At 43.7% G+C, this 143,387-nt stretch overlaps 5 protein-coding genes and 1 long non-coding RNA gene across 10 annotated transcripts; 4 read left to right on the forward strand and 2 right to left on the reverse strand.

Moving 5' to 3' along the window:
- Positions 1–1,007: 1,007 nt before the first annotated feature.
- Positions 1,008–32,070, reverse strand: TTC9 (tetratricopeptide repeat domain 9). Its single transcript, XM_062181671.1, has 3 exons — positions 31,650–32,070; positions 7,731–7,913; positions 1,008–5,072 (listed from the first exon to the last, which is right to left on the reverse strand). Exons 1-3 carry the CDS (start codon positions 32,050–32,052, stop codon positions 4,993–4,995), a joined length of 666 nt encoding a protein of 221 aa, XP_062037655.1. The 5' UTR covers positions 32,053–32,070; the 3' UTR covers positions 1,008–4,992.
- On the forward strand, positions 8,081–13,148 carry LOC133751677 (coiled-coil domain-containing protein 90B, mitochondrial). Its single transcript, XM_062181864.1, has 2 exons — positions 8,081–8,094; positions 12,273–13,148. Exons 1-2 carry the CDS (start codon positions 8,081–8,083, stop codon positions 12,943–12,945), a joined length of 687 nt encoding a protein of 228 aa, XP_062037848.1. The 3' UTR covers positions 12,946–13,148.
- A 7,272-nt stretch (positions 32,071–39,342) lies between the features above and the next one.
- LOC133751562 (uncharacterized) lies at positions 39,343–72,341 on the reverse strand. Of its 4 annotated transcripts, XR_009864826.1 has the most exons (4): positions 71,899–72,341; positions 70,592–70,721; positions 44,203–44,309; positions 43,748–43,942 (listed from the first exon to the last, which is right to left on the reverse strand). It is a non-coding gene; the product is annotated as an uncharacterized LOC133751562 (long non-coding RNA). The 4 variants fall into 4 exon arrangements; XR_009864824.1 differs by lacking the exons at positions 43,748–43,942; positions 44,203–44,309 and adding an exon at positions 39,343–39,845; XR_009864827.1 differs by lacking the exon at positions 44,203–44,309.
- Positions 72,342–73,046: 705 nt separating this feature from the next.
- Positions 73,047–88,000, forward strand: MED6 (mediator complex subunit 6). 2 transcript variants are annotated; one of them, XM_062181669.1, is made up of 8 exons: positions 73,047–73,139; positions 77,953–78,112; positions 78,895–78,986; positions 81,070–81,152; positions 81,453–81,561; positions 82,866–82,981; positions 87,055–87,082; positions 87,659–87,999. In XM_062181669.1, exons 1-8 carry the CDS (start codon positions 73,118–73,120, stop codon positions 87,787–87,789), a joined length of 741 nt encoding a protein of 246 aa, XP_062037653.1. In that variant the 5' UTR covers positions 73,047–73,117; the 3' UTR covers positions 87,790–87,999. The 2 variants fall into 2 exon arrangements, with proteins under 2 accessions (XP_062037653.1, XP_062037654.1); XM_062181670.1 differs by lacking the exon at positions 82,866–82,981 and having other exon boundaries at positions 87,659–88,000.
- Positions 88,001–107,737: 19,737 nt separating this feature from the next.
- Positions 107,738–116,190, forward strand: LOC133751431 (disintegrin and metalloproteinase domain-containing protein 20-like). The gene is made up of 2 exons (XM_062181479.1): positions 107,738–107,793; positions 113,775–116,190. The coding sequence occupies exon 2, from the start codon at positions 113,947–113,949 to the stop codon at positions 116,188–116,190; it is 2,244 nt and encodes a 747-aa protein (XP_062037463.1). The 5' UTR covers positions 107,738–107,793; positions 113,775–113,946.
- Positions 116,191–139,961: 23,771 nt separating this feature from the next.
- LOC133751432 (disintegrin and metalloproteinase domain-containing protein 20-like) lies at positions 139,962–142,193 on the forward strand. The gene has a single exon (XM_062181480.1). It carries the CDS (start codon positions 139,977–139,979, stop codon positions 142,191–142,193), a length of 2,217 nt encoding a protein of 738 aa, XP_062037464.1. The 5' UTR covers positions 139,962–139,976.
- Positions 142,194–143,387: the final 1,194 nt, after the last annotated feature.

A 143,387-nucleotide genomic window follows, 5' to 3' on the forward strand; every position in this document is an offset into this window, starting at 1 on the left:
AGGTGGTACTCAACAAAGCTCCATGTGTCCACTCCAAAGCTCACGTGGCTTGAAGACATGGAGCCCCGGGCTCTGAAGTTGGGCCGCGTCAGTAGCGGCCCTTTACTTGGCTGGTCAGAACAGTCAAAACCCTTAGTATCTTGAGCTTTATCCTTGTGAGTCTGATTCCGTGAGCCTAAGGCAGAGCCTGAGAATTGTACTTTTAAAAGCCGATTGCAAGTGATTCTGACATTGGAACACACAATGCTGGAGCGTGTGACTTCCCTTCTGACTTGGGTCGCCTAGGACTTCATTTGCCAGGTACGGATCTAGTTCAGCTCTGTACTTACCTCTAGTGACATTTGCCACTGAATCCTTTGTTAAATTGTGCTGCACATTCTGGCTGCAAAGATGGAGGAGCCACAGCGCCTGCCTCGAGAAACATCTGGGTGGTGAGAGAGACGAATGCAAATACCAAGTCCCAACTCACTGAAGCAAACGCTAGCAGGGGTGGGCTTGTGCCGCTTTAGGTGTGCAGACTAAGGGGTCCAGGAAGGCCTTCTAGTCATCGACTCCAGGTCAAGATCTAAGGGAGCTAGCAAGGCAGAGAGAGGGTGGAAGATGAGGAGTGGCTACAAGACAGAGGGAAGAGCTGGAAAGGTCCAGATGGCTCAGGGAAGCACCAGGAGTTGTGTGGCAGTGGGTCAGGGGGAGCCTGGGAAAGTCAGTGGGAGAAACTCCATGGAAGACTTGTGTACTGTGTTGACGGGGACTTGGTCCTTTGTCCCTAAGGGTTCGAAGTGCCACGAACGGTTGTTAAGCTGTGAAGTGACATGATCAGAGTATGTTTTAGAACTGTTACCCTGATAGAAATGAGAGCATGAAGCTGGCAAAAGAGGAACAAATTAATTTCAGAATTAAGAATTTATGTATGTCGAAAAGCACCATAAACAAAATATGAAAGCAAAGCACTTGAAAAGCATATTTGCAGCATTTCTTGACAAAAATAATATTCTTCATAAAATTACAAATTGATAATAAACATACCAATATCAAAGAAATAGAAAATTCACAAAGAAAGAATACAAATGGTCAACAAGCATATGAAAGTGTCATTCACTAGTAGTCAACGAAAGTTAAAATAACAACCTGAAATATCATTGACATACTATTATTTTTGCTGTGAAATTGTTAGAGTTTGCTAGGTGACAATACCCAGGGTTAGGACAGAGGGCAAGTCCCAGGCCTACAAGGACAGTGTTAGGGTACAAACTTTCTAGAGGGCAGATGGCAACACATATAAAAATTTTTAAACATAGTCTAGCAAATTCCTTCTTGGAGTTTATCCTAAGGAAATGGGAATGTATGCAAAGTTTAGTTACAAGAATGTCTGTTACAATATTATGTGTTGTCAACACTGGGATTAAGTGAAATAATTGCTATCTGAGAAATGATTACAAAGGGACCAGGGTCCATTCAGAGTGGAGGTGCCTCTGGAATAGTCCGAGAGACACGCAGAAAGTATTCACGATCGATTAAGCCAAGGAACAGAAGCAAAAAATGTGCTCAGTGCGCTACCATTAAAAGGATAGCTATACACACATAATATGTGTATTTGAAAAATGTCTCAGCAGCTCCAGGAGGACTTACAAGAAATGAGTGAAACTGGGTCCTGGCAGAAAGGGCAGGGAGGTGATTTCTTCCTGATATTAGAGCTTTTTGTATGTTTTGAATTTTGAATCTCTGCATGTATAATATATTCTCAAATACACCTTTTTGTAAGTTATTCAAGAGCACATGTAATTATGACCGAGTTTATTTTTAAAATAACAACACATGTGCATGTGTATGTTTATATCAAAAAGAACTAAAAGATGTATCTGAAAGGTTAAAAATATTTGTCTTGGGTGGCAGGATTATGGATGGAATTTTGGACTTTTTTCTTATTTTTTCCCCTAGAAGTTCTATAACACACACGTGAAGGTTACATGATAATTAAACAAAAAGTATAATTTTCCCCCCAAACAGTTTATCACAAAAGTCCAGGCTGAAGGTGACAGTGCAGGTCAGGTCCATGATTAGTGCTCTGTCTGTACAGTTCAGCAGTGCCATCTGCAAGCAAAGCGTGTAATTAAACCACAGGCCCAGTGTTTGGGAGGGGTGGAGAAGCAAGTGCAAGGTCTGGGGAGGTGAGTGGACTTGGTTTTGCTTAGCAGCTCTCGGAAGGGTCTGCTGGACAAATGCACGGGGAATTCAGCCCTGTCACCCCAACACCAGCCAGTACCCCAAGCAGCTCGTTTTTTTTTGGGATTCTTTAAGTTCAGGTCACAGTGAATAGAATCCCAAAAGGCTCGTGTCTCTAAGTCCCCAGACAAGCAGACGGCCTGTGCTGTGCTCTGAGGTTCTGGGAGGTTGTCCTCACATACTTGCAATCTTTAGGCTTCCTCCTTGGGATGGCAACAATCTCATCTCCATCCGCCCAGCCCTGCCCTAGCACACTCACTTGAGCAAGACCCCTCTCCTGCCGCCCAGTGGGAAGTTAGCCCAAGTCCTGGCTGAGGCCTGGAGGACAAAGGAAGAACCTGCGCATCTGAATGGGTGCTGTCGCCACCCTGACCTCATCTCCATCCTTCAAACCCCAACAGCCTTTCTGGGCAGGAGGCCTGGGGATGCGGGAGTTCTGCACGTTTGACTATGCTAGGCCTCAGGGTAGTTCTGCATTGGGACCACGTGAAGCCGTCTGGAGGAAGAGGGCAGAGAGCGTGATATGGTAGTCAGGGGAGAGTGTGACCCATGAAAGAGCTTTTCACCTTTCCTCTTCTCCAGAGGGTGAGCTAGAGGTGAGCAACTGCGGATCCCTGCGTGGTTCTGGCCCCTTCCTGCCAGCCCTGTTGGAAGTCTTGGGGAGTTGTGCAAAACATAACCTGCACTGCTGGCTTCTGGGCCCCTCAGCAGTAACTGCGTCCTGCAGTGGTGGAGCTCCGTTGAAACAAATAACCTGTCACTAACTTCCACCTGGGGCTGTTTCCTTTTGGGTTCTACCTCTAACTGTGATCCTTCCCCAATGCTGGGGACGAGGAATGCTAGGCGGGCTGTTAGAATGTGCCCTGGCCCCTCAGTCCGGACAATGAACAATGCCCAGCAATCTCTTCCGGGTCTCCGCGGTCTTTTCCTGGCCTGTCTGCTGAGAACACTAGAGATTCTAAGTCTCTAGTTTTTTTTTTTTTTCCTGCCTTGGGTAGGTAAATACTGAGGAGGCCCAGGTGCTACTATTGATATGGAAAACACGTTTCAACCTCATCCACATGGTCCTGCTCTCCAGCAGTTGTAACTGCCCCACATAATACGCATGAAGAAGGTGCCAGCGAGGGATCTGGGGTCAAGGAGCCCTGATTCAAATCCCAGTGACACCACTTCAAGGGCATACACCCTCTGGGTAGTTCATTTTCGTTTTCTTGTCCATCAAATGGGAATCGTATCCACAGAGCAACTGCGTGAAAGAAATGAGATTGTCCATGTGAAGATCTGAAGGTAGTGCATTTAATAAATCCTAACTATGAACATTATTGCATCTGTATATAGTTTAGTTTTGTACAATATTGTCTTTTTCACTACTCACACGAAAAATACAGGAAAGTGCTTTGAAAATTTTTAAGCATCATATAAATCAAAGGTGTCATTGGTAATAATCACTTCTCAACTCTTCCATCTCCTTGAAGACTGGGACTACATCCTACGTCCCACAGCGAATTGCACAACCACGGGCAAACAAAAAGCCCTCAGTAAATGTTTCTTGTTTAACTGAAGCAACACGGCATAGCATAAAGAGCATAGATTTCAGGAGACTCGACTGGGATAAGATTAGTTTAAGGCAGGAGAGCCAGTCTGCAGTCACGATTTATTCAACAAATATTTGTTGAACTCGTTCTGCATGCGAGAGAGTCAGTCCAGATAACTTCATCAACAAGAGGCTGTACACGTTCCCACAAAACCAAGCCTCTGGGCGGTCTCCACAATCCCAGCCTACTCTCAAAAGCACAAAGGCTGCAGTCAACTCTGGACAAATGGCCAGTTGCTTTGGGGGAGGCCCCATCCTGCCTGGCTCTAAGTAGCTCTGATTGAGGGAGTTGAGGGAGGGAGTAAAAGAGAGGGAGAAGGCTGCTTCCAACAGACACAACAGGGATGCGTCTGCGAATTTATTTCTATTTACACCTAATGAGTCCACAGTCAAATCCTCCAGCCTGTACGATGCTATGCTCTTTCCCCAGCCACACCTCCCTCCCTTCATCTATGTGGATCCTCCGCCCCAGCTCGCAGCCCACTCCACCCTGCCCTGCTGTAGTCAGCTGCCTGCTGGCTGGGAGCCACGGGAATGGTATGTGTGGTCACCAGAGGGCACTGAGAGTGGGCTTGGTGGCATGTGAATCCTGGCAGTCTCGGATCCCCAAGGTGGGGGGAAGAACACACAAGCCAAGACAAATGGGGGGAGGGGCAGCAGGGCTTGAAGTGACTGGGGGGGTGGGGGGAACTCCAGGGTACCAGTTCATGGTCTCTGTGTTGGCGTAGCCAATGCTTCCGGTGTCTGTCCCATGCCTGATTGTCTCAGATGCCTTGAGATGCTCTGGTGTGTCAGAAAGCTGTAGAAGGGTCCAGGCCACGGGCTCCATGCCTGCTGCCTTTGAGATGGTGCACCGGCCAGGCTCCGCCTCTGTCAGAAGCGCTGGCCAAGGTCAAAGCTGCGATGGCATTTCCAGGCAGAAGTTAGGCCCCTCTCGGTCACTGGCTGACCTTCTAAAGAAGAGGGTGTCTCCATCGCCCGGGTACCCCACCAGATTCCAAATGTGCTTCTCTCCTTCTTTTCACACTGGATGCAGATGAAGAGTTGGGGGACAACAGGAGGAATAAGGGGAGACGGGAGAAGTGAGGAGGGGCGGGACCTGGGGAGGGCTCTCCACAGGAGGTGCCTGGATGTCCCCGGTCCGGCGAGGGCATGGCTCTGGAGAGGCCTCCTGGTTACATGGCTTCTTTCTCTCTCTGGGAGCACCTGCTGAGCTTCATCTCTGTCAGCTGGATATACCGAATCACATTGGTGTCTGTGAGGAGAGAGACACACCTTGGGAAACACCTGGCAGGACAACCACCGTGTCTGCCGAGAATGACACGAGCTGGGTTGCAAGCCACGAGCAGGCCAGACTCACTCGGCCCAGGGTCCTTCTGCCAGTGCTGGCCTTCTCCTTCCCACCCACCCTTTGCCAAGGGGAAGGGTCACTGTGACCCAGGAGACAGACGAGACGGAGGGGAGAAGAGAATTTCTCCCCTTTTGTCCATACAGCAGGAAGCTCAGTGATCTCCGAGTCAGTAGTTTGAGAGCCCCCCTTAGAGCTGAACCTCAGGCAAGTTACCCCCTTCTCCTACCTTACTCTCTCACCTGCAAGAAGCATCGTCTGTTTTTGAATGCCTACTCAGAACCAGGTTTTGAACCTTCATTATCACATTTACCACTACTACAATCCTGCAGGGTACGTGGCATCACCCTTGCTAAGAAAAAGGGAAGACTGGGCTTTGGAGAGACTAAATCAGATGCCCAAGGAGTCACACAGTCAACAGTGTGTCTGGCCCAAAAGCCTGCCTCTCCTGGGGACCATAATGCCCTCCTCATACAATTGCTATGAGGACCAAACCAGGTGGTCTGAAAGTGCTTAACACAGTGATTAATAAATATTAGTCGGATGTAGTGTTTTTAACTTTAAGATTTGAAAATGACTTTGCTTACTTCTGTCCATATAAGCAGGGTCAGAAAATCACGTCTCCATAAAGAAAGCCAATTCCAATCCCTAAATTAGTGAGCAGGGCAAGGCCTGGAAAGGCTGCTTAGCTCTGCGCACACTAAAACACAGAGTTAGAGGGGTGCCTGGGATCGGGACTTTCAGAAGTAGACATGAATACTGCATCATTGCCAGGCATGACGTCCAGAACAATGCCGGCCTATAGTAGGTGCTTAAGAAAATCCTGTAGAATGAGTCCAGTTCTTAGGCTTCACGCTACTTATCGTATATAGTTGGTGGGACACGATTTACATATGGAAAACAACAATACATACTTGAGTGTTTTTAGAAAAGAACTCCACTGTACAAATTCATGGTCTCTGTGTTGGCTTTTGCAAATTGATTTAGGCATTTGCGAATTGATCCTAAAATTCTTAAAGACTTCTTTTTAAAAACAATTAATTAATTTGAAAGGCAGAAAGACAAAGAGAGAAAAAAAGACACAGACAGAGATAGATGGAGAGGTCTTTCTCCCCCAGTGCCCGCAACAGCCAGGGCTGGGCCAGGATGAAGCCCGGAGCCTGGAACTCAATCTGGGTATCCCATGTGGGTGGCAGGGACCCAACCGCTGGAGCCACCACCACTGCCTCCCAGGGCTTGTGTCAGCAGGAAGCTGGAATCAGAGCGGAGCCAGAATCCGAAGCCAGGCACTCTGGTATGGCGTGTGGGTGTCCCAAGCGGCGTCTTCATCTCTGGACCAACAATGCCCTTGCAGGCTTCTTGGAAGAGGAACCGCATTTAAACAAAATCAGCCATGTGAACAACAATGACAAGTCACAAGTCATGGCTTTACTGTTACCTCCTCAGGGAGGCCTTTCTGATCACGTGATCTAAGAGAGCATCCTCCCCTTGCTCTCGGTCTCTTCACTCGGCTTGATTTCTTTACAGCACTCCTACGTGTTCCATTATCTACTTGTCCATTTGCTTGCTGTCCATTTTCCTCCATTATAACAAAAACTCCTTGAAGGTGGCAACTTCCTTTTTATTTACTGCTATGTACTCATTATCTAGAATAGTTCCAAATCTATTGCACTCCCTCAATAAATATGTGTGGAATGAATGACTGGGCGAGCTCCGGCTGTGACCTAAGTGAATGGTACAGATGACACATGCTAAGGAATGGGATCTGGCTGGAGCAGTCAGAGCAGGCTTCCTGACAAATGCTTGGCTTAGCATTCAATTGTCTTTTTGGGGGTAGGAATTTAGCAGAGTGGCTAAGAAGCCAGTTAACAGGCAGGCATCCCTTATCAGAGCAGTTGGGTTCGATTCCTGGCCGTGGCTCCTGATTCCAGTTTCCTGTTATGTCGACTCATCACTGGGAGGCAGCAGTGATGGTTCAAGAAGTTGAGTTCCTGCCACTCACAAGGGAGACCCAGATTGAGTTCCTGGCTCCTAGCTTAGGACTGGAGGAAGGCTGGCCCGGTCCTGGCCATTGTGGGCACTTGGGGATTGCACCTGCAGATGGGAGCTTCTCACTCTCATTTTTCAAATTAAAAAAAGATAGACAGACAGATAGACAGGCAGACATTTGTGCATTCTGTCTCACCAACCAGATGTGAGTTCTCTCAGGTAGAGGCCCTGTCTTCTCATCGACATCCCTGGTGTCCCATACTGACCTTGACAAACAGCATAAAGTCAACATGCATTTATTATGAGTGAAGACAGCTGGAAACTGTGTTGGAAAGACAAAGAATCTGTCCCCTCTCTAAAGAGGACAGCTGCCTAAGCTCTCTGGAGCCCAGACCCCAGGTGAATACAAGGACTGTGTGCTCTCCTCGTTTTAGGTCCTGGCACACACCCTAATCTGACCTCCTATTTGTCTCCACCCAGCTCTGCCAGCCATGAAAATTGTCCACTGTGCTGAGGGGCCCCAGAAGCTGCCAGAGGGAGGAGGTGACCGGAAGAAAAGAGCCATTGCCGCCTTACCTGTTGGCTGCCGGGTCCTCGCCTCTTTCAGGTAGTAGAGTGCTTTGTCGTAGTCCCCGAGGTGGTAGAACGCCACGCCAGACCGGTACAGGGCCTTGAAGTTCTCCCCTTCCTTCTTCAGGACCTTGAGGCAGTACTCCTTGACTCGCTCATAGTTCACCAGCTCAGCCTGGAGCAGGCAGGCTACGGAAGAAGGGAAAAAGAGAAGTGGCAGGCCCTGAACGTCTCCTGTTAGTTCCTTCTCCCCAGAGAAGGGCTAGCGATCTTAGCCTTCCCACTGCCGTGTATGCCATGGGGTTTGCATCCAGCAATCCTAGGCTCCAGGACCAGTTTCTTCACTAACAACTGCCATGACCTTGAGCAGGTAACTTAGCCTTGTGCTATGCGTTGAATTATTATGCTGAAGTCTAAGACCCCAGGACCTGAGAATGTGAACTTAAACTTGGAGAAAGGGTCTCTCTAGGGGTAATCAGGCTCAAATGAGGTCATTTGAATGGGCCCCATCCAATGTGACCGGTGCCCTTAGAAAGAGGGTAAATATGGACACACAGACAGATGCACGCAGAGGAAAGAGGATATGGGGACACAGGGGAAGAAGACGGCCATTGGCAAGGCAAGGTGTGTCTGAGGCTGCCGGAAGCCAGGACAGAGGCGTGGACTAGACTCTCGCTGAGAGCCCTCAACATCCACCAGCACCTTAATCTTGCACTCACAGCCTCCAGAACCGAGAGAGACAATACTTTTCTTTTAAGCCAACCCAGCTTGTGGGTCTTTGTTAAAGCAGCCCTGGGCTGCTACTCAAGGCCATGGTAATAATAGTCACCTTGATATTTATTGAGTGTTTGCCTTCTTCCAGTGCTTATCTTGTGTATTACCTGAAGGATCTCCTAGAATACTCTGATGGAGGTACTATTATTATTCCTAGCTCGCAGGTGAGGGAGCTGAGACTCGGAGAGTTTTCAGAATTTCTCATGTTCATACAACACAAAAAAAAGGATGAGACTGAAACTGAAGTCGTCAAGCTCCAAGCCCAAGTTCATCCTCACCAAGTTGTTAGGGGAATTCTATAAAATCGTGGCCATTAAGGATGTAACACAGAGCTTGGCACACAGTGAGCACTTGAACAATGTTAGTTCACATTCTTGTCCCAGGGATATCTGCCTTGGGCTTCCCACAGGTTCCTTTTCCTACCAGTCTGTTTGTGCAGCTCCTGGGCAGGAGCCTTCTGATGGGCTAGTGAGCAGCTCACACAGGGCACGCTTCTGCACAGGAGAGAGCTGGCATCCAGGGCAAGAGGAAGTGGAGGCTGCCGGTGCCCATGGTGTGGACGCTCCCAGTCCATAAACACCCATCTTCGAGTAAGCCATCTCTCTCTCTCTCTCGGAAGCTTCCTCTCACCAGCTCTGAGCCATGGGGCATGGCCAGGTTGAGGATGTTCCTGGAGGGTGGTTGAACCACTGGAAAGTGGAGTTGTGTACCATGGCCCCTCACATTATCCCAGCCCTATTGAACCACCTCTGCCTCCATTCATTCACTCAAATACTTGGTTTAAAAATTATTTACTTTTATTTATTGGATAGGGAAAGAGAAGAGACATCACTCATCTGCTGGTTCATTCCTCAAATGCTCACAGCATCTGGGGCTGTGCCAGGCGAAAGCCAGGAGCCAGGAACTCCATTTGGGTCTCCTATGTGGGTGGTAGGAAACTAATCATTTGAGCTATCACCTGCAGATTCCCAGTGCTTGCATTAGCAGGAAGCCGGAATCAGGTGCAGAGCTGGGACTGGAACCCAGGCACTCTGATATGGGAGGTGGGTACCCAAGCAGCACCTTCACCCCTGCGCCAAACACATGATCCAATCACTAACATGTTTAGTTGGTATTGACAGAGGGCAGTGAGGATGTAATATCCTTTGGAGGGATTATTCTTTTTTTAAAAAAGGTACCTTGCTACTTTTTCAAAGTGGATCAAAATAGAGGCTTAGGCAAAACTTGGTTGCTTCCCACCAAGACCTGGCTGAGTGGGGTGGGGGAGAAAGCTTGCTCAGATTTTTCCTACCATGGAAGAAGTGCCCTTGGGATAGAGACATGTCACTATTATTTTAATATGAGAGAGAGAGAGAAAGAGAGAGAGAGATGGACAGACAGAGAAATATGTGTGCATTCACCCTCCAAATGCCTGCTATGGCCCAGGTTGGGCCAGACTGATGCCGGGAGCTGGGAACTCAAGTCAGGCCTCCCATGTGGGCAGCAGGAACCTGACCACTCGAACCATTGCTGCTGCTTCCCAGGGTCTGTATTAGCAGAAAGCTGGCGCCAGGAATCAAACTTAGCCCCTTGTATGTGGGCGTCTTGACCACTAGCCCGAACACCTGCCCCCAGTCACTGATTTTCATCTTCAGGGGTCTAACTTCAGTTGTTCTCATGACCCTTCAATAACTCCCCTGGTATCAGACCCACTGAACTGCTTCTTAAGAGACCAGGCCTTTCTTTGGGCATGTGGGACAATGGGCGAGGAGGTGAACACATAGATGCTCAAGTTTGCAGGTATGAGAACCAGGAAGTGAAAGGGAATCAGCCCAGATCTGGAAACCGACCTGTCAGGTTTCACCAGCTATAGAGCAGAAAGCTACACCGGTCAACAGAAGCCATGGGCTGTGAACTCCAGCAGACGCTGTTCACCCAGGACCACAGCCGGATGGTGCACTGGGGGTCTTTCCCCATGAGCCGATGCCCCCAACCCCCCTCCCCTCTTCTCCCGCAGCTCTGGAGTCTCAGGTCCCTCTCCCACCCACCCCGGTGCTGTGAGCTGGTGCTTGTGCAGATCTGTGGACAGAGCTGCTGGGCGTGGACCTCTCTGGCTGCTACCTGTGTGGGACTTGGCTCTGACATCTGCTCCCAGAGTGAAAGGATTTCCTGTCTGTGGCCTGTGCATACCCAGATGACATCCTCCCATTCCAGGCCCGGGTAGCCTCTCTTCCCATCCTGCCCTCCAACTCCCAGCAGACATTTCTGCTGGCTGACCAGGGCAGGCCAGGAAATGGACCTTTGTCTCTTTCCAAAGCAGGTTTTGAATGCCTAAAATTAGGGGGAAAGGAAACCACGAGGCCTGGAGATGGGAAAGCCTTGCTCCCCATCCCTCCATGTTCCCTGAAGGGTAGGAGCTCTAGAATTAATCAACTGCTAATTCCCCTGCAGATCTCAGGGAACCAGGGATCCTACCTGGTAGGAAGTGGGGGGCCAGGCTGCTTATGGGGTGTGGAGCCCCTGCTGACACCACAGAAAGGGCCCAGAGAGGTTGAGAAATGGGTTTCCATCCAGAGGAAGACTGGCTCCAGAGATGGAATCCAGATAAGAAGTCGGGTGCCAGGGCTCCGGGAGTGGCGGAGTGAGAGTGTGGAGGCTGCCCTTGACTCACCTGCAGGTACATTTCAGGCACCGGTCTGCTTTGGATGGGGAGCTGTTGGGGATGTACAGTGAGCCTAGGGGAGGTTTTCAGGTGCATTCCAGAGTTGAAGAAGTTATGAAGAGGGTGAGGGGCAAGCATCTGGCTTAGCTATTAAGATGCCCATATCCCATATCGGGGTGCCTGAGTTCAAGTCCCAGATCTGCCCCCAGTTCCAGCTTCCTGCCACACCATGGATGGCAGCAATGGTGGCTCCAGTGGTTGGGTCCCTGCCACCCATGTGGGAGACCTGGATTGGGCTCCCAGGTCTTGGCTTTGGCTTGGTTCAGCCACAGCTGTTGCAGGCATTTAGGGAGGGAACCAGTAGATAAGAGTGCTATCTTTCTCTCTGTCAAAATAAAGTAATAATGAATGAATATTTTTTTAAAAAAGGGGTTGACTGGCTGCCTCCTGATGGTTGCCTTCCAGTCCCTGTGGCCATTCAGCAGGGCCTGGGGTTGCCTGGACGCTTGGAACACGTGTCTTGCTCCGTAGTGCACCCTTCTTGCAGTTACTGATCCCTTACCCAGAGACAGAGCTGGTGCTAAGTACTTCACATACTCTGTCTTTTCTTCTTCACAACAAGGCTAAGAAACAACATGAAACTGAGTTTCAAAGAAACTAAGCAACTTGGGAGTGCCTGGGTTTGGTGACTTCTGCGCTGGAAAAGCAGCGCGGGCGATTGGTTGTCAGCCCCCCACAGCCGTTTCTCACTGCTCTTCCGGAGAGGTTTCTTTTCTTTTTTTTAAATTTTTTTTATTTTTTGACAGGCAGAGTGGACAGTGAGAGAGAGAGACAGAGAGAAAGGTCTTCCTTTGCCGTTGGTTCACCCTCCAATGGCCGCCGCGGTTGGCGTGCTGCGGCCGGCGCACCACGCTGATCCGATGGCAGGAGCCAGGTGCCTATCCTGGTCTCCCATGGGGTGCAGGGCCCAAGGACTTGGGCCATCCTCCACTGCACTCCCTGGCCAGAGCAGAGAGCTGGCCTGGAAGAGGGGCAGCCGGGACAGAACCGGCGCCCCAACCGGGACTAGAACCCGGTGTGCCGGCGCTGCAAGGCGGAGGATTAGCCTAGTGAGCCGCGGCGCCGGCCCGGAGAGGTTTCTTGACCACCACAAACAAGGAAGGCTACGACAGGCGGCCAGTGGACACAACTCCTTTAGAACAAAGGAAGTTAACTTTTGATACTCATGCATTGGTTCAGGACTTGGAAACTAATGGATTTGACAAAGCACAAGCAGAAACAATTGTATCAGCATTAACCACGTTATCAAATGTCAGCCTGGATACTATATATAAGGAGATGGTCACTCAAGCTCAACAGGAAATAACAGTACAACAGTTAATGGCTCATTTGGATTCTATCAGGAAAGATATGGTCATCCTAGAAAAAAGTGAATTTGCAAATCTAAGAGCAGAGAATGAGAAAATGCAAATTGAATTGGACGAGGTTAAGCAACAACTAATGCATGAAACTAGTCAAATCAGAGCAGATAATAAATTGGACATCAACCTTGAAAGGAGCAGAGTAACAGAGATGTTTACAGATCAAGAAAAGCAACTTACGGAAGCAACCACAGAATTTACCAGAAAGGATACTCAAACCAAAAGTGTTATTTCGGAGATCAGCAATAAAATTGACACTGAAATTGCTTCCTTAAAAACACTGATGGAATCTAACAAACTTGAGACAATCCGTTACCTTGCAGCATCAGTGTTTACTTGCCTGGCAATATCATTGGGATTTTATAGAATCAGGAAGTACTACTAACGCTCCTCTGCTGCTGCCATCGACTTCTTTGAACACTAAGCCAGAACAGATTTTCTTTGAACATTATCACTTGTACCAGAAACTTACCACAAGATTATTCAAAGTGTATGTTGACTAAAGAGAAATATTTTAGAATGGGAAGAGGTATTTTGTTGGTATTTCATGTGTGTATTTTATTACGTTGAAAAGCTGTCATTCCCACCTGATTTATTTGAAATAGAAGGGCATTTTGTCCTTATTATTTTAATAGTTCATAGGAACTAGACCAATTTTCTTATGTTTGAACTGTTGTAAATCATGTAAGATTTCATTGTTGGAAAACTACTACCTGACCTTCCCTTATTCCCCACCCTTATTGGATTTAACTTTCCTGATAACTTCTGCAATTATATTTTTATAGACTATAAAATATTATTAAACAGTTGTTTGGAAAGTAAAAAAAAGAAAAGAAACTAAGCAACTTGCTGAAGGTCACTTAAGTAGAAGGTGGTGGAAGGTGGTGGAATTAGGGTATTGGTCCACTTCTTTAATATGTATTTATTTATTGGAAAGGCAGCAGGACAGAGACAGAGAGAAAGAGATCTCCCAGCTGCTGGTTCACTTTCCAAGTACCTGCCATAGTCAGGGCTGGGCCAGGCTGAAGCCAGTAGCCTGGAACTCAATCCAGGTCCCCCATGTGAGTGGCAGGAACCCAAGTACTTGAGTCATCATTGCTGCCTCCCAGGGTGTGCATTAACAGGAAGGTGGAATAGGAAACAGAGCCAGGCTGTGAACCCAGGCACATCCATAGGAGATGAGGGATGATGTCTTAACTGCTAGGCCAAACACCTGCCCCATCACTTCTCTAGGCTCCCAAGACTGCACACTTGTCCACTGGGGCATCTGTGAGCCTGCTCTTAAAGCCCTTGGAAACCCACAAAACCCTGGGGGAGAAAGGCAGGTCACTTGGGGAACTTTCTTTCCTATGTGTTCCAGGGCTAACAAGGCAAAAAGTGATGTCCAACTGTGCCAGGTGCTGTCCAGGGCAGTTGGATCAGATGACGAGTCTACATTCCACCCCTCTTCCTGGGGCTGACACACTGGTGTGGGAGGCAGATGTCATAGTGTCACATGGTATTCCCATGTGCGCCCAGTGCTGGGAAGGAGAGGGCAGGGAGGAAGCAAATGGAGGCAGGAGGAGCCCTCAGATCTTATCCAGAGTATTTTGGGAGGCCTTCCTGGAGGAAGCTGTTAAGCCGAGATCTGAAGACCGAATGTTTCTTGGCCTCAGCACCCACACTCTGGGATGGACGGGTTTTGTTACAGGAAGCTGTCCTGCGAAATGCAGGATGTCTTGCAGCATCCTTGGCCTCTCCGCTCTAGACGCCAGTGCCAGCAACCAAAAAATGTCTGTGGCCATTGCCAAGTGTCCCCTGGGGGAGGCAGTAAGATCAGCCCTGTCTTAGCGCCCCTGGTCTAGGGAATTAGAGAAAACGTTTCTAGGCAGATCCCAGAGAAAGACAGAGGGAGGCGTGGGTTTATTTGATGAACTCTGAGAAGCCCTGCCAGGCTGGAGCAGAGGGAACCAGAGGGGAGGGGAGGGGGCGAGAAGGAGAAAGCTGGAAAAACAGGAATTCAACACACACAGACCCTTCTGGTTCATGTTAAGGATCTGCGACCTCAGAGCAAGAATGGACTTGGGTGGAGAAATGAGCAGTGGCCCAGAGTGGAGGCAGACAAGCAGAGGGGGACTGATAGAAGTGGCATGCAGCAGGCGGACTGACCAGGCTTAGAGAACCCTGAAGGCCTCCCCGATGCTTTGCACATTCCTGAGGTCGGAGCCCTTCATCCAGCTCTTTACTGTCATTTGGAACTGTCCGATGACCCAGAGGTCTTCCACGTTGCTGTAACTCGGCCTGGATTCAGGTTTACCATACAACAGTCCCGTGCCTGTGCTCTGCTGTTTGGTATGCGGCAATATTCTGAAGAGTACCAGGCAGGAAATCAGCAGAACTGGGCTCTAATCTCACCTTTGTCACCAGCCAATATTACAAAACCTGCGTTCACTTTCTGGGTCTCCATCTCCCATCTGCAAAACAGAGGGGCCTGTACCCCACTAAATTATCTCCACCATCACTTCAGCTCTGACAGCTCTGAATACAACCGCTCGCTGCTTAGCGGGAAGATCACGTGGCAGGGCCAGCATTTGGGGCAGTGGTCAGATGCCACTTGGGATGGCTGCAGTCTGTTATCAGAGTTCCTAGGTTCGAATCACAGCTCAGTTCTGGCTTCCTGCTCATGTGTACCCTGGCAGGCAGCAGTGATGACTCAAGTAGTTGGGTACCTCCCACCCGCCTGGGAGAGCAGAATAGAGATCTCAGCTCTGGGCTTTGGCCTGGCCCAGTTCCAGCCACTGAGGGCATCTGGGAAGTAACCCAGTATATGGGAGATCTATCTAGCTATCTCTCTCTTTGCCTTACAAATAATTGAAAATTAATTTTAAAAAATGCAAAGACCAATCTAAAAACAATGACACAGTTGTTTCACTGGTTCCTCTTCAAAAGGAATTCCTTTCTTCTTCTTTATCTGTTGGGGATGACATCAGAACTTTTTTTTTTTTTTTTTGGCGTAGAGATTAGATTATGGATGGATGTGGTATTCCTAAGGCAAGGCTCTGGAGCAGAACCTTCCCGGAAGGCAGTGAGCTTTCCCGCCCATCAGTCATGCTCAGCAGAGGCTGTGGAATCAGGAAGGCGGGCACTGGATTGGCTGGAGAAGGAGCGTGGCCCGGACTCTGAGCCTATATAATTCTGGATTGCCCCACTCAGGGGATGCCAAGATCTCCGATCCCTAAGTTCCTCCTATGACAGGGCATAGTATTTGCATATTACCTGCACGCATCTTCCTGTAGACAATAAATCAGCAGTGGGGAACCTTTTTTTCTGCCAAGGTACACTTGGATACTTATAGCATCGATTGCAGGCCACACAAAACTATCCACTTAAAAATCAGCCTACTGTAGATTTATTGACTTTCGAGTCCCACCTGTGGTTGGTTGGTTGCCTTGGCAGGATCAGACAAAATGATTTCACCGACTTTATATGGTCCCAGGAGCTGGACGTTCCCCACCCCTGCTTTAAATCATCTCTAGATTATTTACAATACCTAATGTAAATGCTATATATAAATAGTAGTGACAGTGTATTGTTTAGGGAATAATGACAAGGAACAATGTCTGAAACAATATTGTTCAGTACAGATGCAACCATCGCAGGCCTAATTTTTCCACCCACAGCTGGCTGAATCCACAGATGCCAGACCCAGGGATATAGAGAGACAATGGCTTTTGGATTCAGAGGTGCAATCGAACCTTTTGGTATGCGGGGCTTCTGAAAAGCCTGAATATAAATGGTGCAGCCCAGAACTGTCATGCATGGGAAAGAGCGCTGGAAGAGAGCCTTCTTTAGGCCGTATACGGTAACGGCCATGGTGGCCAGTGCAGCTTACAAGAGAAAGGCAGACTTCGGGGATAAGACTGGGCTGTCAATCTCCAAGCCCTTCTCGCATGTGGGGATTCCTCCATCGCAGGATCCCTCAGGTGGCTGGGCTCTGATTTTCTGGAAAGAGCAGCCAGGCTTTCTTAGTTCCACCAAGGGGTCAGAAGAAGCCAGAGAATCAGCGACTTCCAGAGCCCCTTGCACACTCGGGTACACTGAGATCACAGGTACGGTATCTCCCAAAGCAACCATGCAGAGACCTCAGGCTAAGGCCTGTCAGGCTCTCCCGGCCCTGGCACCTGTTTTATTTTTGTTTTTACTGGTGCATGCAGGGCATAGTGACTGCCCGGGCAAAATGCCACCCACTGGCTTGAGATGAAGGGAAACCAGACGAGAGGAAGAACAAGTTCGTGTAGTCATGGGCCTTCTTCTTGTGGCTGACTCACTGCAGTTTGCCCTTGCCTGCTAAACAGAAGGGAAGCAGGGGCTGGGTGGGAAGCAAGAGAAGACTCATCTGGGGCTGGGGTTGAGAAAGAATCCCCTCGGCAAGGCTGCTTCGCTCTCCTGGGTTGGACTGGGTCCCCTCAGTACCTGGGAGTGTGACCTTGTGTGGAGATGGGGTCTTAACAGAGGTCCTCACATTAACATGAGGTCATTAGAATGGGCCCAAATTCAGTGGGACTGCTGTTCTTACAAATAGGGGAGGTACCGGAGCAGGTGCTTAGCCTAGCGGTTAAGTCGCCAGTTAAAACACTGCGTGCCACACTGGAGAACCTGGCGCCAGCCCCTGCCCTCAGCGTCCTGCTAATGCAGGCCCTGGGGGGCAGCCAGGATGGCTCCAGTTACTGGGCTCCTGCCACCCACGTGAGAGACCTGGATTGTGTTCCTGGCTCTTAGCTTCAGCGCTGGCCAAGCCCCAGCTGTTGTATGTGTTTGAGGAGTGAAGCAGCAGATGGCAACTCTGTGTGTCTCTCTCTCTGCCACTCAGATAAACAATTTTTTAAAAAAGGAGGAATCTGGACAAGAGGTAGACACACAGAGGAGAGACGACGCGAGGAGACGAGGGAAGACGGCCGCCAACAAGCCGAGGAAAGAAGCTGGGAGCAGATTCTCCTGCATAGCCCCCAGAAGGAGCCAACTCTGCTGACCTCTTGATTTTGAACTTGTAGCCTCCAGAACTGTGAGACAATACACTGCTAGCATTTTAAGCCACCTGGCTTGTGGCACTGTGTTACAGAAGCCCTAGGAAATGAATATACCTTGCTGGTCACTCTTGCAAGGTGGTCCCGGAAGTAGCTGCTATGACAAGACTGGGGAAAGTCCTCCCCAGAGTTTGCCAGATGGTTTCCTTTGCTCTCCAGTTTATTTCAAGGAGCAATGGCATAAAAGTGGAAGGAGCCTGGGGTTGGCCAGAGTTACACTGACTGGTATGGATGATCATAACCAAACCAAATGGGAACACACCCGTGCCAGCCCAGCAGTGTCCTGGCTGGAGAGCAAGGCTGAGCCTGGTGACACAGCCCTGAGCTGGAACCTGAGCTCTGCCACTTTCCAGCACCGGCCCTTGGGCAGCTTACTTAATCTCCCTGGGTCCTGTTCTCCCTGAGCTAAATAAAGATAATAATACGTATTTTGTGGGAACACTTGTGATGATCAGATGAGATCATGAATGTATGTGATAAGCTTCACACAGTGCAGGGACAAAAACTGATTCTCATAATTACTGGTTCTTTAAGAAGCCACTTATCAAATATGGTTTGCCCAACAGTGTACTTGAATCAGAGAGAACTCCCATTTTTGAGTCCCACGTACCACCGTGTGTGGTACATGTACAAAGGTCGATTCAAAGCAAGTTTTCAAGAATATTTCCAATTTCGCCTTTCTACAAAACCCCTGATTTTTTTTCCCCTGCGCGCACACACACACACACACACATTGGCATTCCCAATTCTGACAATGCTCTACTTTTGATTTCTCAGTTCTGTTTTATGGTCCAGGATGTGTATAAACACACTGGGCATCCAAGATCCAAGAGGGACAGGAAGGGAGAGGGAGGGGGGAGAGGGACAGGGAGGGAGAGGGAGAGAGAAGAAATTGCTGTCATCTGCTGTCACTGCCCAAATGCCTGTAACAGCCAGGGCTGGGCCAGGCTGAAGATGAGAGCCTTGAACTCAATCCAGGTCTCCCACATGGGTGGTAGAGACCCAATTACTTGGGCCATCAAGGCTGCTTTCCAGGGTGTACATTAGCAGGAAGCCGGAGTCAGGAGCTAGAGCCAGGACTTGCACGCAGGCACTGTGACATGAGACACGGGCGACTTAACTGCTAGGCCAAACACCTGCTCTGTGCCTCTAGCGATTTTTAATTCCATTCCCGTATTAGACATATTTGAGGTAAAGGTTCTATTTCTTGTGAGGCTTACATGTGAGACCCTAATGGTACCAAACTGTGCTCACTTTCTATGTAAATATTTCTCATCTGGAAGCTTCCTATGTAACCCTTCGGAACCTTCTTTCTGTCCAGCTTGCTCCTCTGCAGAGAGAAAAACAAAACCAAGTAAACAAAACCTAGTGCAGAGTTTCCACTGCTGATTGTTTTTTTTAAGTTCTTCAACCAACCACTTTCCCCACGCCATTGAGAATCTACTGTCACCCTAACAGGGCTGATACGACACCATTTCCTGTTTTCTCTGGAAACAGCCCTGTTTTAGCTGGTTCTTGCAAAACTACCTCTCAAATTAAGTTGTACTTTAGTTTTTTATTGAGATGACTGTAGATTCCCATGTAGTTTTAAGAAATAATACAAACTGATTCCCTGGACCCTTGACCTGGCTTCATGCAGTAATATTATCTTGTAAGATTATAGTGCAACCTACTGATTGGTATCTTGACACTTACACAATCCACAAAGCTTATTCAGATTTCCCTAGCTTCACTTGTACTCGTGTGTACTCGTATTTACACATCATATTAGCATGTATCCACCTCCAGAGTCAAGTTGCAGAGCAGTTCCATCACCATGAGCATCCTTCCTGCTGCCTTTTATAACTATATTCACCTCCCTCTATAACACTGGATTTCACCAACCATAGATGGGGGACATTTAAAAAAAAATTATCTGTGCTGAATGTGTATAGACTTTGTTTCTAGCTATTATTCAATAGTATAGTATAACAACCACTCCCATGGAATCTACGTTGTATTAGTATTGTAAGTAATCTAGGGATGATTCAAAGTATATGGGGGGGATATGTGTAGGTTGTATGCAAATAATCTGCCATTTTGTATAAGGGACCAGAGCATCTGTGGGTTTTGGCACCTTGGGGGTCCTGGAACATTCCCCATGGATACTGAGGGGTGACTGCACAGCTACCAAGGTGGTGACTGAAAGGGTCCCGTAATCCTCCAGTTGGGGGAGCATGCCATTTGCGAGTTCAGTTCTGACTCAGTGTGAGCAACAGGCCCGGGGTCACATCCCCAGACACTCAGGGCTGGCCCAGATGCCCCACACTAGGTCTTCAACGGTAGCAACTCTCAGAGATGTTCTAACTTGGCCGGCAGGTAGATGTTTTATTTTACCCTCTTGCCACAAGTGTTTCTTGGCCTAATGGAGCCAGAATTGCCAGGTTTCTGATGCTGAATGGCTGCTTGGCCAGAACGAGAGTCTGGATTTTGACATTTTGGGGGGAGATACAGCAACCACAGGAAAGATTTGAGAGCATCAGTTTAGATGCCAGGGCCCAGATAAGATATCCATACAGGCTTCAACCTCTACCTATGTGTCTCTCAGAAACCTACTGATGTTGGGCTCCAGCATCCTAGGAAGCTTTGAGGTTTGGTGTCCCCCTCGCGTTTGCAAGTCTCTTAATGATCACTTGTCAGCATATTCCAGGGTACATGAAAAGTTTGTGACAAAATGGAATCAAAAGTTTGGAGAGAGTGTCTAGCACAGCAGTTAGGTGCCGCCCCAGAAGCCCACATCCCATACCAGAGTACCTTGGTTGGAGTCCAGCTCCAGTCCCAACTCCAGCTTCCTGCTAATGCGCACCCTGAGAGGCAGCAGGTGATGGCTCACATAACTGGCTCCCTGCCACTTGCTAGGGAGATCTGGATTGAATTCGCAGCTCCTGGCGTCAGCTTGGCCCAACCCTAGCTGTAGCAGGCATCTGGGGAGTGAACTAGCAGATGAAATTCTAAAGTGGACTACAGATCTTGGTCTCTCTTTCAAAGGAATAAGAAACAGAACTAAAAATGTTAAACAATGCTAAAATTATTCTAAAGAAATAAAAGATAAATCTATTTTGGTGCAAAAAAATCCATGCATAGAGGTTTCCACAAAGGTCATGGAAAATGTGTATTACAGAAAAACTATGCAGGGATTTAAAATTGTTTTTCACCAACGTAGACTCATCTTTTAATTCCATTTTCCATGAACTTTATGAAGCACCCTCACACTAGTGAACTGGAATAAAAGACAACTTATCTCCTGTTTCCCTCTTCGAATCTGGCTGTTCCTACAGAGAAAGGCCAAGGCACAGAGTAGGGCTGGAGCTCAATGCTTTTTTTGCTTTTGAAGATTTTTATTATTTATTTGAGAAGGAGAGAGAGGGAGAGAGGGAGAGAGGGGGAGAGAGAGAATCTTCCATCTGTTGGTTCACTCCCAAAACAGCCACAATGACAGGGGCTGGGCTGATGTGAAGCCAGGAGCTTCTTCCGGGTCTCCCATATGGGTGCAGGGGCCCAAGGGCTTGGGGCATCTTCCACTGCTTTCCTAGGCCATAGCAGAGAGGGTCAGAAGAGGAGCAGCAGGGATATAAACCCACGCCTGTACACGATGCTGCTGCTGCAGGCGAAGGCTTAGCCCGCTACGCGACAGTGCTGGCCACTGGAGCTCAGTACTCTGAACAGAGGCTGGAGAGCATCTGATATGGCCTCCAGTGTTTACATTTGGGGAAACTGAGGCTTAGCGTCTCACCCAAAGTCACAGAGCAACTTAGCAACAGAACCTGGACTAAAGCCCTGGTCCCCACGGCCTGTACTCTGTTTTCTGAGCAGAGAGTGGCTTTAGCCTTGGGCCGTGGAGAGCAGTGGCAGGCATCCAGGAGAGCTGGATGAAGGAGTGAGCTTCCTCCTGGGTGCCCCAGCTGCCAGGCAGCATTTCCTAGACTCAGGCCGACAAGAACCTCAGACACTGAGCACTCTACTGCCCAACCCTCCTCAACACCAGCAACACATTACCGAGGCCCAGGCCCAGTTTCTGTCACAAGCTGCGACCCACTCTCTTCCCTGGGTCACCACAGATTCATGCCGTCACTAACATGGCACAGTCCACAGGTCCCTACCCAATGGGGCCCCGTGTTGCCAGGATCTAGCTCTGCATGTGCACTGTGGTGGGTGGCACAGTCTGAAATCCTAAAAGCTGAAGACTCCCACTGACGGTCTTTAAGGAATACTGGAATCTGCTCAAAGGAACTGAAATGTCAAAGCCTGGGAAAGCCAAGAAAGGGGATGGGTTCTCTTATGAGACACCAAGAGAAAACGTGTTGCTTGGTGTAATTTTGCCTGACATCTTGGGTATCACTGTTTTGCAAAAATAGACAAAGCAAGGGGCCACTGCTGTGGCGCAGTAGGCTAAGCATCTGCCTGCAACACTCATCCCATATGGCTTCCGGTTCAAGTCCCAGCTGCTCCACTTCTGATGCAGCTCCTTGCTCATGTGCCTGGGAAAGCAGTGGAAGATGGCCCAAGTGCTTAGACCCTTGTACCCACATGGGAGACCTGGAAGAAGCTCCTGGCTTCTGGCTTCAGCTTGGCCCAGCCCCAGCTGTTGCAGCCATTTGGGGAGTGAACCAGTGGATGGAAGATCAATTCCCCCACCCCCTCCCTCTCTGCCTGTAACTCTCAAATAAGTAAATAAATCTTAAAAAGAAATAGACAAGGCACTAGGCATATACAGAATGACATTAAAAATTGTGTTTATACTAGTAAGTTGGGTTTTCTTCAGGAAAATAAAAAGCAAAATATACTCATAATTTCCTTATTCAGATAACCCATGCCATTGTTTTTTCTCTAAACACAGGCTAATGCTATAGTTAGAAAGTCAAACATTGCAGAAGGATTTCTCTCCCCAATTCCTTGCCTAGCCTATTTTTTTTTCCTTGCAAAGGTAACCATTAACTGTGTTACTGGTAAGATTTCAGATAACATTGAAGCAAGATGTATGCTTATCTCTTTTCAAACTCTTCCAAATAGGGAGTCGCACCAAGTGCTTTTTTGTACCCTGCAAAGCTTTTCCTGTGGAGACTGGTCTCTACAGGCACTCTCGGAGCCACTCCATTCTGTGCAATGCCACACAATTCCAAAAAGAATCGCGTGGAGAATTTTTCCGTTAAGAGCTGGAAAGTGTCTCAGAGATCTCAGAATCCTGCCATTGGCTTTCATGAATCAGCAAACCAAGAGGCAAAATTCCATGGCCCCACGCACTCAGGGAGCCAGACAGGACGTGTGTGCAGTTCCCTTTGCACTAAGCTGTGCTCCCACTGTGTTCTTAGAGAAGGGGCTACCGCAGAGAGTTAGGGAATGTTAGCCTTCAGAGGTCACTTCTTGCATTCTGCTCATTGCTGTCATCTCTAACGGTGGCAATGAACTCCCAGACTTCACATTTCCACTTCAGATTTCTCAAGACCTGGTGGCTGCAATTTACACACTCTGGAGCAAGGGAGGGCAGAGAAGAGGAAGAAGGAAGGGGGGAGGGAATTCTGTAGTCTCTACATTGATTAGAAATTATGACTCATTCCTCTCTGTCCACACAAACTTTTGTTACCTTCCTACTGACACGGGAGGACCCAGGGCCAACTATGTCCTGGTCACAGAACACAGGACAATTTTTCCCTTAACCACCTCGGATGGCCACAGGATGGGAATCCTAATCACACAAGGCACCGTAACAGTACAAAGGTGTGAAACTCCAGAAGGGATGACTGGAGGAAGTTGCCCTCAAAATGTCAAGGCTCATTCTGGTTACAGTGATGATACATAGCCTGTGCTGCTTCAAAGGACAGGATATGTACAGACGGTTAGAAATTTCAGAGAGGCAAATTTTAATACCTCATGAAGAAACGCTCAGAGATGGAGGCTGTGGGGCGAATGGGTAAGACTGCAGGTTTTGAAATGACAGATCTGGAGGGCAAGAAGCCTACTACACAAGTATGGACAATTGCATGACTCTACCATTCCAAGGTCTAGTGTTTATTTTAAATAATTAATTTCATTTATTTGAGAGGCAGAGATAGACTGATTGATAAATATATAGACATCTTCTATCCACTGGTTCACTTCCAAAATGCCTGCAACAGTTGGGGCTGGGCCAGGCTAAAAGCCAGGCCCCAAGAGCTCAACCTGTGTCTCCCATGTGGATGGCAGTGACTCAGCTGTTGAGCCATCAACCGCTGCCTCCCAGGGTGTGCAGTAGCAGGAAGCTTGTTTCGGGAATGGAGCCAGGACATAAACCCAGACACTCTAATATGGGAGGTGGACATACCAAGCAACGTCTTAACTGCTACACCAAATGCCCACCATACCCCCTACCCCAGGTTGAATAAGTTTGATAAAACTGTATATATCAAATGAAATTATACACTAGGGGGTCTTCAGAAAGTTCGTGGACAATGTGTATTATGAAAAAAAAACTATTCATAGATCTTTTTGCACCAAAATAAATTTATCTTTTAATTCCATTTTCCATGAAATGGAAAATTTTAAAGTACCTTCGCATATTTAAATTCACTGAAGGTAGAAGCCTAAGCCTGAGGTCTAGCACTTACAAGTTACTCAGTATTAGTAGAATGACTGAATTTATTGGATACTTAACATGAGACAAATGACAGGATAAACATTTTCATTCACTTCAAACACAACTGTGGGACATCCATGGTGTGTGCCAGGAACAGAGCTCATCATGGAAGCTTTTTTGCCATTACGATTTGTTGTTTGGTGTTCAATTTAGGTGATGGTCAGTATCTCTGTTACTAGAAATGCCAAGTTCTTGCCGGATGACAAGTTGGTAATATTGATAAGAAAATTCATGTACCTGTGTAAGGCTTTCGATCATATGCAAATCTGCAATTGTAATTCTGATTTTATAGAACTCTTGAGCTAACCACTTAGCACCACTTCACACCTCTGCTTCCTCCGTGAGAATCCTAATTGCATTTAGGTGCTATTTTTTCAGTCCTTTTGGCAGAAAAGAGAAGGGGAGGAAGGGTCCATCTGGACCCAACCCAACCTGGGATTCTTCTAGCTCAAGTCAACCTTTCTTAGCAATATTAATCCTGCTTCCTTTCTCAGAAAAACTTGAGAGGTGTTGGTTTGGGATCTTACTGGACATAGTATCATACAGGGTTGATGCAAAACTGTGTATATATACACAAGAGACCTACTTACGAATAATTTCAAGGCCATATGAGTAACACCAGGAAGGCTACATTCCCTTCAACTTCTATCTTTGACCTTTATCTGGCTAGTACCATGTTCATGCTAGAGCTTGTGGTGGCTGCTCTGTGGGCAGGAGTAGGTCACACTAGTCATCCAGGTGAACATGAAAAACTATGCTAACAGGGACATCTCCTTAGGGAATTAGGAAATCTCTGGTTGGTTGGTTGAAACACTCCACTTCCATCTTACTTGTCTGGAGCAGGCACAGGTTGGTGGTGACAGAGAAAGCTGGAAGGGGAAATCTTCCCTTTTGGAGGTCACTCAACCTGTGACCTTTCTGTCTGCACTGCAGTCAAGTCTCCTTGTCTTGGACAGGGCACTCTCCTGTTCTTTGGTTGTAGGAACTCTGGTTTCAAGATGTCCAAAAGGGTTTTTGGCCAAAATCCACCAAAATCATTTCCCTTGCAGATGGCCTAAGGAACTCTGGAATCCACTCTAGGAACAGCCCAAGGTCTAAATTCAGAATTTTTTCCACAGCCCCTTCCATGACAGCATTTTGCAAGTTTCAGTTCTCAGATCCTTCCTTGGAAGATGGCCTTAGAAGTCACATGGACAAGGTCCTCGAGATTCACTGGCCCAGGTGCTACCCAAGACCAACAGTGGCTTGGCCAAGCTCTCCCATGCAGACGGCAGGATCTTAGCCGAGTATCTTAGCATGAGGCCCCACTGTGTTCCCCCTCCACCAACCTTATCCCCCAGAAACTCATCTTCTAGCTCCTTCTTGTCTCTATCCAGCTCCTGCCCTTCGCACCATGGAAGCTTCTGCATCTGTAGGTCATCCATCTTCATCACTGGATCTCTGGTTCCACAGCAATTTTTGTTTAGCACCATTTGTTTCTAGACCACACCTCAGAGGCTGCATCCAGTCAGTGAGGTGGGCCACTTGTGCAGCTGCATAGAACTCTATCTTCAGAAGGGTCTTGTACTTTGCTTAATGCTCTGCTGTTGCCTTCTTGAAATTAGTAATACTTTAATCTTTGAACTTGCATTTTATAAGTGAAGTCTGATGGGACAGTGGAGCACAAGCAGGGGAGATAAGGTGAAATACCATTCTTTGTAGACTCACTCACATAGGGCATTCACAATGCCCTGTGAGCACAGAATTCCAGTAGACCCACAACAGGTGAGAGTTGACCAAGACTCAACACAAGTACCAGGTAAGGATATTATGTCTCTAAATAAGCAAACGTACTGGCAGTCCAGAGAGGTCATGTTTTCCACTTGAACCAGAAAAAGGCTTAAGATAGAAAGCAGTTGTATTCTAGGAAACTCAAATGGCTGAAAGAACCCTATCATATAGTTCGCTGGATTAGCCAACCACTTAGGCTAAAAATGATGATAGAAGGCAAGGGTAGGATAACCCATTGTTCCTTCCCCCTGCCCGTTCATAAGAAAGCCTGGTAAAAAGTATACATATAAAAGTACATGCACAAGAAAAGCCAAGACACTGTGGCAAAAAAAAAAAATGTTCTACATGAAGGATCTCTGTGAGAGAGACCCCAGTGGAAATAAGGAGCCATCAAAGGATGTACTTTTCTCTAAAGGGAGGAGAGAAGTTCCACTTTGCTTATGGCCTTGTCCAAATACTGACAGACTTTGTGGACTCAAAAGGCTTCCATAGCCTAGGCAGCTCATGTCTGGAGCCTCAGGTGATCACTGACGTCATACGTAAGTGTTAATTGTTAAATCAACAACAAGAGTCACTCCCCATGCAGGACCTCTGTCCTCAATGAGTTGTATTGAGAGTTAACTGTAAAACCAGTTCTCAGTTTTGTGTGTGTGTGTGTGTGTGTGCAAACTGCTGAAATCTTTACTTAGTATAGAGTTGGTCTTTTGTGTATAAAGTCAATTGAAAATGAATCTTAATGGAGAATGGGACTGGCAAGGGGAGAGGGAGGAGGAGGAGGAGGAGGGGTGGGACTGTGGGTGGGAGGGTGGGTATGGTGGGAAAAACAACTATATTCCTAAAGTTGTACTTATGAAATTTGTATTCCTTAAAATATAAATTAAAAAATTTTTAAAAAATCAAAAAGTACATGCACAGGGGCTGTTGCAGTGGAGAAGCAGCTTAAGCCTCTGCCTGTAATGCTGGCATCCCATATGGGCACTGGTTCAAGACCCGGCTATTCCACTTCTGATCCAGCTCCCTGCTGATGCACATGGGAAGGCAGTGGAAGATGACCTAACTCCTTGGGCCCTGCACCCATGTGGGAGACCCGGAAGAAGCTCCTGGCTCCTTGCTTTGGATCTGTCAGCTCTGGTCGTTGTGGTCATTTGGGGAATGAACCTGCAGAATGGAAGACCTCTCTCTCTCTGGCTCTCTCTGTAACTCTGTCTTTCAAATAAATAAAATAAATCTAAAAAAAAAAAAACCTGACATTGTATGATATAAAGATGAATCATAAAATATATACCAATAATGTAAAATTTTAATTTTCTTTACTTGTACTGCTTTTATTTATTTATTATTTATTTATTTACTTGAAAGTCAGAGCTACAAAGAGAGAGAGGTTCCATCTGCTGGATCACTCCCCAGTTGGCCACCATGGCTGGAGCTGGGCTGATTTGAAGCCAGGAGCCAGGAGCTTCTTCCAGGTCTCCCACATGGGTGCAGGGCCCAAGGACTTGCACCATTTTCCACTGCTTTCCCAGGCCGTAGCAGAGAGCTGGATTGGAAGTGGAGCAGCTGGGACTTGAACCAGTGCCCATATGGGATGCTGGCACTGCAGGCAGCAGCTTTACTCACTGCGCCACAGCGCCAGCCCCAACTTGTACTGATTTTAAACAGCAAATAATAATAATAAAATAAAAACCACCATATCAATTCAAGAGACAAAAATCATAAAGAAAGGAAAAAAAATCTCATCTTCTAGAACCTTTAATGATACCTTTTCCCCAATTTTTGAACAGGGAGTAACTCGCTTTCATTTTGTATCCGGACCTGCAAATTATGTAGCCAGCCCTGACCCCATAGTTTTAAAACATGTCCATAGGCACTGAGAAAGCTGGGTTCAGAAGGCCCCGTGCCTGGCCTTTTCCCAGTGTGACTTCCTATGCCCCTGTCCAAGGGTGGCAACTGAGATCAGTGGATATCATCTGCCTCCCCACCTTGTTTTCATAACAAACCAAAAACTCCCCAGTATAGTTCTAAATAAAAAGAAAGATGGAGGCTAGTGAAGTGGTAGGAGCTTATCCAAGGTCACGAGAAATGCCACAGAGAGGTGCAAGCTACTAGCCCTCAGCTCCCAGGCCATGGACTGCTGGCCTCCATCCCACGGTTGGCACTGGAGCCTCGAAAGTCATTTGAAAATAGAGAAAGTCATTAAGTATTGCATTCCTTTGATCACACCCCAGCTGGAGCCACCACAGCCCCACAGGAACAGATGTAGGGCAGCAGGCTCTGTCCTTCCCCGGGTTCTGCAATGACCATCCCAAAGCCCCAGGGAGTCTTGTGTCTTAACCAAGGTCAGCAAGAGTTGACGAACAGGCCTACACATGCTTCCTCTGTAGCCTTGGTAAGGATCTCATTCCTGTATCTCCCCAGGGGGATCACAATATCTTTTCTAATTATTGCAACAGAATTATTTGAAATTCTATAGGAACATTTCTTTCCCTGAGTTTCCTGGAAAATGAGATGTGCGAAATCATGTCCAGGGACTTTGCACAAATGGGCCAGATCTCTCCCAAACAAAAGGACATCCAAGTTAGAACAGACCACAACCTGGAGTACCTTGTAAATTGCCTGTGCACCCTTCATGTGGTTCCCTCAAGCCACCCAAAGGGTTTCTTGACTGACATCTCTTAGTGCTTTCTAACTGCTTCCTCGCTATTCTTTTGGGGCCTTCTGTGCAGAGTACAAGGGTCTGCTGAACCTGGGTTTCCTCCGGAAGCCTCACAACAGCCTCTTGTTTGGAGCACAGAAGCTCTAAGCAGCACAGAGGAATTCTGGTACTTCTGGGCTAGTCCATGTTCTTTCTAAGCCCCAGGCCTCTCTCCCTAGGCATGGCTCCATGTGGGAGGGCAGATCTTTTGAAGAATTATCTTCCAACTGCTCTTGCCTGGAGCCCATCAGGCTGCTCACCTAGCTCTGTAGCCAGGATGGCAGGGTCAGCTGCCTTTGTGCCAGAATGAACTCGCAGCTGCTGGCCTCCTTCCCCTGAGCAGAGGCCCTCATGGGTTGTGCTGCCCTGTTCAGGAGCAAACGACAGTGAACACATCTTTCCTTCCTTTCTATTCAAGATAACGGTAAACACATGTTTAAAAATGTACACAGCCATTTAAAATAATCTTCACAAAAATATTTTAATGAAATGTAAACACACTGCTAGCATAATGCTAAGTGGGGCTAACAGCAAGATGTATGATTGTATATAGAGGGGGACCCCAGCTTGGTAAACAGTTGACATTTACAGATAGGAAAACATGCAGGAAGGAAAGACACCACAATGGGTCTCTTTAGGTGATGGGATTACAAGTAATTTTGTATTTTGCTCTCTAAATATTCTGGCGTTTTCTTAAAGAAAACACATGTTATAGATTTTGATTACTTTTGAAACCCAACAAGAAAGGGCACTTTCCTATTAACTGGGACTTCTGAGTTAGCAGAAACCAGTTTCACTCACTGCCCAGAAGGAAGCCAGCAGCAGCCTTCTGCTTGTCCCCAGAGTGCCTTCCAGGTGGGACCCCACCTCCCAGCTGCTGGACTTTCTGTTCCCACACAGGATACAGATTTTAGCTCTGCTAATTTTCTTACGTGAACCATAACAACATTGGGAAGCATGCAGTCCTATCAGAGCCTAGAAGCAAGAGATTGGATTTCTTTCTCCTGGTTACCAGGGCTCAGAGGTCCCAAAGGCATTTTTAACCTGAGACTGAGCTCAGGGGGAGAAAGAGGCCCAGAGGACGCTGCCTTTGTACGCCAAGGTGTGCCGACTTGCCCTTGGAGGTGGCTGGCTTCGGGACCTTGAGATTTTCCTCTGCAAAGCCGAAGGTGGAAGTCATTGTGTTTGTTTTATATACATTATAAAGATGAAAAAGACAATGTACCTGGCATGCCTAAGTGTGCACACAATAAAGCATTAATAAGTGGCGGGTGCTGGACAAAGTAGCAGAGGTGGAAAAACCACTATTGCAACTTTGCATTCACTCACTGCCCAAGTTCTCTCAAGTGTGTGCAGGGTGGGGATGGAAGTGGAGGAGCTGTCCAGACTCAGCCCCGCCCTGACTGGGCTGGCCTGCCCAAGGACACATCTCTGGTTTCAAGGAAATGTAACCACTTCTGGGGTGGAGGGCAGGCAGCGCTAGCCACTGGCTGGCGGCCAAAGGCAGGGTGAGGGGGAGCCCTAGAATGCTCACGGCTGAGACTGAGCCTCTGAGATCACTGCATTGGCTCTCCAGAGTGCCTCTCCCTCCACACAGGCCTGCTCTGCCCTTTAGTCACTGGGCAGCCGCCAGGATGCCTGAGACTTATGGGAAATACAGGGAATCAATCCATACCTCCTAATGGGATGAAAAACTGCTGTACTGCCGTGTTTGCTGCCATTATTACCAGTGCTGCCACCAGCCCCGCTATTTCTACCATTGACAAGGTGCCTCCCTTGCCCTGAGTTTCGCTTGGGTACAGATGATACTGAACATGGCCTTGTGGGAGGGTGCAGGGGACCTCACAGGGAGGGACAGAGTAGATTTATCAGAACTTACATCCCCCAAGGGCCTGGGTACCAGACACATCCGGTTGGTCACACCCTCCACCCTCCTCTGCTCTAACAGACCCTGGCAAGTTCAGGCAACTTCAAGCGTTAGGTACTAGCAGAATGGTCTTTTATTTGGTCAGAGCAGCTCAACAACGCCAAAACCCCACCCAGTGGGGTGGGAGAAGATGAGAGGGTGCTTTTCAAACACACGACCACTCTTCCTTTTTGAAAGACTCTAAATTTTCTTGTGTCCAAGTTAAAAAAAAAAAAAAAATTGTAGGCCAGACTTTGGCACTCATTCTCAATGTGAACTCTGGAATGCACACCTTAGCCTAACAGAAGGGTCCCCCTCTCTCCCACTCCAAGCCTCAGGTGGGACCCAGGGCAGGCAGGAGGGCGGGAATGCAGCAGAGCTCATGCCCATCAGCCAACCGGCTGCCCTGTGGGACCACAGCCCTCACCCGGCAACCAGGAGCCCCAGCAGAGCTCAGAGAGAAGAGGGGGCGTTTTGGAATCCATTTTGCTCAAGATGCTGAAGTCATTGTGGCAAACTCCGGTTTGTTACTGGGACCGAAGAACTTGGGTTAGGGCCTTACTCACGGGGATGTGGTTAGTTGGGGGTGGCAGGGGCCACTCTGGTATCAATGATATCTTGGGAGAGCAGACAGGTGCACTGGCTGTCCTTAGGACCCGCCCGCAGGCCAACGCCTGGCAAGGGGTGGGTGGTGGGGCCCACCCTAGGCACTGTTCCTGCATTTTGGACCAGGTCTGCTGGCGGGCGGGACCAGCAGCTGTCGTCGCCAGACCAGCCAGGTCCCTTCTCTGTCCAGTCATTTGTAAGTGAGATTTACGATACATGCAAAGGAAAGGGGCGCCATCGGAAGGCAGAATGCTGAAAGTCACACTTTTCCCGAAGCGTCCCCCTCCCAGGCTGACCTCCCCAGAGCGGTGCGGGCGCGCCGCAGTGGTCCGGCGGGACGCGCAGGACCGGGTCCCGGCGCTGGGCGGGCGGAGCGCAGGCGGCGAGGCGCGGCGAGACTCACCTGCCAGGCTGTTGTAGCAGTCCACCTCGATGGCCTCCACCGTCTTGCTCTGCTCGTCCGACAGGCGGCCGAGCTTGGGGGTCCCGGCCGGGGAGGCCGTGCGCGAGTCCCGCTCCCTTTCCCCGGGGGGCGGCAGCAGCCCCTTCAGCTCCAGCAGTGCCCGGTGGTATTTGCCGATGGCTTCGCGGAATTTCTTGTCCTTGTAGCACTGCGCCCCTTGGCTCTTGAACTCGTGCGCGCGCCGGATGAGCTCTGCGGACTCGGCCGCCGCCCCAGCCTGGCCCCGCGCTGGGGCCCCGCCGCCGCCCGGGGCGCAAAGCGGCGGCGGGGGCCGCTGCCCCTCTCCGGCCGCGGGCGGGCTCGGGTTCCCCTTGGCCCCGGCTGCCGAACCCTTCCTCTCCATCCGGCCACCGCCCGGGCGTTCCGCGCGCGTCGCGATCCGCCCGCCGCTGCCGCCGCGCCCTCTGGGGTTTAAAAGCGGCGGGCGCCGGTTCCGCGCCGGGCAGGCTCGGCCACGGCCGTGATACCCCGCGGCGGCCGGTGGCCCCGCACTCCCATTCTCCTCGCCAGCTGCCGGAGGCTGCTCTCCGCTCCTCCCGCTGCTCCGATCGCCCGCCCCGGCTCGCCTCCCTCCCCCACTCGCGCGCTGCCCGCCCTCCTCCCCGCCCGCCACCTGCCCGCCGCGGCAGCCCGGCCCTCGCGCGCCCAGGGGCTCTCGGTGCCGGGGGACAGCGGGCCCGACTGGGGTGGCGGCGATTGTCGCTGACCCGGAAGAAGCTTGGCTCGCCGAGGGGGTGGGGGAGGATTAGTGACAAAGGCGGCCCCACTCTTTCCCATTCAATCCGGTTCTCGGAGACGCGCCTGGTCTGGAAGAGCCTAATGGGGGAAGGGGCGTGTGCGTGCGTGGGTGGGAGTGGGGGTGAGGGCGGTGGCGAGGCAGGGCGTGCAGACTCGCTCTCGATGGATTTCTGGACTGCTCACAAGCAAGGTGCGGCGAGCACCCGGGGCGTGGGCACAACCCCTAGCTCCCCCTTCTTTGCAGCAAGGCAGTACTATTTTCAAGGGGGGCAGGGCCTCCCTTTCGTGGACGCAGGTGGTCGCTGAGGTGTATTTGGGTGTGTGGCTCCCGAAGCGCCCAGGACATGGACATGCTCTGCCCTTCGCCGTGGGGCGTCGTGTACTGTGAGGGGTGTGTATGTGTGTGCACACGCACGCACGCGCGCACAGCTGTGCACAATGAATCACAGATATCAGAGATGGAAAACACCTGTTCCTTTCGGTCATCAGGCTTGGCGTGCATAGGGTTCTGGTTTCCATTTACAGGATAGTTCGTGCCCTTGGCCAGCAGGCTCTATACCTTCATTCATTCTTTGAGTCCATGAGTGGCAGCTGTCTGTTTAGGATTTGCTAAGGCCAAGAGGCAGAGATGAGCAAGTCACTCCTGTACCCCTAAGAGATTCACTGTCAACACAATCCACGACAGTCAAGGCACCAGGTAGAGATTGGGAGGATCAGAAACGGCCCTGGAGCCCTGGGGCGGGGGTGGGGAGGGCCGTTTTGGAGGCTCCCAGGCATAACAGAAAATAGCAGTTGAAGGCCTTGAAGGAAAGGTAGGATTTGTGCAGGAGGAAATGGAAGGAACCGAAATCCGGCAGGGGTCCTGATGTTTAGTGCATAGCAGATTGCTTTGGAGGCCCAAATAGAAGCTGTGGGAAATGACAGGGTTGCATTACACAGGCTGTTGGATGGAGAGTAAAGATTTGACTTTGGAGGCAACCAAGAACACTGGCATTTCTTGTGCCCCCCCCCCCCCCGCTAAGAAAAAAAAAATGTTCTAAAGCAGCAGTTGTCCAAGTGTGGTTTCCAGACCTGCAGCATCAGCATTGCCTGGGAAACTGTTCAAAATGCAAATTCTCAAGTCGGACGTAGACTTACTAAATTGGAGACTCTGGACATTGGTACTGGCAGCCACAAGCCCTCAGTTGGTACAGATGTGCTGCTGCCACACCTTGCTTATTCAAACGGTGGCACTTGCTCTGGTAGCATCACTCAGGCCTCTTGGATATGCAGGACCTGCAAGATCCCAAATCTATTGACCCAGAAGCTTCATTTTAGCAAGATTACCAGGTGATTTGTATGCCTCCTGAAGTAGGATTTTGGAAAATACAGAACAGCGTAAAGAAGAAAGCCCTAACCCTATACTGACACCCAGATACAGTCTGTTAATATTTTAATGTAATGCCTAACTTCTGTATTGCATCTTTATTTGTACAGAAGGCTCTTTAAAAAAAAAAGATTTGTTTATTGATTGTTTGTTTGTTTGTTTGTTTGACACGCAGAATGGATAGTGAGAGAGAGAGACAGAGAGAAACGTCTTTCTTTGCCGTTGGTTCACCCCCCAATGGCCACCGCGGCTGGTGCGCTGTGGCCGGTGCACTGCGCTGATCCGAAGGCAGGAGGCAGGTGCTTCTCCTGGTTTCCCATGGGGTGCAGGGCCCAAGCACTTGGGCCATCCTCCACTGCACTCCCGGGCCACAGCAGAGAGCTGGCCTGGAAGAGGAGCAACCGGGACTAGAACCCGGTGTGCCGGCGCCGCAAGGCAGAGGATTAGCCTATTGAGCCGCGGCGCCAGCTCCTATTTATTGATTTGAGAGAGTTACAGAAAGGGTGAGACAGAGAAAGAGAGAGAGAGAGAGAGAGGTCTTCCATCCACTGGTTCACTCCGCAAAAAGGCACAATGGCCAGGGCTGGACCAAGCCAAAGCCAAGGGCTTCTTCCAGGTTTCCCATGTGGGTGCAGGAGTCCAAGGACTTGGGCCATCCTCCACTGCTTTCCCATGCACATTAGCAGGGAGCAGGATTGGAAATGGAGCAGCTGGGACTTGAACCAGTGCCCATGTGGAATGTTGGTGCTGCAGGCAGTGGCTTTTACCCACTATGCCACAGTGCCTGCCTCCAGAGTACTGTTTTTTTTTTGTTGTTGTTTTTTAATTTTTTGACAGGCAGAGTGGACAGTGAGAGAGAGAGAGACAGAGAGAAAGGTCTTCCTTTTGCCGTTGGTTCACCCTCCAATGGCTGCCGCGGCCAGCGCGCTGTGTCCGGCGCACTGCGCTGATCCTAAGGCAGGAAGGCAGGAGGCAGGTGCTTCTCTTGGTCTCCCCTGGGGTGCAGGACCCAAGGACTTGGGCCATCCTCCACTGCACTCCCTGGCCACAGCAGAGAGCTGACCTGGAAGAGGGGCAACCGGGACCGAATCTGGCGCCCCGACCGGGACTAGAACCCGGTGTGCCAGTGCCACAAGGCGGAGGATTAGCCTAGTGAACCGCGGTGCTGGCCCCAGAGTACTGTTTTAACAAACATGAGTAGTATGGGACAATATTTGTATACACGTTTTGTTTCCTATTTTTTGCATTTTCCACTATATGTGATTAAATATTCTTTTAAGGACTCATTTTAATGGCTATGTATATTCCATTACATGCTAATAATAAAATCAGACAGATTTTATTGTAAAGAGTACTGAGATAATGGAGATAATAGATACCACTTATATATAGTGCTTACTCTGTGCCAGGCACTGAGCTAAATACTTCACATATAATAATTCATTTAATGCTCATAGCAACTGCTGAAATAAGTGCTGGGTAATATCTCTATTTTGAACACTAAGTCAACTAAGATTCATTGCCAGTGAACAGTGGAACTAGGGTTTATTTTATTTTATTTTTTTAATTTGACAGGTAGAGTTATAGACAGTAAGAGAGAGAAAGAGAGAGAGAGAGGGAGAGAGAGAGAGAGAGAGAGAGAGAGAAAGGTCTTCATTCTGTTGTTTCACGCCCCAAATGGCCGCAATGGCTGGCGCCCTGTGCCAATCTGAAGCCAGGAGCCAGGTGCTTCTTCCTGGTCTCCCATGCAGGTGCAGGGGCCCAAGCACCTGGGCCATCCTCCACTGCCCTCCCGGGCCACAGCAGAGAGCTGGACTGGAAGAAGAGCAACCAGGACTAGAACCCGGCGCCCATATTGGATGCCAGTGCCACAGGCGGAGGATTAACCAAGTGAGCCACAATGCTGGCCCCAATTATTCTTTAAAAATTTGTTAAAAAATGTTTTGAGAGCTGTAGAGTGCTTCCATACATTGATTTACTTCCCTAAATGCTCCCCGCCAACTAAGGAACTCAATCCAGGTCTCCTGCATGAGTGGCAAGAATCCTACCACTTGAGCTGTCACCACTGTCTCCAGGTTCTGCATTGACAGGAAGCTGGAGTCAGGAGCCGGGGCCAGGAGTTGAACCCAGGCACTCTGATGTGGGACACAGGCATTTTTTTTTTTTTTTAGATTTATTTATTTATTTGAAAGTCAGAGTTACACAGAGAGAGATGGAGAGGCAGAGAGAGAGAGAGGTCTTCCATTCGCTGGTTCACTCCCCAATTGGCCGCAATGGCCGGAGCTGCGCTGATCCGAAGCCAGGAGCCAGGAGCCAGAGACCATCTTCCACTGCTTTCCCAGGCCACAGCAGAGAGCTGGATCAGAAGAGGAGCGGCCGGGACTTGAACCGGCGCCTGTATAGGATGCTGGCACCGCAGGTAGCGGCTTTTCCTGCTACGCCATAGGGTGCGCCCCAAGACAGAGGCATTTTAACTGCTAGCTTAAACGCCCACAGCAGATCTGTGCTTTAAATCTAAGTAGTCTTCAGAATCTATCTTCTTCATTCTCTTTGCACTTGTTTCTAACCACAATTTATTTTTCCTTATGTAAAGTTATTGTTTCAATTGTTAAGAAAGACTTGAAACATACTGTCGGTTTGGTTCACAGAAAGGTTATGTTGGTCTTACCAACGTACTGGTTCCACAGCATCCAGACCAACATCAAGGGTGAACTTTAAAAAAATATTTTCTGATTTCATAAATAAAACATAGATATCAAATTAACTGGGATTTCCTTAATTAACAGGATGAACATTTCTCATATGTCTAGTTGCTGTTGATATACGAAGGACTTTTAGTTGGACACAATTTGAATAAAGTACACCTGTGTTTTAAAGTAGTTCCCTTTTCTCAGGGCTTTTTTTTTTTTTAAGATTTATTTATTTATTTGAAAGGCAGAGTTACAGAGAGGCAGAGACAGAGGCAGAGGCAGAGAGAGAGGTCTTCCATCCGCTGGTTCACTCTCCAATTGGCCACAAGGGCCGGAGCCGCAGCAATCCGAAGCCAGGAGCCAGGAGCTTCTTCTGGGTATCCCGCACAGGTGCAGAGGCCTAAGCACTTGGGCCATCTGCTTTCCCAGGCCACAGCAGAGAGCTGGATCGGAAGTGGGGCAGCTGAGTCTTGAACCGGCACCCATGTGGGATGCTGGCACTTCAGGCTAGGGCGTTAACCTGCTGTGCCACAGCCTCGGCCCCTCTCAGGGCTTTAACATCTTGTATTTCATTTGAGCCTCACGTTAGCAGCAGAGAGAGCAAGTGATTCTCTGGTCACAAAGGGCGCTTACGGGGATCTCTGACAGACATCGTGTTAGTGCAGCTGTTCAGGGGCTGTAGGCTCAGAAGGGCATGGGCTGGAAGTCTAACTGCTACTTCTTAGGCCAGTTGCTCAATTTCAGAAAACTCAGATTTCCTCATTCATTAACTGAGGTTACTACTTTCTTCATGGGGCTGTTGTAAAGCACATTGTAACTGCTCAACAGATGGCAATTTTAATTATTACTCATTAAATTCTGTCATTATGGGATCCCATGACAATGTTGTGGCAGAATTCCAGATAACACACAAATACGCGCCAGCTCCTGGTCCCCTTTACTCTATGATATTCTATCAGGTAGATCACAGGGAACAAACTGGGGGTTGGGAGCCAGTGCATACTGCCTCTCAGGTAGGAAGGGCTCCAGGGGCAAATATTGGCCAGAGAGCCAGGCCTAGGATCTGGCTACTATCAGAAGTGAGACACGAATTGGGTCACATGGTTGCAACCATTTAAAGGTGAGAAGTATGAATGTGCACACATTGCTTTTTGTTTTCCTACTGTGTCCCGGCTTAATGGTATAGTGTCTCAATCTCAGATTTGGGGTTTGAGGGTATGGCTGCCTGAAACATGTGGCCCACTTACGCACTACCCTGTGGAGGAAGCGAAATTCAATCCAAAGGCGTAGAGCTAGCTCTGATAAAAGAGAGCTTAAATGGGGAAAGAGGGAATGTTATGGGCGGAGAGATAGACTGAGTGGAGACTTTTACTCTGCCCATTCCTGCTCAGCAGAGCTATGTGTAATGTCTGGAATTGTTTTGTTTGCTTGTTTGTAGTACACTTCTGTCTATCGAAGGCACTCATCAGTAAATGTGTCTGGCTTCTCATAAGAGGCCTCCTCCCTTTGAATGGAATTAAATAGGTGCCAACAAACATTCATTGACTGCTGACCATATGCAGGGCATTATTTTAGGAAGTGAGCAAAGATTCAAATGACAAAGAATTTGAGAGTCAATTTAGGAATCAGAGACTCGGTGTGTCTCAAACATTAACCTGTGTATGACCAATTCTGTTAATCTAGGTGGGGCCCGAGTTTCTGCTTTTCTAACAAGCTACCCAGCAATGCTGATCCTGTAGGCCCATTCTTTTTTCATTAAATATTTATTTATTTTAATTTTATTTGAAAGGCAGAGAGACACAGAAAGAGAGAGAGAGAGATATTTCATCTTTTGGTTCATTCCCCAAATGAATGCAACAGCCAGGGCTGGGCCAGACTGAGGCCAGGAGCCAGGTCTCCCACTTGAGTGGCAGGGATCCAAGTAGTTGAGCCATTACTGTTGCCTCCCAGAGTGCATTGGCAGGAAGCTAGGTTGGAAGCAGAGGAGCTGGGTCTTGAACCAGGCACTCTCATAAGGAACGTAGGTGTCCTCAACAGTGACTTAACCACTGTGCCAAACGCCTGCCCCTGCCATGGCCCATGTTTCAAAGGTCAAGTGTTAAAGGAAAGGGAGGCCCCATATCTCCCATTCTCTCCTAGTTTTTACGTTTTCCCAGAGAGGAGTTGTTGAGTAGATGAGTCATATTCCAGGAAATTCACTGATTCACATTTAAGAAGAACACAGTGTTGATGCTCCATTCAACTTCCTCTCCTACTTCGTGTTGCAGGAGTAGGTGAACGGATCAGGGCCTTCTGTTGGAACCTGGCCATCCTGCCTCAGGTTTTCCTTCCTCAGGTGCATAGCAAGCGTACCTTTTCTTACTTGGATTTCTTGTCTGATGTGGCAGAACAGTGGGCAGGAAGATTTTAGTGTGTCATGGGAAGGGAGAGGTGCTTGTGGGCCTTCCTCTAATTTTTTTTTCTTTTGGTATCTTTTTTTTTTGGGGGGGAGGGAATTGTGGGGGTTTGAGAGGTAGAGAGACAGAAACAGAGCTCCTATCTGCTGGTTCACCCCGAGATGTCCAGGTTGAGCCAGTGCTGAAGCTAGGAGCCAGGAACAAAATCCAGGTCTCCCAAGTGGGAACCAGGGACCCAAATACTGAGCCATCATGCTGCCTTTTAGGGCATGCTTTAGCGGGAAGCTGGAGTCAGGAGCCCGAACTGGACATGGAGCCCAGGTATTCCAATGTGGGATGCTAGGCTAAACACTGGCTCCCAAATTTTGTTTTAAAAAGAGCTCCACGCTGAGAAATCGGGCAATTATCCAGGTGCTTGTACTATTTTGATTTCTCACCTGAACATCACAGGGAAGAAGGACGAACAAGCTGCAGCAGGTCTCTAGTCTTCTCAGTCCCTTGGCCCAGTGTCATCAAAAGCTCTCCATTCCTCATGGGCCAGCCCTGAGCACGCACCAGTGAGTCCATGAATGGAATAACTCCTTACTGCGGAGATACGCTGGCAGATTTCTTAGAGAAGAGGTGTGGCACTGTTTTGAAGGAAGGGACTTTGCGTGCTAAACAGCTGGAAGCACAGTGTTCCTGCTGGCTTTTATGAGCCCCGGACGCTGTCTGCCTTGGTCTTGATGTTCTTTACGCAGCTTAGAGTCTTTGACCTCTTCACTGCCCATGATCTTAGAAGACTGAAGCTCTCTTCCTTTGCACACTCACTCTTGGATCTTGCATACCTTCCAGGCAGATGGCTTCTTCTGCCTTGTCTCTTCCTGTAGCTCGATTTCTTAAGCATATGTAAGACATGTATTTGAATCTCCTTTATACCAACCTAAGCTTTTCAGGGTCTGGCCACCTGCCAACAAAAGCAAAGCTATTTTGGGGATGTGTTTCTAATTGCATCCAACTCCACAATTTACCTGAGAAAATCACAGCACTTTCCATCATCAGTCTCTAATCCATATTCAATTTTGAAATATCCCTTTATGGAAAATTGAGAGATTTTATTTAATTTATATTTTTAAAGATTTATTTATTTATTTGAAAGTCAGAGTTACACACAGAGAGAAAGAGAGGCAGAGAGAGAAAGAGAGAGAGAGAGGTCTTCCATCCGCTGGTTCACTCCCCAGATGGCTGCAATGGCCGGAACTGTGCTGATCTGAAGCCAGGAGCCAGGAGCTTCTTGCCAGTCTCCCACATGGGTGCAGGGCCATCTTCTACTGCTTTCCCAGGCCATAGCAGAGAGATGGATTGGAAGTGGAGCAGCCAGGACTTGAACCAGCGCCCCTATGGGATGCCGGCACTGCAGGCGGCAGCCTTACCTGCTATGCCACAGCGCCAGCCCAAAAGTGAGAGAATTTAAACTACCTCACGCATACATGTAGCTAACATAAGGTTCTTATTTTCATGCATCCTACCTTCTGCCCCCTCCACATCTACCCTAACAACAACTTTATAATCCCATAGCCTAGTTCAGCCTGGTCTTAGAAAAATAGTGCTCCACCTATCCCTGCTGTCTCCTATCACTGAATTCATTCTCCAACCTCCCCATCTCCAATATTGATTGTCACCTTTCTTGGCAGCCATGGTGTTAGTTATTTGAATCTATTGGCATTCCTTCCAAGGGAGACTCTTTCTTGCTCTGTTCCATGTAACCTGGTACAACTGTCAATCACGGGCTGTCTCATTTCCAGCACTGCCCCCTCTTTCCACCTGCTACCATCTATTTCAAGCTTGAGCCAATTGCATTACCCTAGCATCCTTCATCATAGTGATGGGTTTAGGCAGAGGCATGCAAACCGAGTAGAGATAATCAGAATTTCCTCTGAGATTTCTATGTCTGTTCCCAGACACTAGGAGAGAGCAGCCAGGACTTGAACCCAGGCACTCTAATATGGGATGCAGGTGTCCAAACTGATATCTTCACTGCTAGACAAAACACCACTCCTGTTTAATTTTGGAAGGGTAATTTTGGCAGATACAATGCTTCTGATTCAGTTTTTCCTTCAGTATTTTGAATATGCTTTTCTATTCCCTTTTACTCTGCTGAGAAATACACTTATAATCTTACAGAAACTCCATTTTATGTGACAAATTGCTCCTCTCTTGCTATGTGTTTTTTTTTTTTTTTTTACAGGCAGAGTGGATAGTGAGAGAGAGAGAGACAGAGAGAAAGGTCTTCCTTTTTGCCATTGGTTCACCCTCCCATGGCCGCCGTGGCTGGCGCGCTGCGGCCAGTGCACTGCGCTGATCCGAAGCCAGGAGCCAGGTGCTTCTCCTGGTCTCCCATGCGGGTACAGAGCCCAAGGACTTGGGCCATCCTCCACTGCACTCCTGGGCCATAGCAGAGAGCTGGCCTGGAAGAGGGGCAACCGGGACAGAATCCGGCGCCTCGACCGGGACTAGAACCCAGTGTGCTGGTGCCGCAGGTGGAGGATTAGCTTATTGAGCCACGGCACCAGCCCATCTCTTGCTATGTTTTAACAAAAAAATTTATTTTATTTATTTAAAAGGCAGAGTTACAAAGAGGCAGAGACAGAGGCAGAGGCAGAGGCAGAGAGAGAGATAAGAGAGATTTTTCATCTGCTGGTTCACTTCCCAAATGGCCACGATGGCCAGAGCTGGGCTGATCTGAAACAAAGAGCCAGGAGACTTTTCTGGGACTCCCATATGGGGGCAGAGGCCCGAGGACTTGGGCCACCTTCCACTGCTTTCCCAGACCATAGCAGAGAGCTGGATTGGAAGTAGAGCAGCTGGGACTCAAACTGGCACCCATATGGGATGTCAGCACTGCAGGTAGCGGCTTTACCCGCTTGTGCCATATTGTCTTTGACTTTAGGTGTTTGATTATGTGTTTGGTGTGAATATTTTATAATTTATCCTGATTTGAAGTCTTTGAGAATTTTTTTAACCTAGAAGCCTTTTATCTAAGGTATACAACTTCATGCATTTCATATATACAAATTTATCAACATGGTGATTTTTCCCATGCTACCTTTTTTCCTTCCTTCACTCCCACCCTTCTTCCTCCTCCCTCTCCTATTCCCATTCTTATATTTTACAAAGACCTATTTTCAATTAACTTTATACACATAAGATAACCCTATATTGAACTCAACAAAATAATATATATAATATATAATATAATATATATAAACCTGTTCCTCAACAGGTGAGACAAAGGGCTGTTCAAAAGCATCACATCTCAAAATGTCAATAAGCGTCTTAACATTTTAAGTAGTTGATTAGAAAGGCAGAGAGAGAGAGAGAGAGAGAATCTTCCATCCACTGACTCTCTCCCCAGCTGCCCACAGTTGCCAGGGCTGGGCCAGACCAAAGCCAGGAGCGCAGAACTTGATCTCTGTCTCCTGCGTCAGTGGCAGGGACACAGTTACTTGAGTCATCACCTGGTGCCTCCCAGGGTTCACATTAGCAGGAAGCTAGAATCAGAAGCAGAGCCAAGACTCAACCCAGGCACGCCTATATGCGATGTGGGTGTGCCAAATGGCATCTTAACCTCTGCCCCAAATGCACACCTCTCTTTGAGTTTTTGACTATGTTTCCATTCGTATTTGTGTAGTTTTTGGCCATCATTTCTTTTTTTTTAAGGTTTATTTTATTTATTTGAAAGAGTTAGAGAGAGAGGTAGAGACAGAGAGAGAGGTCTTCCATCCTCCGGTTCACTCCCCAGATGGCCACAATGGCCAGAGCTGTGCTGATCTGAAGCCAGGAGCCAGGAACTTCTTCTGGGTCTCCCACACAGGTGCAGGGGCCCAATCAATTGGGCCATCCTCCACTGCTTTCCCACGCCATAGTAGAGAGCTGGATCGGAAGTGGAGCAGCCAGGTCTTGAACCGGTGCCCATATAGGATGCCAGCACTGCAGGCCAGGGTTCTAACCCGCTGTGCCACAGCACCGGGCCCTGGCCATCATTTCTTTAAGTAAGCTCTCTGTTCATTTTTTTTTTCTGTGATTTCCATAAGATGTATATTAGTCACTTGACAGGGTCCTATGAGTCGCCTAGACTCTCTTCACATTTATTTATTCTTTTCTTTCATTTTGCTCCTCTGGTTTTATAACTTCACATAATCTCTCTCTTATTTCTTCTGCATGATCAAGTGTGCTGTTGTACCTCTCTAACAATTTTTCAGTTATCTTTTAAGCTCCAAAATTTCTGCTTGGTTCTTTTTAAAATCATTTCTATCTCTGTTGATATTCTCATTTTGTTCTTGCCCCACTTTCCTGATTGTATTTAGTTGCCTCTCTGCCTTCTCTTTAAACTCACTGAGCATCATCATGATAGTTATTTTAAATTCTTTGTCAGGGGCTGGAGCTATGGCACAGTGGGTTAAACCACCGCCTGCAGTGCCAGCACCCCAGATGGGCGCCAGTTCGAGTCCCGGCTGCTCCACTTCCAATCCGGTTTCTGGCTAATGTGCCTCAGAAAGCAGCAGCAGATGGCCCAAGTGCTTGGTCCCTTGCATCTACGTGGGGGACCTGGAAGAAGCTCCTGGCTCCTGGCTTGGCATGGCCCAGCCCTGGTCACTGAGGCCATTCGGGGAATGAACCAGTAGATGGAAGATCTCTTTGTCTCTCCTTCTGTCTCTCCGTAACTCTACCTTTCAAATAAATAAATAAATCTATAAAAATATTTTATTCATCAAGCAACTCATAGATTGCATAAGAAATGGATCGATTACTGGAGTTTTATTTTGTTCAAATATTTATTTATTTATCTGAAAGTCAGAGTTACACAGAGAGAGAAGGAGAGGCAGAGAGAGAGAGAGGTCTTCTATCCACTGGTCCACTCCCCAGTTGGCCACAATGGCTAGAGCTGTGCCGTTCCAAAGCCAGAAGCCAGGAGTCAGGAGCTTCTTCCGGGTCTCTCACGTGGGTGCAGGGGCCCAAGGACTTGGGCCATCTTCTACCACTTTCCCAGGCCATAGCAGAGAGCTGGATTGGAAGAGGAGCAGTCGGGACTCAAACCATCGCCCATATGGGGTGCTGGCACTGCAGGCGGAGGCCTCACTCACTGCGCAACAGCGCCAGCCCCTGGAGTTTTAGTCTGATATTTTATTTGGGCCCCATTTCCCTGTTTCTTTGTATGCATTTTAGCATTTAGCAGGATTTGTGTCCATCTTCCCCAATCTTTGGTTTCATGAAGGGAAGACCTTTCCCAGTCAGACTTGTTGGAGAGCCGAGGATAGCCAAACCTTTTCTGATCTCTTGCTCCTCCTAGTGTCTTCCTCTGGAACTGTAGGTTCAACCTGCTGTTCACCTGTTGTCAGTGGCAAGATTCTGTCCTGGTCCTGTCAGCACTCTGTCAGGTGAGACAGAAGCTATGAAACCAAGGTTTGATAACTGAATAGGGCATTTGAGGCCCAACAAGAGAAATCTCTGAGTAGGTGGCTGGTGCCTCAAATTACCTTGACTGTTATAAATGTTTGAATGTATGGCAGCTGTGGAATGTGGGCTCATAATCAGGACCCCTGAAGATGGCCAGGTTCGCTCTCTCTTCTCTTACATCGAAGATCCTTCGCACCTGCTGAAATGCATCTGAACTCCCGCAGATTCTGCTACGGGGGCAGCGATCTGTCACCAGTCAAGCTAACTATCCCTTATTTATTTCTTTTCCTTACATTTGGCCCCAGCCCTCACACATTAGGCTCCTGAGGCTTTGTCAGTAAACTCAGGACTGATGGGTGGGACCAGAAGGGAGTTAGTTGGGTACAAGAGAAAAAAAAATTTAGATGAGCATACAGTTTTATTTCTACATGATCTGTTTCATTGGGAAAGGAAATTACCTGAGCTGTCAAGACCAGAAATCCAGGGGTCTTTGACATTTATCCAGTAAGTCAAAGTTCAGGCTCACTGTACAGATTAAGGGGCCAGCATAAGTCGACCATCAGGAGAGAGACATGTGAAAGAACACATTGTGCCACCGAGGGAATTCATTAATAGTTCCCTGACCTTCTGCACTGCTATCTTCTCTCTTCCAATCTTCCTTGACTTTCTATTTTCCAGCAACTAAGTTGCATTATAGTTGGTAGATTTTCTCTGTCTTCATCAAAACCTTTCTGTTCTGAGAAGTAGCAGTATTGCATTGTTTGGAGTTAGCTGTTATTTGATTCCCAAATTAGTAGCATCATCATGGTGGTGTTAGCATGTGGGAGAAAGGTGGGAAAGTTTGGAGAGTTCAGAATCCGAATGAATTGACCCAAATTGGGGGCTGGGACAGCAGCTGAAAGTTATTGTGCAGATTGAGGCCTATGAGACAGCTAGTCCTGCAAGCACACAAAAGTAGGCCAAGTGTTCAGGTGCAAGTCTAGCTCATGACCTTGGAGACTTTGGGGAGTACCATGCTCAGGATTTATTTAAATTTTTTTTTGTTTTTGTTTTTTGACTATGGTTGCCTGTACCAATCCTCTTTCAGTAATAATTTTTGAGAATCCAGAGAAAAGTGAAATGTTTGTATATACTGCAGGGGCAGAGAAACAGAGACAGATAACTCCTATCTACTACTGGCTCACTTTCCAAGTGCCCCCAATGGCTGGACAAGGGCCAAGCAAAGCTGGGGACTGGGAACGCAATCTAAATCTCCCACATGGGTAGCAGGAATCTGATTACCTGAGCTATCATTGATGTCTCCCATTGTGCACATTAGCAGGAAGCTAGACTGGGGAGTGGAGCCAGGACTTGAACTGAGAAGCTCCAATATGGCAAGCAGCTGTTAACAACGGGTATCTTAATCACTAGGCCAAACACCCATCCCGGTTTTTTTTTATTTTTGGCCCCAGTAAATCTGGGCTCTAGAATTCCTCTTTGAGCACTAAGAAGGGAATCTAGCTAGCCATGTTTCTGGAAGCCCAAAGAGGGGCCAGTAGAATACTGCTTGGTGAAACAGAGGCTGCTGCCGGCAAAGGTGGCTTCTGCTGTTTAGGGACACACTAGGCTCTCCCAGGGTGTTCATTTTACTTAAAAATAGAGACACAAAGAGATTTTTCCGTCCACTGATTCAATCCTCAAATGCTCACAACAGCCAGGGCTGTGGGCCAGGCTGAATCTGGGTCTCCTACATGGGCGGCAGGGACCCAAGCACTTGACCATCACCTGCTGCCCCCATAGTGCACGGGAGCAGCAAGCTGGCTGAGATGCAGAGGAGCTGGGACTTGAACCAGGTGCTCTCATTCAGGATGTGGACAGCCCCAGGGACACCTTAACTCTGTGCCAAATGCCCACCCCTACAAAACCTGTCAGTGCCCCACAGCTCTCCATTCCTCAATGCGGTTTACAAGGATCTTGTCCCTCATTTCTGCTCTAGTCTTCTCTCTCCCAGTCTTCTATGTATTTCATGCTCCAGCTGTTCTGAACATTTTTTTTTTCTTTCTTATTCTCTCTTGCCCTTTTAGCTTTGGTTCATATTCCTCTTTTCACTTCTTTTGTCTTCCCTATTGTTTTAAAAGTTTTTTATGGGCCGGTGCTGTGGCGTAGTGGGTAAAGCCACCGCCTGTAGTGCCGGCATCCCATATGGGTGCCGGTTCAAGTCCTGCCTGCTCTACTTCCGATCCAGCTCTCTGGCCTGGGAAAGCAGTAGAAGATGGTCCAAATCCTTGGGCCTCTGCCTCTCTGTAGCTCTGACTTTCAAGTAAATCAATAAATCTTTATAAAAAACTTTTTTATTAATATAAACAGAACAGATTCCATGTATTTTTTTTAGTACAATTCTATTTCCCTCCCTTCCTCAACTCCCTTTCCTTCCTTTCTTCTTTGTTTTTTTAAAATTTTTTTTGCAAAAACAGAATTTAAATCCACTCTATAATCAGGCTTAATGCACCACCAACCATAATAATCAATAAGTAAAAGTTCCACAGGGGCATAAACAAGGGCTAAAAGCAATCAAATCACAAGATGTCCGTTTCATTCCTACACATTTTTTTGTATTCAGTATTAACTATCACATGTCAGAGAAAACATGTGATATTTGTCTTTTTGTGACTGGCTTATTTCTTTTTTTCCCCCATCTATATATCTATCTTTATTTTCTTTTCAGATTTTACTGGTGTATAATTAGCAAATAAAAATTGTACATATTTAAGCTGTACAATGTGATGTTTGACCCTTCATTTTGAAATGATCACTACAATTAAGCTAATTAGCATAAATATTACCTCACATAGTCACATAGTTTTTTTCTTTTTTCAATTTTTATTGATATGAAGAGAATAGACTTCATAGGTACAATTCTAAGAAGACAATTGTATTTCCCTCCCTAGGTCTCCCTCTCTCAGTCCCCTCCTTTCTTCCTTTCTTATTTTTAAAATTTTTGCAAAAATATAATTTCAATCCAGTCTATAATCACAGGCTTAATGCACCACTAAGGATAATATTCAACAAGTTTATAGGAGTGTAAACAAAGGCTAAAAACAACAATCAAATCAGAAGATATTCATTTCATTCCTAGACATTTTTTGTATTCTGTATTAACCACCACATATCAGAGAGAACATATGACATTTGTCTTTTTTAAAAATTTTTTAATTTAATATTATTTTTGATAGGCAGAGTGGACAGTGAGAGAGAGAGAGAGACAGAAAGAAAGGTCTTCCTTTTTGCCGTTGGTTCACCCTCCAATGGCCGCTGCGGCCGGCGCATCTCGCTGATCCAAAGCCAGGAGCCAGGTGCTTCTCCTGGTCTCCCATGCGGGTGCAGGGCCCAAGGACTTGGGCCATCCTCCACTGCACTCCTGGGCCACAGCAGAGAGCTGGCCTGGAAGAGGGGCAACTGGGACAGAATCCGGCGTCCCGACCGGGACTAGAACCCGGGGTGCTGGCGCCGCAGGTGGAGGATTAGCCTAGTGAGCCGCGGCGCCGGCCGACATTTGTCTTTTTAGGACTGGCTTATTTCACTAAGCATAATGGTTTCCAGTTGCATCCATTTTGTTGCAAAAGACAGGATTTCATTTATTTCATGGCTGAGCAGTATTCCATAGTATATATACATATATACACCACATTTTCTTTATTCAGTTTTCAGTTGATGGACACCTGGGTTGATTCCATACCTTAGCTATTTGAATTGAGCTGCAGTAAACATGGGGGTACAGATATTCCCTCGTATTTTGGTTGGCTAATGCCTTCTGGCTTCTCATCATCTCTGCTTAAGCATCCTTTTCTCCAGGAAGCTTCCTCTTCCTCCATGTGCTTGGTGCTATCTCCTTACACTCTCAGACTTCATGGCTTCCTCCATCACAGCTCTGATTGCCGTGTAGTTTAATTATTGGAATTTTCCTCTGTGTCTAGACTTAAATGAGGAGACTTTGTCTTATTCATAGTGATTTCACCATAACTGAGCTCACTGTAGTTGGTACAGGAAGTTGCATGGTAAATATTTTTTGAATGAGTGAATGAATAGCATGAAAATATCCATATATACCACAGCTCTTTTCAGGTTAAACCACTCCTATATGATGTCAACATGTAATCAGAAACTTCAAGATCCTAGAGTTCTCTCTTGGCCTGTATTTTCTGAAAACCCATCACTGGGAATGATGGTCTCCTTACATGCCTGGTGCAGTGGATGCAACTAATAGAACAGAGGGAGTGAGCCAAGTGCTTGATGGCTCTGACTGTAACCATAGCTTGAGATGTCAAAGGTTTCCATCTCTTACAATTTAAAGAACCCATAAAGTCATTGGGTTTCTCATGCAAATATCTAGAAATGACATTTGACAGCCTATGCTTGCATTACATAACCAACAAATATTTATTTACATACTAATGTGTTGTCCTCTGTCTTGGGCAACCAAAACTTGTCTTAAGGAGCTTTTATTCTTGAGGTTCACTTAATTCTCTGTCAAATCAAACTTGCTGAATCCTTCATTACTGATCTTAGTGTAATGTCAGAGGGAAAGACCATATTAGACTTGTAGATTTAGGTCAGCATGTGGATTTCTGGAAAGTGGATTTGCTTATAACCTGGAGAACGGAAAATTCTCCCTGTGTCTGTGGCCCTTGTATGGGTTCTGAAGAGACCATAACTAAACTGATAAAGAATATCTTTCTAGGAAATTTATGTTTTTTTGTCTTTTCTCCCATTCCTTATATGAGCTCGGCTGAAGTAATTTATGGTAGAACTCAGGAATTTTTCCTACTCCAAGAGGGAGAATACAAGTGGAAAAGGACATGTAGCTGGAAAATGGGAAGTTCAGAACCCAAGGCAGCACAGGTGTCATGAGGGAGCCGAGCGAGAGGACTGCTGCGTGGGACTTGACAGGAAAGGCAAGGGACAGAGCTGCAGATGGATTGGTTCACTTCCATCTCATTTAAAAGGCAGGAAGAGAGAAAAAGACAGAGACGGGTAGAGACAGAGATCTCCCACCTGCTTGTTTACTCTCCAAAGTGCCTGCGACAGCAGAGGCTGGGCTGCAGCTGCCGTCAGGAGCCTGGATCTCAACCTGGGCTCCTACATGGGTGGCAGAGACCCCTATACTGGAGCTTTTATGTGCTACCTCCAGAGTGCACACTGGCAGAAAGCTGGAGTTGCAAATGGAGTCAGGGTTGGAATCCATGACAGTCCCATCTGGGATGCGGGTGTTCCTAGCAGCATTTTAACCACTGTGTCAAATGCGCCCTCCCTGCCCCCAACAGTCTGTCTTTTACATAAACCTTATCAAAGAGAGGGAGCAGCAGCAAGTCTCACACACTGCAGATGGGAATGTGAAATAGTACAGGCGCTTAGATAATCTTGTATTATTTTCTAAATCTGAGTATGCTCATAGACACACCCCATGGCCCAGACACCCCACTTCCAGGTTTAAACCTTAGAGGAATGCATGCTCAGACACGGAGGCACAGGTTCAAGAGTGTTGTACCAGAATTAGCCAACATATCCTAAAATTAAAAACTCCGAGTGTTTATCAATGGCAGAAAGAATAACTAAATTGTGGCATATTCATCTAATCAAACACTATTCAGCCATGAAAATGAGCAAATTACTGCTGTAAGCATTTAGATCAGTTTGAAGCAAAGTTGAACCATTGAAAAATCTAGATGTGAAAAAAAGATCTTTTATGATCTCAGTTGTATAAATCATCTCCCTTCCTAAAGGCAGACTTAATCAATGGTGTTCAGGAATTCATCAGTACGTGGTAAAAATATAAAGGAAAACAGGGATGCCATTATCATTTAAGTCAGGACCTTGTCACCTTCAGAGAGGAGAGGGGCAGTTAGGATAAAGAGATGTCAGTATAGCCATGCTTTATTTTTGTAACTGTCTATTGTGGTGGTTAGATAGTGTTTATTTATTTTTTTATTTTATTTTTTTTATTAAACTTTTATTTAATGAATATAAATTTCCAAAGTACAGCTTATAGGTTACAATGGCTTCCCCCCTCCCATAACTTCCCTCCCACCCGCAACCCTCCCCTTTCCCGCTCCCTTTCCCCTTCCATTCATGTAAAGATTCATTTTCAATTCTCTTTGTATACAGAAGATCAGTTTAGTATATATTAGGTAAAGATTTCAACATTTTGCCCATATAGCAACATAAAGTGAAAAAACTACCATTGGATTACTAATTATAGCATTAAATAGCAATGTACAGCACATTAAAGACAGAGAACCTACATAATTTTTTTTCAATTAATTAATTTTCTATGTCATTTCCATTTTAACACCAGGTTGTTTTTTTTTTTTTCATTTCCAATTCTCCTTATATACAGAAGATCACTTCAGTATATAATTAGTAAAGACCTCATCAGTGTTTATTTTTGTAATCGTTAACTAAGGTATACATGAAATTTTTGTAACTTTCCTGTGTGTGTGTGTATGTGTGTCTGTATGTATGAGAGAGAGAGAGAGAGAGAGAGACAGACAGACAGACAGAGAGACACACACACAGAGAGAGAGAGAGAGAGAGAGAGAGAGAGAATCCTTTTGCTTACAAACAATATGGTAAAAAGTCAGCCTTACATAGCTTGGAGGAAGTCAGGTTTATAGCCTAAGAGTGTGAGCCAGCTGTTGAATTCACACCAGCTGCCTGACTTTGGGCATTTTAGCCTTGCTAAGACTCAGTTGCCTATTCTGTAAAATAGGACTAGTAGTAACATCCATCTCATAGGCTTATCCTGAGAGTTCAAATGAAATTATTTATATGCTTTTTATCTTAGTGCCTGATGTTTGGTTCAGTACATAGCAGTGACACCTAAAAGACAAACATTTATTGCTAAATAAATTTTTGCTTTGCTCATATAACTTGTTGGGTGACTTAGTCCATTCCTGCCACTATAATAAAAATCCATAAATTTGGTTACTTATGAACATGAATTTATTTCTCACAGTTCTGGAGGCTGAGATCAAGGGGCCTGCAGGCACAATGTCTGTGGAAAAGGCTCTGCTTCCCCTGTGGCTGCATCCACATGGGCAAAGCTGCAGGAACAAAAAGGGCCATGCAGCTTTCTAAAGATTCTCGCTTTAATGAATTGATTTCATTTTAGAGGCAGAGGGAGAGAGAGAGAGAGAGACAGACGGAGACAGATCTTTCCTCTGCTGGTTCACTCCCCAAATGCCTGCAACAGCCAGGGCTGGACCAGGCCAGAGACAGGAGCCTGGACCTCAACCTTGGTCTCCCATCTGGATGGCAGGGGCCTAAGTACTTTAGCCATCAACTGCTGCTTACAGGATGAACATTAGCAGGCAGCTGGAATGGAGAGCAGAGCCAGGACTAGAAACACGCACTCCAGCATGGCATGTGGGCATCTCAAGTGACAACTTTTTGCACTGTGCCTAACACTCACCTGTGAAGCCTCTTACATATTGAGGCTCTGCCATGGTGATTTAATCACCCCTAAAGGCTCACCTCTTCATCCTATCACATTTGCAATTAAATGTCAACATAAACATTTTGAGAGACACATCCAGGCCACAGGGTTTGGCCCCTGGACCTGAAAATTCATGCTCTTCCCACCTGCTTGTCTCCTCTAACACTCATTCCATCCTAGTCTCCAAATTCTGAAACTCATTCCAGCACCAACTCTAAAGTGTCAAGTCCAGAGATTCATCAAAATCAGACATCGGTGAGACTCAAAATTTATCCTTGCCAGTTGCTCTCCAGTTATGAACAAGTGAAATCAAACAGGTGATATACTTCTAAAATACAATGGTGGCACAGGCCTAGGATAGTCATTCCCATTCCTGCAGGGAGGAATAGGAAAGAAGAATGGGATAATAGGACCCAAGTAAGTCTAAAACTCAATAAGGCAAACAGCATTCAATCTAAATTCATAGGATATTTTTCTTTCATTATTTATTTTTATTTGGGGGATGCAGGCAGGAGAGGTGGAAAGAGAGAGACATGTGGACAGAGGCAGCATTCTCACCCTTTGGTCTACTCCCTAAATGCCTGCAGTGGCTGGGCTGGGCCAGGTGGAAGCTGGGAGCCAAGAATGCTGTCCAGGTCTCCCACATGGGTGGCAGGAACCCAGCTATTTGACTCATTATCTTCTGCCCCTCCGAGTGCACATTAGCAGGAAGTTGGAATCAAAATCAGAGCCAGGACCAAACCCTGGCACTCTGACATGGGCTGTTGTCCCATCTGGTGGCTTAACTACTAAGACAAATGCTGGCTCCCAACATGAGATTTTCTTTGATTCCATGTTCTGTCTTCCAGATGCAGTGGGATGGGGGTTGGGTTCCTGAGGCCCCCAGGCAGGCCCATCAACCACCGTGGTTTCCCGGGACACAGCAACTTGGGGTCTGGAGCCTGTGGCTCCAGGCTGGTGTTAGTTATGTGCTGGTGTGGTTGTCATTACAGATTTGGGATTCGGGAGCGGCCCTCCCTCATGACTTCACCAGCTGTTTCCCTGGTGGTCCCCAGTGGTCTGCAGTGTTCTACCACTTTGGCAGTTCTCTGCCTGGGCCCCAGAGTTCTCTGGGGGCATGATTTGAAATCCACATGGAGGCAGCCTTGCCCCCTCCCCCCAGCTCTTGCACACTGTATGCCTGCAGAGTTGGCATGGCACAGATGCCACCCAGGTTTAACACTGTGCCTACTGGAGGGACAACCCTGCTTGTACCTGGGTACACTTGAGCCACACCTGAGGTGGCTGAGGAGTGCTGTGCCTGGATATGTGGAGCAGAAACCTGGGGCAGTTCTGGGATATGTGCCCCGAGTTACCTTGGGTGCCCAGGGCCAGTCGTCTGGACCCATTCTTCCCCAGGTCCTGGTATTCGGCCCTGTGAAGGGCGGGGCAGCTCCCGTTTTCCCGAAGATGAGCCTGTGGCTTCCTTTTAACAGTAATCTTCCTATCAAAGAGTTGGTTGGCTACATCCTTAGTGTTTTCTCCTAAAATGGCTTTTTCTTTTTAATTTTTTACAATCTGGCAGGTCTGATAATTTTCCAAATCTTCAAAATCTGTTTCCCCTTTCATATTAAATTCCATCTTTATTTTTTCCTTTTTGCATTTTACTTTAAGTAGGCAAGGGAAGCTATGCAGGACCTTGAATATTTCGCTTAGAGATTTCTTCTGCCAAATATCCTAGTTCATTGCTTTTAGGTTTTGCTTCGCTCAAAGTACTAGGGCACAGATGCTGCTCAGCCAAGCTCTTCACCTTTGCAACAATGATGACCTTTTCTCCAGCTTCTAATACTTTGTTCATTACTGAGACCTTCTAAGAATAGCCTTTGTGGTCTATATTTATAGCAACATTTTGATTATCATCAGTTAAACCATATTTGGGAAGATTCAGGCTTTCTCTACAGTTCTCTTCTTCTGAGTCCTCACCAGAAACACCCATCATGCTCACAATGTACACTTTTCTGGCCTGCTCCTCCAAACTGTCAGCCTCTGCCTACTACTCAGTACCAAGGCCTCTTCCACGTGACTTAGGTATTTTTTCATAGCAATGCCACACTTCTTGACATGAATTTTTTTTTCTCCTTTTTTTTTTTTTTTGGACAGGCAGAGTGGACAGTGAGAGAGAGAGAGAGACAGAGAGAAAGATCTTTCTTTTCCGTTGGTTCATCCCCCAACGGCCGCTATGGCCGGTGCACCGTGCTGATCCGAAGCCAGGAGCCAGGTGCTTCTCCTGGTCTCCCATGCGGGTGCAGGGCCCAAGCACTTGGGCCATCCTCCACTGCACTCCCTAGCCACAGCAGAGAGCTGGCCTGGAAGAGGAGCAACCGGGACAGAATCTGGCGTCCTGACAGGGACTAGAACCCGGGGTGCCGGCGCCGCAGGTGAAAGATTAGCCTATTGAGCCGCGGCATCGGCTTGGCATGAAATTTTATCTTACTTTGTTCCTGATGCTGTAACAAAATACCACACACTGAGTAATTTATAATTAATATTTTTAAGATGTCCATCACTCTCTGGCACAATCTACAAATTCAACACAATTCCTATTAAAATATTAATTACTTACATAGGTGTAAAAAACACTCCTAAAATTTGTATGGCACCACAAAAGACCCTAAATAGTAAGAAACCCTGAGAAAAGAGACAAAGCTGCAGGCATCACAATACCTTATCATAAACAGCATAGCACTGTCATGAAAACAGACACACAGGGGTGGCATTTGGCATTTGGATTAAGTCATCACTTGGGACATACACATCTCCTGTCAGAGTTCTTGGGTTCAAGTGTTTGCTTCCTCAATTCCAGATTCCAGCTAATGTGTGGCCTGGGACACAGCAAGTAATGGCTCAAGTATTTGGGTCCCTACTATCCACATGGGAAACCTGGATCGAGTTCTGATCCAGCATTTGGGGAGTGAACCAAAAGATGGAATTAACTCTCTGCTCTTTGCCTTTCAAATAAAAATTATAAATCAATTAATGTTGTTCAAAAACATATAAGCCAATGAAACAGAATACAGAAACCACAAATAAACACATATATTCACAGCCAACTGATTTTTCACAAAGGGTACAAGAACACACATTGGAAAAAGGTCAATCACTTCAATCAAAGGCATTGTGAAAACTAGATACAGGTCTGCAGAAGAAAGAAAACTAGAACGTCCTTCCTTCCTTCCTTAGTTTCTTCCTTTCTTAAGATTTGTTTTAAATTCAGAGTTACACAGAGAAGGAGAGGCAGAGAGAGAGAGGTCTTCCATCTGCTGGTTCACTCCCCAGATGGCCGCAACGGCCACAGCTGCATCGATACGAAGCCAGGAGCCAGGAGCCTCCTCCAGGTCTCCCTGGTGCAGGGGCCCAAAGACTTGGGCCATCCTCCACTGCTTTTCCAGGCCATAGCAGAGAGCTGGTTCGGAAATGGAGCAGCTGGGACACGAACCGGTGCCCATATGGGATGCTGGCACCACAGGCAGCAGCTTTACTCGCTATGCCATAGCGCCAGCCTCCCCTATTTTTTAATATACACAAAAATAAACTCAAAGTGGATCAAAGACATAACTTTAAGTCCCCCAAACTGTGAAAATACTAGAAGGAAAGAGAGGAAACTCTTCAGGACATTATTCTGGGCAAAGAATTTTTTTGGATATGACCCCAAAAACACTGGCAACAAAAGCAAAATTTGACCAATGAGATTACATCAAACTTCCACACAGCCTAGGAGGCTACCAACAGAGTGAAGAGAGGACCTACAGAATGGGAGAAGAGATTTGTAACCTGTTTATCTGACAACAGATTAATATCCAGAACCTATAAGCACTCAAACAACAGCAGAAAGTAAGTAGTCTGATTTTAAAATGGGCAAATTACCTGAATAGACATGTCTCACAAGAAGGTATATAAATGGCAATTAAATTTATAAAAAAATACTCACCACCAATCATCAAGGAAAAGCAAATCAAAACCATAGTGAGATATCATGGCTATCATTTCAAAGACAAAACAGAACAAACAACAATAACAAAAGCAAACCAAAATCCCCATCCAGAACCAGAAAACGAAAAAGCAGATGCTGGCGAGGATGTCAGGAAAGGGGAACCCTCATATACTGTGATGGGGATGCAAATCAGTGTGGCCACTGTAGAAGACAGTGTGGAGGTTCCTCAAAAATGAAAACGAGAACCGAGTGTGACCGAGTTGTCCCACTTCTGGGTGTGAATCCAAGGAAAGGAGGTCAGCAGGTAAAAGAGATAGCTTCACTCCCGTATTCACTGCAGCATTATTCATGATAGCAAAGATGTGGAGTCAACCTAGGTGTCCATCAACACACGAACAGGTGGACGGACTCAACTCAAATGCCCATCAACCAATGACTGGATTAAAAAAAAAAAAGTGGTTATCTATCGGAATAAGATCAAAGTCAGCGAACTCTAAAGGCTTCCATAGCCCTGACAACTCATGAATAGAGCCTAGGGAGATTACTGACGCCATGAACAGGAGTGTCAAATTGTTAAGTCAGCAACAGGAGTCACTGTGTACTTACACCCCATGTGGGATCTGTCCTTAATGTGTTGTCTAATGTGAAGTGATGCTATAACTAGTACTGAAACAGTATTTTTATACTTTGTGTTTCTGTGTGGGTACAAACTGATGAGGTCTTTACTAATTATATACTGAATTGATCTTCTGTATATAAAGAGAATTGGAAATGAAAAAAAACAACCTGGTGTTAAATTGGAAATGGCATAGAAAATTAATTAATTTAAAAAAATTATGTAGGATCTCTGTCTTTAATGTGCTGTACACTGTTATTTAATGCTATAACTAGTACTCCAACGGTAGTTTTTTCACTTTGTGTTGCTATATGGGGCAAACTGTTGAAATCTTTACCTAATATATACTAAACTGATCTTCTGTATATAAAGAGAATTGAAAATGAATCTTGATGTGAATGGAAGGGGAGAGGGAGTGGGAAAGGGGAGGGTTGCGGGCGGGAGGGAAGTTATGGGAGGGGGGAAGCCATTGTAACCCATAAGCTGTACTTTGGAAATTAATATAAATGAATATACATTAAATAAAAGTTTAATAAATGAAAAAAAAGTGGTTATGTATACTATGGAATATTACTCAGCTGTTAAAAAGAATGAAAGCCTGTTTTGTGTAACAAAATGGATGCAACTGGAAACCATTATACTTGATGATATAAGCCAGTCTCTCCCCCAAAACAATTATCATGTTTTCCCTGATCTGTGGTAACTAATACAGTACAAAAAATGTAATGTATAATTATTTGCATTACAGTCTCTAAAAAATTATTCTTGTACACTAACTGTTGAGAAGAAATAAGTTAAAGTTTAAATGAATGTAATTATTGTCTTGTAACCCACAGGAAGTATTTAGTTGGTTCTATTTCATTGACAGAAATATGAATAACTGACAAAAAAAACTTGTATTTGGGTGAGTTGATCATTTTTCCATTCAATTATTGTTTATAGCCATTGTGTATATTCCCACTAAACTAGGATCATTTTGCCTTTTACTTGTTAAACTTCTTATTTGATGAAGTAGTAAGCCTTTACAATGTAATGTAAATTTAAAATGTTATCTCAAAAACTAAAAAAACAAAAAAGAAAGGAAGAGAGAAGGAAGGAAGGTGAGATGGAGGGAGGAAGGAAGGGAATATCATTATGTCCTTAGACTTGTATCTCTAAATAATATTGAATCTGTTAAAAATTAATTAAAATTATAATAAAAAAATGAAAGTAAAATAGAGCAGCTGCTGAGTAAACTTTACTCCTGGGTGGATTATTTGTGTAGTAAAAAAGTTGAAGGGGCTGGCGCTGTGGTGTAGCGAGTAAAGCCACCACCTGCAGTGCTAGCATTCCCATATAGGCGCCAGTTCAAGTCCCGGCTGCTCCACTTCCAATTCAGCTCTCTGCTACGGCCTGGGAAAGCAGTAGAAGATGGCCCAAGTCCTTGGGTCCCTGAACCTGCACAGGAGATGCAGAAGAAGCTCCTGGCTCCTGGCTTCAGATCAGCGAAGCTCCAGCCATTGTGGCCAGTTGGGGAGTGAACCAGCAAATGGAAAACCTCTCTCTCTCTCTCTGCCTCTCCTTCTCTCTCCATGTAAACTCTGACTTTCAAATAAGTAATAATAATAAAAAAAAAAGGACTGAGAGAAGGCCTGAGTTTTACTTGTAATCCTGCTACTAACTAGCTGTGCATATTACTTCCCCTTTCTGGCTGCTAATGTTTTCATCTGTAAAATGAGAAAAATGAGCCTGATGACACTTAAGACTTTTTCCTGTTCCAAACTGCTCTGCCTAATGCTAATTGTTCTATTTTAAGCTACAAAGGGTCCTTGAAACTTTTACAGGAGTTTTGTATATCAGATAAATAAAATGGATTAAGAATGCTGCCCCATTCTTTTTTTTTCTAAAAGATTTATTTATTTTTTGAAAGTCAGAGTTACACAGAGAGAGAAGAAGAGGCAGAGAGAGAGATGGAGAGGCAGAGAGAGAGAGAGAGGTCTTCCATCTGCTGGTTCACCCGCCAAGTGGCTGCAATGGCGAGAGCTGAGCTGGGCTGATCTGAAGTAGACTTGGGCCATCTTCTACTGCTTTCCCAGGCCATAGCAGAGAGCTGGATCAGAAGTGGAGCAGCTGGGAATCGAGTCGGCACCCATGTGGGATGCTGGCACTGCAGGTGGTGGCTTTTACCGGCTGTGCCATAGCACTGGCTCCAAGTGCTGCCATTATTGAGCCAGTTAATTTTCACTGAACAACTCTAAAGAACAAATATATATCAACCAATTCCGAGGTGCTGGACATCGAACAAAACTAATATATTTTACCCTCATGGAACTTAGAGTATTCTGGAGGGAAAATAGGGGTTAAAAAAGTAGACAAAGGAAAATATTTAGAATCAGTGACAGGTACCATAAAGGAAAAACAAACCCCACACAGGGCAGGGCACTTACAGAGGGAGGCTGCACTTTAAAGAAGTATCACAGAGAAGTTAATTCAACAACATTCAACAAATGATCATTGAGCTCTTCCTATGTTTTAGGCGCTATGCTTGGTGTTAGAATAGAGCAGGGAAGAAAACAAAATTTTGGAAATGAAAAGGAGGCAGAGAGAGATTAGCGGCTGTGTGTGTGAGTGTGAGTGTGAGTGGTGACTGGAATAAAGGTGCATCTCAGGCCAAGGGGAAGATCCTGCAGTTAGCAGCGATGTCTTCCAGGAACTGAAAGCCGACCCCTCTTGCTGGAGCAGAGAGACGGTAGTGAGTGTGACTTGACTCAAGAGGTGGACAGAAGCTACGAGAGGTCTTCCAGGCCATGCAAAGGCGTTATGGAGATTTAAACGAGGATGGTCTGTGGAAAGTACCCAGTGTGAATTTGAACCGTGCTGGCTTACTCTAGCATTTCCATCTGTGCTAGGCTAGCAGGTTGCCTGGTGATGGGGCCCTGATTCAGGTAGCTGTGTCCTTGAATCTCGAAGTGCAAGAACTTCTGCAATGTCTAGAGTGTGGTTTCCTCACAGGGCTGCTGTGATACTAGCAGGGCCATGGCTGTGATGGGTACGTGTGCATCTCGTGCTTGGGGGATGGGGCTATGGCCTGTCTGAATCCTTAAAATTAAAAACAAAAAACAAACAAACAAAAAACCAGGAGGGCCAGTGCTGCAACGTAGTGGGTAAAAGCTGCTGCCTACAGTGCCAGCATCCCATTTGGCCACTGGTTTGAGTCCTGGCTGTTCCACTTCCAATCCAGCTCTCTGTTATGGCCTGGGAAAGCAATGGAAGATGGCCCAAATGCTTGAGTCTCTGTGCCTGTGTGCGAGACCTGGAAGAAGCTCCTGGCTTCAGATCTGCCCAGCTCTGGCTGTTGTAGCCATTTGGGGAGTGAACCAGTGGATGGAAGATCTCTCTGTGTCTACCTCCCTTTGTAACTCTGCCTTTCAAATAAATAAATCTTTAAAAAATATTCAGGACCCATAAAAGAAGAGGTCAAAGGATTGGACAAAGAGAGGTCTGAAAAAGCCCTGGTAAGCATATTTGGGCAGGTTTTCATTATTCCACAAAGGACATTTTTGCTTAACGTACGATTACTGCCACAGGAACTGGTCCAAAGAAGAGAGACGGAAAACTTGATTGTTACAATGGGATGTGAGAGGTGCTGCCATAGAGATGTGCCCCAGCTATTATGGGAGCATACAAGAGGGGAACTGAGCTTACAGGAGTGAGGGGAGGGTCTGGCAAGAATCCCAACTCTGGAATGGAGACGAGGTTGGAGAGTAAAGCAGAGGCCAGACTGTGAAGGACATTGTAAACCAGCTGAGGAGTCTGGACTTCATCTTGGAGACGGGGAAAACCAGTCCACAACCTTCAGCAAGGGGGCGATGCATTATTATTTCAGTATTGAATGATAATAGCTCACATTTGTCGATCTGCTTGTTTTTGCTGTGTCAGACACCCTTTTGGGATCTGAGCAACATCACACACAACGACTCCATCTCTTCTGGAGCATTTCGAGTGAAGAACGACTATTAGCACCATTTTGCAATGAGGAATCAGCAGCACAGATAATGCAGGAACTTCTCCCAGGCAATGTTCCTACGTGACAACGAGTAAGTGACTGAACTGAATCTAAAACCAGACTGTTTGTGTCATAGAAAAGTGCTCGATTACTATGCTATCTCCCTGAATCCTTGCCACTGCAAGGGTGGTTCCTGGGGCTGGAAGTATTGGCATTGCCTGGAAGCTCGTTAGAGATCCTTCCAAGACCTGAATCAGAATCTGAATCTAATAAGATTCTCCAGGCGACTTGCATGCATACTGATGGCTGAGAAGCACTGGCTAGCCCACATGATTGAACTGGGCCAGCTGATGAACTGCACACCAGTCACCCCATCTACAGAGGCACACTGCAGTTCCAGTTGCCTGGCAAGTGTCAAGATGCAAAGAGCACCCCCATTCCTGCTGTAGGCTCATTTTTCACATTTCAGTAGAAAGAAAGAATAAAGGTTAAAAAAATCACATTGGGTGGGTGCTGTGGCACAGTGGGTTAAGCTGCCACTTGGACTGCCTGTATTCTATATTGGAGTGCTAGTTGGATTCCCAGCTACTCCATTTTCTTTCCTTCCTTCCTTCCTTTTTTTATATTTATTTATTTGAAAGGCAGAGTTACAAAGAAAGAAGGGGAGAGAGAGAGAGAGAGAGAGAGAGAGAGAGAGAGAGAGAGAGAGAGAATCTTCCACCCATTGGCTCACTCCCCAAATGGCCGCAATGGCTGTGGCTGGGCCAGGTGGAGGCCAGGAGCCAGGAGCTTCTTTCAGGTCTCCCACATGGGTGCAGTGGCCCAAACACTTGGGTTATCTTCTGTTGCTTTTCTAGGCACATTAGCAGAGAGCTGGATCGGAAGTGGAGTAGCTGGGACTCAAACTGGTGCTCATATGGGATGCTGGCACTGCAGGTGGAGGCTTAACCTACTGTGCCACTACGCCGGTCCTGGCTACTCCACTGTTGATCCAGCCTCCTGCTTATATACCTGGGAAAGCAGTGGAAGATGGCCCAAATACTTGGGTCCCTGCCACTTATTTGGGAGACCAGGATAGAATTCTAGGCTCCTGGCTTTAGCCTAGCCCTCCCCTAGTTATTGTGGGAGTGAACCACTGAATGGAAGATCTCTCTGTGTATCTTTGTTTTTGTTTTCCTTTCTCTTTCTATTTCTTGCTGTCACTCTGCCTTTCAAATCAATCAATCACTCAGTCTTACAAACAAGACCACACTGTGCAGGGCATCACTGTGTTGACCAATACAAGATGTTTGCAAGTAGAAGGCGGCCTAACAGCTGTCACATGGAAACCTTTGGGCTACGTCTTAGACTGAGGAGGGGGCTTCTGTTCTCCAGACTCAGTGTTAGCTACTGTCTGTAGTCATCACAGTGACGAAGACTCGAGGAAACGATTAGCGGGCAGTTCTAGGACTGAGGGGCTGAGGAAGTCCCTCCACCTGTGTTTAAGTTAGCATTTTTCTGGCTGAAGAGCCCACGAGAGTATTTTAGGCATGGAAAGCCAAGACACTCTGGCAAAAAAAAAAAACAAAAACAAAAAACAAAAAACAAAACCTAAATGAAAGATCTCTGCAAGTGAGATCCCAGTGGAAAGAACGGGGCCATCAAAGAAGGAGGCACCTTTCTCTGAAGGGAGGAGAGAACTTCCACTTTGACTAGGACCCTATCGGAATAAGATCGAAGTCGGCGAACCCTAAAGGCTTCCATAGCCTTGGCAACTCATGACAAGAGCCTAGGGAGATTACTGACGCCATAAACAAGAGTGTCAAATTGTTAAGTCAACAACAGGAGTCACTGTGTACTTACTCCTCATGTGGGATCTGTCATTAATGTGTTGTCCAAAGTGAATTAATGCTATAACTAGTACTGAAACAGTATTTTACACTTTGTGTTTCTGTGTGGGTGCAAACTGATGAAATCTTAATATATACTAAATCGATCTTCTGTATATAAAGATAATTGAAAATGAATCTTGATGTGAATGGAATGGGAGAGGGAGTGGGAGATGGGAGGGGTGCAAGTGGGAGGAAATTATGGGGAGGGAAAGCCATTGTAATCCATAAACTGTACTTTGGAAATTTACATTTACTAAATAAAAGTTAAAAAAAAAGCTAGCATTTTTAAAAACTGCCTATTCTAGATGACCTGACCTTCTAGATCCTGTCTATGACTTCATGGTGGCAGAAGAGACTGTGTCAAGAATTTAGTAGGTGAGGCAATGTTCTGGCACAGTGGGTTAAACCATAGCCTGCGACACCAGCATCCCATATGGGCCCCAACTCATGTCCTGGCTGCTCCCCTTCCAGGCCAGCTCCCTACGAATGTGCCTGGGGAGGCAGCAGAAGATGGCTCAAGTTCTTAGGCCCCTGCCACCCACATGGGAGACCCTGATAGCCTTCCTAGCTGCTGGCTTCAGCCTGGTCCAGTCCCAGTCATTGTGGCCCACTGGGGAGTGCACCAGTGGATGGAGGATCTCTTTCTCTCCATCTCTGTAACTCTGCCTTTCAAATAAATAAATATTAAAAAAGAATTTGGGGGCTCAGAGAGGGGTTTGCTGTCAGGACTCAGGCCCCCCCAGGCCAGCAGTGTGTCTGCATTCCCAGCCCAGGAACCTCCATCCAGATGCCTCTTTATCGGGCCTTATCTGAGATACTTCCCAGGTAACCTCCATCAGGACTTTGTTCCTGGGGGCCTTGCCTGAGGCAGTTTTCTCTATTTGGGATCAGTACTTTCTACTCCAAGCCCTTCCCTCTGTTCTCATGGGCCATAGGTCCACAACAGACAGGAACCTTTTTCCAGGGCTCCCTGGCGGTGGGATGGTTTCTGACATCTGTGCTTCCATTTGACCCTTGCCTGGTACCATTCCAGGAGGAAAAATGAAGCCCTAGGGAGCCAGTGCCTACCCTTGTGCCTTTTGCTGGAACTGTCCCAGAATATTAACAAGACATTTGATTACAACGTTCTGCTTGGCTTGCTGTCCTAATTGACCACCTCAGCACCTGGAGTCTTGGCACACATCTGTTTGGTTTCCCTGTCTGAAAGTAGGTATAGGACTATTCCCCCCAACACCCTTCGGTTAAGGGCTCTGGGCTCCTGAAATGGGAGCTTTATTATATTGCACGTATTCTAGTTTTTCTTTTAATTCTAGAAAGATTAAAGTATTTCAAGAAAAGCAGAATGGATAATTCAGGTGCACACGAGGCTACATTTGATAGTTTATAGAAACCTCTAAAATCAGGTATTTGTTCTTGGCATAGAGAATAAAGTGACTAATTTCGGCCAGATGGAGCATGATTATGAATTAGCTATGCATAGATGTGGGACACTAAGCAATGACCCACTTCATAGCTTTAAATTATACAGATGAGGCTCTTGGCCCCATGGTTGTTTAATTATTTTCTTGGAAGATTTTGCACTTCTTTATTTAGGAAGCCTAATGAATTTTACAATTACTCTTTCCTCTGAAGTCACAAGTGATGATTCCCTGTCTGGATTGGTAAAGAACTCACAGCCAGAAATATTATTGGTGTGCAAGAAACTCAGGACAGAATTCTTTCACTAACCCCTTAACCACTTTTGCGTATACTCAAGAGCTGACTGAAGTGCTTGCACTTGTGGGCCTGCAGAAGGAATGCTGCACATTTTTTGACCCCTGCAAGGTTTATGTCTGTACTACTTTGATAGTCCATGCCTTCATTTAGTCCACTTCATTGCTCATCTGGATTGTTTGCAAACAATATTTAATATGCATCTAATTTACCGTCCACACTGACATCTGAATTCTTTCTCCAATATTAAACCTCCATCGACTAATTAGTGCCTTCTGGATCAAGTCAAAATTCCCAAACAAATAAGCTGTGTAACACACTGAGCGCAATCATCCCCTCCAGCCTCATCTGCCGGCACCACCACATTATGTGCTCAGGGCACAAAGAAAAGGATCTGTGCTCATACACTGTTCCTCTTTGAACAAAATCCCTCCCACCTGTGATTCCATAACACCTACTAACCCAGCTAAAGCAAAACGACCATTCTCTTCCTTCTACAAGCAAAGTCATACAAGTTCAAATTTCAGTCATTGTGTTTTACGCCTACTTCAATTTTCGGTTGCTGTGTTCAGTATGTTAAAGGCAGAATGGCAAAATTAAACAGTAGGTGTTCACAGACTTGGGCTCCACTGATGATCATGTTTATAACTTTCAGTGACTTATTGAACTTCCTTAAGCTTCTATTTCTGCTACTTAAGTTGGCGATTTCATAGTAACTACATCAGGTGTTGGGAGGATTAACTGTAGCAATTTATCTTTTTTTTAAAGATGTATTTATTTGAAAGGCAGAGGAGAGAGAGCGAGAAAGAGAGAGGGAGGGAAGGAGGGAGAGAATGAGAGGAGGAAAGGGAGAGAGGGAGAGAGTGAAAAGGACAGAGGGAGAGAGGGAGAGAATGAACCAGGTCGAAGCCAGGAGCTTCATCTGGGTTGCCTATGTGCAAGGCAGGGGCCCAAGCACTTTGGCCATCTTTGTCTGCTTTTCTAGGCATATTAGCAAGGAGCTGGATAAGAAATGGAGCAGCCAGGACACAAACTGGCACTCATTTGGGATGCTGGCATCACCAGCATCAGCTTACTGTGGCAGCCCCACTGTGACAACTTTTCTAAAGTGTGGAGGGCTGTTCCTGGTGTGTCATGGTATTCAATGTGTAAACTTCAACTATTATTTCTATTTTTGCAACTTTTTAAAACTCAGTTGTATTTTAACTCTGCTATATTTTAGCTTAAGAGGCTTTTATGCCTAGAATTATATTAGCTTGGGTGAACTGAATGACCTAGTTAATAATATTACCAACTCTACTTCATTTATTCCTTTAATATTTATCACTGTTATATGTCATGGAGTGTGGCTGAATAGGTTATACTGAACTGTAATGTGGCAAAGATCCATGAAATTATAATTCTATCAAGAACTATTAAGCCAGGATCACGTTTTTGTATTTTGGGAATTCTTAGAGTTGTTCAGGTATTTTTAGTACTACGTTTGAATAATAAGCAACATTAACATCACCAAATAGTTTAAAGATTCGTCTTTTGTAAAATTCTTTTACCTATGTTTGCTATACATATACTGGGAAAATACTTTCATTAAACTTATACACACAAGGTTGATTTTTAAAAATATTTATTTTTAATTTTTATTTTTTTTTGACAGGCAGAGTTAGACAGTGAGAGAGAGAGAGAGTTATAGACAGTGAGAGAGAGACAGAGAGAAAGGTTTTCCTTCCATTGGTTCACTCCCCTAATGGCCGCTATGGCCGGCGCTGTGCTGATCCAAAGCCAGGAGCCGGGTGATTCCTCCCGGTCTCCATTGCGGGTGCAGGGACCCAAGCACTTGGGCCATCCTCCACTGCCCTCCTGGGCCACAGCAGAGAGCTGGATTGCAAGAGGAGCAACAGGACTAGTACCCGGCGCCCCAACCGGGACTAGAACCCGGGGTGCTGGCACTGCAGGCGGAGGATTAACCAAGTGAGCCATGGCGCTGGCCCAAATATTTATTTATTTCTTTGAAAGGCAGAGTTAAAGAGAGAGAGAGAGAGAGAGAGAGAGAGAGAGAGAGATATTTTCCATCTGCTAATTCACTCCCCAAATAGCCTCAATGGACAGGGCTGGGCCAGATGGAAACCAGGGGGCAGGAGCTTCATTGGTCTCCCGTGTTGGTGGCAGGGGCCCAAGTACTTGGACCGTCTTCTGCTGCTTTCCCGGGTGCATTTTCAGGGAGCTGGATTGGAATTGGAGCAACCCAGAATAGAAGTGGTACCCACATGGGACGCCAGCTTTGCAGGTTATGACTTAACCTGCTGTTTCACTGGCCCCCCAGTTGTTTTTTTATTTTTTTTAAAGATTTATTTATTTATTTGAAAGGCAGTGTTACAGAAACAGAGAGGGAGACACTGTTTTTTTTTTTTTTAAATACCATTTTGGATTTATTCTAATTTCAAATTTGACTTATTTCAATTTTGACTACAAATTAAAATAAAATTTCTTTGCATTCTGCATCAAATAACCACAGGTATTGAAATTTCTAATCTTGCTTTTGAGATCTGACAGACTCTCATAGCTAAGTCCAGTATTCTGGTAGGAGAGGTAAAAGATTTACAGAAGAAAATCGGAATGACTTGTTTCACCTTTGAGGTTATGCATGTGTACAAGTGTATCTTATATTAAAACACAGATTTAAAAATGTGGAGAACAGAAACCTTCTCCCGTCATCCCACACTTCCACAGCAGCTTTAATGTTTGTCTTCTGTAAACCTGTAACACCTATGACATCACTTTTCAGTTTGCATTACAGTATTGGTTTACATGGCCATTCTGTACCCATCACTCCCCGCCCCATCCCACCCTACACACAGTAACAGTGAGTGACTCAATAAATGAAAATCCAGGAGACAAATTGTTTCTTTGACAGATTTGTCCATGAATCACAAAGGAGTTCTCAGGTTTGTATATAGCATATATATTTTTAAAAGTCCCAAATGGGGGTTGGCATTGTGGTGTAGTGGGTTAAGCCATCTTCCACAGTGCTAGCATCATATATAGGTGCCAGTTTGAATCCTTGCTGCTCTGCTTCCGATCCAGCTCCCTGTTAATATGCCTCGGAAAGCAGTGGAGGATGGCCCAATTGCTTAGGCCCCTGCACCCATGTGGGAAACCTGGAAGGAGCTCCTGGACTTTGGCTTCAGCCTGGTGCAGCCCTGGCCGTTGTGGCCATTTGGGTAGTGAACCAGTGGATAGAAGACTTCTCTCTCTGTCTTTCCCTCTCTCTGTAACTCTGTCTTTCACATAAATAAAAAATAAATCTTAAAAAAGCCCTCAATGTTAGCACATACACAATATGTTTTTACATTTCACGTGAGTATTATGTGCAACCCAATATTATATGCATTGATACTATTCATTTGCATATAACTGCAGAATAACTTATGGCATGGACTGCTGTGTGAGAAAAAACTGTTTTACAAAGTCTACTTTTTTCTGTTATTAAGGTTTATTTGATCTAATACTCATGTATGACGTGACATTGAGTCTTAGTCTTTTTATTTTTTTATTTCTTTATGTGTGTGTGTGTGTGTGTGTGAGAGAGAGAGAGATATCCCATCTGTTGGCTCACCTCCCAAATGCCTTCGATGGCTGGGGCTGGGTTGGGGCCAAAGCCAGGAGCCGGGAATTCAACCCAGGTCTCCCATGTGGGTGGCAACCACTTGAGCCATCACTGGCTGTCTCTCAGGGTCTGCACTGGCAGGAAGTGGGGTCAGGAGCTGGAGCTGTGAATTGAATCCAGGCACTCTGATGTGGGTCACTGGTGGCTTAACTGCTAGGATACCTGCCTACCCTGACTCTTACTCCTGACACCCAGAGGAAAATAAAAAAAAAAATCACATTATATGTCAAGTTTACATAAAACCATAACAAAGATAGAGACCTGTTCATTTAACAGGAAGTGGACAAACCCATGCATTTTCCTCTACCAATAAATATATGGTAAATGTTTCCACATAAATATATTCTATACATGGGTCTAAGAAAATAAAATTATTTCTTTATGTCCACATATTACAGGTTTAGAAAGAAATAAAATGCAAAGTGCGGGAAACCTCAGCAGGAGACAAGCACTGGAGAACACAAAGAGCATAATAACTAGGAGAGCAGGGAGGGCAGGTCTTGGATCAGGGTTACCAGGCAACCAATCCCAGGGAAAGTAACATGACAGGGGACAGGGATACAGAATCATCCAGTTGTCCAAATTCCTGGACAATTAGGTGTTTGAGAAGAACTGGAAATGATTCATGGAGGCTTAAGCAAATTTTCTAACAGCTCAACAGAGAAAGGATGAAGATAATGAGACTCTTGGCTAACAAACATTATTAACTATTTCCTGCCTTCTCTCTACTCACATATTCCCCTGCAACTACAATCCCATTAAACACTAATTACCAGCATCTGCAGAATAATATACTTTTCCCTACGTTCTTCCCTTATTGTAATCTTGCTTTTACATAAATAGAATTTTCCAGACAAATGCCTCTGTGTGTGTATGCACGTGGGCACATACACATTTGCTTTTCTATGTATTTGGCTGAGGGTGTGAGACAGGGAAGAGAATACAATTCAAAGTTTCCAAGTAGAACAATTTCCAAAGGACCAAGTAATTGTGGAATCTGGGAGAATCCCAGTGTTGTAGGGGTCCAGTGTATGGGGCGGTGTTTGGGTGGACAGATAAAATCGAAGAATAGGCTGGGGCAAAATGAAATGATATAAATTTCATTCCAAGGGCAAAAAAAAAAAGAGAGTCAGTAGAGATTTTAGAGCAAGAAAACATGATTGAAAGAAAAATTACCCTAGCAACAGTGTTCATGCAAGAAATAATGAGTCTTAGAATTAAAGACAAGGCAGTAGAGATGCAGAGGAGCTGCCTGATTCAAGAAGGCTCCTGAAAAGCACGCATAAGTTTTGGTGCAGACTGTATGTTGACAGTGAGGAAGAGGGAGAGGAAAGGTTTCTTATTTAGGAGTGAAAATCTTTCAGCTGGGACCAAGAACAACAGGCTGGAGCCATCCAGTAGACAGGTGCATACATGGTCCTGGAGCTCAGGAGAAAAGTCTGAGTTAGACTACTTGGCAAGCCAGATGACATAGATGGCACTGCAACCACAGGGAGAACGCGGTCTTCTAGGGGAGGAGAGAAAAGCACTAAGATGAACAAGAGGGATGGGACTGTGGATGAGAGAACGTGTGGGTAAACAGGAGAAGAGAAGGAAATGTAAGGGATGAGAAGGAGGGATGGGTGTTGGGGTGCAACAGTTAAACTGCTGCTTGGGACGCCTGCTTCTGCTTTGCTTTCTATCCAGCTTTCCTGCTAACGTGCACCTTTCGGAGGTTCAAGCCTTGGGTCCCTACCACCCATGTGGCAAACTCAGATTGAATTCTGGGATCTTAGCTTTGACTTGTTGGGGGCATTTGGGAGCTGAGCCAACAAATGGTAGATATCTTTGTCTCTGTCATACTGCCTCTGAAGTAAATAAATAAACCTTAGGGGAAAAAAAGGAGACAGGTAAGAAATGTTCTGAGAAACAGCCAGGGTGCTAAGGGAAGCAGTTCTATGCAGACAAGGAAAAGACACTCTTGAGAAATTGGGGGTTTCTGATGCTGCTAGCTTCTGCATCCCACATTGAAAGGTGTATTTCCTTCTTGAGCATAGATGGGTTACGATGCATAAAGCAAATCTACACAAATATCAAGGACAGGTATCATGTATGAGGGGTCTTCAAAGAGCTCATGGAAAATGTGTTATGAAAAAACTATGCATGGATTTCAAAACATTTTCTGCACCCAAATAAACTTATCTTTTAATTCCATTTCCCAGGAAGTTTTGGAGGACCTCATAGACTATATATTCTAAGCACATGGCAATTAGATTAGAAGCTAATAACAAAAAGATAAATATTAAAATTCCAAAGACAACGGAAAAATAAGGAAATGGGAAGAGTAGCTGCCTGGTTTGAATTGCTTATATTATGTATATGGGTCAGGAAGTGGGAATATTGCACTGCAATACTGAAGTTGAAATATCGTACTGCACTCCATAAAAATGTAAAAATATTGCATGCCACCTCCCTTTTCTTCCAAACATGTTCTCCTTTGGTTTCTTACTATTGCTTACCATTCAACTGAAGCTATTCTTGTTGGGGGCACCCTATTTACCAAATTCAATCCCTGCTTCTTACCTCATTTGTAAGCTTGACACTGTCCAGTGCTCCTCTCTTCCTGAAACAATTCTGCTTTGCTTCGATACACCTACAGATACCTATGTACGTGAGGAGTTCTCAGCTGGGGAGTTTTGTGGGAAGTCGCTACTGGTTTCCAATGGACAGGAAACCTTGATTTACAGGATGTCCCGCAAACACTTCACACACAACACAGGTTAAAAATATAAATCATTACTGCCTTTCCATTTCACCTAGTTACTTGTTATTCCTTCTCTCATTAATGGCACCTTGTTTGATAAATCAGTAACTTGGGAAATATTTTTAATTCCTCCCTCTTACTCATCATGTTCATCTATTAGTTACCAACTCATTTGTGTTTCACCTAAATATCTAATTACTTATCTCCCCGCCCAGCCGCTTACCTTTATATTAGTGTAGACATCATTGAGTTTGCAACAATCTCCTTCGTGTATTCTCGGCTTCCAGACTCCAACTCACCATCCTCAAATAAACTTTCTAAAAATAGAAGCTTGATCACATTTCTTCCATTGCCTGCAAGACAAAGATGGAGATCCTAGGTCTGGTTGACCACATATTTTATTATTTACAGATCTCAGATCTGTCAAAATTCTTCCTAATCTTCTCTCTTCATAAAACACAAGGAAGGGGCTGGTGCTGTAGTGTAGTGGGTAAAGCTGCCGCCTCCAGTGCCGGCATCTCATAGGGGCGCCGGTTCGAGACTCAGCTGCTCCACTTCCGTTCCAGCTCTCTGCTATGGCCTGGGAAAGCAGTAGAAGATGGCCCAAGTCCTTGGGCCCCTGCACCCATGTGGGAGACCCAGAAGAAGCTCCTGGCTCCTGGCTTTGGATCGGCACAGCTCCGGCCGTTGTGACCACTTGGGGAGTGAACCAGCGGATGGAAGACTTTGCTCTCTCTCTGCCTCTCCTTTCTCTGTGTAACTCTTTCAAGTTAAATAAATAAATCTTAGAAAAAAAAACACAAGGAAACAAAACCAGCACAACAAACAAACAGCTTGATGTCTCATGCTCCTGTTTATGGGATACGGTATTCCCTTTTTGCAATGGCCTCCCCTCCAGGCCCCCAAACCAGCTCTCCTGAAAAACTTCCTCCTGGAAACATTCTCTTTCAAAACTCTGTTTTATGCTACTTTTTTTTTTTTTTGACAGGCAGCGTGAGACAGAATGAGAGAGAGAGAGAGAGAGAGGTCTTCCTTCCATTGGTTCACCCCCCAAATGGCCACTACTGCCAGAGCTGTGCCGATCCGAAGCCAGGAGCCAGGTGCTTCTCCTGGTCTTCCATGCAGGCGCAGGGCCAAAGCACTTGGGCCATCCTCCACTGCCTTCCCGGGCCACAGCAGAGAGCTGGACTGGAAGAGAAGCAAGCAGGACAGAATCTGGCGCCCCAATCGGGACTAGAACCCGGAGTGCTGGCGCCTCAGGCAGAGGATTAACCTAGTGAGCCACGGCGCCAGCCTTGTTCTATGCTACTTCTGTCAGGACACTTATTATTTTATGCAGACCACCGCAAGTACAAATCCCAGTTCAAAACTGGAAGTGGACAAAGCCATATACTTTTATGCCATGGAGATTGAAGCATTCTGAATTCCCAGTTAAATTTATAAGCCCCTCTCGCCTTGCCCCTGGGCTGTGTTTCGATTCTGGAGCAGCCTCCAGAATACCCAAGTTTTGCAGAAGATGTAAGCACCCACCCTTCCTTGCTCCTTCCGGTTCTGTCTTGTTCTGCATACTGCCATCATTTTGCTTTTGCAGAGCCACACTGGAGCTTGAGAATCTGAGGTTTTCTGCAGCTTCCTGTCCCGCACACAGAGTCATTCTCTAACTGCAGACTACCTGGAAATGCCTCTCTGGGCATTCCTTTCTCTTCATCTTGTTGGCATTTCACTTTAGAAGCATTCCTGTCTTGTGAGCACGTTTTGCCTCAGAGGCATGGAATGTGCAGTTGGCTTATTTTAAATAAAGGGCGACGATTCTGGAATTCTGTTAAGTCCTGTCCCAGCTGCCACTTGAGTCAGGGTGAGAAGTAGATCCAGATTTAGGCCAGTAGTTCCAAACTCCAGCCACTCGTGGGGTATACCTGAGGGGCTTTTAAAACTGGAGATGTTCCCAACTTCCAACTCTCTCTCTCTCTCTCTCTCTCTCTCTCTCTCTCTCTCTCTCTCTCTATTTTTTAATGAGAGGTCTTCCATATGCTGGTTCACTCTCCAAAAAGGCCGCAATGGCTGGACCTGAGCCGACCTGAAGCCTGGAGCCAGGAGCTTCTTCCGGGTCTCCCACGAGGGCGCAGGGTCCCAAGCACTTGCGCCATCCTCCACTGCCCTCCCAGACCATAGCAGAGAGCTGGATCAGAAGTGGAGCAGCTGGGACTCGAACCGGTGCTCACGAACCGGCGCCCATGTGGGAGGTCGGCATTTCAGGCGGCTTTTTTACCCGCTAAGCCACAGCGCCGGCCCCTCAAATTGGAGCTGTTCCCAACTCCCAATTCTATGACATCGGAATTTGGTTTTTGACACTCATAGGAGATCAAGGTGGAATTTTCGAATCCTTCCACGATGAGCCTGAGACCGGTCTTCGCTCAATCTCCTCTTCCTTTAAATTTCCTAATTTTTTTCCCCACTACCCCTCTCCCCCAGCTCCTTTGGCTCTTCTCGGGCTCTGGGGTCCCCACCCAGCCTCAGCCTGTTCCCCGCAGCAGCCTTTGCATGCCCCGCCCCGCCCCTCTCTCACCTTTGGGTCACGCCCATCTCCTTTTCCTGTCTCTTCCTACCCGCTGTTCCAAGCTCCACCCCCGTCTTCCCTAGTTTATGTCCCTCCTCACCATCCGTACTATCTTCAACAGCAGCTTCCGTCGCCCTGGTCATTACGTTTACTCTGCGCCGGAAGAGGAACCCGAGGGGCTGGTTAAGCACTATGGCGGCGGTGGACATCCGAGGTAGCGTATATTGTTATTCTTTGTTTTCTGGTTTCCTACGAATTGGTCTGGTGATTTATAACTTACGGAGGGCGGCAAGGTTCCAATTCTTTTGTGAGGTCTCGCAGTCTCTTCTAAATGATTTGTGTGGACAGCCCGAGGCTGTAATCTGGGGAAAGTTGCCGACTCTTGCCGGTTTCGGAGGAGTTTTTTTAAAAGCGTCGTAGCCAAAGGTTTGGAGAAAGCTCTGGGGTTTGTGCCCCAGACCTAGAGCATTGTCCTGCACACATATCCTTGCAGCAACATTGGGCTTATTTAGATGTGAGAGAGTGGCTTTTGGGCGGAGAGGAGAAGGGTTAAGGAGCCGATTGGATTCACCCCTTGCCACTTGACAATGAGGCGGTTTATTCTTGAGATCACACCCCACGGATCCCTGGGCGTAAATCCCCAAGACCTGTTGCTAGTTTTGTTTTTGGATCCGGAACGCCTTCCGTCAAACACCCAATTCTGAGTCGGCTTCTCCCCCCGGGTCACCTACGTGGGTGACAGGGGCCCAATTACTTGGACCATCAGCTGCTGCCTGCCAGGCGCATGTGCAGGAGGCTGGCTTGGAAGGGCAGGTGCTGCTAAGTCTGAGGTGCTCCAGTGTGTGATGTGGGCATCCCAGGTGGTGGCTTAACCTGCTGTACAACAATGCCCACCCCTCTCATAGTTCTTTTTAAACATTTAAAAAAAATTTATATAAAGGGAACAAATTTCATGTGTTTCATATATATAATTTTAAGAGGACAGTTCACACTCTACCCCCCCCCCCGCTCCTACCATCCCTCTTCCTTCCTTTCCTTTCTTTTATTATTTTACAAAGATACACTTTCAATTTACTTTGTAATCACAAGCTTAATCGTCCACTAAATAAAGAATTCAACGCATAGTGAGTAGAAAAACCACTGTTCATCTCACAGCTCTTAATATTACTTTAGTATCCATTTTCCTTTTGAGGCAGCAGAGGAGTGTGGGCGTACACCCTCAGCTTGCCTGGATTCAAATCTCAGCACCACCGTGTAGCAGCTAGGCGATCTTAGACAAACTGCTTAGCCTCAGGCTTCAGGATCTTAAAATGTAAAATTGTATGAATACTGCCAGACTCTTGAGTTATCGTGTGGTAAGGAGGTTAGAACAGGGCCAGGTATACATTCAGGGTTCAAAAGTTATAAAGTTAGGACCTCCCTTTGCACTGATTTCATGTCATACTTACCCTTGTTTTCTTCTTTGAGTGGTTTACTAAAAGAAATAATTCATCTGATAAAACTGCTGAGTAAGAAATTTGTGAAAATTAAAATAGCTTGGTGAGGAAAACTAGAGGGAGAAAACTTATTAACAATCACTTTGGACAGTTGACATTTATGATTCCTTCTGATTTGGGGAGCTGTATTCCATATTTAAACTCAGAATATCCAAGCCAAATTCATTATCATTACTTTCTAAAATGAATTGTTCTCTGAGTTTATGTCTGGCCCTTAAGGAAATTGTCTTTCTTTACCCCTGAAAAATGTTTTTTGTCTCCTTGTCTCTGTACTGCTGTTGCCTTCTAAAGCTCATTACTTCATTCCTGTATCTAGTGACTTTCCATAATTGTTGATAAATAGCATCTATAATTAACTGTTTGTCTCTGTAGAATATTCTACCAATGTTGAGCTGATCTGTAATATTATAATCCTATCATCAGTGACTGATTTTGACACAATATAAGCATACAAAGTAGTTAAAAATTCATGGAAAATGGAATTAGAAGGTAAGTTTATTTTGGTTCATGAAAATTTTGAAAGTCATGCATATGAAGAGCCTTCAGAAAGCTCATGAAAATGTGTGTTATGAAAAATTATGCATGGATTTCAAGGTTTTTTGCACCAAAATAAACTTTTAATTCTGCTTTCCATGAGCTTTTTGAAGTGTCCTCATAGTTTCTATGAAATGCTTTTATATATCCATTCCTAAGGAAATAAAAGATATAAGTACTTTTACTCTAGATAAAACTATATTAATGATTGGATAATAGTATTTAAAGCTGAGAGTGATTGTCTGAAGTTACTTTTTGTTTGAAAACTCTGCTGTACAAGAGTACTTTAAAAAGTCCATGGAAAAATGTGCATTATCTTTTAATTCCATTTTCTGAGAACTTTTTGTAGTTCTCTCATATTTTTTGATTGTGCCATAATCCATTTATGATCTGTCTAAACAGTCTGTGAATTATTTTGATCATCATCATTTTATCTGTCTTATCCTTTTTTTTTTTTTTTTTTTGACAGGCAGAGTGGACAGTGAGAGAGAGAGAGACAGAGAGAAAGGTCTTCCTTTGCCGTTGGTTCACCCTCCAATGGCCGCCGCGGCCAGCGCGCTGCGGCCAGCGCACCGCGCTGATCCGATGGCAGGAACCAGGTGCTTATCCTGGTCGCCCATGGGGTGCAGGGCCCAAGCACCTGGGCCATCCTCTGCACTTCTTGGCCACAGCAGAGAGCTGGCCTGGAAGAGGGGCAACCGGGACAGAATCCGGCGCCCCGACCGGGACTAGAACCCGGTGTGCTGGCGCCGCAAGGCAGAGGATTAGCCTGTTGAGCCACGGCGCCGGCCTTATCTGTCTTATCCTTTATAACATACAAAACACATTTTACCTTTATATTATTACTTTTTGCCTTTTGATTCATTTATCTCAGAACTGCTTGTCTCTTTGAATTAGGTTTGACTTCTCATTGCTCATAATATTTGTAGTATAAGAGAGATTGAAGTTTTTCAAGCAGTTATATAGATATTTTAACTTACACATAGTACAGTTTAGTAAATACAGTGTTCTGAAACATCATCACAGTCAGTAGCCAATAAAAACTTATTAATTAAAGATGTCTAGGAGGGGCCGGCTCTGTGACGTAGCAGGTGAAGCTGCCGCCTGTGGTGCCAGCATCCCATATGGGCGCTGGTTTGAGTCCGGCTCCTCCACTTCTGATCTAGCTCTTTGCTATGGCCTGGGAAAGCAATAGTAGATGGTCCAAGTCCTTGTGCCGCTGTACCCGCAAGGGAGACCTGGAAGAAACTCCTGGCTCCTGGCTTTGGATCAGCCCAGCTCTGGCTATTGCTGCCATTTAGGGAGTGAACCAGCGATGGAAGACTTTCTCTCTCTCTGCCTCTGCCTCTCTGTAACTCTGCCTTTTAAATAAAATAAATACATCAATAGGTATCTAGGAGCCGTCATTATGGCACAAATTAAGCTGCTGCCTGTGACAGCGGCATTTCTTGTGGGAGTGCGGCGGGTTCAAGTCCCAGATGCGCCACCTCTGATCCAACTTCCTGCTGATATGCTTGGGAAAACAGTGCCAGTACCCCAGCCACTCATGTGGGAGACCAGATGGAGTTCCAGGCTTCTGGCTTAGGCCTGGCCCAGCCCTGGCTGTTGTAGCCATTTGGGAAGTGAACCAGTGGGTGGAGTATCTCTGTCTCTATCTCTCTTTTCCTATCACTCTACCTTTTGAATAAATAAAGTCTTTTTTTTTAAAGGTATCTAACTCTATTTTTCATGTTTTCTTTTTAGCTTGAGATTTAATTCTCTAATATATTAAAGTGTGTATGTAATTAAACTGTTTAGGTTTTCATCAGTCTCGTTTATGGTAAATGGCTTCCTAGCTTATTTCTGTGCCTCTTATTGATATCAGATTGGTAGCTATGAATGTTTTCTTTGTGCATGCTGTTTGAACATTTTGAATTAGTTTCCAGTATATGAAAACTCATGCTTTCCAGTTTCTAAAAAAACTGTTTAGATTTCAAATCTTAAGAGTTCTTTACTAATCACAGAGACAGAGAGGGATCTTTCATCCCCTGGTTCACTTCCCAAATGCATGCAATAGCCAGAACAAGGCCAGACTGAAGCCAGGAGGCTGGAACTCCATCCAGATTTCTGATGTGGGTGGCAGGGGCCCAAGTTGTTGAACCATTATCTGCTGACATCCCAGGGTGTGCATTAGCAGGAAGTTGGATTGGAAGCAGAGCTAGGACCGGAACCCAGGCACTACAGTATGGGATGTGGGCATCCCAAGAGGTATCTTAACCACTGTGCCAAATGCCTGCCCCTAGTCAAATTATTCTTTATTTTTTTAAAAGATTTATTTATTTATTTGAAAGTCAAAGTTACACACACAAAGAGAGAGAGAGAGGTTTTCTATCTGCTGGTTCACTCCCCAATTGGCCACAACAGCCAGAGCTGTGCCGATCTGAAGCCAGGAGCCAGGAGCTTCTTCTGGGTCTACCATGTGGGTACGGGGGCCCAAGCATTTGGGCCATCGTCTACTGTTGTAGCAGAGAGCTGGATCTGAAGAGAAGCTGGATCTGGGACTAGAACTGGTGCTGATATGGGATGCCAGCACTGCAGGCGGTGGTTCTACCTGCTACACCACAGCGCCGGCCCTTCAAATTATTCTTTAAATGTGTAGTATACTTTATGTGTTCATACCTCTGTGAATGCATTCCTCTTTCTCTTTTTTAACATGCATTGCTAAAACTTCCCTCCTCAGTCCTTGAGAAATCATTTACGCTCCCCAAGGCAGAGTATTCTGTTTCCTCCTCTGTGCTCTGAGAACACATTTATCCCTGACTTTTATGTAGCAGTTGTGTAGTGTTGTCACTGCTTTCTTGGCATACTTCTCTTTTCAGTTAGACAGTGAGAGTATGTAGACAAGGATCAGTGTCATCCTGATTTATAATGCTTACTACGTTGGATGCATAATAAATATTTGTCGGATTATATTCTTTCTTTTTTCTAATAATTTATTGTTTTCTTTCTTTCCTATAGATAATCTGCTGGGAATCTCTTGGGTTGACAGCTCTTGGATCCCCATTTTGAACAGTGGCAGTGTCCTGGATTACTTTTCAGAAAGAAGTAACCCTTTCTATGACAGAACGTGTAATAATGAAGTGGTCAAAATGCAGAGACTGACATTAGAACACTTAAAGTAAGTTATTTTAAAGAGGTAGCATCTTTGCCAACTGCAGAATTTGCATTGAATGGTTATTTAAAGCTGTGGATCATTTAGTGCTCAGTAAAGCTTGAGGAAGAAAAATTGGAGTTTTGTTTGGGTTTTGACAAATTTTTATTTGCAAGGGAGTTATTAGTATTTGTGTCTTATCAGTCTTTTTTTGAATAGCTTCATAATGTCCATTTAAAGTATAACTGAATCAAACTGGCACTCCAGTAAGGGATTTCGGCACCATAAGTGGCAGCTTAATTCCCTGTGCCGCAGTGTTGGCTGCTCAGTGGTGGCTTAAATGGCTTTTGTTATGAGGCAGAGAACAGCTCTTAAGACAGCTTACTGTTTCCTTTAAACAGTTCATCAGGTCAAAATATTTTGGGGAGCAAAGAAAAGATTTTTTGATGTGTTGAGGTTGGGTAGAATTTGTAGTTGAATCTTCATTTTTTTATTATGTGTATTTGTAGATCTTGGTTAGGAAGCATTGTGGTACTTTGCCTTTTTGTACTTTTGTGACTAAAAATACTCAAATTTATGTTCATGATAAATTTTTGTAGAGAGATGTTTAAAAACCAAATCTTACTCTTTGTATATATACATTTTTGCCTGGGAAAATAGCCAATTTTATTCAATAGACAAGTTTTAAAACAAAACATACGCAGTTTTAATCCTACTCAACATGTTACACTTTTATACAGTAATTTGAATGGCATATAAAATTGTTTGTAGGCGTGCATAGACCTGTTGATTTCTGTGTTCTGTTTCAGTCAGATGGTTGGAGTTGAATACATTCTTTTACATGCCCAAGAACCCATTCTTTTTATCATTAGGAAGCAACAGCGGCAGTCCCCATCTCAAGGTAAGATATGTAAACTTTGGGCATTATTATCTTCATAAACTGTCATGCTTTGTTTACTTCATGCCCTATAAGTTCTTGTTTTAGGGAGATGGATTCTGTTTTGTGGATTCCTAAGACCACATACATATTCATGACTTTGCTAGGAGGATTCGCTTAGCTCACAGTTGTAGTCAGCGGCTAAGAATAGTTAACAGCTGTACAATAAGGAAACACAGCCTGATTAATAATAGAAAAGGACTGACCAAGTGTGGTCTTTAGGAATCTGTATGCAGATTTCCTACTTTGGTGAGGAGCCGCATTGAACATGCCCTCCATCCAGCAGTGAAATGCAGCCACGTGTAAATGTATAAAATGTGTAAATTGTCTGCTCTGTGTCTTGTGAGTCTCTGTTTGAGACTGAGCTGAGGATTTTTATTGAGGACTGATTATGTAGGCCTCCTGAGCCCACCAGAATTCTAGACTCCCTGAAAAAAAAAGGCGTCTACAGTAATTACGTGCTTTGTACAGTTTGGGCAGGTTGGTATAGTAGGCATAGCCATCACTTAGGAAGTGTTTCAAAAGCCAGGTTATTTTTTTTTTTTAAGATTTTTATTTATTTATTTGTCAGAGTTACAGACAGTGAGAGAGAGAAACAGAGAGAAAGGTCTTCCTTCCATTGGTTCACTCCCCAAATGGCCACAACGGCCAGAGCCAGGTGCCTCCTTATGGTTTCCCGTGTTGGTACAGGGGCCCAAGCACTTGTGCCATCCTCCACTGCCTTCCCAGGCCACAGCAGAGAGCTGGACTGGAAGAGGAGCACCCGGGACTGGAACCCAGCGCCCATGTGGGATGCCGGTGCCGCAGGTGGAGGATTAACCTAGTGTGCCACAGCACCAGCCAAAAGCCAGGTTTTACCAGTTGTACACTTGGATTCCAGGACTTTTCCACAGTGTCCAAACAAAACTGTGCAAGCACTAACAGGGTAACTCACTGCACCAAAACCGTCTCTTATTGTGAGCATAGCTGTTGGTGTTCCACTTGAGCCTCAAGCATCCCAAGTAACTTTTGTTCTTATCTCAGTCTGCTAAGTTGATTCTGTTACAAAATACTAGGCAGATAGAGTTGTATCAAACTCAGGGGATCATTTGAGTATCCTTTTTGACACATTCAATCAAAAGTCTTACCTGGTTATGCTACTAAATGAAAACTTACTTGAGAAGTAGTACACTGATAAGTACAGAATCCAGATTTGGTTTTGTATTCAAGAGATACACACTTACTCTAGAGATCAGTAGAACTTGAATCTTAGAGTCAGTCAAGACCATGGACAAAATCATCCTGAAGAGAAGAGTAAAGGCAGAGAAGCCAGGTAGTGTCATCCTAGCTGCAGCACCCTCAGCAAGATATTGAGGAGCAACGCTTCCCCCGGTATTGGCTTCAGAGAATGACTTATCAAAGAAACTGTGGTCCCAGAATCCAAGTTTAGTTTCATGATGGAAGATTTAGAGAAAAAGAGAACCTTAGAATAAAACAAGACCAAGGACATGATTTCCATGGTGGGAGGGTTCAGGGTAGAGAGGCTGTATGGCACTGGGCTCACTAGCAGCTGTCTTATTCCTTAGGACTCAGCACTGTGGCACAGAGGCAGGTTCAGTGCATTTGGTATACTCACCCTGGATCCCAGATCTGTTTTGCTGTAACATCTTATTTCTCAAAGTGTGATTGACTGATAACAATATTGGCATAGCTTGGGAGCTTGTTAGAAATGCATTATTGCTGCTGAAGAAGAACCTCTTTTTAGCAAAATCCATTTGTACCTTAAAGTGATTTAAAGTGATTAGATGCACTTTGAAATTTTAGAAGTACTGCTGTAGGGCAACAATTGGCACTTTTTCTGTGATGGGCCAGAGAGTAAAGATTTTAGGCTTTTTGGGACTCTAAGTCTCTGTAACAGCTACTCTGCTGTTGCCAAAGCAGCCTTAACTAACATGCAAACCTGAGTGGGTGTATCTGCTTTCCAGTGCAGTGTTAGTTCTTTTTATGAGAATCTGTGTAGCGGTTTGGGTCCATAGCTGTATTCATAAACTTTTTTTCCCCTTTCTAGTTATCCCGCTAGCTGATTATTATATCATTGCTGGGGTTATCTATCAGGCACCAGACTTGGGATCAGTTATAAACTCCAGAGTGGTAAGTGTCTTCACACTCTTTAAACACTGAAGTAAACTTAATTGAACAACTTCCAAGAGTCAAACAGGAGTTCTTCTCCCCATTATGAGCTTTAAATAAGGGATCTCAATGTCTTTAGAGTTTGATACCTGCAGGGGCTTGGCTGTGGGACAGGTATACCAAAGACCCAGTAAAATGGTAATTCAGATTCTGAAAAATAAGAAATTACTGTCTTTCCAAATGTAGTATCTTGGAAGTATTTACTTTGGAAATACTGAGTGACCTAATGAGAAATTTAGAATTTGTTCTCTTTTTTATAAGCTTACTGCAGTACATGGCATCCAGTCAGCTTTTGACGAAGCTATGTCATATTGTCGATACCATCCTTCCAAAGGGTATTGGTGGCACTTCAAAGATCATGAAGAGCAAGGTAGGTAGAACACATCGAGCCTCCTGAAACACCTTTAATCCTCTAAGAATAAAGCTGTTTTCTTGAGAAAATGGGTATTTATGTATCCTAGGTGAGTTTTACTTTTTCGTAGAATGGTGATGTTGCAGCTGTGATTCATGTAACTAGATGTAATAATTGTTACGTAGGAACAGATAAAAGTTTAATCTGTTAGGTAACTGGTAATCTTTCTTAAGATGATTCAAGGTTTTAAAATATTTGGAACATAAGGAAGAAAAACAAGGATGAAGAATGAGCAAAGATGATGTTTCCTACTTACCTATCTTGGATTTTGGGACTCTCTGTCCCTACATTTTTCTAAGTAGGGAAGAGGAATTGTTGTTCTCTGAGCCATATCTCCAGCTGACGAGTCTGTTTTCTGGTCTTTCTGTGTTATAGTCTGCCATGGTGCTGGGTCCCCTAGTTTCCATAGCTGCTAACTTGCTCCTTTCTTCATCATATTTTACCAGCAGAAATGTGTTGATAATATTGTATCTGTAGTTTGCATTTTCTTCTTTAGAAATAACAGCTCGTAATAAATAGTGAGGGAAAGTAGACTTTATATAGCATTCAGACCTATGAATGTGTTCTAGCTAAATTTACTCTTAATAGTAGGTCCAGGCAGCAGCATCTGATGTAGGAAGTTTGCCTTAGTTGAATAAAAATGGCCCCAACAGCTGTTTTCCCTACCCCAGTGAAATGCATTGACGCTTGTCTGGAACCCTTAATCTAGAGACAGTTTCCCAGTACACTGTCACTGCCAGGGAAAGTGCCACCTGTGAATCATTGCTGTTTCAGGTTCTTTTCTTTCTCACTTAACGAGAAAGTCATTTTGTGTGTGTATGTGCAAATTACAGTCTTAATAATTGAGCATGGTAACTTGAGTTTGTGAAGCTTGCATTTTCCATTTGTTCCTAGTTCATTTTTTGGAAACAAAAAGCATTTAATTTGCTTAAAATATACAGAAGGTAATTTCAAACCAATAATCAAAATTGTGATTTAGGTAATTATGAAGAAGTTTAGCTTTGAAACTTTAACTATGCTTATATACTGAAACTAAAATATCTTTGAGACACATATATCAACTTTTTAAATGTTAGAAATTAACTTCATTTAATAAGGAGAGTTAGAACACATATATTATGGTTAGCTTACTGGGACATTGTCTTTGGTATGCAGCTGTTTGAAAAAATGAAGTTTTGAATATGTTCCTGGTGGGTAAAGATTTGTAAAATTTAAGACACAAAAGTAGGCAATGTTTTCATTTCGATTTAATATTTTAATAGATAAAGTCAAACCCAAAGCCAAAAGGAAAGAAGAACCAAGCTCTATTTTTCAGAGACAACGTGTGGATGCATTGCTCGTAGACCTTAGACAAAAGTTTCCACCCAAATTTGTGCAGGTAATGAGAGATATATAGTTAATTTTGATTTGACACTTTTTCCTGACATATTTATCTTTAGTTAAGAATTGTTTGAAGTATCTGAGTTTAAGGAAAGGTTAAGACAGACTTAACGGAGGAAACAGGTAAAGGGAATGGAATTAATACTGTTCTATGTTCCTTATTAAATCTTTACAAACTATGAGGACTGACTGTGCAGAGGTAATCTTCCCATCCAAAAGGCTACCGAAAGTGTCACACGTGGGAACAAGACTACGTGCTGCCCTTCTAGCTGACGTAGTAGACACCTAAACTCCTTAAATCATATAATAGTTCATGCTTTTGTAACAAAGAGGACATTTACGGTGTAGAGGGTTTGGTAAGATAAACGAAGGAGTCAGGAATAATAAGGGAGTTATACATACTGGTGGTTTAGTTACAGGTAATCACTGTGGGATTATGGGGGAGGGGTTCAGCAGCAGTTGCAAATCCATCTGCCATTCTACTGGATGAACTTTCAGAGTGACGTAGTTCTGAGATGGAACAGATAGGCGTTAGCCTCAGTTCTTATGGGTCTTTACAGGACTGTGCACATGCAATATCATATGTACTGTATTTCTTGGTTACTAGTTAAGGGATTTTCCAAGTGTAGTTATAAATTAAATGAGTTTTTTTAACCATGAGATGACCTTACAACAGGCCTTCTTTCCCCTAACTGCACTTTAGTGAGAGGTATGTGCTATTGGAACGGTGATGTGTTGTCGAAGGAAGCAAGGACACAAGTTAGAACACTGTGCAGAAAGCCAGTTTGGGGAAATCTCAGAAGTTACACTTCAGGATGGACAGCGTCTGCTGAATGAACAAATGCGTCATGAGTCGCCACTGTGGAATTTGAGTGGTTAGGTGTAGTTAACCATTCATTGACTGTGTATGTGTATAGTGTAGAACACTATAGGATGTTACTTCTTTTTTAAAGATTTGTCTGTTTGAATGACAGAGTTACAGAAAGGCAGAAGCAGAGAGAGAAAAGCCTTCAATCCGCTGCTTCTTTCCCCAAATGGCCACAATAGCCAGAGCTGAGTTGATCTGAAGCCAGGAGCTTCTTCTGGGTCTCCCATGCAGGTGCAGGGCCTCAAGGACTTGGGCCATCTTCCACTGCTATCCCAGGCCGTAGCAGAGAGCTGGATCAGAAGTGGAGCAGCCAGGATATGAACCAGTGCCCATATGGGATGCCGGCACTGTGACTTTAGCTAGGTTTATCCCAAGATGGACGTCCTGATTAAATTTGGTCAGAAAGGCATGCCCATTCTCTTTCCCTGTCTCAAGCCATATCCTAATTTGACATTATGCATCAGAGAAGATTAGTCATGTATGTTAGGTAGGTAATGACATCATCCTGGTGCTCCACATAGTTCAGTGCTAGCCATATAAAAATCCCTCTCTCCTCAGCGTTATTGCATGCATTTGCTCTATTTTATTTTTGGAAGGATGACACAGAGAGAATATGCACTCAGACACACAAAGAGAAGGAGAGAGAGAACATGCTCAAATCTGCTTGCTCATTACCCAGATGCCTGCAGCAGCCTCTGGCCGTTGGGAACCAGGAACTCAATTCACATCTCCTACGTGGATGGCAGGAACCCAAGTACTTGAGGCATCACCTGCTGCCACCTAGTGTATATGTTAGCAGGAAGCTGGAATGGTGAGAGAAGCCAGGACTAAACTCAGGCACTTCAGTGTAGGACTGTGGGTATCTAAACCTTCATTTTAAGTGCTAAGCCTAATGTCTGGCTCCCCCCACTTTTCTACATAAGAAAAATTACTTATTCTCTTATAATTCCCTTATAATACTGTAGACATGATTAAAACCAGATATTTTCACAGAACGTGATATGGCCGTTAGGGGTTCCCATGGTCACACCCCTGTGTGGAGATTGCTAGTAGAGCTTATAGAATTCAAATAGTTGTACTCTAAGATTTATTTTTGTGATACACTAAGGGTCTACTGCCAGACTGAAAGGGAAAAAGGCACAGGTGGAGTCTGGAAGATTTCTCTTTGTGCAGACTTCCTTATATGTTCTGTTTCCATGAAGGCTACACAGAATCTACTTTTCCTTCAACAACAAAAACACAGCAATAAGTGTATGATGTTTCTGTCCAAGGAAATCCACTAGTGAATGAGTGCCTGAATTTTCTTGAGGAAGGGGGATTTGTCATATAGGTACCTTTTAATATATACTAAAATTGTACAATCCCTGAAGGGAAGCAAGCATTCATCATAAACCATGTTCATTAGACAGTCTAGGCACAGTGAGCCAGTATTATCAGGGAATTGTGGGAACCTTTCCAAAATTCAAGTTCCTAGGTGTGAGCCAAGGGCCAGCCTTGCAAGCAGGCTTTTCTGAAGATAACAGCCTTGGAGTTTCTGTGTTACCCTCTTCTGCACAGTGAATAATAGTATGGAGCTCAGTTTTGGTCTTAAGTGCCCTTAGGCATTGGCAGCATGAATCTGGAATGTTTAATAGGAGACAGTTTTGAAGTCTTTATTCATGGGAATAGGTAAGAAAGCTTAGCTTGGGCATCTAAATTCTGAAAGAAATTCAGGAAACAGATGGGATTCATTAACTCTAGAAATGAAGGAATTAACTTCTTTCTTCTGAAGTGACATGGAGCTCTATGAGTATTTTAATTTTATAAGGGGAGGAGCCTGTGCTGTGGTGTAGTGAGTTAAGCCGCCACCTGCAGTGCCGGCATCCCTTATGATTGATGGTTCGAGTTCTGGGTGCTACACTTCAATCCAGCTCCCTGTTAATGTGCCTGGGAAAGCCAGGGAAGGACGGCCCAAGTCTTTGGGCTCCTGTCTTCAGCCTGGCCCAGCCCCGTCATTGCAGCCATTTGGGGAGTGAACCAGCGGATGGAAGACCTCGCTTTCTGTCTGTCTTTCCCTCTCCCTCTCTCTAACTCTGCCTTTCAAATAAATAAAGTAAATCTTAAAAAAAAAAAAAATGTACTGAGGAGTGGGCATTTAGCCTAATGTAACCAGATCTCACATCCCACATTGACGTGAACCTAGGTTCAGTTTCTGGCTTTGGCTCTTGACCTGAGCTTCCTGCAAACACTGACCTGGGGAGATAGTGGTGATGGCTCAAGTAATTGGTTCTGGCTACCCACAAGAAGACCTGAACTGAATTTCCAGCTCTTGGCTTCAGGCTTGGTCCAGCCCCAGTGGTTACCTGCATTTGGGGAATAATCAGTGGATAGGAGCTCTGTCTGCCTCCCGAATAAATAAGTAAATTTTAAAAAATTAAAATGCATATACGTATACATGCACATATATACATACATGTATGTGTGTGCATTGTCTTTATGTATGTAAAGGTATAATAAATTTGAAGGTAGGTTGAAAGAAAGTCCATGGTATTGGCATCTTGTTTTTAAACCTGGAAGGCAGAGGATCATGGATTGAGAGTAGGTGTTAGGTTGTGAGCCTTGGGGAGGGGGAAGTGGGTATTTTAGAGCCTTTAACTTGGGTGATGGACAAGTGAGGTGACAAGGTCCAGTCAAGGAAATTGCTGTACAGAGTGCAGGCCTTGACCTTATTTCTGACCTCTGATGCCCCTGTAAGTTTTTCCTTTTATGCTCTTAAGAAAATATCTTTCTTCCTCCTTATTTTTTATACCTACCATCTTGAAAAGTTGGAGGGTTCAAAATGTTGTTCTCTTAAAATTCATGTCCCCTAAGCTGAGAAGCCTCTGGGGTCTTGTAAAGTTCCAGTTTTTCCTTCCATTCGATTCTATGTAGCTACTCGGTGTAAAGCACTGTAGCCTTTGTTCAGAGATAGAGGTCTTTGTTGGATGTGCAAAGATTTTTATGGTTGACTGTTCTAGTTTTAGGTTTTGCATCTTTTCTGGAATGAAGGCTAATTGGAAAATGATAAACTTTTTATGGACATGAGTTGTGGTTTTTAAAGTCATATATAATGTAATTTGGTAACGTATTATTTTAATAAATTATGAAGTAAAAAATAAAATTTTTCTAATCTAACCTGTTGCCTTTTTCTTCTCCCATTTTCCTCTACTTTTAAAAAATTATAGCAAAAGTCTGGAGAAAAGCCTGTCCCAGGTATGGTTCATCTGATATTAAACTATTGAAATAAGACTAATTAACCTGTTTAGCTCAGTAACAGCTATTCATGGGAGATGAGCTATGGTCACTTTCCTTTTAGATTGTCTCATTGTAGTTAGGCACTCTTAACCTTTGAGATTCACTGAATTGCCAACAAGGGATATATTTATGATTGTGATACTGATTTTTAAAAGCTTAATTTGAGTGAAAAGTAAATGTTAAGTAGATTGTTTTTAGTTCAGATCTCAGTGTGAAAAAAAGATCTAGTTCATCATGGAAAACAGGTATTGTTAATGGGATGGAATAATTGGGTGTCTTGTTTATAAATAATGTCTAATTTAAATGCCATATGTCTTTTTTCCCCAAGTATCAGAAATTTTTGTACATTAACAGGTTGTTAGATTTATAACTGCATTCTTACTTACATCTGTCTGAAGAAACAGCTAAAGTTAGAACTTGAGATAAGCAGTTTAAAATAATTTTGAAAGAGTAAACCATTCATATAAACCTTTGTCTAAATTTATCTCATTCTTCTACCCTCCCTCCAAAAAAAATTCTGCTTTTGTTGTCTAGTGGATCAGTCAAAGAAAGAGGCAGAACCTGTAGCAGAAACTGTAAAATCTGAGGAGAAGGAGACTACAAAGAATGTCCAGCAGACAGTGAGCACTAAAGGCCCCCCTGAGAAACGGATGAGACTTCAGTGAGTATTGGACAATAGAAGTTTGCAAGACTCCTTATCTGTTATACCTCAGTACTGTGGAAGGCTTTGAGCTTTAAGGTCCTTTTTACAACCCTGTCATTCATGTGGAACGGACTTGTTGTTTAAGAAAGAGTATATTCTCATTTTGCTTTCTGTGTGAATATATTTTTTCCCTTAAGACAAAATAAAGGTATTTGTATATATAATGCTTATCATGGTATTTTTCCTTTATTGATTTTAAGTTTTTCCCAATACACTTTGAAGATACCATGGATTAATTTTACAAGTAGTAACTAATCATATTTCCTTTATTATAAGTTGGATATTCTTTAGTGTTAAAAGAAAAACATACAGTTTGGAAGATAGGTGGAAAACTTTATGTCACCCTACTATAAATACCTTAAAAATGTTGCGACTTTTCTATTCTTTTTTTTTTTAGGAGATTTATTTATTTATTTTTAAGAATTATTTTATTTAATTGAAAGACAATAACAGAGAGGTAAAGCCAGAGAGAGAAAGAGAGAGGGAGAGAGAGCGTCCATTCCACTGGTTCACTCTCCAAATGACTGAAACAGCCAGAGCTGAGCTGATCTAAAGACAGGAGTCAGGAGCCTCTTCTGGGTCTTCCATATAGGTGAAGGGGCCCAAGGACTTGGGCCATCTTCCATTGCCTTCCTAGCCCATAGCAGAGAGCTGGTTTGGAAGTGGAGCAGCTGGGACTCAAACCGGTGCCCAAATGGGATGTCAACACTGCAGGCTGGGGCTTTAACCTGCTGTGCCACAATGCTGGCCCTGTGACTTTTCTTTTAGGTATATTTTTCAGTGTGTGAATATTTTTTAAACCTTCATTTTAAATTAGTCTGTTCATAAAATTTTACTTCATTGCTATATATATTGTAAGAATTTCCCTATGTTAGATTTTTATGGGCTACGTATTTTAGTGAATAAATAATTCCTATAGGTGATTATATCTCAAATTTTAAAAACTTTTCCTGGGCTGGTGCTGTGATGCAGTGGGTAGAGCCTGCATCCCATATGGGCGCTGGTTTGAGACCCCGGCTGCTCCACTTCCGATCCAGCTCTCTGCTATGGCCTGGGAAAGCAGTAGAAGATGGCCCAAGTCCTTGGGCCTCTGCACCTGCATGGGAGACCTGGAAGAAGCTCCTGGCTCCTGGCTTCGAATTGGCGTAGCTCCAGCTGTTGCAGCAAATTGAGGAGTGAACCAGAGGATGGAAGACTCTCTCTCTCTCTGTCTCTCTCTCTGCCTCTCCTCTCTCTGTGTAACTCTGACTTTAAAATAAATCAATAAATAAATCTTAAAAAAAAAAAACCTTTCCTGTGTTATATTTGAGTTTTTCCCTATTTGCATTATTTAAAATCAGGTTATAGCTGATACATTTGTGCATAAATAACCTTTTCAGTATTTGGTATTGATTCAGTTAAGGATAAAATTCCAGTGGTAGTAATCTGTATGTTTTTATTGTTCTTAGTCCATATGCTAAGTTGCTTTCAGAAGGGTTGGACAGGTTACCAGTCAAATGGCAAAGTATAAAAAAGGTTGCTACAGTTTGGGTGTTCCCTGAAGACCCTCCTGTTAGGGACTTGGTCCTTAAGGTTTCATGTTGATGGCTTAATGTTAAACATTCATGGGTTAAGGGTAGAGACTTTATCCTGAGGGTAGAGACTTTATCCAGTTGTGATTGCTGAAGGCTGGGCCTTTGGGACATGATTAGATTGGATTAAGTTGCTGAGGTGGGTCCCCTGCCATAAAGAGACACCTGGGAATGGAGAATCCAGCTCCTTTCCTGGCTCTTCCTGTGATGATGCCTCTGCACGTGCTCTGCCATGCCAGCCTACATCTTTGTTAGCTGCCAGACTAATGGGCCACTCAGTCCTGGAATGTGAATACCACTGAGTATTGTCATTTATGTTTTTAGTGCTGATTAAGTAGCAGTACAACATAATGTTACATTATTTAAAGAGGCTGAACAGTTTCTTTTTTGTTTTATGTAATATTTGATTTTCTGTGCATTTTTGTATGTATTTTGTGAGTTTTTTGTTTTAACTTTTTGGATATAATTTTAGGTATACATTAAAGTTGTAAGGCTATTACAAAGGATTTCTATGTTCCTTTTACCCCAACTTCTCATATATTAATGTTTATCGTATTTTCTCCTTTAGTTTCCTTCTGTCTCCCTCTAAGACTTGCTGTCATTTGCTGTTTATTCTCTCATATAATTTTGCCAGTGGTGACAGTAATGTTTACAAAAGAAAGTTATGCACTCAATTCAGGTTTTCTGTATCTTTAGTTGTTAGTCTTCTTTAATCTGGAACAATTTGTTATTCTTTATTTTTCATAACATTAATATTTAAGAGTTCAGACTAATTATGTTGTTAAATGTCTCTCAATTTGGGTTTGTTTAATATTTTAAATTCTTACCTCATGGACTTTTCTTGGTAATACCACAGGAAAGATACTCTGGGGGGCACTTCCTATCCATTTTCCTCATTTTCTGGTGATGTTAATTTAATGGTGATCACTTTGTTAAGGTAGTGTCTGTCAGGTTGCTCCATTGTAAAGTTACTTTTCCTTTTGTAAGTTAAAAACATTCTGATAAATATATCTTACTATTCCTCAAACTTTTGCCCACTAGCCTTCCATTGGTAGATCTTGCCTCAGTCATTATTGTGATGCTCCCAAATAGTGAGTTCTCTAATTCCATTCTTCTTCTTTTTTTTTTTTTAAAGATTTACTTATTTGAAAGAGTAAAAGAGAGGGAGAAGAGGAGGCAGAGAGATAGAGATCTTCCATCTGTTGGTTCACTTTCCAGGTGGCCGCAGCAGCCGGGTCTGTGCCAGGCCAAAGCCAGGAGCTTCTTCTGGGTCTCCCACATGGGTGCAGGGGCCCAAGGACTTGGGCCATCCTCTTCTGCTTTCCGAGGCTGTTAGCAGGGAGCTGGACCTCAAGTGGAGCAGCTGAACTGTGAATTGGCACCCTTAAGGGATGCTGGCATCACAGGCATTTGCTTTCTTTAACCCTCTATGCCACAGCACTGGCTCCTCCAGTATTTTTTTTTTTTTTTTAATGTTTGTTGGCTCTGGTAATATAAATACTTGCCTATATCACTGTGTACTCCTCGATTCTTGTTTTATGTGTTAATGAATCACATTTCTAGACTATCATTATTTGCATTGATGCTCAAATTGTCAAAAATTGGGCCAATGGGAGCTCCTACCTGATTCCTGTGTCCTTTGGATATGACCCCATCATTCACTGAATGTTTTTTTTTTGTGCTTTAGCACAGTAAGATATTCCAGATTTGTCATAACCCTGGAGCAGCCATTTCTCTAAGGATCCTTATTGATTTTAGTGGAGAATAGCATTTGGAAACCAAGGTCTCTGTTTTGGGTATGCTCATTGCTACTGAGATGTTGTTGCTTCTAGATCTTAGCAGATACACACATACTTCTGTGTGTATAAATGAACACATTATATTTCTATACACGTCTGTGTGACTGTTAACAGGCATCAATTCACTCTGCTATTTCTAATTTGAGTTCACTCTTCTTTTCTGTATTGGTAACTTTTCCAAGTTGATGAGAGTTCAGGTTCCCTTTATGCACAATATGTTTACTTATTTGCTTAATCCTAAGTAAAATGTAATTTTAGAATTTCTGAACTATGTCTCTGTAGAAAAGAATCTTTTAATTAGAGTTTAGTATTTGCTTAGAGTTATTTTGGTCTTTAGCCTAAAGACATAGTTCAGTACTGTATTAAAAAGTTATTTGGGTTAATTTTTTTCCCCTTGTCAAGGTGGTTGTTAATTTATTAGAAGGTTCATTTCATTTGTTTTTGTTTGAAATTCCATTCATATGGTTTCCTTTTCTTGTTTTGGAATGTGTGAAATATTAACAAAATTTTCAATGTCAGAACTGTCCAAAAGAGATTTTACGTTTAATACCTCTTCCTCCCCATATCTGTGCTTTTTTGCTTTCTGCCTCATTGCCACTTACTTTTTCAGGATATCTAACCTAATTAGTCTCTAGTTTACCTTTACTGTATTTTTTTTTAAGATTTACTTATTTATTTGAAAGAGTTACACAGAGAAAGGAGAGAAGACAGAGAGAGGTCTTCCATCCACTAGTTCACTCTCCAATTTGCTGCAACGGCTGGAGTTGTGCTGATCCGGAGCCAGGAGCCAGGAGCTTCCTATAGGTCTCCCACATGGGTGCAGGGGCCCAAGGACTTGGGCCATCTTCCACTGCTTTCCCAGGCCATAGCAGAGAGCTGGATCAGAAGTGGAGTGGCTGGGTCTCAAACTGGCGCCCATATGGGATGCTGGCACTGCATATAGCGGCTTACTCGTTAACACCACAGTGCTGGTCCTACCTTTACTGTATTTCTTTTTGCACAAATTAGTATATATTTTCTTATTTCATTTTCTTACATAGAAGGTAGCATATAACATAAACTTTTGTAATTTGCTAATTTTTTAGTTATTTAAGTGTGAAAAATATTAACTCCTTGTTTGTCATACTTAAAAGTATTTTCCCAACTCTTTTTCCTTTTTTTCTGTCAAAGCTCCTTTCCTTTCAGCTAAATTATTGTAAAGTACATAAAAGTATAAAAGGTAATTGGGTGAAAATTGTACCCATGTAACTCACTATGAGGATTAAGAAATTGAGCATTAGGCCAAGTGTATAGCGCAGCAGTAAAAACGCCACTTAGGATACCTGCATCCCATACAGGAGTACCTGGGTTTGAGTCCTGGTTTCTCTTGATTCCAGTTTCCTGCTATTATGTACCATGGAATGCAGTAGATGATGGGTCAAGTAATTGGATCCCTGCCATCCACATGGGAGATCCAGGTTGAGTTTTGTGCTCCTGGCATTGTCTTGACCCAACCCTCTCTGTTGCAGGCATTTGGGGAGTGAACTAGTAGATGGAAGGTCTTTCTATGTCTCAAATAAAATGAAAATGTAATAAAAGGGGGGAGGTGCACAGTGGTTAAGATCCTACTTGGGATGCCTGTGTCCCCTAGTGGAGTGCTTGGATTTTAGTTCAGTCTCTGCTTCAGATTCTAGCATCCTGTTAATGTGTACCCTGGGAATCTTGGATTGGATTCTTGGCTCCTGGCTATTGCAGGCATTTGGGGAATGAACCAGTGGATGGAAGATCTCTGTGGGTTTGTCTTTGTCGTTGTCTCTCTATCTTTCAAAAAAATAAGTAAATAGAATTATACCATATGGACGTTAAAAAAAAAAAAGGAATTGAATGTTGTCCGTACTTTAGAAGCTCCTTCATACCCCTCCTAAATACAGTACTTGTCCTTCTAATCTGTAGTCACTTTTGTCCTCAGTTTTATGGTAATCAATTGTTTAACAGTTTTATTTAACAACCGAAAATATCTGTGCTGTATTGCATTGTACAAACATTACAACTTTTGGGGCCTGTGTGTGGCACAGTGGGTTAAGCCTCAACCTGCAACACTGACATCCCATATGGGTGCTGGTTGAGTTCTGGCTGCTCCACTTCTGATCCAGCTCCTTGTAATGTGCCTGGGAAAGCAGCACAAGATGGCCCAGTTGCTTGGGCCCCTTCCCCGACGTGGGAGACCCAGATGGAATTTCAGGCTCCTGGCTTCGGCCTGGCCCAGACCTGGGTGTTGAAGCCATTTGGGAAGTGAACCAGCAGATGGAAGACCTCTTTCTGTCTCTCTCTTTCTCTATGTAACTCTGCCTTTCAAATAAATAAATAAATAAATTTTCACAAAAAGAACATTGTGACTTTTAATGGTGATTGACATTTGGATCGTTTGTGGTTTTGACTATTACTAAAAATTGCTTTTGCAACTTTTATGAACTTGTTATAGGACATATTATGAATATTCCAATTTTGTGAATATCATATGTGTGTTTTGGTGTATGTTGCTGGCTGAATTGTTTCCCACCCCAACCCAAATAAGGTATATAGAAATCCTAATCCCACAAATCTCCAGTACTTCACAGTGTAACTTTAATTGGAAATGGACCTATTGTGGATGCTACTAGTTAGAGTGAAGCCATGATGGAGTAGGGTGGATCTCTGATATTACTGAGGTGTTTATAAAAAGAAGGTCATGTGAAGAGACAAGGGAGGCTACTATGTGAAGATGGACAATTCAAGCCAGGGAATGCTGTCTTATCAGCAAATCAGATTCTAAGAAGCAGCGAGGAAGAATTCTACAGGTTTCAGAGGAGATACGGCTTTGCCAGCACCTTGATTTTGAACTTCCTGCCTTCAGAACTTTGACAATAAATTTGTTTTAATCCACCCAGATTACTGTGCTTTGTTAGGAGGTCTACTAAACTAACACATTTTGCATGTACCCATTTTGCTGTTTTCTTGAAATGGATGGGTCATAAGTATGCCTTTATTCAACTTTAGTTGTTGAGAAAATGTTTTCCAAAGTGATTATACTGTTTATATTCCAGCTTATAATGTATAAGCCTTTGGTTTCCACACCTTGTTGACCCTAGATAATGTCAATTAAAGAAAAATTTAGTTATCTTGATGAGTGTTTAGTGGTATCTGTTTGAGACTCCCTCCCTCCCTTCCTTTCTCTCTTTCTTTATCCCTTTCTGTCTCTTTGTATTTCCTTCCTCCTCCCTTCCCCTCTCTTCTTTCCACCCCCCCCCCCTTAAAAAGATTTAATTATTTGAAAGGCAGAGTTGGGGAGGGTGTGGGAGATATATCTTCCATCTGCTGTTTCACTCCCTAAATGGCTGCAAGGCCAGGCTGCAGCCAGGAGCTTCATTCAGGTTTCCCACGTGGGTGGCAGAGGCCCAGGTACTTGGGCTGTCTTGCTACTGCTTTCCCACATGCAAGCAGGGAGCTGGATTAGAAGTGGAGCAGCTTGGACTTGAACTAGTGCTTATGGGATGATAGCATTGCAGATCGTGCATGTGTCTTAAGCACTAGGCTAAGTGCCCATTCCATTTTTTTTATGTTATGAAAGTATTTAAAACATGTTAATTTGTTTGCTATATTATATAGACGTACACATGATTTTTGTATAATTGATCTTGTATTTTGTCCCCTTACCAAATTCAGTTATTTATTCTGGTAGCTGCATTTTCTACATCCATGAATATGTCATCTCTGAATAAAAATAATTTTACTTCTTTGTAATTCATGTACCTTTTTTCAGTTGTAAAATATACAATTTATCATTTAGAGTTTATGCTTTGAGGGCTGGCATTGTGGTGCAGTGGGATAAGCCATTGTTTGTGATGATGGTATGCCATGTTGGATTGAGTCCTGGCTGCTCTGCTTCCAATCCAGCTCCCTGCTGATAAGCCGGGGAAAGCAGTGGAAGATGGTTTAAGTACTTGGGCCCCTGCCACCCATGTGGGAGATCTGGATGGAGGTAGGACTCCTGACTTTGACCTGGACCAGCCCTGGCTGTTGAGGCCATTTCGGGGAGTGAACCAGTGAATGGGAGAACTCTCTCCTCTCCTGTTGCTCTTTCAAATAAATCTTAAAATAAGTATGTTTCAGTGAAATTATATTTATATTGCTATGGGACCATCACCACCATCCATCTCCAGATCTTTCATTATGTTGGCACCAAAAAGGTAGGATTTAGACAAGCGGGAGGACACAGGAATAAGAGGATCTGAGACAGTTTCTTGCTTGAGCTTGTTTTTCAGAGAAAAGGAAGGCGACTTTCCAGCACTGTACTTAGTGCCAGACCAGCACAGGCAAGGGGAGGAGAGCTGCAAGAGACTAGTTGGAGTTAGATTTTTGAATATAAAATATATGAAAGTATATATTGCTTGAACAGAAATGGTTCTCCTGTTCCTTTTTTTTACCTTGCGTATTTGTTGCTGGCAGGAAGAGTCAGGGCTTTCCTACCCCCTTTCTGTATCCTGGACACTTCCCTGACTCTGGCTGTAAAAATCTGGGCAGGCTCTTCAGGGAGGCAGTTTCTTTGGGGGACCTGCACCTTCCTACTGTCTCCTTTATTTGTTACACATACATAGAGTTTTTTTTTTTTTTTTTTCCCTGAGCAACTCCCTGGTTATTTGTCAGTAACCTAAGTGAAGAGACTGATTGTATCAACAATGCTAAACTGAAGCTGTACCCACTAAATAACTTCTTCCCCCTGCACCTGGCACCTTCCATTCCTATTTCTGATATTATTCATATAACTACTGTAGTTCCTGATAGAATAGTTTGATTTTTCTCTGTGGTTCATTTCACCGTAATGTCTTCAAGGTTCATCCATGTTGCAGCTTGTTTAAAACTTCCTGTTTAAGACTGAATATTGCTACACATGTGCACACATGCAATACGTACATACATATATAGGTCACATTTTGTTCATTTGGATATTTAAGTTTCCATCTTTTGAATATTGTAAATAATGCTATTAGCATTGTTACAGAAATATGTATTTGAATCCTTCAAAAAAAATGTTGGGAATCTTCAGGAAGTCTGGAAAATGGGTACTATGAAAAAGCTGTGGACTTCGACTTTTTTTTTTTTTTTTTTAATGAAAGTAAGTAGTTACAGTGCATCTAAACAGGATCCAGTTTGAGGCAATAAGAAGGGTAAGACATTAGTTTGAAAAGAGCCCCTACCAGAGCAACATGAATTCTGATAAAACTGAAGCAAGAACAAATATAAAATTTATGGTGTAGCTTAAGTGAAAGAGTGGTGTATTCTATGATACTTCACTAAAAGTTTATGCTTGCAATGTCCCAAAGAAGTCAGCAGTTTACAAATGGATAGCTTGGTTTAAAAAGCTGAAGATAAAATCTGCAGGAGTAGATAATCCACATCCATTTACGAGGAGAAAATTTATCTTGTTCATGCCCTAATTGAAAAGGATTGGTGGAGAAGGGAATTAAACTGGAAAAAAAGCTGTCTGCACCTCAATGTTTATTGCAGCTCACTTCACAATAGCTAAGACATGGGATCAACCCAAATGCCCATCAACAGATGACTGGATAAAGAAATTATGGGATATGTACTCCATAGAATACTGTACAGCAGTAAAAAAAAAAAAAAATGAAATCTGGTCATTTGCAACAACATGGAGGAATCTGGAAAACATCATGCTGAGTGAAATAAGCCAGTCCAAAAGGGACAAATATATGTTCTCCCTGATTGGTGACAACTAACTGAGCACCTAAAAGGAAACCTGTTGAAGTGAAATGGACACTATGAGAAACAATGACTTGATCAGCCCTTGTCTTGACTGTGGAGGAACAACTTACTATTTTATTTCTTTTAATATAATTCCATTGGTTGAACTCTTTAATTAATACATAATTATTCTTAGGCATTTAAAATTAACTGAAAAGTGATCTCTGTTAAATATAAGAGTGGGAATAAGAGAGGGAGGAGATATACAGTTTGGCACATGCTCACTCAAACTTAGCTCCAATGGTAGAGCTAGAAATGTGCCAGGGCATTCCAATTCAATCCCATCAAGGTGGCATGTACCAATGCCATATTTCTTGTTAAAGTGATCAGTTTTAAGTACATAATTGATCAAAAAGATAGGTTAAGTGTCAAAGAGATTACACAAATAAGACTAGTGTCTGCAAATAATGAATGATAGAATTAAAAGGAAGAGAATGATCCTTCAGGGGAAGCAGGATACACAGCAGACTCAGAATGGCAAATGCCCTAAACAGCACTGCGTCCTCAGAGTCAGCCCTTAAGGCATTTGGATTTGGCTAAAAGGCCCATGAGAGTCTTGCAGGCCTGGAAAGCCAAGAAACTGTGGCCAAAAAAAAAAAAAAAACCTGAATGAAAGATCTCAGTGAATGAGATCCCAGCAGAAAGAGCGGTTCATCGGAGAAGGAGGAGGTACTTTTCTCTGAGGGGAGGAAGGAACTTCCACTTTGATATGGCCTTGTCTAAATAAGATCAGAGTTGGTGAACTCAAAAGGCTTCCATAGCCTTGGCAGCTCATGACAAGAGCCTTGGGTGATTACTGGCATCATAAATAAGAGTGTCGGCTGGCGCCGTGGCTCAATAGGCTAATCCTTTGTCTTGCTTTGCCGGCACACCGGGTTCTAGTCCCGGTCAGGGCACCGGATTCTGTCCCGGTTGCCCCTCTTCCAGGCCAGCTCTCTGCTGTGGCCCGCGAGAGCAGTGGAGGATGGACCAAGTCCTTGGGCCCTGCACCCCATAGGAGACCAGGATAAGTACCTGGCTCCTGCCTTCGGATTGGCACGGTGCGCCGGCTGCAGCGCGCTGGCTGGGGCGGCCATTGGAGGGTGAACCAACGGCAAAAGGAAGACCTTTCTCTCTGTCTCTCTCTCTCACTGTCCACTCTGCCTGTCAAAATAAATAAATAAGAGTGTCAATTCTTAAATCAACAATGGGAGTCACTTGCACCTGCTCCCCATGTAGGATCTCTGTCCTTAATGTGTTGTACTATGAGAATTAACGGTAAAACTACTACTCTATTTTGTGTGGCTGTGTCGGTGCAGTCTGTTGAAATCTTTAGTTAGTATATACTAAGTTGATCTTCTGTATATAAAGATAATTGAAAATGAATCGAAGAATGGGATGGGAGAGGGAGTGGGAGATGGAAAGGTTGCGGGTGGGAGGGAGGTTATGGGGGAAAAAGCCTCAACAATTCAAAAGTTGCACTTTGTAAATTTATATTTATTAAATAATAAAAGGTGCTGTGGCGCAGCAGGTTAATGCCCTGGCCTGAAGCGCTGGCATCCCATATGGGCGCCAGTTCTAGTCCCGGCTGCTCCTTTTCCGATCCAGCTCTCTGCTGTGGCCTGGGAAAGCAGTGGAGGATGGCCCAAGTCCTTGGGCTCCTACACCCGTGTGGGAGACCAGAGGAAGCTCCTGGCTTCTGGCTTCGGATCGGCGCAGCTCTGGCTGTTGCGGACAACTGGGGAGTGAACCATCGGATGGAAGACTTCTCTCTGTCTCTGCCTCACCTCTCTCTGTGTAACTCCCGACTTTCAAATAAATAAATAAATCTTTTTTTTTTTTTAAAGAAAGGATTGGTGATTAACAGTGGAAGCGATGGTCAACACCTAATGCATGTCAGTTGGTTCAGCTTATACAATACTGACTTGAAAAGTTGAACAAACTCTCAGTTCAATAGATGCTAATACTGTTGCACTTTTTATCAGTAGAGGAGAGCAAGTATTTCAATGGAACTTTTAAACAGGATCAAGTTCCTGAAGCATTTCTTTGAAGGATTGGAACAGGACGTGAAACATTATCAGTATGATCCTGTAGGCAAAGTACAGTTAAGGCAATGGCTACCAAAAGGTGGAAGAGCAAAGGTTATGACAACACTTTTTTGGAATGCTTACAGCGTTTTATTTGTTGGCTTTCTGGAGGGCCAAATTACAGTAACATCTACTTTATTAGAATTTTGAAAAAGCCAAAGCTTTAGCAAAAACTTGGAAAAGTATCCAGAGGACAGTCATCCACAACAGTGTTCTTATTCTGTTATTAAATGAGTGGAATTCTGCAAAAGTTTCAGTGAGAGGCCATTAGGCATCCCCCATACTGTCATGCCTTGGCTCCTTCTGACTTACTTTTTGTTTCAAAATCTTAAGAAATCTTAAGGAAACCCATTTTTCTGCAGTTAGTAATGTAAAGAAAGACTGCACTGACAGGGTTTAATCTCCAGGACCCCCAGTTCTTTAGGAATGGACTAAGTTGCACGTATCACTTACAAACGTGTTTGTTTTTCTTCCAAGATTTATTTGAAAGAGTGATGGAGGGAGAGAGCTTTTTTCTATTAGCTCACTCCCCAATTGACTGCAATAGCACATGACTTGGCCAAGTTGAAGTGAGGAGCCTTGAACTCCACCTGGATCTCCCACATGGGTATTTGGGCTATTTGCTGCTGCTTTCCCAGGCACATTTGCAGGGAACTGGATCAGAAGCAGAGCAGCTGGGACTCGAACCAGCATCCGTATGGGATGCTGGCATCTTGGGTGGTGGCTTAACACACTGTTTCACAGTGTTGGTCACTCCATGTCCCTTCATGTATTCCCAGAAGTAGTAATTCTTTTATTTATTATTTTTTTGGGAAGTCACAATGCAGTTTTCCATGGCAGTGGCACTATTTTATATTCCAACCAACAATGTACAGGGTTCCAGTTGCTACCTCACCACCACATGTGAGTTTTTTTATTAACCGTCCTAATGTTAGGTAGCATCTTACTGTGGCTTTGATTTGCATTTCACTCATGGATAGTGATGTTGAGATTTTATTTTTTAAAGATTTACTTATTTGAAAAAGGGGGAGAGAGAGAGAGAGCTTCCATTTGGTTGTTCACTCCCCAGATGACCACAACAGAGCCAGGAGTTCCATCTTGGTCTCCCATGTGGGTGCAGGGGCCCAAGCACTTGGACCATCTTCTGCTGCTTTCCTAGACATATGAACAAGGAGCGGGATTTTAAATGGAGCAATTGGAACTTGAACTGGTGCCCGTGTTTGATGCTGGTGCTGCAGATTGCGACATAGCCACTGTGCCACAGTTCCGGTCCCGAGACTTGTTTGCTTGTTGATTCCTGGTATATCTCCTTTTGAGAAATATCCATTTAAGTGCTTTGAATGAGAAAGTTGATTTTGTTTTGTGTTGAGTTGTAGGAATTCTTTATATATTATGGATATTCATATCAGATATATTACTAGCAAATATTTGCTATTTCTGAGGGTTATCTTTTACTTTATTGATAGTATCTTTCATTTTAATTTTAATTACTTTTTAACATTCAATATGATTTGTAGATACAAGTCTAAGAACATGATATTGCCCTCCTCCTTCCTTCCTTCTACCTTTCTTTTTTTTTTTGAGATAACTTTTTAAAATTTATATTACAGTAAAAAGGCTTAATATTTCACCAAGTAAGAAGTTTAACAAGTAAAAAGATCCTAGCTTAGTAGGAATATAGAAAATGGCAATAAACAATAATTGAATGTATAAATGACCATTTCACCCATATAGTTTTTTTGTGAATTATTCATAATTTCTTTCAGTGAAATACAACCAATGACATTGAAACATCTAAATATTTTCTGTGTTGTTATGAGATAATTAAGTTCATTTACACTTTAAAAAACAAGATTTATTTATTTTATTTGAAAGTCAGAGTTACATAGAGAGAAGGAGAGGCAGAGAGAGAAAGAGGTCTTCCATTCACTGGTTTATTTCCCAATTGACCACAACTGTGCTGATCCAAAGCCAGGAGCCAAGAGCTTCTTCCAAGTCTTCCCACATGGGTGCAAGGGCACAAGGACTTGGGCCATCTTCTGCTTTCCCTGGTCGTATCAAAGAGCTGAATCAGAAGTGGAGCAGTTGGGACTCAAACTGGTACCCATATGGGGTGCCGGCACTGCAGGCAATTGCTTTACCCTCTATGCCACAGTGCCAGCCCCTCATTTACACTTTAAGCCATTTTTTTCTCAACAGTTTATGCACAGAAATAATTTTACTCAGAGTGCAATTCAGTTGATTATACATTATGTCTTTTTTGTACTCTATTGGTTACCACAGATCAGGTGAAACATGGCTTATTTCATTATGTATAATGGTTTATAGTGGCATCCATTTTGTTGTGAAAGACAGGATTTCATTTTCTTTATGGGTGAGTAGTATCCCATAGTGTGTGTGTGTGTGTGTGTGTGTGACATGTTCTTTACCAGTCATGGGCTGATGGACATCTGGATTGATTCCATATATTAGCTATTGTGAATTGAACTTCAATTACCATGGGGGAGTACAGATAACACTTTCATATGCTGATTTTATTTCATTTGGGAAAATTCCCTGTAGTGGGATGGCTGGGTAAAATGGTAGGTCTATATTCAGATTTCTGAGGTGTATCATACTGTCTTCCACAGTGGCTGCACCAGTTCACATTCCCACCAACAGTGGATTAGGGTGCCTTTCCCCCCACATCCTCAGCAGCATTTGTTGTTTTTTGGTTTTTGTATGAGAGCCATTCTAACTAGAGTGAGTTAAATCCTCATGTCTATTTTTGTGTTACTACCAGGCTGCGTTTTTTTTCCTTTTTTTTTTAAACCATGAAACTTTTTTATTTAAGGTATACAAACTTCATGCATTTCATATATACCAATTTAGGAACATCGTGATTCTTCCCACCCCACCCTTCTCCCACCCATACTTCCTTAGATGTCCATCATTTGGTTATTGGATAAATAAAATGTGTTGTATATACATGATGAAATATTACTCAACTTTAAAAAAGAATGAAATCTTAACATTTGCAACAAAATGAATGGAACTGGAGATATGCTAAGTGAAATAAGCCAGACCCAGAAAGCAAATTTCACATATTTTCTCTTACTTGTGATAGTTAATACACATAGATAGTATAAGGTAGATTTCATATCATTTGATATAAAGCTATAAATATTGTTCCACTGAGTCATACCATGTACGTGGCAAAGTATTCTTTCCCCATGTTATGATCATTGTCATGAATGCTTCAGTGTGATATTATTAGTTTCAAGAAAAATAGTATGTATGTGTATATATGTAATCTCTACATTTGAAGGAATATGGCAAAATGTTAAGAAGAAAAATAATAAATTAGGGGAGGCACAGACCAGGGAGGCTGGCACCAGCCCCAGCAGACCAGGTTAGATGGGAAATCATGGGTCCACAGAGCTATAAATAGCAGTGGGAGGGAGAGCTTGGGGAACTGCTTGTGAAATTCCACACAGGAAAAAAGAGAAGGTATAGAGGATTAAACGGAGTTCAGGCACACCCCTACCCATCTCCCTTCACCCCTTTCCCCAACTGGACCTGCAGCAAGGTGGGAGAAGCCATATTGTTTGTTTACATTTTCTAATGTAAGCAGGAGACTCCCGCTTTTGGCTCCTGTGCACATGCCCATCAATTGCAGGCGCCACCTTACCACAGCCTCCAACCCAGGAATGAGGACCACAACATTTCAGAAGAATTTAATCCTCACCATGCAAGCTGTACAGCAAGGAGAAGCCCTGAATTTCAAAAACTTGAGCCTCTTCTATCCACCATTGAGAAGCAAGCTGGGCCCCAGTAGGCAGGGCTCCATGCACCGGAGCTCACACCTGCTTCTACTACGATTGAGAAATGGGCTGGGCTCCAGTAGGCAGGGCTGCATGCTTCTATTTTAACACACAAATGCATAGTAGCTCATAACAGGGAAACTTCACCACAGGTGAGGCAAATCATAACAGGGAACTCTCCAAGGATTAGGGGTGCGGTTTGTTAAGCAAGTCAATATAACCCTGAACACATCATAGACTAAAAGTGGGGCATCCCACAACTGTGAGGAAAAGGCAGGTCACATCAATGGAAGTAAACAACCTCCTCTAACCAAAAAAAAAAAAAAAAAAAAAAAAAGAGGAATGATACAAAGCCCCATGGGGACCTTACATCAGATACCTCCTCCACCCTGAAATACTGAACAGAGCACCGAGGCCATGTCAATCACAGAACTCTTGGAACTCACTAAAAGTGTAGATGTCCCACTCAATCACAAAGCCACAAAGAGAAAAGCAACCAGACTCCACCCCTCCCCAGCAAATACACAAATGCTGAAAAACAGGAAAAACCGTAAATAAGAATAAGGAAGACGCTGTGATTCCCCCAGAGGAACACTACAACTTTTCAATAATAGAAGGTGAAGATGAAGAGATTGAGGACATGCCAGAAATGGAATTCAGAAAATTAATTGTCAGAATACTTAGAAAAATCAGAAGCAAATTCACGATCTAAATGAAAAGTGCTACCAAGAAGTTGAAATGTTAAAGAAATCAGAATGAAACACTAGAAATGAAGAATTCAGTAGATCAAATAAAAAAAGCTGTGGAAAGCCTTAATAACAGAATAGGTGAGACAGAAGATAGAATATCAGAACTAGAAGAAAAATTTCTGCAAATATTACAGTCAGGCTAAAAAAAAAAGAAGAAATTAGAAAATTAAAAAACATGGTTGGAGAGCTACAAGATACTATCAAATGACCCAATATACAGGTACTAGGAGTTCCAGAAAACATGGAAAGAAAGGATTAGAAGGCCTTCTTAAAGAAATAATAAGAGAAAACTTCCCCAATCTGGAAAAAGAGACATTCAAGTGTAGGCAGTACAAAGAACTCCCAATAGACATGACAAGATCTTCATCACTACACATTGTAGTCAAACTCTCTACAGAAAAACATAAGAAAAGATTCTAAAATGTGCACAAGAGAAATTCCTGGTTGTTGCAGTGGATTCGTTTCTGAGAGGAGCAGCGTGGAGGGGGCAAGAGGCGCGGAGTCACCACACAGACCCCGGGAGTCGGGTGAAAGCAGGCTTGAGGTGAGCAGCCAGCAGACTCGTTTATTTCAGTTGGTACAACATCTTATATAGCCAAGACCAGCCAATCTGGTCAAGGGGTGGTCTATGCCCCAACCAATCACAGCCTGTTGCCAGGCAGTTTCAAAGCCATCCAATCACAGCCTGTTGCCAGGCAGTTTCAAAGCCATCCAATCACAGCCTGTTGCCAGGCAGTTTCAAAGCCATTCCTGAGCAACAGATGCTCACTTGCCAGTGGCCACCTTGGAATGGCCTTCTCACTCCACCACACCTGGTCATAGTCAGAGAAACCCCATTAGACTCACAGTGGATTTCTCAACAGAAATCCTACAGCCTGGGAGAGAATGGTGAGATATATTACAAGCCTTAGAAAAAACCTGTCAATCCAGAATACTATACCCTGCATTCCCTCATATATGAAGGAAGGAGAAATAAAGATCTTCCACAACAAATAGAAATTGAAAGAATTTGTAACTACTCACCCAGCCCTAAAAAAGATGCTCAAGGATGTGCTAACACACAGAAACAGGGATATCACTACTAGAGAAGATGAATGCAGAAAATGACCCTGTAGAGATACAAAGGAAATCCAAAATACACAAAATTAGGACTGTTTACAGAAACATGGTAGGGCTAAATCAGTACTTAAAAATAGTCATCCTGAATGTAAATGGTTTCAACTCTCCAGTTAAAAGATAGGGACTGGCTGAATTGATTAAAACAGAAAACCCGTCTATTTGCTGCCTACAAGAAATACATCTTACCAACAAAGATAAACACAGACTAAAAGTGAAAGGATGGAAAAAGATAATCCATGCTAACAGGAACCAAAAAAAGAGCTAGTGTAGCCATCCTAGTATCAGACAAAATAGACTTTAACACAAAAACTGTTAAAAGAGACAAAGAAGGACACTATACAATGATTGAAGTATCAATTCAAGAGGAAAATGTGACTATTATAAACGTATATGCACCTAATTACAGGGTACCTGGCTACCTAAAAGAAATGTTAATGATTTAAATGGAGATATAGACTCAAATACAATAGTAATGTGGGACTTAAGTACCCCACTTTCAGCAGTGGACAGATCAACCAGACAGAAAGTTAACAAGGAAACAACAGAGTTAATTGATGCTATAGACCAAATAAACCTAGAAGATATCTACAGAGTCTTCCACCCTACAACTAGAGCATACATGTTCTTCTCTCCAATGTATGGCACTTGCCCAAAAGAAATTAAATCAGCAAATAAAAGAGTTATATGCACCCCATTTTTATTGAAGCTCAATTCACAACAGCTAACACATGGAATCAACCTAAATTCCCATCAATTGCAGACTGGATAAAGAAATTATGGAGGGGCTGGTGCTGTGGTGCAGTGGGTTAATGCCCTGGCCTGAAGTGCTGGCATCCCATATGGGCACTGGTTTGAGACCCTGCTGCTCCCCTTCTGATCCAGCTCTCTGCTGTGACCTGAGAAAGCAGTAGATGGCCCAAATCCTTGGACCCCTGCACCCGTGTGGGAGACCCAGAAGAAGCTCCTGGTTCCTGTCTTTGGATTGGTGCTGCTCTGGCTGTTGCAGCCATTTGGGGAGTGAACCAGCAGATGGAAGACCTCCCTCGCCCTCCCCCTCCTTTCTCTCTCTCTCTCTCTGCCTCTCCTTCTCTGTGTAACTTTAACATTCAAATAAATATATATTTAAAAAAGAAATTATGGGATGTGTACTCTATGGAATACTACACAGTGGTAAAAAATGAAATCCAGTCATTGGCAACAAAATGAATGATTCTGGAAAACATCGTACTTAGTAAAATAAGCAAGTCCCAAAAAGACAAATACCATATGTTTTCCCTGTGATAACTAACAGAGCACCTAAAAGGAAACCTGTAGACGTTAAATTGACACTTTGGGAAGCAATGACTTGACTAGCCCCTGTCTTGATTGTCAAGGAACAGTTTTTTTTTTCCTTCTTAATACCATTCGTTGAACTCTTTACTTAACATAGAATTAATCATATGTGTATAGAGTCAATTGAAAACAGATCCCAGTGAAAAATAAGAGTGGTAATAAGAGAGGGAGGAGCTGTATAGTTCTGCATACATTTCTGTGGGCTTACTTTTATTTTTTATTATTTATTTATTTATTTGACAGGTAGAATTACAGAGAGTGTGTGTGAGAGAGAGACAGAGAGAAAGGTCCGTTGGTTCACTCCCCAAATGGCCACAATGGATGGAGCTGCGCTGATCCAGAGCCAGGAGCCAGGTGTTTCCTCCTGGTCTCCCATGTGGCTGCAGGGGCCCAAGCATCTGGGCTATCCTCCACTGCTTTTCCAGGCCACAGCAGAGAGATGGACTGGAAGAGGAGCAATCAGGACTAGAACTGGTGCCCTATGGGCTTACTTCTAAGGGTACAGCTAAAAACATGCATTGGACTCCAAATCCCAATAAGCTAGGTGGTAATAATGCCATCTTAAGTATTAAAGTGATAATATTAAGTTGATCGTCTAGATAGGATTAAGTGTTAAAGAGATAATGTAAATAAGATCAAATGTCTGGTAATAATAATAGATAGAATTAAAAAGGAGAGAATGTTCAAACATGGGAAGTGGTCCACACAGCAGACTCATAGAATGACAGTTGTTCTAAATAGCACTCTGACCTCAGAATCAGCCCCTAAGGCATTCTGGTCTGGCTGAAAATCCCATGAGAGCATTTCAGGCATGGAAAGTTAAGACACTGTGGCAAAATATGTTCTACATGAAGGATCTCTGTGAGTGAGATCCCAGTGGAAAGAAGGGGCCATCAAAGAAAGATGTACTTTTTCTGAAGGGAGGTGAGAACTTCCACTTTGCTTATGGCCTTGTCTAAATACTGATGGAGATTGTGGACTCAAAAGGCTTTCAAAGCCTTGGAAGCTCATGTCTAGAGCCTCAGGTGATCACTGACACCATACATAAGAGTGTCAGTTATTAAATCAACAACAGGAGTCACTGTGCACGTGCTCCCCATGTAGGACCTTTGTCCTTAAAGAGTTGTACTGTGAGAATTAACTGTAAAACTTGTTATCAAACAGTTTTGTGTGTGTGTGCAAATTGTTGAAATCTTTTCTTAGTATGGAGTTGATTTTCTGTATATAAAGTTAATTGAAAATAAATCGTAATGGAAAATGGGACTAGGAATGGGAGATTGAGTAGGAGAAGGAGTGGGAGGGCCAGTATGGTGAGAAGAATCACTATATTCCTAAAGTTGTACTTATGAAATTTGTAGTCATTAAATAAAAGACTTTTTTGGAAAAAGTATCTTAGAAAAGTTTTATGTATATGTCAATGAATGGAGGTTATAATTATCACAAGATGGTGTTTATAATTGGGTGATGGACAGTATGTAGTGGATGTGGTAGCTTCCTATCCCTCTTGGAAACCATAAATTATCTGAGACACTGCCTAGAAACATTTGCTATCCTTGCTTTCTGTTGTACCATAGTTTGTTTCACCTTTATTGTCCCTTTGCTTGTTCATTTCAGTTTGGCTTTGTAAACTTTTCTTTGTCAGTGTCCTTCCACTACCAATAATTCTCTCCTCTTTCTACTCATCTCACAGGAAATCTCAACCCTGCTTATGACTTCAGTTAGGTACTGATGTTGGAGACACACAAGGTATGTATCTGAGTAAAATTTATTTCACTCCTCCCTCCCCCCTTTCAATCTGCGGAGGTCAAAACAATGTCAGGGATAAAGACCTTGAAGTGGGAATATGTTTTAGTGTGTTAGAACAACAAGGAAACCAGCTGAAATGGATTTTGAAATGAGGGTAAAATAAGTAGGTGATGTATCAGAGAGGTAAGGAAGGGAGAGGAAGGAGAATTGTTGGTAGGAGGTATGCCAAGCAAGATCTTGTCTGGCATCACATAGATTTGTACTGTGAATGTTGTGGGAAGCCATTGGATGATTCTAAGTAAAATTGTTTTGGGGTACAGGGCTTCCAGCTAGGCTTTTTGCAGGTTCTTCCTTCCATGTGTGAAAACAGTTTAAAGGTGGAGCATAAAAATGTATTGGAAAGCAGGATTTATTTAGAGGAAAACAAAAGTGCAAACTCAAGAACTAAGTAGTGTATGAATCAATAGTCAATACGTAAAAAGCTTTCTAACAAAGAAAAACCCCTCACTTACGAAAAACATCCAATGGTGTAACAGCCCTCAGCCAAAGAAAAAGCCCCTTTCATCAAGATTAGGCTTTCCTTTTATACCGTCCAGAGGCATAGTGGGTGATGTTTGGGGTGGAGCCTAATTGAATATTCAAAAGGGGCAGAGTTTGGGTGGGAGCTTAAGCTCTGCCCATTTCTGTACCCTTTTAAGGAAATATTGAAAGTGTCATGGCATCAGGTGGGTGATTGGAGTGCCCCATGGCAATTTTATTATAATGACATTATAATGACCTAAATGTTATGATATGGGGACACATTCTGGAGCCATGCTGGATACTTCCAGCTAGTGTGGTTCTAAGATAGCAACATTGTGAAACTTGTGGTTTTCACTACACAGGAAAGGGATGGGGCTTGGTGGTGCTTGGAAGGTGGCCTCAACTGAACAGAAAGGAAAGCTTGGGATGAGCACAGACAGGGAGAAGAGTTTGGCTACAGTGTACAGAAGGGCACCTGTCATGTGGACTGTGCTGGCTGTCATATAGGTGTCTGCAGCTGTTACAGCAGGTCAGCCACAGCAATCAAACTGTGGATTTTCTGGATTTGTCAATCAGGGACTTGTGCTGCTGCTTGGATTGTTTGGAGCTGTTCAGTAGCCGTTTAGTGGGGGCTGTCAGATCTCGGCTTCTTTCCCTAGCTGCCTATGTTCCTACAAAATATGATTTACATTATTACAATATCTCTGATAGGTGGGAATTTAATATGGTAAATAAGGGTAACAAAGAAGACATGTTAGGAACCTATGGTAATAATTAAGATGGGAAACAATGATGGCTTTGACCAGAATAGTAATGGTAGGAGTAGAGAGAAATGACCCAGTCCTGAAGGTTGAAACAACAGCATGTATTGAATCAAGGATGACTGAAAGGCTTTTGTTCTGAGAATACTGAAGGGTAGAATTGGCATTAAATAAGGTGAAAACTCTAGAACAAGCAGGTTTAGGGATGAAGGTGGGAGAGCAGTGTTAACGAACTCAGCTGCAACATATTACTTTGAGATGCCAATTAGACATTTAAGTGTAGATGTCTTCTAGGTAGTTGGAAACAGGAATCTGCATTTTAAAGAAATCCCAGACTGGAGATACACATTTTAGAGTGATCATAATATTCATGGCCTTTATTATGTTGAGATATGTTGTGACCAATATTAGATTGAGTGTATGGGGAGTTTTTTGGCCACTGATACTTTTTAATTAGAACAGTTACATAATAAGTTTTTCCAATGTGATATCTAACTCTGGTAAAGTACTTACAATGTCTGAAAGCAAATTCTCAATGCAAAGTCAAGTATTATGATTGATTATGAAATAAATGGTTAAATAAAAAAAAGATCTCCAAATACTGAGTCCTGGAATAATCCAACATTTAGATTTGCAGAAATATGAAAAAATAGCACGTGAATAGGAGAAGTAGTAATTAGTAAAATGACTAAACACCAAATGAAAAAAGCAATTCCAAGAGGAAGAATTGGCCAATACTGTCAAATGTTGCTAGCAGATTATTTTAACAAATATTCTTCTCTTTTCCAGGAATGTATATAATCTGCCTCCTAGCTTGTTTATTTTTCACCTCTTGGATCAAATGTGTTTCTGATTCTCAGACTAGTATGCCATTTTCATAGTACCTAATTTTCTCTTTCAAAAGTGCTCAACATAATTGTATTTAATAATTTGTTTAATGTCTGGCTCTCATATTAGATTTTAACTTCGGTGAGCAATGTGTGGTCCTGTTGGCAAAACAAGGGATTCTTTTAGGTCCACCCTTATAAGCTCTGTCTTTGATTTGAGAACATAGGTCTTTGGCCTCATCATGTAAGTTCTACAGTATAGTTAAGTACAGCTGTTCCACTGCTTAGTCCTTGATGTACTTGTAGTCATCATCACAGCAGTCACTTGGTTCCCCTGCACATTTATGTAAGTAGGGAAGTTCATCACAATCAACACTGAGTGGTAATTTAATTAATTGTGATGTTACTATATGCCCATTCACCATTGGATGGGAGTTTAGCAGTGTCTTTGAGGCCATGGACATTCCCAAACAAATCTCAGATTCAAATTTCTCCTGTCTTGGGATCACCCCAGGTATCAAGTCATCCTGTATCTGTCAAGATCCAGTTCAGAAAAGAGAAGAGAAGTTATTGTAGGAAATATTTGTAAAGGTATTAGATGACTGAACATATAAAAAGAGAACACTGAAGGCCATGGAGGTAGGATTTCCCAGGAGGATGGGGTTATTATAACCTAGATGCTTTTAAGAAAATGAGCCTCAGAGATCTAGATCTGGAATGTGGAGAACAGATCATTTCTTAGATGGTGCTGGTAAATTAGGAACTTAGGAAATGGGTGCTGTGGAACTGATAGCTGGACCTCTTAATAATGCTGAGGTAGTACAGGTACCTTAGAGACTTGGAAGAAGGTCCCCTAAAAACTGTGGCTTTCATTTTGGAAGGAGGGTACTGTATACTTGTTGCCATTTGTGGCATGGTCTGATACTCATAAACCTTGTAGTAGAACATCTGAGAAAGGGACTTTGTCAGGCTGGTGTTGGTTGCCTGGGGAACTGGAGAATGGCCTAGTCTGTCTAGTTCTATTGGTTCTTTTAATGCTAAGCCTATTGGTACTTTTTTGAAGGGGCTAGGTGGCTCTGGCTTTATGTATATGGTGTAAGCCAAATGTTACCACCAGAGCAAAGAACCATTGCTGGGATATACAGAGGGTACAGCAAACAAATAGGAAGCAGCAAGTCTCCTGTCTGCTCTTTTTGTCTTTTAGCCTCCGTCTAATGCCCTTCTGGGCAAACTTTTAAGAATTGATTAATTTGAGAGGCAGAGAGAGAGAGAGAGAGAGAGAGAGAGAGAGAGAGAAAATTCCCTCATCTGTTGGTTCACTACTTACGTGCTCGCAACTTCCAGGACTGAAATGGATGAAGCTGGGAGCGAGGACCTCATTTGAGGTCTCCCACATGGCTGGGAGAAACCCAATTGCTTTAGCTATAATTGCTGCCTTCCAAGGCAGAAAACTGGAATCAGGACTTGGAGAATGCAATTAAACTTAGGTACTCTGATGTGCACATCTTATAAAGCGGGCTACATGCCTGCTCTTAGGCAAGATTTATTAGGAAGCCAGTTCATGGTAGAGAAATATAATGAGCAGAATGCTACTGCAGCTTCACAGACCAAGTGTGAATACTAGATTTGGAGTTTAAAAATAATTGTCAATCTGTAAAAGAACTGTTAGCATGATCATAAGTACTAGTAAGTGATACTCCTCTGTGTGAATCCCTCAGATAGCTCCTACTACATTGTATTTAATGTACTTGCGGTTCACTAAGTTGATTCCATGACATAGTGTGATTTGTGACCCAAAGTTGAGGAATACTGAAGAGTTGACACTGTGTGAGTGGAAACATGGTAAGAGAAGGTTTTGAGGAGTTTGAAATAAAAGAATTGAAGACTTTTGCTGAGGAAATCCCAGTGAAGTGATACTAGTTCACGTAATTATTTGGAGTGCTATGTTCTTTTAGGATTGTGCTTGGAGTGATGCATTGGTGACAAAGACTGTCTTTCGCAAAGATGCTTTACAACAAATTTTTAATTGTAAATTCAACATATTTCTGACAATACTTAATGTAGGTTATTATATTTTTGTAAGTTTTGTTCTTTAATAACACTCTCCCAGTTAATTTGTTTGCATCTTAATATTCAAACAGTATGACAAATACAAAGGCTATGATGAAGAGAGACACGGAGAAGAAGACTGGTGTTAGGATTTCACCTATATTAATTAGAGTTATTTTCCCTGAAGGTTTCATCCATGATCCTATTTTCCTCTTGTGGCATCTGGTAGCTACCTATTAGTTTTGGAATCCACCCAGACTTATTCCTGCTTTCTTGACATCATAATGCAAAGGACATTTGCTCATACCCAGTTATAGCTGATGTATGTCTGTATTCACAAAATTCAGGCCACCAGTATGTGTTTACAGATTTGTGGTTTTTCTTTTTAACATTTTATTTTGGAATACTGTTAAATTTACAAAACAAAAATGGTGAAGTATTAATGCAAAAAGTTCCCATATACCCCACAACTCTGTTCCCATATTATTAACATCTCATATTAGTAACTTGTCACAGTTAATGAACCACTTAGCTATCCTATTTTAAAAAAAGATTTATTTATTTATTTGAAAGGCAAAAGGCAGAGTTACAGAGAGAGAGAGGTCTTCCATCCACTGGTTCACTCCCCAAATGGCCACAATAGCTGGAGCTGGGCTGATCCAAAGCCAGGAGCCAGGAGATTCTTCTGGGTCTGGGTCTTGAACTGGAGCCCATATGGGATGCTGGCATACCACAGAAGTGGCCCCTACCCTATTTATTTTAGATTTATTTATTTATTTCAATGTCAGAGTTACACATAGAAGGAGAGGCAGAAAGAGAGAGGGAGAGTGATCTTCCATTCACTGGTTCACTCCCCAATTGGCCACAATGGCCGGAGCTGCGCCGATCCAAAACCAGGAGCCAGGAGCTTCCTCCAGGACTCCCATGTGGGTGCAAGGGCCCAAGCACTTGGGCCATTTTCCACTGCTTTCCCAGGCCATAGCAGAGAGTTGGATTGGAAGTGGAGCAGCTGGGACTTGAACTGGTGCCCACATGGGATGCCGGCACTGCAGACGGTGGCTTTACCCAGTACGCCACCGTGCCAGCTCCTACCCTATTTTTTAAAATACAAATTCCTTCTACCTCTCCCATCTTTGCCAGCTGTAGTAATCAAGTAATCAATATTTTGTATTCAGATTGAGGTTTTTTCTTTTCCTCCCAAATAGGAGAGAGACAATTGGTATTTGTCCTTCTGTGTCTGGCTTATTTTACTTACTGTGGTGTCCTCTAGTTTCATAAAATTTTCTGTAATGACAGGATTTTTTTCTTTCATATGCATAAATAGTATTGCATCATGAATATACGTACCACCTTTTCTCAAAATTAGTTTTAATTTTTTATTTCAAATATTAATTTATTAATTATACTAGGTAAAAGTGGTGAATGACCAAAATTAACTTTTACCTGAGCCAAAATTTATATTTTAAACACTAATGAGGTTCTAATTCCACACCAATTGTGGTCTTCTGAACATTCTGATGAATACATATAGTGAATGCTCAGGTATTTGCCATTCACTTTAGACAATTATCCACCTATTACCAAACTTCTTTATCCAAATGGTACCTCTCTGTTGTATGTGTCTCTGTGTGTGCGTGTGTGTGTGTGTGTATAAGATAAAAGGTGCTGGAATCTAATACAATATCCATATATACATATAATATTTATTAGAATCCAGTTCCTTTTATTTTTTTCAAATGTGATCCCAATTCAAGAATCACTGTAGCCTCACTTTCTTCTTTCTCTTTCCCACCCTTCCTACCTCCCTCCAACCCTTTCCCAGCTCCTGTTTTTATTCTCACTTTCAGCACTGCAGCATTGATGATCCACCTCTGCCTGGACACAGATCCATAAAGGTCAGCCTGGGACCCTGAGCATCTCAGAGGGAGGAGTCAGTCTGGAAGTTCCCGCCCTCTTTATCCCCGAACACATGGCTGCATAACGACTGCTCCATAATGGCAGTGGGTGGGACCCTGATGTACACCAGGATCACTCTTCTGCTGCTCTGCCTTGGGGTATCTCTGTCCATTCATGGCCTCTCCCAGGCCAGGCCCTCCCAGCATTTCAGCTCCCCAGAGGTGGTGATCCCCTCGAAGGTGACCAGCAGGGGTAGAGGTGCAAAGGCTCCAGGATGGCTCTCCTACCGCCTGCGGATTGGGGGCCAGAGGCACACTGTCCACCTGAGGGTCAAGAAGCTGTTGGTTTCCACACACCTCCCTGTGTTCACCTACACAGAGCAGCATGGCCTCCAGGAGGATCATCCCTTTGTCCCTGATGATTGTTACTATCATGGTTACGTGGAGGGGGCCCCCGAGTCTCTGGTTGCCCTCAGCACCTGTTCTGGGGGATTTCGAGGAATGCTACAGATAAATGACCTCATGTATGAAATCGAACCCATCAGGCACTCTGCCACATTTGAGCACCTGGTGTATCAGGTAGGCAGTGATGAGACAGAGTCCCCACACATGAGATGTGGGTTGACAGAAGAATCAATAACACGCCAAAAGGAGTTGCATGCATCATATAATTCTACTCTGAAACAAAGTTCTAATGTGGGCTGGTGGACTCACTGGCGATTTGTGGAGCTGGGAGTGGTTGTGGACCATGTTAGATTTCTTTATTCCCAAAGTAATGTGTCAGTAGTGTACAATGAAGTATCTCACGTTATCAATATAGTGGATGAATTTTATTACCTTATGCAAGTTGACATAACATTGATTGGTATTGAGATCTGGAATAAAAGAAATCCTATTTCTACAAGTAATGATCTAGGGGAAGTTTTGTGGGATTTTGCTGTTTGGAAGGATTCACATCTCGAATCCCGTCTTCACCATGATGCTGCACATCTTTTCATAAAAGAAGTACATGACCAAACAGTTGGTATGGCCTTTATTACAGGAATATGTGATCCCCCTTTTAACTGTGCAGTTAGTGTTTTTGAAAGCCAAGACTTATTTCTTTGTGCACTTACTGTGGCCCATGAACTTGGTCATAATTTGGGTATGAGGCATGATGATCAGTGGTGCGCATGCGAACTAGAGTGGTGCCTAATGTATGCCTTCAGAGAGAACACAACTAAATTCAGTAATTGCAGTTACGCGCAATATTATGATACTACCAGGAATCCTGGAATGTGTATTCACTCTCCTCCATATACAGGGTTTGTCTCTGGGTTGAAGTTCTGTGGGAACAGGGTGGTTGAAGAAGGAGAGGAGTGCGACTGTGGATCTGTACATCAGTGTGAACGTGATCCCTGTTGTCTTTTGGACTGTGCTCTGAGGCCTGGCGCTGCTTGTGCTTCTGGCAGTTGTTGCAAAGACTGCAAATTCTTGCCACCAGGGACTTTATGTAGGCAGCAGGTCAGTGAATGTGACCTTCCAGAGTGGTGCAATGGGACATCACACGAGTGCCCGGATGATGTATATATACAGGATGGCACCCCCTGTATGGGTGGTGCCTCCTGCTATGCAAAGACATGTAATAACCCTGATGTTCAGTGTAAGGAGATTTTTGGCCGAGAGGCAAGGAGTGCGTCTGAGGTTTGCTACAGTGAAGTGAACACCCAAGGAACTCGTTTTGGCCACTGTGGTATTGTAGAAACCACATATGTAAAATGTATGGCTCCTGATATCATGTGTGGGAGAATTCAGTGTGAAAACGTCCTCAAAGTTCCCAATCTGAAGGAACATTCTACCGTGCACCAGTATCACTTCAATGATACCATTTGCTGGGGCACTGATTATCACTTAGGGATGTTCATACCTGACATTGGTGAGGTGAAAGATGGCACAGTGTGCGCTCCAGGAAAGATCTGCATTGGCAGGAAATGTGCCAGTGTGAATCATGCGCCACAAAACTGCGAGCCCCTGCATTGCAGCATGAGAGGAGTCTGCAATAACAGACAGCACTGCCACTGTCGCCACGGGTGGGCACCTCCCAACTGCAGCTATAAAGGCCATGGAGGGAGCGTGGATAGCGGTCCACCTCCTACGAACAGGAGGGAAGGATTGAGCATGGTAGGCAATGTGGGTTACACCTCGGCATTACTTGTGATTCCTTTGATAACTTTTCTTCTCTATTACTTTACTGTACTTTTCAAGAAAGAGAAACACACACACACACAAGTTGAGAACAAAGAAGAAGCAAAGGAAGCAAAGGGAACAGAAGAAAATAGAGTGGAAGAAAACAGAGTGGAATAGCAGAGAATGGAAGAAGAGGGAGCAGAAGAAAAGGGAGAGGAAGTGGAAGCCAGAGGCCAAAGCTTCCTTTAAAAGGATCTAATTTTTGTTTTCATAGTGGAGAAGCCGGATGTGGCTGTTTAACCAGAAATTTAATGCTCTCGTGCCAGGACCATAAGTGTTAGACACCACAGCACAGGACTCCTGCATGTTCTTACTTGCTTTTCAGTGTTTCACGCAACATTAAATGTTCACTTCCCCAAAGTTGTCTCACTATGTTTCTTGAACAAAGACCTAGAGAAACCACACTTTAAAGCTGCATGCTTTTTCTCTCTCAGTTCTAAACCTCCTCTTGTGTCTTCACTCGGTTTCTGGGCATGTGTGTCCACAAGGCTCACTTCTGTTTGGCACAGTTGGCTGTGGACAAGGGGAGGAAAGAAGTAACCTAAATGACAAATGGTAGGAAAAGGGAGTTTTCTTTCCTTTGTACTTAACATTTCTGACAGCATCATTTTTAGCTGAGGCCATTCAGTTTGGAATCCATTTGTATGGTCACTGCTGGAAGCCCCCACCCCACCCTATTCTTCCTTAGAAATACCGACAGCAGTTGATATTCTCGGTGTCCATGTTGCACACTGGATTAGCTGGGTGTTCCTTCTGTTAGTTCCTGAAGCTCCAGTACCAGCTGGTCGCCATGCTCTCCCTAGAGATCTCAGCCCTTGGTTTTCAGGGACTTCCTGTAATCAGCTATGCTCTAATGCACACAATCCCGTCCCTCTGTTCTGCTGACCCTAGAGATGTTGGGGCTTTCTGCAGTTACTCTCTGGCTGTGTTAAATTGTCGTTTCCTAAGCGTACACTGAGTTGGAGTTTAGAGTGAGGGTTGCGTTAGATATCACAGCTGTGTAAAAGAGGGAAAAGAATTCAGTGGTACAGTTGAGAAATTGAGCTAAATTGCTGCCTTGGCCAGTCAGGCAGTGAAATGTTGTATAACAGAGTTGTCTGGTTTGGGCCAAGAGGGTCTGCTCCTCACACCTTCTCCTTGGTCAGTCAGTGGGTGTGGCTGCCCTGGGAAGGGGCAAATGTCTGTAACTGAAGCTGAAAAACAACTGAAGTCTGGAGACTTGTCTGCTTTTGGGGAGCTCTGCCACTGATTGGCAAGAGCTTCAGGAAAGTGAATCCAGGTGGCTTATTCCACAGTGCAGTATTTGCACAGCGCTGATTCACTTTTGAATGTATGTTCTGTCAGCAACTGGTAGATGATTCTGGTGGGCCCCTCTTTCTGTGGGGACATTAAAAGAGGGAAGTTGATAATGAGCCATGTCTCCGTGCTGTGCTTGGTTGTGGGGATGAAAGTATACTTAGTGTTTATCTGTTTCACTCTACTCTCATTTCCCTTTCTCAGCTGGTGAGTATTCTGATGGCTTTGGATCTTACCATGTGTCATGATGCGGGACCTTATCACCAACCTGAGCATCTAGTCACCATGCCCTTCTAGGAGGAGGTTGCTGATTTTATCCATTTATAGCTACCACTGGGCTATACCACTGGGAGTACTAAATGGTTCCTGAGGTGATCACCTGGATTTTATGCATGCACCCTGTTATGCCCATCTTATAACAGAAGTACTGCCTCCTGTTGATGATTACTGTCAATCACCCCTTTCAAGGATGTGACTCTTCTTTTGGTATCTGATTTAAAGACACAGTGAGTTCAGAATTCCCTGGTGTCAATGTTTGTGTATAATGAAGGCATTATGACTTTCACTTAGCCCCTGGTTAAAAATATGACTCCTTGTAGGGCTAGAACCTCCAACCATGTATAGCCCAGAATTACATAGGGGCAGGTATAACCCACTATCTCAATGCATCTTTGGGAGTTGTAAATGTTCTTTCTTTGTAGACTCTTTTAGGGCTCAGGTTCAGTGCACACAATTCATCATTAGATCAGTGATTTAGCTTTAGCTTCAGCTGTACCTTCAGTATATGTTTCCAATGCTTTATTGGGCTGGCATCTCCTGTATTATTTCACCTGAGCTACAACATCTATACCACAGTCTTGTACAATTCCATTGCTGTAAAGTTGGTACCCTGCTCTGGTATGGTATTACACAGGAACACCAGATAGCTGGCTCAGATAATCCAAATGCCTTTGGCTATTACTGGTGCTTATTGAGGCTCAGTGTTACACCTGTAGTGGGGTGAGGCACATTCACAACCAGAATTTGTGTGTTCTGCTGTAGGAATGCTGGCCTTTCCGGAATGATAGGGTCCTAATGGATTCAGTTTCCTACTAGGTGTTTCTCAAGGAAGGGTTCCAAATCTGGGGTCAGACTGGCCTTCATTGCTGTTTGGCTGGACACTCAAAGCAGAAGTGGCTAGATTTGTCTTAGTATGTAGGAATCCATGTGGAGGCAGTCCTGAGTAGTCCAGTCCCTGCCCATTCTTTGATACAGGTTCTTCAGTTATCACCACTCAGTGGCCTGTGCCAAGGATGGCTGATGCCAGTTGCTGGGCTGTTTTGTCTATGCCATTTATTGCATCTTCCACACAGGATCCTTTTTGTTGAGCATCAACATGTGATTCAGTGATCTTTCATACTTACATTCTACCCTACTTCTCCTGGTCCCCCATCTTCCAAGAATTATTGTTGCAGTCACCTGTACCACTGGCCTGACCATTTGCTATTTCCCATTATTGTATATATGATCCTGTTGGACCTCGTCAGTCCCACCCCGAAGTTATATAGCTACTTATACAACCCAAGTTCAGTACATTTGTTGTATTTCCTCTCACAGTTCTTCCTATCCAGCTCCTCTATTGAGAAAAACTGTGTCTTAAAACTGCTTGCAGCTTTAGGCTGTTCACAAACGATGCACTGACATGTCCATGACTCCAGGATGAGCTGTTTCCTCTTCTCCTTCAGCTGGTTATATGGGATTCCTGTTTTTGCATCAAGAAGTTTGAGCTGAAGGAGGAGTATCAGTGCCGTGGACTTTGACTTACCCGCTCAGATACCTGGTGCATTTGGGGTCTCTTATGTTTGAGATGGAATTTGCCACTTACCATGTTTTCTTTATTATTGGCTCCAAACCTCATGACGTGAAGGAATTGACAGACCCCTACTGTGATGGACAATTCTAGGTCCCATTCTGTGGTTCACAGAATTCTCAGATGTTTCCCCTTAGTTCCTATGCTCTTGGAACCTGTATGTAACCCATTCCCATATACCTGGGTGGGATCCATATCTTGCATCTTACAGAGTATATGGCAAATGTGATGTGATTTTTCAGGTGTAATTAATATACTACTAGTTAATTTCAGTTAATTAAAGGTAGATTTGCCTAAGTGGCCTTGAGCTACCAGGTAGGTAAGTCCTTTAAAGAATAGCTAGAGGTGGCCGGCGCTGTGGCTTAACAGGCTAATCCTCCACCTTGTGGCGCCGGCACACCGGGTTCTAGTTCCGGTTGGGGTGCTGGATTCTATCCCAGTTGCCCCTCTTCCAGGCCAGCTCTCTGCTATGGCCTGGGAAGGCAGTGGAGGATGGCCCAAGTTCTTGGGCCCTGCACCCGCATGGGAGACCAGGAGAAGCTCCTGGCTTTGGATCAGCATGATGCGCCGGCTGCAGCGACCATTGGAGGGTGAACCAATGGCAAAAAGGAAGACCTTTCTCTCTGTCTCCCTCTCTCACTATTCACTCTGCCTGTCTGAAAAAAAAAAAGAATATCTAGGGGTGAGACTTGAAGCAAGCCTGTTTTGTTCTTTCTGGCTGTGCAGCAGCCAGCTGCCATGAGTTCTACAGCTGCAAGGAATTGAAGTCTGAGTATTCTTGGAAGAAAATCTTCCCTCAAATGTCCTTTGATGCCAGTGAAGCTCAGGTGACATCTTACTTGTTGTCAAGTGCCTATTTCTATAAGCCATGCCCACAGACCTTTACCATTGAACTTGTGAGATAATAAAATCTGTCTTTTTTTAAGCTGATGAGTTTGTGGTAATTTGTTTTATGATATAGAAAACAAATCCACTTCCAATACTTGATACATTTCATTTGTTTTTTACCACTTTCCCAGTGCCACACCATCCCATGTGATGACAAATGACAGTTTAAAAAAGTATTTTTAAGCGTTTGATGTGGCGACTGGGAAGGGGAGAGGGAGAGCTCCCAGGTGCTTATTCTCCAAATGCCTACAACAGTGGCTACTTGCCTGGCCGAAGCCAGCAACAGGAGACTAAATCCATGTCTCCCAGTGTGTGTGTCAGGAGCAAGGTTACATGAGACATCAATGCTGCTTGCCATTATCTGCATTAGCTTAAAGCATTAGTCACAACCTGGAGCCTGCACTTCAACCCAGGTACTCTGATGCACCATCTTAGCCATTAGGCTAAACACTAGCTCTTAGCTAAGTTGTTTAGGAATGCAGACCATTTGGAGAAAACTAATGTGCAGATTGACATCCCCAGTGTCACAGACCAAATATGAATTTTAAATTAGGGGTTCGAAATTGCTAATCAATGTATGAACTGTTAGCCATATGGTGCTGTTAGCTCCTTGGTGACAGGTAGAGGCAAGTGACAGTCCTCTGTGTGAAGCCCTGTTTATACTGTTTTCTGTTTCATGTGCTACTTGGTGCACTAATTCAATTTTGTGAACCAACATGCTCTGTGAACTGAGTTTGAGAAATGCTGAGTTAAGTTGACATCGAGTGAGTGCAGACATGGTAAGAAAGTGTTTTGAGGAATTTGAAATAGCAGAATTCCTTACTGTTGCAGAGGAAGAATCTCACAGTGGTTGGAGTTCAGTCATGTCAAAGGAAGTGCTGTGAAATTATGAAATCATGAAATTATTGGGATTGAAATGTTCTTTTAGGATTGTCCTTGGAATGATATATTGGTGACAAAGATCTTTTGCAATGCTTTTCTATTATAACCTCTTCATATGGGTCTTAATTGTCTCCCAATTCTTTTGTTTGCATTTTTTTCTTATTTGAAAGAGTTATAGAACAGAAAAAGAGACGGATCTTTTCATCTGCTGATTCACTCCCTAGGCCACACAGGCAGGGCTGGTGCAGGCCTAAGCCCAGATCCAGGAATTTCATTTGGGTATCCCATGTGGGTGGCAGAGGCCCAGAACTTGAGCCATCACCTGCTGCTTTTCCCAGGTCATTAGTGGGGTGCTGGATCAGAAATGGAACAGCCAGGATACAAACTGGTGTCCATATGGGATGCTGGCATTGCAGGCTGTGGCTGTATCTGCTAAGCTACAGTGCTACCCCCGGCCCCCTCCACATCAACATCCTAAATGGTATGGCATATATGAAGGATATGATGAAGATACACAAGGAAAAAATTGGTGTTTAGAATTTTCCTAATTAGAGATGCTTTCTCTGAGATGTCCTTGAATAATCCTGTTTTCTTCCTGTGGCACCTGATAGCCACTCATTAGTTCTGGAACCCTAACCAGGCTTGCCCTTGATTTCTTGACAGACAATATAATGCTAAACATTGTTCATACTCTATGTAGCTAATGCCATTTCTATCTACATTCATAATATTGTGGCCACCAGGGTATATAACAATATGTCTCAAGTTTGTTTCAACTTTGTATTTAAAAAAATGTGAACACTTAAACATTTTATTTTAAAGATTTATTTATTTATTTGAGAGGGAGGGAGGGAGGGAGGGAAGGAGAGAGAGAAAGAAAGAGAGAGCAATCTTCCTTCCACGGATTCACTCCCCAAATGATTGCTATGGGCGGAGCTGGGCCACTTTGAAGCCAGGAGCCATCAGGAGCTTCTTCTGAGTCTCCCATGTTGGTGCAGGGGCCCAAGAACGTGGACCATCTTCCACTGCTTTCTCACATGATTAGCAGGGAGCTAGATTAGAAGTGGAACAGCCGGGACTTGAACTGATGCCCACAGAGGATTCACCTACTGAACCACATCGCCAGCCCCCAAAATCTGAACTTTTAATTAAAAGAGTTGACACAATAGCTTTTTTAGTTGCAATACTGAGATTATTTAGATTTATTTTTTTAAAATTTAAATGTTTTAAATTTATTTGTTTAAGGTGAACAAATTTCATGTATTTCATACACAGATTTAGGAGCATAATGATACTTTTCACCCCACCCTCGCTCCTGCCCATGCTCTCACCCACACTACTCCTTCCATTTTTCTTTTCCTTTTTATTTTATCTAGAAGCTTTTTACTTAAGGTATACAAACTTCATGCATTTAATATATACAGATTTAGGAACACAGTGATACTTCTCACCTTGCCTTCCCTGCCGCCCACACTCCTACCCTTCTGCCTCCTCCCTCTTCTATTCCCATTCTTATTTTTTTAAAGATTTATTTATTTATGTATTTGAAAGTCAGAGTTACACAGAGAGAGAGGGAGAGACAGAGAGAGAGAGAGAAAGAGGAGAGGAGTGAGAGAGGTGTCTTCTATCCACTGGTTCACTCCCCAGATGGCCTCAACAGCTGGAGCTCAGCTGATTCGAAGCCAGGAGCCAGGAGCTTTTTCTGGGTCTCCCACATGGGTGCAGGGGCCCAAAGGCTTGGGCCATCTTCTACTGCTTTCCCAGGCCATAGCAGAGAGCTGGATTGGAAGTGGAACAGCTGGGACTTGAACCGGCACCCATATAGGATGCCAGCACTGCAGGCGGTGGCTTTACCTGTTATGCCACAGCACCAGCCACAAAGGCAAGGAGGAGCCTCATTCTTATTTATTTTTTACAAAGATCTACTTTCAACTAACTCTATATGCATAAGATAAACCCTATGCTAAGAGTTCAACAAATAGTATGAAAAAAAAAAAAAAACAAACCTGTTCCTCAACAATCGAGACAAGGACTGTTAAAAATCCTGGCATCTCAGAGTGTCAGTTTCAATTGCAAATATTATGTTTTAGGTACTCTATCAGGGAGAACATATGATATTTGTCTTTTTTGGACTAGCTTATTTCACTTAGTATAGTGGTTTCAAGTTGCATCCTTTTTGTTGCAGATGTCAGGATTTCATTTTTTTACCACCATGTAGTATTCCATGGTGTACATATACCATAATTTCTTGATCCAGTCTTTATTTGATGGACATTTTGGTTGATTCCATATATTAGCTATTGTGAATTAAGCAGCAATAAATATGGGGGTACAGATAACTCTTTCGTATGCTGATTTCATTCCCTTTTGGTAAATTTCTAGGAGTGGAATGGCTGGGTCATATGGTAGGTTTATATTCACATTTCTGAGCTATCTCCATACTGTCTTCCACAGTGGCTGTACCAGTTTACGTTTCTACCAACAGTGGTTTAGAATAACTTTTTCCACACATACTCACCAGCATTTGTTGTTTGCTGATCTTTGTATGAAAGCCATTCTAACTGGGATGAGGTAAAACCTTGTTGTGGGTTTATTTGCATTTCCTTGGTTGCTAGTGGTCCAGAGGATTTTTTCCTGTTGTCTGTTGGCCATTTGCATTTCCTCTCTTGAAAAATGCCTTTTTAAGTCCTTTGCTCATTTCTTAAATGAATTATTTGGTTGTTATTGTTGTTGTTGAATTTCTTGAGCTCTTTATAGATTCTAGATTTTAATCCTTTGTCTGTTGCATAGTTTGCAGATATTTTTTCATTTTAACTGCCTCTTTTATTTTTATTTATTTATTTTAAAGATTTATTTATTCATCTGAAAGTCAGAGTTACACACACACACACACACACAGAGAGAGAGAGAGAGAGAGAGAGAAAGTTCTTCTATCCAATGGTTCACTCCCCAGTTGGCCAGAATGGCTGGAGCTGCACCGATCTGAAGCCAGGAGCTTCTTCCGGGTCTCCCACGTGGGTGCAAGGACCCATGAACTCAGGCCATCTTCTGCTGCTTTCCTAGGCTATAGCAGAGAGCTGGATTGGAAGTGGAGTAGCCGGGTCTCCAACCGGCATCCATATGTGATGCCGGCGCTTCAGGCCAGGGTGTTAACCCGCTGTGCCAACCGGCCCCTTTTATTTATTTAAAAGATTTATTTATTTATTTGAAAATCAGAGCTACACATGGGGCCAGCGCTGTGGCTCACTTGGTTAATCCTCTGCCTGAGACGCCAGCATTCCATATGGGCACTGAGTTCTAGTCCCAGTTGCTCCTCTTCCAGTCCAGCTCTCTGCTGTGGCCCGGGAAGGCAGTGGAGGATGGCCTAAGTGCTTGGGCCCTGCACCTGCATGGGAGACCAGGAGGAAGTACCAGTGTAGTTCTGGCTGTAGTGGCCATTTGGGGGGTAAACCAACGGAAGGAAGACCTTTCTCTGTATTTCTCTCTCTCACTGTCTGTAACTCTATACCTCTCAAATAAATAAATAAAATCTTTAAAAAAAATAAAATCAGAATTACACAGAGAGAGGAAAGGCAGAGAGAGAGAGTACAGAAACTTTTAAATCTGATGTAATCCCGTTTGTTAATTTTGGCTTTGATTTCTCATGCTTCTGGTGTCTTTTTTTTTTTTTCTTTTTGACAGGCAGAGTGGACAGTGAGAGAGAGACAGAGAGAAAGGTCTTCCTTTTGCCGTTGGTTCACCCTCCAATGGCCGCTGCGGCTGGTGTGCTGCGGCTGGCGCACTGTGCTGATCTGAAGGCAGGAGCCAGGAGCTTCTCCTGGTCTCCCATGCGGGTGCAGAGCCCAAGCACTTGGGCCATCCTCCACTGCACTCCCGGGCCATAGCAGAGAGCTGGCCTGGAAGAGCGGCAACTGGGACAGAATCCGGCGTCCCGACCGGGACTAGAACCCTTGTGCTGGCACCACTAGGCGAAAGATTAGCCTGTTGAGCCACGGAGCCGGCCCTGGTGTCTTTTCTAAGAATCGTTGCCTATGCCAATGTCTTGCAGGTTTCCTCAATGTTCTCTAGTAATTTGGTGTTTTTCAGGTCATAGATTTAGGTCTTTGATCCATTTTGAGTAGATTTTTGTGTAAGGAATAAGATAAAGGTCTTGCTTCATACTCTCACATGCCAAGATCCAAATTTCCCAGCACTGTTTGTTGAATAGACTATCTTGCTTTAGGGATAGATTTTAACTCCTTTGTCAAAGATAAGTTGATTGTAGATGAGCGGATTGATCTCTGGAGTTTCTATTCTGTTCCTTTGGTCTACCTATTTTTTTTTTTTTGCCAGTACCAGCATGTTTTGCTTATGACTGTCCTGTAGTGTGTCTTGATAACTGGTATTATGATACCTCCAGCTTTGTGTTTTTTATAAGATTGCTGTAGGTATTTGGGGTCTTCTGTGTTTCCTGTTGAATTTCAGCATTGTCTTTTCTAGATCTGAGAAGCATGTATTTTTTTTTTGTCCTTGGTATTTACATTGAATTCAAATCAAATCTGTAAATTGTTTTTGGTAGTATGGACATTCTGATGATATTGATTCTTCCAATCCATTAACATAGAAGATTTTTCTACATTTTTTGGTATCTTCTTCTATTTCTGTTGCAGGGTACACTGATTAAAACACAGTGAGACTTTGAAGTCAAATTGGGAGTCTTTATTATCCACGTGGCAACTACCTTTCTCACAGAGCAAGTCCAGGGAAGACAGCCCCGAGTTGCAATTGTGTGGCAGTTTTAAAGGCAGAAACCCCATCCTCGTGGCCTTGGTTGTTATCAGACAAGCAAGCAAAGTGAAGTACAGAAACCAGAAATATGCCAGTTACAGCCAGATGAGCACACCACATGGTTACAGCTGGATAAATGAACCCCATTTATAACGTGTTTGTCACAAGTGGACAGTTTCTGCTCTGGCGCAGTTAGGCGAGCCTAGCCACACAAGGTATGCTATATCCTGTGGAAAAATGTTCAAGTTACAAATTCCTGTTTTTTTAAGATTTTTATTTATTTATTTGAGAGGTAGAGTTACAGACAGTGAGAGGGAGAGACAGAGAGAAAGGTCTTCTGTCCATTGGTTCACTCACCAAATGGCCGCAATGGACAGAACTGCGCCGATCCAAAGCCAGGAGCCAGGTGCTACCTCCCGGTCTCCCATGTGGGTGCAGGGGCTCAACGACTTGGGCCATCTTTTTCCGATTCCTAGGCCACAGCAGAGAGCTGGATGTGTAGAGGAGCAGCCGGGACTAGAACCGGCGCCCATATGGGATGCCAGTGCTGCAGGCAGAGGATTAACCTACTGTGCCACAGTGCCAGCCCCAAGTTACAAATTTCTTAAGTTGTCCTATCACATTTCTTTGTTTAATGGTTTGTAATTTTCCTTTTTTAGGATTTTTTTTTAGTTAACAAATATATGCTTTTTTGATACACAATTTTGTTTTTTAATTTTCATTGTAGAGCTCTTTGACATCCTTGATAAATTTATTCTGAGGTATTTAATTTTTGTTTGTAGCTATTGTGAATGGTATCTATCTTAGAAGTTCTTTCTCAGCCATGGCATTGTCTGTGTTTACAAAAGCTATTGATTTTTGTGTATTAATTTTATATCCTGCCACTTCTCCAAACTCTCTTTGAACTCCAATAGACTCTTAGTAGAGTCTTTTGTTTCTCTTGTATATAGAATCATGTCATCTGCAAATAGGATAGTTTGACTTCTTTACAGGTTGTATCCTTTTGATTTTTTTTTTTGCCAAATGGTTCTAGCTAAAGCTTCCATGACTGTGTTGAATAGGAATGGTGACAGTGGGCATCCTTGTTTGGTTCTGAATCTTAATGGGAATGCTTCCAACTTTTCCCCATTCAATAAGATGCTGGCTGTGTTTTTGTCATAAATTGCCTCAATTGTGTTGGTAATGTTCCTTCTACACCGAATTTGCTTAATGTTTTTGTCATGGAAGGATATTGTATTTTATCAAATGCTTTCTCTGTATCTGTTGAGTTAATCATGTGGTTTTTGTTCTTGAGTTTGTTAATGTGATGTATCAGATTTGTTAATTTGCAGATATTGAGCCACCCCTGAATACCAGGGGTAAATCCTACTTGGTCTGGGTAAACTATCTTTCTGATGTGTTGTTGGGTTCGATTGGTGTGGAATTTGTTGAGGAGTTTTGCTTCTATGTTCATCAGGGAAATTGTTCTTTAGTTCTGTTTCCGTGTTGTATTTTTTCCTTGTTTAGGAATTTAGGTCATGCTGGCTTCATAGAAGAAATTTTGGAGATTTCTTCCCTTTCAGTTATTTTGAATAGCTTGGGAATAATTGGAATTAGTTTTTCTTTAAATATCTGGTATAATTCAGCAGTGAAGCCATCTGGTCCTGGGCTTTTCTTTATTAGGAGAGTCTTTAGTAATGGTTCAATCTCCATCATGATTATTAGTCTATTTAGGTTTTCTATGGTTGCATATACATTTATTATATCACATCTTCCTGTTGAATTGACTTCTTAATCATTAGATTGTGCTCTTCCTTGTCTCTTTTAACAGGTTTTGTGTTAAAGTCTATTTTGTCTGATGTTAGTATGGCTTCACTGCTATTTTATTGCTTTCCATTAGCACGGAATATTTTTTCCATCCTTTCACTTTCAGTCTGCATAGACCTTTTCTGGTGAGGTTTCTTGTACATAGCAAATAGTTTTTTTCTTGTTTTTTATTCATTCATTCAGTCTGTAGCTTTTCCTGGAGAATTTAGGCTATTTATATCAAGGTTACTGTTGATAAGTAATGACTTGGCCCTGATGTTTTTACATAAATATCCCTATTGTTTACTTTGGATTTACTTTGTACTTTTATTGGGAGATTTTCTGCCTTTGCATTCTTCCATAATGATGACCATCTGTCTGTGTTACTATATGTAGCACATTCTTAACACCTTTTGTAAGGCTGGAGGAGTATTGACAAATTCTCTCAATTTTTGTTGTTTTGAAAGGTCTTTATTTCACCTTCATTGATAAATGTTAGAGCTTTACAGGCTACAGTATTCTGGGTTGACAGCTTTTTTCTCTCAATAGTTGGATGATGCCTCTCCATTCTTTCCTAAGCCTGTAGGGTTTCTGAGGAAATGTCAACCATGAGTCTGATTGGTGATCCTCTGAATGTACTCTAGCATTTCTTTCATGCACATTTTATTTTATTTTATTTTTTAAGGCATCCACGGCTGGTAGGAACCCAAAACCACCAACTGGGTGCATCTGGTTCTTTATGCAATGCAGAACACGATTATACAGGAAAACTCAGGGAGCTCGCCTGAGATTGCTCTACTCAGTTTCTGGAGTGCCCCTTGCAGCGGGTCCGAACCTCCTCAGTGGGCCAGGCAGTGGCTGCTCTCTGCCAGGTGGCCTGGTGTAAGGTGTCCCTCTGACGCCTCCATTACCATTGGAGGGCTCGGGCTCAGCTGAAATGCAGCAAACCCAACCATCCTGCAGGAGGGAGCTTCCAGAGGGACCAGGGACCGGGGGCCACCCCTGCACCAAGGCGCCAGGAGTGTGAGCACACATTTTATTTTTTTATAGACAATTTTTATTTAATATATAAATTTCAAAAGTACAACTTTTGGATTTTAGTGGTTCTTCCCCCTGTAACCACCCTCCCACCCACAAACCATCCCATCTCCTACTCCCTCTCCCATCCCATTCTTCATTAAGATTCATTTTTAATTTTCTTTATATACAGAAGATCAACTCTATACTAAGTAAAGATTTCAACAGTTTGCACCCACACAGACACACAAAGTATAAAGTAGTGTTTGAAGACTAGTTTTACCGTTAATTCTCATGGTACAACACATTAAGGACAGAAGTCCTACATGGGAAGCAAGTGCACAGTGACTCCTGTTGTTGATTTAACAATTGACACTCTTATTGATGACATCAGTGATCTTCCGAGGTTCTTGTCATGAGCTTCCAAGGCTATGGAGGCCTCTTGAGTTTACAAACTCCAACCTTAATTAGATAAGGCCATAATCAAAGTGGAAGTTCTTTCCTCCCTAAGAGATCTTTCATTTAGTTCATTTTTTTGCCAGAGTGTCTTGGCTTTCCATGCCTGAAATACTCTCATAGACTTTTAGCCAGATCCAAACGCCTTAAGGGCTGATTCTGAGGCCAGTCTCATGCACATCGTAGAATCTTTTCTTTATGTTTTACTGTTGAAAGTTTGATTACAATATCTCATGGTGAAGATCTTTTCTAGTTTTGTCTATTAGGAATTCTATTGTTTCCTGTACTTGGACATCCCTTTCTTTCTCCATATTGGAGAAGTTTTCTGTAATTATTTCACTAAAAAGGCCTTCTAATCCATTCTCTTTCCTTGCCTTAGGAACTCCTGCAACTCTTATGTTGGGTTGTTTGATAGTGTCCATCCCATAAATCTCCAATGCTATTTTTAATTTTTCTAATATCTTTTTCTTTTTTTATTGTCTGTATGAAAAATTTCCAGAGATTTGTCCTCTAACTCAGATTTCTTTTCTTCTGCCTCATGAAGTTTGTTGTTAAGGCTTTCCATTGCATTTTTTATTTGATTCATTGGATTCTTCATTTCTAGAATTTCCTTTTGGTTTCTCTTTAAAAATATCAATTTAATGGGCAAAATTTTTTATTCAGGTCATGTATGCATTTCATTAATTCATGCTTTTGCTTCTGAGTAGTCCTTTGATTATCTTTTGAATTCCATTTCAGGCATTTCATCAATCTGTTCATCTTCACATTTTAGTGTTGGTGTGATATTGTGTTCCTTTGGAGGTGTCATGTTGTCTTTCTTATTCTTGTTTCTTGAATTTCTGCATTTATTTTTAGGCATTTGTGTGGATACTTGTTGGGTTTTTATTTCTCTGGTGGCTTTTATCTGTGGCCTGTGCCTCTGAGGCTCAGCTGAATGTCTGCTCTTTCAGTGAAAACCCAGAGGTGTGTGATAGGTATGGTTAGGGAGCTTCCTTCACTGTCCCAGGTTGGGGGTATATCCAGGGTGACACTCAAGTTGGGCTTGGTAGATCTCTCTTTTTTAATCATAGGGGAGAGTTTGATCAGCTCTGTTAGTGTATTCTCACCCTCATCTCCTCTCTTTCAAGGTGATTAATGTCTGGACATTAGCCCCAGGGGATTCAGTAATCATCTGTGTTGCCACAAGAACGACACAGATGATCCGCACGTCCTCAGTGTGAGCATGGATCCCACAACAATGACCCACCCCAGGCAATCAGGGAGCCCTGAGCACATAGAGCCCACCTACAGCGACTGCACAGAGACTCAGCCACATCCTGCACCCTCCCACATAGCCATAGTGTTTCCACACTCCAACACACAAGGCTCCCAATGGTCAAGGTCCCCAGGGATTTGGTATTGTGATGCCTCCTGTTTGGTTTTGTTATATCAGATTGTTTTAGCTATTTGGGGTCTCTTGCATTTACATGTGAATTTTAGCATTTGGTTTTTCTAGATCTAAGAATGTCCTTGATATTTTGATAGGGATCACATTGAATCTATAAATTGCTTTTTGTAGTACGGGCATTTTGCTTGTATTAATTCTTCTAATCCATGAGCATGGAAGATTTTTCCATGTTTTGGTATTGTCTTCTATTTCTTTCTTCAATATTTTGTAATTTTTATTGTAGAGATCTTTCACCTTCTTGGTTAACTTTATTCCAAGGTATTTAAAATTTTTGTAGCTATTGTGAGTGTGGCTGATCTTACAAGTTATTTCAAAGCCATGGCATTGTCTGTGTATACAAAGGCTATTGATTTTTGTGTTATTTTTATATCTTGCAACTTTACCAAACTCTCTTATAAGTTCCAATAGACTCTTATCACAGTTTTTTGGTTCCCTCTATGTATAGAATCATGACATCTGCAAACAGATTTAGCCATGTTAGCTTTTATTTGAGCCAAATTTTATGTTTTAAACAATATTAAGATTTTTTTTTTCATTTATCTTTTTTTATTAAACTTTTATTTAATGAATATAAATTTCCAAAGTATAGCTTGTGGGTTACAATGGCTTCCCCCCTCCCATAACTTCCCTCCCGCCCGCAACCCTCCCCCCTCCCGCTCCCTTTCCCCTTCCATTCATGTAAAGATTCATTTTCAATTCTCTTTGTATACAGAAGATCAATTTAGTATATATTAGGTAAAGGTTTCAACATTTTGCCCATATAGCAACATCAAGTGAAAAAACTACCATTGGATTACTAATTATAGCATTAAATAGCAATGTACAGCACATTAAAGACAGAGATCCTACATAATTTTTTTTTTCAAAATAATTAATTTTCTATGCCATTTCCATTTTAACACCAGGTTGTTTTTTTTTTTTTTCATTTCCAATTCTCTTTATATACAGAAGATCACTTCAGTATATAATTAGCAAAGACCTCATCAGTCTGCGCCCACACAGAAACGCAAAGTATAAAAATACTGTTTCAGTACCAGTCATAGCATCACTTGGCTTTAGACGACACATTAGGGACAGATCCCGCATGGGGTGTAAGTACACAGTGACTCCTGTTGCTGACTTAACAATTTGACACTCCTGTTCATGGCGTCAGTAATCTCCCTAGGCTCTAGTCATGAGTTGCCAGGGCTATGGAAGCCTTTAGAGTTTGCTGACTTTGGTCTTATTCCGATAGGGTCATAGTCAAAGTGGAAGTTCTCTCCTCCCTTCGGAGAAGGGTATCTCCTTCTTTGATGGCCCCGTTCTTTCCACTGGGATCTCACTCACAGAGATCATTCATTTAGGTCTTTTTTTTTTTCCCATGGTATCTTGGCTTTCCATGCCTACAATACTCTCATGGGCTCTTCAGCCAGATCTGAATGCCTTGAGGGCTGATTCTGAGGCCAGAGTGTTGTTTAGGACATCTGCCATCCTATGAGTCTGCTGTGTATCCCACTTCCCATGTTGGATCTTTCTCTCCCTTTTTGATTCTATCAGTTAGTATTAGCAGATACTTGTCTTGTTTGTGTGATCTCTTTGACTCTTAGACCTATCAGAGCTATCAATTGTGAGCTGAAATTGATCACTTGGACTAGTGCGATGGCATTGGTACATGCCATCTTGATGGAATTGTGTTGGAATCCCCTGCACATTTCTAACTCCACCATTTGCGGCCAGTCCGATTGAGCATGTTCCAAATTGTTCATCTCCTCTCTCTCTTTTTCCACTCTTAGATTTAACAGGGATCACTTTTCAGTTAAAATTTGAACATCTGAGAATAATTGTGTGTTAATTACTGAGTTCAACCAATAGTACTAGAACAACAACAACAACAACAAATACTAAAAAGGATAAAGTATTACATTGTACATCTAAAGTCAGGACAGGAGCTGATCAGTTCATTGTTGCTTATAGTGTCCATTTCACTTAACAGGTTTCCCCTTTGGCGCTCAGTTGTCATCGATCAGGGAAAACAAATGATATTTTTCTCTTTGGGACTGGCTTAATTCACTCAGCATGATGTTTTCCAGATTGCTCCATCTTGTTGCAAATGACTGGGTTTCATTGTTTCTTACTGCTGTATAGTATTCTATGGAGTACATGTCCCATAATTTCTTTATCCAGTCTACTGTTGATGGGCATTTGGGTTGGTTCCAGGTCTTAGCTATTGTGAATTGAGCTGCAATAAACATTAATGTGCAGATGGCTTTTTTATTTGTCAAATTAAATTCCTTTGGGTAAATTCCAAGGAGTGGGATGGCTGGGTTGTATGGTAGGGTTATGTTCAGGTTTCTGAGGAATCTCCAGACTGACTTCCATAGTGGCTTAACCAGTTTGCATTCCCACCAACAGTGGGTTAGTGTCCCTTTTTCCCCACATCCTCTCCAGCATCTGTTGTTGGTAGATTTCTGAATGTGAGCTATTCTCACCGGGGTGAGATGGAACCTCATTGTGGTTTTGATTTGCATTTCTCTGATTGCTAGTGATCTTGAACATTTTTTCATGTGTCTGTTGGCCATTTGGGTTTCCTCTTTCGAAAAATGTCTATTGAGGTCCTTGGCCCATTTCTTAAGTGGGTTGTTTGTTTTGTTGTTGTGGATTTTCTTGATTTCTTTGTAGATTCTGGTTATCAATCCTTTATCTGTAGTATAGTTTGCGAATATTTTTTCCCATTCTGTTGGTTGCCTCTTCACTTTCCTGACTGTTTCTTTTGAAGTACAGAAACTTCTCAATTTGATGCAATCCCAAATGTTAATTTTGGTTTTGACTGCCTGTGCTGTTGGAGTATTTTCCAGGAAGTCTTTGCCTGTGCCTATATCTTGCAGGGTTTCTCCAATGCTCTCTAATAATTTGATGGTTTCGGGTCGTAGATTTAAGTCTTTAATCCACGTTGAGTGAATTTTTGTGTAAGGTGATAGGTATGGGTCTTGCTTCAAGCTTCTGCATGTGGAAATCCAATTTTCCCAGCACCATTTATTGAATAGACTGTCCTTATTCCAGGGATTAGATTTGGATCTTTGGTCAAATATAAGTTGGCTGTAGGTGTTTGGATTGATTTCTGGTGTTTCTATTCTGTTCCATTGGTCTATCCATCTGTTTCTGTACCAGTACCATGCTGTTTTGATAACAACTGCCCTGTAGTATGTCCTAAAATCAGGTATTGTGATTCCTCTGGCTTTGTTTTTGTTGTACAGGATTGCTTTGGCTATTCGAGGTCTTCTGTGTCTCCATATGAATTTCAGCATCATTTTTTCTATATCTGAGAAGAAGGTCTTCGGGATCTTGATGGGTATTGCATTGAATGTATAAATTGCTTTTGGGAGGATAGACATTTTGATGATATTGATTCTTCCAATCCATGAGCATGGAAGATTTCTCCATTTTTTGGTATCCTCTTCTATTTCTTTCTGTAAGGTTTTGTAGTTTTCATCGTAGAGATCTTTAACGTCTTTGGTTAAGTTTATTCCAAGGTATTTGATTGTTTTTGTAGCTATTGTGAATGGGATTGATTTTAGAAGTTCTTCCTCAGCCGTGGCATTGCCTGTGTATACAAAGGCTGTTGATTTTTGTGGATTGATTTTATATCCTGCTACTTTGCCAAACTCTTCGATGAGTTCCAGCAGTCTTTTAGTAGAGTTCTTTGGGTCCCCTAAATAAAGAATCATATCATCTGCAAAGAGGGATAGTTTGATTTCGTCCTTCCCGATTTGTATCCCTTGAATTTCTTTTTCTTGCCTAATAGCTCTGGCCAAAACTTCCAGAACTATATTGAATAGCAGTGGTGAGAGAGGGCATCCCTGTCTGGTACCAGATTTCAGTGGAAATGCTTCCAACTTTTCCCCATTCAATAGGATGTTGGCCATGGGTTTTTCATATATTGCTTTGATTGTATTAAGGAATGTTCCTTCCATACCCAGTTTGCTTAGAGTTTTCATCATGAAAGGGTGTTGTATTTTATCAAATGCTTTCTCTGCGTCTATTGAGAGAATCATATGGTTTTTCTTATGCAGTCTGTTAATGTAGTGTATTACGTTGATTGTTTTGCGAATGTTGAACCATCCCTGCATACCGGGGATGAATCCCACTTGGTCTGGGTGGATGATCTTTCTGATGTGTTGTTGCATTCTATTGGCCAGAATTTTATTTAGGATTTTTGCATCTATGTTCATCAGGGATATTGGTCTGTAATTCTCTTTCAATGTTGCGTCTCTTTCTGGCTTAGGAATTAAGGTGATGGTGGCTTCATAGAAGGAATTTGGGAGGATTCCCTCTTTTTCGATTGCTCTGAATAGTTTGAGAAGAATTGGAGTTAGTTCTTCTCTAAATGTCTGGTAGAACTCAGCAGTGAATCCATCTGGCCCTGGGCTTTTCTTTGTTGGGAGGGCCTTTATTACTGTTTCAATTTCTGTGTCAGTTATTGGTCTGTTTAGGTTTTCTATGTCTTCCTGGCTCAATTTAGGGAAGTTGTATGTGTCCAAGAATCTGTCCATTTCTGATAGATTTCCCTGTTTGCTGGCATACAAGTCCTTGTAGTAATTTCTGATGATTCTTTTTATTTCTGTGGCGTCTGTTGTTACGTTTCCCATTTCATCTCTGATCCTATTGATTTGGGTCTTTTCTCTTCTTTTTTTAGTTAGTTGGGCCAATGGGGTGTCAATTTTGTTTATTTTTTCAAAAAACCAGCTCCTCGTTTGGCTGATTTTTTGTAATGTTTTTTTGGATTCAATCCTGTTGATTTCTTCTCTGATTTTAATTATTTCTCTTCTCCTACTGGGTTTGGGTTTGGTTTGCTGCAGATTTTCTAGATCCTTGAGATGACTTGAAAGCTCATCTATTTGGTGCCTTTCCAATTTCTTGATGTAGGCACCTATTGATATAAACTTTCCTCTTAACACTGCTTTTGTTGTATCCCATAGGTTTTGGTATGTTGTGCTGTTATCCTCATTTACTTCCAGAAAATTTTTGATTTCTCTTTTAATTTCTTCTATGACCCGTTGTTCATTCAGGAGCATATTGTTCAATCTCCATGTGTTTACACGTGCTCTAGGGATTCCTGAGTTGCCAATTTCCAATTTCATTCCTTTGTGGTCTGAGAAGCTGCATGGTATGATTCTAATTCTTTTGAATTTGCTGAGACTTGCTTTATGGCCTAGTTGTGGTCAATCCTAGAGAGGGTTCCATGCACTGCTGAGAAGAATGTAAAGTCCTTAGATGTAGGATGAAATGTTCTGTAGATGTCTGTTAGATCCATTTGGGCTATAGTGTCATTTAAATCTACTGTCTCCTTGTTGATCTTCTGTCCTGTTGATCTGTCTATCTCTGAGAGTGGAGTATTGAAGTCCCCCAGTACCATTGTATTGGGGTCTAAGTCTCCCTTTAAGTCCCTTAACAAGTCTTTTAAATAAGCTGGTGCCCTGTAATTAGGTGCATATACGTTGATAATCGTTATATCTTCTTGTTGAATGGATCCCTTAATCATTATATAGTGCCCCTCTTTGTCTCTCCTAACAGTTTTTGTAGTAAAGTTTATGTTGTCCGATATTAAGATGGCTACGCCCGCTCTCTTTTCATTTCTGTTGGCGTGGTATATCTTTTTCCAGCCTTTCACTCTCAGCTTGTATGGATCATTGCTGGATAGATGGGTTTCTTGTAAGCAGCAAAAGGATGGGTTTTGTTCCTTAATCCAATCAGCCAATCGGTGTCTTTTAACTGGACAATTCAAGCCATTAACATTCAATGTGACTATTGAGAAGGAGTAACTTTGCCCTGCCATTTGCCAAAGATATTTTCTAATATCTGGTTTGAGATTCCTGTGATCTTTTGCTCTGAGGTTTCCTTCCTTTACCTTCTTTCATATTGGTGACCGTGTTTCTGTGTTTCTGTATGTAACACGTCTTTAAGCATCTTTTGCAGGGCTGGATGAGTGGCGACAAATTCTTTCAATTTCTGTTTGCTGTGAAAGGTCTTAATTTCACCTTCATTCACAAATGAGAGCTTTGCAGGATATAATATTCTGGGCTGGCAGTTTTTCTCTCTTAGTACCTGGGCTATATCTCGCCATTCTCTCCTGGCTTGTAGGGTTTCTGATGAGAAATCAGCTGTAAGTCTAATTGGAGATCCTCTGAGAGTAATCTGTCGTTTCTCTCTTGCACATTTTAGGATCTTTTCTTTGTGTTTCACTGTGGTGAGTTTGATTACGACGTGTCGTGGTGAGGATCTCTTTTGATCATGTTTATTAGGGGTTCTCTGAGCTTCCTGTACTAGGATGTCTCTGTCCTTCTCCAAACTTGGGAAATTTTCTGCTAGTATCTCACTAAAAAGGCCTTCTAATCCTTTCTCCCTTTCCATGCCTTCAGGAACTCCTAGAACCCGAATGTTGGGTTTTTTAATAGTATCCTGTAGATTCTTGACAGTATTTTTTAGATTTCTGATTTCTTCTTCTTTTCTTTGATTTGACTGTTTCCTTTCCTGTTCTCTGTCTTCTAATTCCGATATTCTCTCCTCTGCTTCATCCATTCTGTTTTTAAGGCTCTCTAATGTGTTTGCCATTTGATCTATTGAGTTCTTCATTTCATTTAGGTTTTTTTTCACTATCGCAATTTCCTGTTCCACTAGTTGTTTCATTTCATTTTGATTCCTCCTTAATATTTCATTTTCACGGGAGAGATTTTCTATCTTGTCCATTAAGGATTTCTGTAGTTCAAGAATTTGTTTTTGAGAACTTCTTAATGTTCTTGTGAATTTTTTGAAATCTGCTTCTTGCATTTGCTCTATCTCTTCATCTTCATAATCTTGCATTGGCATGTCTTGTTCACTTGGGGGCGTCATAGTGCCTTCCTTGTTCTTGGTACCTCCGCTTCTATGTTTCTTGCTTGGCATGTTAGAGATAATTTGTGGTGTTTTTTTTTTTTTTTTTCTCTCGTTATACTATGCCTCTAAGTGAGCTGTCTGTTTTGTTGGAGCCTTAGGGGCTGTGATGGGTGTGGCCAGAGAGCTATGCTTGTTTCTTGAGGTTTAAGGCTGTGTAAAGAGCGACTCTCCCAGATTATTTGCTCCTTGCTGGGACGCTCTCTCTCTCTCTCTCTTTTTTTTTTTTTTTGACTCAGTTGGGAGTGGAGTTGAGGGTAGTTGAAATCTAGCCTCTGTGAGTATTCGTTTGATCTACCCCTGGGACCATACACAGAGTTTATGCAGCCCTCAATGTGTTCTCCAGTTTCGCTAAAGATACTGAGTTTGGCTGAGCTTTACATATGTAAAATCGCGGTGCTCTTTGTTTTGCTTGGTGAGTGAAGGGAGAGGCCTCTGTTCCCCCTCCCCCCAATGTCTCGGACTTCTCAGGTCTTTGTCTTTCTTACCCTCCTCCGTTCCCGCTTGGCAAGTTAGAGATAATTTGTGGTGTTTTTGTTTTTGTTTTTTTTTTTCTCTCGTTATACTATGCCTCTAAGTGAGCTGTCTGTTTTGTTGGAGCCTTAGGGGCTGTGATGGGTGTGGCCAGAGAGCTATGCTTGTTTCTTGAGTTTTAAGGCTGTGTAAAGAGCGACTCTCCCAGATTATTTGCTCCTTGCTAGGACGCTCTCTCTCTCTCTCTTTTTTTTTTTTTTTGACTCAGTTGGGAGTGGAGTTGAGGGTAGTTGAAATCTAGCCTCTGTGAGTATTCGTTTGATCTACCCCTGGGACCATACACAGAGTTTATGCAGCCCTCAATGTGTTCTCCAGTTTCGCTAAAGATACTGAGTTTGGCTGAGCTTTACATATGTAAAATCGCGGTGCTCTTTGTTTTGCTTGGTGAGTGAAGGGAGAGGCCTCTGTTCCCCCTCCCCCCAATGTCTCGGACTTCTCAGGTCTTTGTCTTTCTTACCCTCCTCCGTTCCCGCGCTGGCGAGATTCTGTGGCTCTGCCTCTTCTCCCGCCGCTGCCGCTCGGCTTGTCTCGGTTGGTTTTCCACGCGGTGGGTTCCCTGTAAGTCCTCTGTGTTTCCTCCACAAGATCCGGAAGCGATTCCTCTGCAGTTTTTTTCTTGAGTCTTTTCCTGATGCTACAGTAATTCCGCTTTTATGAAAGTTTATTTTCCCAAACTAAGGCACACGTCCTCACTATCCGCCATCTTGGCTCCGCCCCACAATATTAAGATTTTATATTTCATTGCCGGCACCGCGGCTCAATAGGCTAATCCTCCGCCTTGCGGTGCCAGCACACCGGGTTCTAGTCCCGGTCAGGGCGCCGGATTCTGTCCTGGTTGCCCTCTTCCACAGCTCTCTGCTGTGGCCCGGGAGTGCAGTGGAGGATGGCTCAAGTCCTTGGGCCCTGCACCCCATGGGAGACCAGAATAAGCACCTGGCTCCTGCCTTCGGATCAGCGTGGTGCGCCGTCTGCAGTGTGCTGGCCGTGGTGACCATTGGAGGGTGAACCAACGGCAAAAAGAAGACCTTTCTCTCTGTCTCTCTCTCTCTCACTGTCCACTCTGCCTGTGGAAAAAAAAGATTTTATAATTCATACAAAATGTGTTTGAACATTTTAATGAACCTATGCTAAGCTTTCCTTATCAATGAAGATTTGTTTGGACAATTGAAATTAAAATGGGTAAATCTGAGTAATCATGAGCCATGTGAAAACCAGAAAATAACAACATTGATTGTTCAGTATATCTGTTTTTGAATTCTGTACATGATATAGGTGCTCTGTGTGGTGAGAATTTGATGTGATTGGAGGTACCTGGGCTCTGTGCCTGCTACCAAACACATGTACCACTACCCATTGTTCCACCAGTATGGCTTCCTTCCTCTGAACATCATGGGCTTCTGTGTAGTACATTACTTATTATCAAATAAACATTTGTTTTGTTTGTGGGAGGTTTCCATTAATGAGCCCTTTAAGTGGGGTGGTGGTGGTGGTTTATGACTGCTAAATAGAACTGAATAGAGTCTTACCTAAGATGTCCATGGATGAGAATGGGTGAAAAAGTGTGCTGTTCACATACATGCTGCAGGTGTAAGAACCCAACAGCTTTTGAGTGGAAGAAAATTTTGGTCGGATGTCAATATCTCTTAAAATGGAAAAATGTACTTTTATTTTGCACATTTCAGACACATTATGTAGTGAGTCCTCATATGTCCACCATCTACATTTAACAATTACCCACTTATTTTCAGTCTTCTTTATTCCTTTGGAAACTCCATCTCCCAATATGTATACTTTAGAACAAATAAAAGCATTTTATTTTTAAAATGTGATCCCAATTCAAGAATCACTGTAGCCTCACTGTCTTCTTTCTATTTCCTACCTTTTCCACCCTTTCCCATCTCCTCTTTTTATTTTCACTTTCAGCACTGCAACGCTGTTGGTCCACGTCTGCCAGGACACTGACTCATAAAGTTCAGCCTGGGACCCTGAACAGCTCAGAGGGAGGAGCCAGAGCAGAAGTTCCTCATAATCTGCACTCTTTTATCTGGACAATGGTAGCATAACGACTGTTCCATAATGACAGTGGGTGGGAAGCTGATATACACCAGGATCACTCTTCTGCTGCTCTGCCTTGGAGTATCTCTGTCCATTCATGGCCTCTCCCAGGCCAGGCCTTCCCAGCATTTCAGCTCCCCAGAAGTGGTGATCCCCTTGAAGGTGACCAGCAGGGATAGAGGTGCAAAGGCTCCAGGATGGCTCTCCTACCGCCTGCGGATTGGGGGCCAGAGGCACACTGTCCACATGAGGGTCAAGAGGCTGTTGGTTTCCACACACCTCCCTGTGTTCACCTACACAGAGCAGCATGGCCTCCAGGAGGATCATCCCTTTGTCCCTGATGATTGTTACTATCATGGTTATGTGGAGGGGGTCCCTGAGTCTCTGGTTGCCCTCAGCACCTGTTCTGGAGGTTTTCAAGGAATCCTACAGATATACAGCCTCCCTTATGAAATCAAACCTATTGGGCACTCTACAACATTTGAACACCTCTTGTATCAGATAGTCCATGATAACACAGAATCATCATATTTGAGATGTGGGTTAACAGAAGAGGCAATAGAACATCAACTGGAGTTGCAAGCATCATATAATTCTACTCTGAAACAAAGTTCTTTTGCAGGCTGGTGGACTCACTGGCGGTTTGTTGAACTGGCAGTAGTTGTAGACCATGTTAGATTTCTTTACTCCCAAAGTAATGTGTCAGTGGTGCAGTATGAAGTATTTCATGTTATCAATATAGTAGATGAATTTTATCACCCTATACAGGTTGATATAACTTTGACTGGTATTGAGATCTGGAATAAAGGAAACCCAATTTCAACCAGTAAGGCTTTAGAAAAACTGCTGTCAGATTTTGCTGTTTGGAAGCATTCACATCTCGATCCCCATCTTCAGTATGACACTGTACATCTTTTCATAAATGAAAAATATAACTCAACAGTTGGTATGGCCTATATTGAAGGAATATGTGATCCTCCTTTTAACTGTGCAGTTAGTGTTTTTGAAAGCCAAGACTTATTTCTTTGTGCACTTACTATGGCCCATGAACTTGGTCATAATTTGGGTATGAGGCATGATGATCAGTGGTGCGCATGCGAACTAGAGTGGTGCCTAATGTATACCTACAGACAGAATACAACTAAATTCAGCAACTGCAGTTATGCGCAATATTATGATACTACCAGGAATCCTGGAATGTGTATTCACTCTCCTCCATATACAGGGTTTGTCTCTGGGTTGAAGTTCTGTGGGAACAGGGTGGTTGAAGAAGGAGAGGAGTGCGACTGTGGATCTGTACATCAGTGTGAACGTGATCCCTGTTGTCTTTTGGACTGTGCTCTGAGGCCTGGCGCTGCTTGTGCTTCTGGCAGTTGTTGCAAAGACTGCAAATTCTTGCCACCAGGGACTTTATGTAGGCAGCAGGTCAGTGAATGTGACCTTCCAGAGTGGTGCAATGGGACATCACACGAGTGCCCGGATGATGTATATATACAGGATGGCACCCCCTGTATGGGTGGTGCCTCCTGCTATGCAAAGACATGTAATAACCCTGATGTTCAGTGTAAGGAGATTTTTGGCCGAGAGGCAAGGAGTGCGTCTGAGGTTTGCTACAGTGAAGTGAACACCCAAGGAACTCGTTTTGGCCACTGTGGTATTGTAGAAACCACATATGTAAAATGTATGGCTCCTGATATCATGTGTGGGAGAATTCAGTGTGAAAACGTCCTCAAAGTTCCCAATCTGAAGGAACATTCTACCGTGCACCAGTATCACTTCAATGATACCATTTGCTGGGGCACTGATTATCACTTAGGGATGTCCATACCTGACATTGGTGAGGTGAAAGATGGCACAGTGTGCGCTCCAGGAAAGATCTGCATTGGCAGGAAATGTGCCAGTGTGAATCATGCGCCACAAAACTGCGAGCCCCTGCATTGCAGCATGAGAGGAGTCTGCAATAACAGACAGCACTGCCACTGTCGCCATGGGTGGGCACCTCCCAACTGCAGCTATAAAGGCCATGGAGGGAGCGTGGATAGCGGTCCACCTCCTACGAACAGGAGGGAAGGATTGAGCATGGTAGGCAATGTGGGTTACACCTCGGCATTACTTGTGATTCCTTTGATTGCCATAATTTTATATTGCCTTTTTGTACTGTGTAAGAAAGAAAAGGGTAGAAGTAAAGAAGTTGAAAGAACAGAGGAAGCAGAATCCACAGAAACAGAAGAATATTGAGCACACAAAATGGGACCAGGTGAAACAAAACTCGAAGAAAGGAGAGCAAAGAAAAGAGAACAGCAGGAAAGGGAGAAGAAGTGGAAGCCCAAGGCTCATTCTTCCTTCAACAGGATCTCTTTTACTTTGATTGTAAGGAAACTGGACTCATCTAACCATTTGGACAAAAATTCAATAACAACTCGTGGCAATCCCGCAAGTATTAGATATCACAGCACCAGATTCCTACATGTTTTTGCATACTTTTCAATGTTTGAAGCAACATTAAACATTCATTTTCCCAAAGTTGTCTCACTATGTTCTCAAGCAAAACCTAGAAAAGCCCTACTTTAAAGCTGCTCGCTCTCTCAGTTCTAAACCTTCTCTCATGTCTGCACTCTTAATTTCTGGGATGTGTGCCCACCTAGCACATTTCTGTTTGGTACAGTTGACTGTAAACAAGGGCCCATAAGAAGTAACCTGGAGTGACAGATGGCAGGAGAAGGGAGTTTTCTTTCCTTTGTATTTAGCATTTCTGACAGCATCATTTTTGGCTGCAGCCATTCACCATCGTGGGCCTGGTTGTTTTTGGATTCCAGTTTTGTTGTTACTCTAGGAAGCCCCACCTGTTCTTCCTTAGAAGTGACAGCAGCTGTTAGTCACCAACTCTCTCAGTGTCTGCATTGCAGATTGGATTGGCTGGGTGTTCCTCCTGTGAGTCCCTGAAGCTCCAGAACCAGTATCATGTCCTCCTTAGAGGTCTCAGTCCCTGTTTCACAGGGGACTTCCTGTAAACACCTCTGCTCTGGTGAACACAATCTCTTCCCTCTGTTTTGCTGACCCTAGAGGGTTTTAGGGGCCTTCTGTAATCACTCTCTTTGTTGTAGTAAGTTTGGTATCCAGAAGCACACACTGAATTGGGGTTTAGAGTGAAAGATCCTGTTAGACACCAACAGCTGTGTAAATGATGGTTATGAACTCAGTATTATGAATGGGAAATTGAATTACATTTTCACATTGGCTAGTCAGGCAGCAAAATGTTGTTTGATAGAGTTTTCAGAGTTGTGTCAAAATGATCTGATCTTCTCACTCAGTCCTTGCTCAGTCATGAATATGGCTGCCCTGGGAAGGGTATGAGCTTGGTGGGGCATCTCTCTAAACTGAGGTCAAACCAAAGAGCTCATATCTGGGTTCCCTAATGGAGATCTTAAGTCT

This window comes from Lepus europaeus, chromosome 22, assembly GCF_033115175.1.
Source record: "Lepus europaeus isolate LE1 chromosome 22, mLepTim1.pri, whole genome shotgun sequence".
Lineage (NCBI taxonomy): Eukaryota > Metazoa > Chordata > Mammalia > Lagomorpha > Leporidae > Lepus > Lepus europaeus.

Bases quoted from the DNA above. Each gene is read 5' to 3' on its own strand.
- TTC9 (XM_062181671.1), bottom strand. From the start codon at position 32,052: ATGGAGAGGAAGGGTTCGGCAGCCGGGGCCAAGGGGAACCCGAGCCCG. The intron at 7,914-31,649 runs GTGAGTCTCGCC...CTTCTTCCGTAG, and splicing joins CTGCTACAACAGCCTGGCAG to CCTGCCTGCTCCAGGCTGAG. The intron at 5,073-7,730 runs GTAAGGCGGCAA...CTCTCCTCACAG, and splicing joins GAGGACCCGGCAGCCAACAG to ACACCAATGTGATTCGGTAT.
- MED6 (XM_062181669.1), top strand. From the start codon at position 73,118: ATGGCGGCGGTGGACATCCGAG. The intron at 81,153-81,452 runs GTAAGTGTCTTC...CTTTTTTATAAG, and splicing joins CAGTTATAAACTCCAGAGTG to CTTACTGCAGTACATGGCAT. The intron at 87,083-87,658 runs GTATGGTTCATC...TTTGTTGTCTAG, and splicing joins TGGAGAAAAGCCTGTCCCAG to TGGATCAGTCAAAGAAAGAG.
- LOC133751431 (XM_062181479.1), top strand. From the start codon at position 113,947: ATGGCAGTGGGTGGGACCCTGATGTACACCAGGATCACTCTTCTGCTG.
- LOC133751432 (XM_062181480.1), top strand. From the start codon at position 139,977: ATGACAGTGGGTGGGAAGCTGATATACACCAGGATCACTCTTCTGCTG.